At 41.2% G+C, this 140,945-nt stretch overlaps 3 protein-coding genes across 4 annotated transcripts; 1 reads left to right on the top strand and 2 right to left on the bottom strand.

Moving 5' to 3' along the window:
* Positions 1 to 955: 955 nt before the first annotated feature.
* Positions 956 to 1,852, bottom strand: LOC119741325 (allatostatin-A receptor-like). The gene has a single exon (XM_038217075.1). The coding sequence runs from the start codon at positions 1,850 to 1,852 to the stop codon at positions 956 to 958; it is 897 nt and encodes a 298-aa protein (XP_038073003.1).
* Positions 1,853 to 21,246: 19,394 nt separating this feature from the next.
* Positions 21,247 to 33,658, bottom strand: LOC119741962 (mitochondrial 2-oxodicarboxylate carrier-like). Of its 2 annotated transcripts, none has more exons than XM_038217932.1 (9): positions 33,532 to 33,658; positions 32,425 to 32,526; positions 31,178 to 31,226; positions 30,957 to 31,040; positions 29,890 to 30,019; positions 27,136 to 27,243; positions 26,187 to 26,351; positions 23,931 to 24,112; positions 21,247 to 21,601 (listed from the first exon to the last, which is right to left on the bottom strand). In XM_038217932.1, exons 2-9 carry the CDS (start codon positions 32,495 to 32,497, stop codon positions 21,487 to 21,489), a joined length of 906 nt encoding a protein of 301 aa, XP_038073860.1. In that variant the 5' UTR covers positions 32,498 to 32,526; positions 33,532 to 33,658; the 3' UTR covers positions 21,247 to 21,486. The 2 variants fall into 2 exon arrangements, with proteins under 2 accessions (XP_038073860.1, XP_038073861.1); XM_038217933.1 differs by having other exon boundaries at positions 32,425 to 32,522; positions 33,532 to 33,651.
* Positions 33,659 to 38,747: 5,089 nt separating this feature from the next.
* On the top strand, positions 38,748 to 79,848 carry LOC119740894 (mirror-image polydactyly gene 1 protein-like). The gene is made up of 12 exons (XM_038216366.1): positions 38,748 to 38,954; positions 42,191 to 42,363; positions 43,437 to 43,643; positions 44,783 to 45,085; positions 46,683 to 46,852; positions 47,130 to 47,235; positions 49,254 to 49,429; positions 51,490 to 51,660; positions 59,342 to 59,428; positions 75,469 to 75,563; positions 76,344 to 76,574; positions 78,172 to 79,848. Exons 1-12 carry the CDS (start codon positions 38,782 to 38,784, stop codon positions 78,236 to 78,238), a joined length of 1,959 nt encoding a protein of 652 aa, XP_038072294.1. The 5' UTR covers positions 38,748 to 38,781; the 3' UTR covers positions 78,239 to 79,848.
* Positions 79,849 to 140,945: the final 61,097 nt, after the last annotated feature.

Genomic DNA, 140,945 nt, shown 5'->3' with positions numbered 1-140,945 from the left:
GGGCCTGATATAGGGAAACTTACACACATTATATTTCTATTCTGAATCTACTCAGCGCGTAAAGTGCAATAGTAATTGCAAATGGGACGATTATATAGAGTGAGTAAAAAAAAAAGTGAAACCCAAATATCGGGACAATTGTTTTCGTGAAGTTCTGCATGAAGCACTGTCTAAATCTAGGATATAAAGCCCAATTCGTAAGCTTTCTTTTAGTACAAGAATCATTCAAATCATTCATGTACTGTTAAAGTTACGGAATTTTAAACACAACCACTGTTTTTAAGTTCTGTCCACGGATCACAAAAAAAGTGTGCGTTCTTTCAGCAAAACGAACACAATTCACATACACACACACAGTCATATATAAGTATGTGATTTTTTTTTCGTTTTGCTCAAAGAACACTAACCTTCTTGTGAACCGTGGACAGAACTTTAAAACGGCGGTTTTGTTTAAATTCCGTAACTTTAAAAGTACATAAGTGATTTAGATAATTCTTGTACTATGGAAAGCTTATGAATTGGGATTTTACATCCTAGATTTTGAAAGTGCTACATGCAGAACTTCATTAAAACAATGGTCCCGACATTTGGGTTTCGCTTTTTTTGACACACCCTGTATTTTATAATCTAGTGTCCCAAAGTATTTAACTGAAACTGACGTCATGTGCGCACATCGTTGTGATTTTTTAATAGAATAAAAACCTACAGTTTCTCAAATGTTCCCTTTACGCGTGGTCCGTATGTAATGCAATGAAACATAATCTCGATTGTCTGTGACGTTTGCTTGTTTTGCTTGTCAATATTGGATTGTCTGTTCTCCGACTGTCTGCGAATTGCAACACGTCAGATTCAGTCAAGGGTCAGTGGCTGAGAGCGAAATGCTTTGCTCATCTTGCACGCGATTCCCTCGGCATCGCTTCATCACAAGCTCGCCGAGTTGGACTCGGAAACGCTTTTACTTGAAGCAGTAGATGATGGGATTGATGAACATGTTGCAGGCCAGGACACCGGTCAGAGCCACGTACACGCCATCACCAAAGCTGTCATCGAAGAAGAGAACGTCGATGTAGTAGATTTCGGCCGGCGTCCAGCAGACAACGAACATGATACCAGCAAGCAGCACTGTCACCAACACGTTCTTCTTCGCTTTGCTTAGTGAGTTCAGTTGACCACCAGCTGGATTGCCGACTTTTCGGGTCAGGGCGATCAGTATACGAGTGTAAGTGTAGATCAGGATCGCTAGGGGTACCAAGTACTCCGTCCCCACCACCACCACCACCCAGAGCAAGACCCGAAGGCCTAACCCCATTCGGATTGCCTGGCACTCTCCCTGACGTGGTTCAAAGACGAAGAGCATGTGGGAGCCGTACAGGAATCCGACGGCCCAGGAGGTGGCCAGGGCTAACTTCAGCTTAGACTTGGACCAGGTGTTACGATGCTTCACTGGGTAGCAAGTCGCCATGAATCGCTCCAACGAGATGATGACGAGGTTGTAGGTAGAGGTCACGTTGAGAGACCAATGCAGGACTCCCGAGTACACGACGCGGCAAGCCAGCTGGTCGTACGCGTTACCTTCCAGAGAGACCATAAAGGGAAACTCCGGGACCACAGTGAAGAGAAAGAACATCAGCCCGTTTAGTGCATCTATGACGGACTGGTGCAGGAGCAGACGATTCGTGAAGGAGCTAAACGCTCGACGTCTGAGCAGCATAACGGTGATGACCATGGCATTGCCGAGCACAGCCAGACAGGCGATGATGGTGTTAATAACATCTTGAATCAATCTGCTTGGAAAGTTATCACCTCCGAGATTCGGGACTGATGTGGTCTCAGACGCGTTAAACAAAGCCATATCGCACATGAATGTCGTGTTGATCAGTTTAACTTACCCCATCGTACGCTCATTATATACCTAACGAAAGACAAACAGCAACCATGCATTGCCAGAACTATCCTTTGTTTGCTTTGTTTCCATCTTTAAATGATGAATATGTTAATGAAGAGCTTCTTATGTTAAAGAAAGTTGAAATAAATTAAAATAAATGTCCACCCATCCATATTGTCTTTGCGTGGTTGTTTTATTATTAGCGGAGAAACTTGATTTAATATCGGCTATTTGTCTTCGCTGTCTTTCCCACATGAACGAATAATCAAATAATTCTTCCCACATGAACGAATAATCAAATCAAGTTATTAATTGCTTTGTCTGTCATTTCTATAACCAACTGTTCATAGACACCCAAAAAAACCGACTGTACCAACAACCGTTAGGTTACCAATTGCGATACTTATTATTACACAGATGTGTGAAAACAGAATTGAATGGTATAGCTCTAGGCTACGAAAAGTCAACTCACACTGGTGCAGTTGGATGCAATGATTTACACAAACATCTCTCTCTACCGTTAGTTTTTCTTCAGTCCAATGCAAAGAAACATCACAATGGAATTGATTTCGAGTGGATGAATGACGTAAATACGACGGCAGAGGGGAGGTAGGGAAGGTTTTTTTCCCCAATGGTGAAAAGCATAAGGGGGAGGAGGGGGAAGTACTTTTGACACTTTTGACACTTTTAACTACGAGAATTGGCGTTTAACGCGTCATATATAGAGTGAACCACGCGCCATATATAGAGTGAGCACCAATGTACATTTACGAGGTGCACCGAGCTGAATCGATCCATGGTTTTCCCATTCCCCTTATAACCTAATCTATGGAATAGTGCGTTCGCGCAGATTCGGCGATTAATTCTGCAAAACAAAACTGCGGACAGCTTCTATCGTGTCTTCCATAACCCGTTGTTGGCAGCCAAATTGACAAATGAACAGCGAAGTCCACACTCCTGACCGAAATGACGTCACCGTTTCTAAAGTCGACTCCGATTGGCTGGCGCGCGGGATTGCATTATATTTGCATGCCCTGCAGGACGTAATTCAGACGTTCGTTCGTGTGGCTCTGCACACCAGACTGGCCATACCTCAACCTTGATAACAAATTTGATCATTCATCTTGGTTAACGAATCGTGTACTACCAACTAAAGTTGTTCGGCCGTTTTTTACCCATTTGTTTCCAAGGCCTATTTCCATTTTGTGCTCATGAATAGGCCACACAATGGGTTTGGTCATAGTTTCAAACAATCTACGAAGTTGGGTTCGAGTCCCATCCGAGTACTTTTTTCCAAGTTTCATTCGGGAGGTAACACACTGAGTATAGAGTGTTTATACGTCGGTGAAGGGCAAAACCTTTTTGATTTACATCACCGGTCCCGACGCAAAATTCCATCTTATGAATAGTTAATGCGGTACCCGTTGCTATGTACATGTACATCAGATTCGAACCAGCCAAACGATCCCAACCTCGTCCCCAGGGTGTCGAGCAGTACACGCCCAGCACTACCTGCTCTCTCACCCTGGTATTGGATCATTTGCATGTGCAAGATTTTTGAACACGTTTGCAAATGAGGAATAGTCTGGTGCCTGCATGTGCGTTACATTAGCGTTTGTTTTTGTGTGCGGTGTCTGGGGTAAAAACAGCTTCAATTATGAAAACACGAATTTTTTTTGTTCAAATGTTACAATCATGCAGGCCCGTCAATATGGAGAATTACATTTCATATTAATATGAGCAAACTGGAAAGAAAAGCAGTATTATTGAGAAGGTGTGGACGTTATAATTACAATGATCGTGAAAGCACGTAATGCACATTGGAAATAACAACACCAACTACACGATATAAATCCATTATTAGCAAATTGCGGTATCGAATTAGGATACAGGAAGAAAGTTTCCTATCCAGGGCTTACTATTGGAAACGAGGTTGGAAATAAAGTAAGCACTGGGGACGAGGTTGAAACGATCCCATTAGCTCGGTGGTCGAGTGGTAAGACAGATGCACTAACAAGCGGAAGGTCGCGGGTTCGAGTCCCACCCGAGTATTTTTTTTCCAACTTTCACTCGGGAGGTAACACACTGAGTATACAGTGTTTATACGTCGGTGAAGGGCAAAACGTAATTTGATTTAAATGTACGAAGTTGTTTTTTTCCTTCTCCACACTCTGAGTGAGGGACACAGGGTTACATGCACACCTGGGAGAGGGGTGCTCCAACCCCAGCCCCTGATGTGTTCAGGACAAAAGGCGTATGGTCAGACTAGCAAATCGGACGCTACTAAAACTGAACCCATTTCCAAGGAGTAAAGCTATGGACCGGGCTGTTTATAAATATATTCAATTATAAAGAGAGTTACTTTGGAGGGAAAACACTCAGATGTAAATTGGATTGAATGATGAAGTTCCTTTTAGTCTTCACTCAATTGGAAATAAGACAGCAATAACCGAACAATACTGCCGGATGCGGGAATAATTAAAGGGCATGGTTTAACATTATCTGTGAAGGTAACGCCGCCCAAATACATGAACATGGGGCCCTAGAAAGGGAGACCATTGGCGTGAACTACATGTTGACATTATATGTGTCGAGTACAAACCCTGCTTCCATTGAATTATCAATGGAAACATGATACATAATCACATCTGACGTCAATAACTGTTACTTTTCCCCCAGGATAAATGTAAAATTAGTTTTGGAAAACTTACTTTTTCAAATCGTTGTTTAAAATTACGCCATGGAAAAAAGCGTAAAAATATTACGGCTGCCGATTGTTACTATTTCAACTTATTCTATGTAAACAAGATTTTTCCCCAAGACCAGCCCATGATGGTGTATCACGATATTAACACGAACGCAAATTAATTCCGTGGCGTCAGGTATTCGCGGTGTCACAAAGGGCGAATTGAGCACCTTTCAACTAACCTAACAAAAGAGAAATTTCACCCCTCATCTAACTGCGCAATAGCCGTAGCCTTGTTGCCATTTTGTGATTGGACGATTAACGACGTTCGGTTGTTCGCAGTTTAATAACTCCAACGTACGCGCGTACGACGTGCGTTTCATGTATTGTTTTTATATTGGCAAAATAAATATGAATGAATGAATGAATGAATGAAGTAAAGAAAGGGGTTGATTTAGTTTAAAATTAAAACAATACTTAAAAAGAAACCAGGGATCAAATTTTATACGCAAACGTGTATATGTATAAATTAATAAATTTAGATGCATAAAATAAGGGGTTTTTGTTCTAAAGAAAGTATGTATGTGTATAGGCCTATATAAAATTAATAAATTTAGATGTATAAAAAAAATCTAAAAGAAAGAAGTTATTCTTCCATTCCCAACTGCTTTATGCACAATTGTCCAACGAATCATTGCGATGTGTTTGGATAAGATCATGCCATTTCCATTTTACATCGAACTGTCAAGATCTTCACACGTATGGGTTTTGTGAAATGATAAAGTTGTTCCTGCGCGTACGTCACAAAAAAATCATGCAAGATCTGGTCTTGTATAAGCATGTACACGCCCGTACGTAATGTACATGATTACGTACATCCATTGAACACAAAGTCGTTATTGTCCAATCACAAAATGACAACAAGGCTATGGCTATTGCGCAGTCTCATCTACCTCGTCCCCATTACATCGGGCGGTACGCTACCACAATCGACCTTATGCGTATAAGTGGCCACCTTAGAAGGCATCTTTTTTATTATCATTCAGTAACAATGAATGCACAAAAGTTCACTTCTGTTGATCCCAGCCAAACAAAGGTATACGGGTGGCCTCTAAAATGGCTGATAAGCATAGGGTCTATAGCTACTCTTTGGCCCCATTGGATCAATTTGTTCATTATAATAATTAGGTGCGGAATAGTCAGATACCTTTACAATGCTGCGAGTCAATGTTTGTTTTTGAATGTGTTCTCTATGTATATGCACGGAGTAAGACTAAAGAAGGTCCTCGGAACACAGATTCATCGGATCGGAAAACAAATGATTTTTTCAAAATGCCACTGCAGCGACGTAGAACGGTCATTTTTATTGGGGTGGGGGTAACAATTTCTTGAAAAGGGCACTTGCACATCCGTGGTGAAATGTAGACACGGTTTGGACAAGGCACCCGGAACGGCCGATGGCACAAAAAAAGGGCACCACTTCTTTTTATAAAGGGCACTTGTTAAGAAAAAAAGGGCACTTCTTAAAAAAGGCACTCTTTACAAATTATTGGGTGGGGGGGGGGGGTTAAGCACTGGTGAAAAAAATGGCATTTGAATGGAAAAGGGCAGTCTTTACAAAATATTGGGAGGAAAATACCCCCTTAACCCCCCCCCCCCTTGCTGGCTACGCCTATGCACCGTGACGTAATCACAACATCCAACATACACCATTGCACATAATATAATAATGTGATGAGCAAAATAGAAATTGGAAATTCCCTTTTTAATAAGATTGGACATAAATAATTCACAATGAACGTTCAAACACCTAATACATGATGTACATTAGTGTGATCCAAATCCACTTCCTGTAATTGAAGATCGAATGAGAATACATAGCAACATATCATCCCGACGTCTACGCATGGAATCGAGGTTAAACAGTGACCCAGGACGTTTCAGGACGCGTGAAGAATGAACTGGTTTCCATAACCTTTGTGCATTATATCAAATCAGTAGGTCTTTTCCAGCTTATTCCCTCAAAGTTGAGAAGTTTTTGTAGCAAGTCAAGAGGCAGTAGGTCAGCTTTCATCAAACCTTTTATGAGTTCAAGGCATAAGTTATAATATCAAGGGCGGATCCAGAACACAATTTTGGGAGGGGCCAAAAAAAATTTGGTCCCCCAAAAAAGTGGGTCAAAAAATACGGCGTGGGGTTCGGGGCCCGCTTAAGGGCCCCGAAAAAAATTTGGATTCTAGATGCTCTGTGGTGCGATCTGAGGCAATTTCTGACCACTTTAACCAATGTTTTTTTGAGGAAAAGATAGTTGTGTACTCATTGCCTGCCTTTATTGCGATGTCACATAAAAAAAAAAAAAATTGGTTTCGTTTTGGGGGGGGGGGGGCCATGGCCCCCTTTGGCCCCCCCCCCGGATCCGCCCTTGTATAATATAATGACAAAATACAAATATTGAAGCTTCGCGTTACATCAATTGTTATTAAGCAACTCTATGGCTCAGGCCAGGCAGGAGGTTAGAAGTGTTCCACTTACGCATGCTGGAGGCTGCTGGATTCGTTTCCATTTTCCATCGGATGAGTTTTGGCACATTCATGGATGCTATGTATTCCTTGCACGTACTCCCTCAACGGTGAAAAGGACAGAAACAAGGACAGTTAAGGTTCATAGTACATATATCCAGACGAGAATGAGAGACTTTTGAAAACGCTTGCTGGCAGCAAACATCTATTGCTTGGGTCATTTTGAACATGCGCGCATGAGCTTAACATGATACCATAGACATCTAATAAAAGAAGTCTGTGCATGATACAAACAATTTAATAGTAGGCCTAAAATGCTGCCACCAGGCATCTCAATAAATGTAATGCATACTCCGCTCCCAAACGCGCGCGAACAGTACTAGGTCGCAAATCAGGGCGCTCACACATCATGTCCTTCAAACACCGTATGAGGTAATAGCTCACAACTGAATAGGCCTCAGTGACATCAGTTTCTATTGCTCCTACATTCAAAGGTCGTGCATAGTCGACTCCAACTGACAATTTCCGACTGCCCTATCGTTTCCGTCGACCTGAGCCTTTTCAAAGCACCGCACGCGAATTAATTATATTAGAAGGAGAAATAACCGCGTTGCTTCTTCATTTGACATTACCCCCGCAGTCTTGTTCGTTGAACTTGATGTGTTCTCTGGATATAATTCTGCACAACAATCCACGGTTCTACAGCTAACTTATGCATTTTGTTCACATTGAGCAATAATTATCGGGGTCATGTTTGTGATAAAGTCGTAAGCTATATATGGCGTGCATCCTTGACATTTAATCCGAAAATAGAGATATCTCTATTAATAATACAGATATCGCCATTAATCGAGGAAATAGAGATATCTCTATTATTAATAGAGATATCTCTATTGCTAATAGAGATATTTTTACTAATAGTAGAGATATCTCTACTACAGGGATTAAATGGTATATATTTACGTCCGAATTAGAGATATCTCTATCCCTAATAGAGATATCTCTAATTTGGATTATATGTCAAGAATGCACGCCATACCTATGCATGCTCTATACCTTCCATCACATAGGAAGCGACGCAGAGGTCAGCAATGTGTGGACTACCTTATAATATCCCACCAATTCAAGGCATTACACCTGAAAACATCTCCAACATGGCCCACAACAGAGATGAGTGGAAAAGCTTGGTCGCCTGCATTGCAGCCGAATGATGATGATAAAGAGGCTGCTTAGTGTGAAAGGGAAGTGTGTATCTGTTCACAAAAGTACACAAAACAGGCGACTAATTTCAGACACCTTTATTCAGAACTAATTTACCCTAATGGGGCGTCTTTTTCATCTTAAAGTTTTCTTAATTTGTTTTTTCTTTGCAACTGTGTTAATCTTGGCAATTCAGCTCAAGTTTAGGCCTACATGAGCGACCGTATTCGAAGGATTGCAGTCAGCCTCAATATCTGGCCGAATGCATGGGATTGGCTTTTAATGGCACCGGCAAGATGACGACTGTTCAGCGCAAATTTAAAATGGACAAGGCGCAAGACGCGGATAGCATGTGTAACAATTGTTTATGCGCGTGTGAAACAAGTGTCGGTCGCTCTCGATACATTTATTCGAGTGAAGCGAGGCGGTAGAAATGCGGCTAAGTGTTGTAAAGTAGCCAGGCACTTAACCCGCTACGGCAGAAGCCAACAGACCGAGCACTTTACCCGGAATACCGCACGAATTCAGATCAAGTTTAGTGGGGGAAACGCGCACTAGTCACCCGCACGCCACATTCGAGTTCCCCGCTCCCAACCCAAATAAGCAAGCTCTCGATATTGATTCGGTCCATGCAAACTCGATGGGATCGTCAACAGCTGACCTATATATTTCGCCAGTGAATAACGGCCGGCTGTTTATTAAAAGCTTCAAATTGGGGATCTGAAATGACATTTGAATTCACCGATCGAAATGACCATGTGCGTGCTAATTATAGTTGTAAAATAGGGCCCACTGTGTGCCCTCAAACTTTCGTTTGAATTGTACGCTAGAACAGAGCACAGAAAAAAATGGAAACAGTACCGTACTTCAGATTAAATGTGTACATCGAGATTGCCAATGACCGTCTTTAAGCTTGTAAAATAATAAGAATATTATACATGTATATAATAATTACCCAAACAACAGTGCTCCCTTCATGGCGAGAATTGGAAAAGAAAAGATCCTCAGTGTCCGATGTCTCTGCACTGCCATCAACGGCTTGCGCAGATGCAAATTTGCAATTCATGTACAAGCAACAAGCAGGAGCTTTAATTTTTATCCTTATAAATGTATTCTAATTTGCTGTTAATGTTTTTTTTGTCCTTCGTTTGAAGCAGCAAAATTGCTCAAAATTTTAAAAAGGGTGCATAGCAACTATTAAATTTGTCGAAAATTGAGCCCAGTGCATGCTGTACATTTTGCGAAAACAGAAAACAGTTTTGGGGTCTCGTAACTGGATTCCTTTGCTAATGCACGTAACATAAAAATGTGCCCGCGAACATGTTTTTTTAAACCACCTTCAATAATTATTTTCTTCCGAATGATATCATTCAGGCGGAGCAATTTCACAGGGTTATTTGGTACCAGTCCTATCGTCACTTTGACTTCAGTAACGTGTTTCTCGTTAAATCGGTAGGTACGTTTCCGGGTAATTGCAAATGTACCAACGTGCCTTGAAATGACTCACATGGGACAGTTTTCTTGATTTCGAGACCAAGATTATTTGGCGACTGGGAGCAGTCACTATGTTAAATGTATTAGGCCTATGACTGCCGTATTTTTTCGAGAAATGCTGATACCCTCGGTGAATAGTTAGAAGCCGTATGATAGAAAGCCTTTTTTGATACCCGCGGAATCAGTTATAGATTCAATCGTCTAGATACGAACAACCTCATAAAATTGTGTCCAAATATGACGAGGGGTGTCCTAACTGCATGCTTAGCAAGAATGTTCCGAGGGAGGTGCCAGGAAAATGTTGATATTTGGCAAGATTGCACGTCATTTGGCAATATTTTCTTTATCTCCTTTCTTAGGTCATGGGGGTTTGAACCACCGACCAGCGCACCCTCGCAACAATATAGCAATCTCAAGCTTTTTTTGCCTTGAGAGGAGCTCTATTATATCAGGTCGGCTATAACTGAATCGTCGGCACAAATTTCGATTTTCTTTTGTACAAAGAGGGGGGAAATTAACATATATAACAGCATTAACAATGTGCCACAGAGAAACTTTTGTAACCGCTTCCTGATGCGTTGCTGGCCTAGTTTTAAGCACGTTGTTTCTAATAACTTATACCAACTTACACTGCTATTTCAATTGTGCTATGAATTCGACGGGAAAATGTACGTAAAGAAAAGCTACAGCTTAAAAAAGTATTTAAATATGAAATGACCAAAATGCATTTCGTCCCGAAATTTTTTTGGGGGGAGGGAGATTCCGGTATTTGACTTGGAAATTTATAGGCCAAATTGTTATCATTACATGTGTTCCTTTGATACACGTTTCACCGAAATCTCGTATTGCCGTGGCTGATCCAGCCGCAGTGAGGCTGAATGCCGCATGAAACCCCATCATTTGCCTGACACAAACATTCCATTTGTGCCACATTTTGCTTTATTCAGACCTAAATTACAACAGAAACGGTTGTTCTCATTTTATGGATATCAGTGCGGAAAACAGCCCGCGGGGGACGGGCGAAGAGGGGGCCTAGTGCCCGGTCCACCCTGCCTGCATCGGAAGGCTGGGTTGAGTCATATCAATGCCTGACTGATCGTCTAACGTCTGTCAAATTGAGGACGCAGCTTGTCCGACATCGTTGATTTGAAATGCTCGATTTTTTTTATTCAATAGGGAAACAACCATGAGTGACTGTTGCTAGACGTGCCGTTCTCACCCGGGCGGTTTTGTGATCTTTAAGTAGATAGTTAGCACTTATTCTTATATGCATCCTTCCCTTTGCCGTTCTATGTGCATGCATATACCAGTGCATAATCGTATAAGTTGCTGGCTTTGTCATATAAATATTCAACAGCAGGGGTTGGGGTAAGAACCGAGCGGTCGACGACCCCCACATTCCAACTGGAGTCAGACTTTAATTTCGGTAGCTCAGGGAATCAGAAAGTTGTGGTAAGGTTATAAATTTCGATTCCGCATTCTCGGTGCTTAAGCATAATGGCCATTCCCTTCATTGACCACATACAAATCAAATTGATGTTCACTTCCAGGGTATGTCTCTGACTTCGCAAACATTTCCCCCCTCACTTCCTCCCCTCGAAACACACACAGGCCTTGAATTGCTTCATCTTATCATTGGTAACATTTTGAAAGACGTGATGACGTAAATGTCAACAAGTCAAGCGTGCGAAAAGACTCTTCATTCGTCATGTTAACTCGCATGGTAAACTCACAATGATTGCACTTGTTCTGAATGTGGGTGCAACTACAATTTGATGCATGTTATCACATAAACATGTTGAATCAATTACTGTGCGTTCCGTTTGCACAACATTTAGTTTCCAGATTTTTGATGAGCTTGATTACAACCAAGCCAGCCTGCTTTCCGAACTGACTTCCAATTTCATAATCCGGATCTCATGCACTTGTTCGGGACCACCGCGTGCCATGCCAAGCAGCAGTGGGGCCCGTTGACGCATCCCTCGGCCGGGGTCTCATTGACAGAGACGCTAGTCAGACGTGACTTTCCGGTGGGAGAAAAAAAGTGGCGGGCGACATTAAAATGATGAAGACGTCGCCATCTAGCAGTCCGCACGAAGACTATTCCAACACGGATGAAAGATGGACAAAGTGATGATGGGCTGGAGGTTGAAAAAAAGAATATTTTGTAAATGTTTTTAACCTAATCGCTGATGAAAGAGCTAGTGAATGAAAAATCTTCTTTTTGACCTAATTCAAAACGTTCTTTCGTTCAAGACTTTCCAAAATGGCTTGTGATATGAAATTACTGAGATTGGAGATATGTTGTTCACCCAATAAACTTGATGATTTTGCAAAAATGTAACCTCTCCCAATTAGTGCTGGAAGGGAATTCAATACCTCATCCCTTTTATCAGCTCACTTGATACAGACATGAAAATGAATAAAACAGCTGCAAACTGCTTATCGATGGAATGACCTGAAAAAATAGATCAACAAAATAAGAGGCCCTAACCTTTAGATTCTTAGAAGGACCTTTCCTTATAGCAGGACCCTTGAAAAAAGGTCCTGTATAGGATCGAAATGTTATGCCCTTTAATTTTGTGGATTTGAAAGCAGACAGTAAAATTCGACATGCAGTTGAATCTCAACATGACTAAAAACAAGAGAAGTTCCATTTTACCCAACGGATCTAACGGATAATGCTGCACTTTGTCTAAAGTTGCTCTAACAAATTCAGTTTCGGGCATGTTGTATTTTAATTTAAAGTTACGTTCCCTGTGCTCTTAAACAAATTCGAATTTTTTTTCTATTAATAACATGATGTTCAACGTGTATTTTTTTTTTATTCCAACCAAAGAAAGTTCATTTCGCCCCTTTTTGTTGACGTGTTCAAACCCTCTGAGAAAAGGGCTTTTTGTTTTTGGCACAAACAGATCCGCTTTGCGAGCAGACTGGCAACCGGTCCGTACGTTATCGATACTGATTGTAGGGCAGGAACCAGCCTACCCCGCGAGAACGGAATTATTGTCTGGTAGCCAATAAATCCAAATTGTAAAGAAGTAATTCCATAACTATAATCATGAGCCAATTTTTGTTGGTCGATGTCTCATTCAAAAGTGAATAACTTTTGTAATGCTGTATATAAAAAAATAGCAATTTAGAACAGGATTCGGGGTGAAAATTGAACGCAACTTTAATGAGAATAAGCCCTATTTTGGACTCTGAAACTCTCTGAATAAGGCCTTAAGTTTTGGTTGTTTTTGTACTTCTGAAGCACAAACAGATTAGCTTGAATTATTGCTGGACCGCAAATAATTCGAAATTTGTACATTAAAGGCGACGTCCTAATATTCCGTAACTTAACACGTAATGGGCAGATAAAATTATTTCGTTCGATGTCTCGTTCAACAGAAAATACGTTTTTCTTTTTGCTAGGAAAAATTGGAAATAGAAACTATTTTCGGGATAAAACTCGAAAATAAAAGCAGGAGGAGAAGACATTTTTAGTATAATTATGCCAGTTTATATGAAAGAATGTTGAAGGGCAAATGAACAAATCTCCCCCCGCTAATTGTGTGGGATTTGGCGAGTGCTTCTTTCACCAACTTTCCCTCTTACTCTGGCCTTGTTTGGTATTTGCACGTGGCATGGAACACATCCAACCAACAGACCCACACTATCGCGTCTTCTGACACCTTGCTTCCATTAGAAGGAACTCCATGGACCCCCAGATTGGCAGATTGACGGTAGACTGACAGAATTAAAGTCGTTTGACCGTGAATGGCTGGAGACTGATTTGATTTACGAGAGAGGCACGTTGAAAATTAATCCCTCTTGTTAATTCGCCAAGCCGTCTGGTTTTCTAGGGGGATCTGTGGGTGTTGACTTGCTTCCGTGCACCTCATCATCACAGTCACGATTTGGTGGTTCTCCGTTTACAGCGCGTGGTTGATGACGAGGATTGAGATGTTTTGGATGAGATTTCCAGAGTCGGAAGAATGAAGCAAAATACGGAATGATGTGCCAAGTTTTATTTGCAACACTACGGACCAAAAAAGGATGCTGCCCATAAGCACACTATTTAGGCCATCAGCCTCGGTCCAAAATTTTGGCCGCCGGTACCAAATGAGGGGAATAATCGTCATAGCGATTTTTGGCAAGGTATACACCTCCAGAATTATAAAATATGTGATAGCATTGCAGCGGTGGCAGCTATTTAGATGTTATCACCCTTTTTTTCAAAATGGCTATCAAAATGCTCGTTACCACTCAAGGGGCGGTATACCTTGCGCATGCGCACTATAATCATTTATGCCCTGATTTGATACTGACCAAACACCCAGGCTGATGACCTAATTTTGGATACTGGCCTTTTAGCCCAGACATAACGTGCACACGTTAGTCTGAAAACAAACGTTTCTTATAGCGCAATATACACCAAACAATTCCCTATGCGCTTCTGAAAGTATTAAACAAGTGTGTCTTATGTTGTGATTTGAAATATTCCAAAGATGGGCTGACCTTTATTTGGTGAGGTAATTTATTCCATTCTTCCGGTGCACCTTAATGAAATGTCCGTTGGCAATAAGCTTGGTATGAACTGTACATGGAGTTAGATGATGTTGTGAGCTGGAGCGAAGATTCCCAGAGGGACGGGTATTCAGTAAGTAATTCCTTGAGATAATCCGCGGCCAATCCATCGATGCATAGGTGAAAACTATAAGTTTGAAAACGATTCTGGTTTTCACTGGTAACCAATGTAATTGATGTAAGACTGGGGCAATAGGTTGTTGATTCACTTACGATTTTAGATGTCATTGTGATGATCAGCTAAAGAGTTTTCTATAATTCAACTAGAGTCAATTTAATAGAATATGCAGATAATTGTTTGTGCTGCGGACTGATAGGTTAGGTTCTTAATTCACATTCGCTCGTTCCCATCGCCCAAACAGGGCGATGGGAAGGGCTAAACTCTTTCACAACGTATTGTGAAGGAAGAGGTGTTGCAGAGCATTGTGAGTAGTTTGCTATCTTAATCAATGCACGTGTGTTGTTGTTTCAAACAAATTCCATCCAATGAGAGCTCGACGAAATTACGTCATGCATCCTGGAGAAATCAGCCCTTCCCAGCGCCGCGCCCTGCCTGTTTGGACGATGGGTACGAGCAAAAATTCCCCATTGATAAGTCTCAGCGATAGGTGGCGGCAAACAAAAATGCGTTCGCTCGGATCCCGTGACCCGGGCGCGTAATTTCTTTTCCTGGGACGGTGGGGCCAAGTCATGAATAATGCAGTAGTTTCGATTCAGTGGGCCAGTATGTTTTTTTCATGAAACAAAACAATGATGTCAAGAGCATTGTTGTTATTTAGTCAACCAGTTACATTAAAGCATTAAAGCAAAGGACGGTCGTCGTCGAGCTATCCTTGTGGATATCGAGATGAGCTACGGATACAAAGATACCTTGTTCGAATCCACGTCGCGAATATGCATTGAAAAGTTTAGTAAAAGTGGGACACCCTCTTTAATTTGTTAGGTTTGGAAGCAGCCAGAGGTGAATTTTCGGGGAGGGATTGAATGCATCACTATGCTTCGACAAGGGTAACCATCCTTTTAATCTAAATTGACTATGACCATTTCTAGATCATCAATGATGCCCGAAATGCCACTCGTTCGCCACGCAAGGCTTCACGGTGCGGGAACTGGATAATAGCTGCCACGGGGAGTCGGGTGGTCCGGTTGACGTTGTGGTTCTTTCCTCGCCTTCCACCTCTATGGCCTAGGTTCGATTCCTGTCCTGGTCCACGTACGTGTGGATTGGGCTTCAGTCACTACCCGATTCCGTGGGTTTTCCCCAGAATATTCTTCTGAGGTTTTCCTCCTACCTAGTTTCTTCCCATTGTCTTCTCTCTATAGGTTTCGTCGGGCTTGCGTTCTACATTGCCAGGGGTATTTCGTTGAATCCTTGGTTTCATTACCATAAATATATAATAATCAACCAAAATACGACTAAAACACTATTTTGTAGGCTAAAACACATTTTCCATAACGTTACTGCTCGTCCAGATTATGTAGTGCATTATGCAGTAAGAACAAACATTCGTACAAAATAAATTGAATGGAACGAATTGTGTATTGTTAAAAATATCCGATCTTTTGATTTAATCTTTTTAAAGATTTGATTGATACACTCTTATTTATATCGGTGGTGGCAATAATTTAAACAATGAATACGCAATGAAACGGATTCAATTACCCCGTTGTTGAACTGCGGGTGGTTACACTGTTTTGACAGGATACATAATGGCCGCTTGCAAAACACGTAACTAACATAGTGTTAGGTGTTGAGGACACAAAATGGCCTCTATTTGCCACTGAACGTATAAAAGCCAAGTGCCACTTCCCTGACCAGGTTTTGAAACCCATCGATTGAAAGGGAAAAACGTCTTTATTAACAGGTTACAAACTGGTTTTCATTATGTGCCGACAGATTTCTTTGGAACAAGGACTTTAATGTTTGGAAGCCATTTTGTGTCCAGTATTAAATGCAAACCGGCCATATAAGACAACAAGATGTGTGAATCATTCATGTGTCTTCCATTCTGTGTCCAGCTTTGGACACCCAAAAAACACTATCACACGTCTACTACGGCTCTGCCATCACGGCCACTGAAAGCAAAACTAGAGGGCATCTTAACATGTTGAACACAACATGGACAATCGGTGCCATGATAATTATACGGACCTCCACGCTTTAGGCCAAAAAAAGGTCTCCGGTTTCTGGTATGGAGCTTGCCCAAAAAGTGATGCGGCGACGCGGCTTTTTTTTTTTACCTGATTGTTTTGCTTCAAATGTCGGCTGATGACTGCAAATGGTGCCTGACTAAACTTAGTGCAAATATATAGGAGTCCAGAGAGGCCACATAAAGCTTATTCTCGACCATAACCCAATCTAAAAACACGTTAAAATTGTGCAGCAGCAGGATTCCAGTCAAACCAGTGAGTTTGGCGGTTTTGAGACATCATCTTTCATTGAAAAAAAAAAAAACTTGTTCATTTTGCCGACGCGCATGGCGACGCGCGCGCATACCAGAAACCGGAGACTTTTTTTTTTGGCCTTATGCATATCAATCCCTAAATGATAATTCATTCCATCAATAACGACGGATTAAAAACACATCGAAAATTTAGGATATATTAATTTAAAATTTAATTTAAAAAATGTGAATTCAAGGTAAGCTGCAAATAAAATCCTCAGTTGATCATCTGAAATGTGTTCCCATAAACAAATTTACCACCTCCACTAATATTCTCCATCACGCAGTCCTGCAAAAAAAAACACTAAATAATCTTCAATCCCAATATCACAGCGCCTACAAATAATCAACAAGTAAAGTAAAAAAGATAATTCAATTAATCGATAAACACAAGTACAGACAAATGAATTGACTGGTGGAACAGATGGGATTTGATCATTTTCCTGAATTATTTGAGAGAATTAGCATTTTGAATGGAAAAGGGCAAACTGTTCCACTTCTTTGCAGCAATCAAATTTTACAAGTATAAACATTTGAACATGATCTAGAAGCTGTTGTTATTTATCACCTGAAGAGGAATTTTAAATACAGTCAAAAGCTACTCATCTGAACATAAAGAACATGGTACTGCTAGTGAAGCCAAGAAATTGGGACATATGGCCTACGACTTTGCATAGAGGGATATACATCTTCAGCTGCGTGTCTCAAAAAAAAATGTACCAGTCAAACAACATTTTTTTTCTGAGGAAACTAAATGTTTGTTTTTTACGGAGCTTTTAAAGGGACATAGGTGAAAAAAAAAATTTGAAAAAATCATCGTAAGAATGAAAGAAAACTGCGTTCGAACGAAAAAAAATCTGCGTTCGAACGAAAAAAAATCTGCGTTCGAACGAAAAAAATCTGCGTTCGAACGAAAAAAATCTGCGTTCGAACGAAAAAAATCTGCGTTCGAACGAAAAAAATCTGCGTTCGAACGAAAAAAATCTGCGTTCGAACGAAAAAAATCTGCGTTCGAACGAAAAAAAATCTGCGTTCGAACGAAAAAAATCTGCGTTCGAACGAAAAAAATCTGCGTTCGAACGAAAAAGCTGTTTGCTGTTTACTGTAAGCTGTTTGCCCTCCCTGTGCTGCCCCACCACTTATGTGGGTGATTTGGTCATGTTTTTTCAGGTCCAACATGCATGACATATGTGCCCAATGTAGGTCCGTGGCCCAAGTACAGGAATTTCAATAACTGGTCTTAAAGCAGTCTATGAGCTTTCAAACGGTCTTACTAGGGCTTGCTGTTAGTTGGTCATGAAGTTTAACCATTGCAATGAAGATCTAGCTAATTGTCCTTCTTTTTTTAAGAGTTCCTATCCTGTTACAATACTAGCTACAACACAACCCCCCCCCCCCCACCCCATCAGTCCCACCCATTAGGTATGCTGAGGCAACACACTTATGAGACATTTTTAAAAGTAATTTGCCTTTTTGGTTTCTTTTTATAAAGTGAGGCAAGTTTTAAAAAAATAATTAAAAAAGGCTATATAATTATCTTTCAAATTTTTCAGGTAAAAAAAATAACTGGTCGTCATTGTGATTTTCAGAAATTTGTCTATCCACAAATCCTTTACAGTATAAATTTTCATTCCTAATCCTTGTAATAGTTCCAAACTTTAGAAGCGACTGACATGTATATATTGTTTGATCATTTCTGGCTTTCAATAAGCCTATTTTACTAGTCTAACACTTGTACATGTACATGTACTTTCTGCTTCCTCACTTTCAGATACGGGATTCACTAATTAGCTGATTCCTACTCATACTCATAGCAATCGACAAACATGTCGGGCTATTCTGATAGCCATGGCTAGCCCGACATGTTTTTTGGTGGCCCAAAAACAGTTTTCAGGGCAAAGAATGTTTTGACCCACAAAAATCACCCACATAAGTGGTGGGGCAGCACAGGGAGGGCAAACAGCTTACAGCAAACAGCAAACAGCTTTTTCGTTCGAACGCAGATTTTTTTCGTTCGAACGCAGATTTTTTTCGTTCGAACGCAGATTTTTTTTCGTTCGAACGCAGATTTTTTTTCGTTCGAACGCAGATTTTTTTTCGTTCGAACGCAGATTTTTTTCGTTCGAACGCAGATTTTTTTCGTTCGAACGCAGATTTTTTTCGTTCGAACGCAGATTTTTTTCGTTCGAACGCAGATTTTTTTTCGTTCGAACGCAGATTTTTTTTCGTTCGAACGCAGATTTTTTTCGTTCGAACGCAGATTTTTTTCGTTCGAACGCAGATTTTTTTCGTTCGAACGCAGATTTTTTTCGTTCGAACGCAGATTTTTTTCGTTCGAACGCAGATTTTTTTCGTTCGAACGCAGATTTTTTTCTTTCTAACGAATATGTTTTCAATTTTTTTTTTCATCTATGTCCCTTTAAAAGCTCCGTAGTTTTTTTGGGTGTAAAACAAATTACCATGAGATGATAGAGTGTTTTTCCCGTTGACATGATTTTTGTTCTGCGTGATTTGGATCTTTTGTTTAAAAGTTACAGCAAAATTGTAAAGACTGTCAAAATCTGTCTGGGCCACTTTTCAGATTAAGTTGGTATCTAATGAAAGGCATTCTTACACCTTCTTGGTATGTGTCATGTGAATGCCTTTCATTAGATACGGTATACCAGATAATCTGAAAAGTGGACAAACTTGGAATTCAAGTCCTTTCATTGCATTAGCTGAATCTCTGGACTGGGGTGTCCAAATGAGATGGGATAAAGACCATTGTGTAGAGTATTCACTACACATGCAGACTCTGTAGATATGTTTTGCAAAACGGGATTGCTAGTATTTTTAGTAGTTATGGATTGACTGCCACATTTTTATTGACACACGCTGCATGTGGGTGCCTGTTACAAGTTACAACTTAAGCTTTAGGAAGGTATATATTCTGTATCTTTGAAGTACTCATGCGTAGGAAAGGTCCACACATTTTTGTAAAAAGACTCTTTGGTGCCAATAAAAACATCTCCATACATGATTTCAGTATATACACCATATTTATATATTTTATCAATAAACTTCATTTGAGTACATAAAATACGTGTATATAAAAAACGAGATGTTAATTACAAGTACAGCTGACATGACGACTCACAATTATTCGGCCAACTTCAAAATTCACCCCCCAAAAAAATGTTATATTTGATCTGGAGTTTTGGAGTTAAAACCAAACCAATTTATGAAGTTGAACTTTTCAAGCTGGTTTATTTGTGTGTGTTTGATAAGCCTGATCGGTTTGATTTGGCAGATACATTTTAATGATGGCCGGATATGTGTCATGTGATAAAATCAAAATCAAGGAATCATTCAACTTTTTTCTCTTAAAAATCCCAACGAAGCATCCTAATATCTGCAGAAAGATTTGCTGACATGATTACAAATTTGAGGACTGACAGTGACGTTTCAGTATACAGTGCATTGTGACCTGTCATTGCATTCTAGTGTCAAATGTGATTGCAAGCTTCATAAACGTTTGAATCTCTATGTTTAGGATGAAATATTATAGAAATAGTTAACAGAATTAGAATTCAGTAGCTCATAGAATTCAGATCCATCGGTGAATGGGCAAAAATGAAGGAATTTCAGAAGTGTTGTCCAAACAAAGAAATGTCATTGTTTTTTTTTGTTCAAAGTGTTTGAATGAATGATGTTATCACTGAAAACATGTGGATTATTATGAAATGTATCTTCGAGCAAACTTGAATCCTTGATTCTGATTGGTCGGTCCATGGCAACAAACCGTGCTGCACTATCCCATATGCCATGGTCCATACTGCACTCTGCGTATCGCGCTATTCCAAGATGCGTGCGCCGTTCCTGCTGCAGGCGTGGATGACCGCTGAAAAATTGTGTACAGCTTGCTTGTCCCAACTTTACTGTGCGTCAAGTTTGCTTGAAGATAATTTTTTATTCCATGTAGTGAGTCTGTGTCCCACATACCACTTGGTCTTCGGCCTCGCGCCATGTTGGACACAGATGCAGTACAATATTCTGTGTTCCACTCGAGCTTGTGGGATAAGTAATATTGTTATACCTCTGTCTTGAATACTGTATTTTCATTGGCCTAGAACGATCACGTGTTAAGTTTATAAAAAGTTTTGGCACACTCCCGGTGGGATATCGCGTACATGATATCCCACAGGGAGTGTGCTATGACTTTGTACGTACGGTACGTATGGTGTGCATGAAACGCTTGTATCGTTGGTACCCACGCTATTTTCACCATTTTGGTGTTTGATTGAGTTGGTGTTTGATTGTCATGATTGTTGTGTTTACTGCTGTTTGTTTCGGATTTTTACATCAAAACATTTCAAACGCTGTGATGTGGGATATGACGTTTTGAACACCCGAGGGGAGCAATGCCGCGAGGGTGTTCAAAACGTCATATATCCCACATCATAGCGTTCAACAATTGTTAAATATGTTTCACTGGAACTAGAGTATATATTCAGCATTTCTCAAAATCCAGTACTACACACAAATGTTAGCATATTGTCATCTTGACCACATGCCTTAGGATGCATAATTTATCCAGCACACATTAATATCTAACACTGAATCATTTTCTGATAGACCATTGCACTGGACAACAATTAATTACACCCCTACATTGGATACAACTTGGCACGATTGCAGCAGTATGGATCATGTGTGTTGTTGTAGCCAGGCATAGGAGTACTCATAGACCAGTAGCATGATAGCACCCCCTGGGCCTAGCCTCATGATCTTGGGTAGAAGCCCCTTGTACAAGGCCAAATATCTGAAAAACAAAACAAATGCGAAATAAGACACAAATATTGCTCAGGTAAAATGAAACACCAGAATAAATGTTAACCAGTTCATCACGCTGGTATTATTTTGACAGTGACCTGACCCACGGGTTTAGGCTGCGAGCAGGTCGCTGACAGATATTTCCGGCCTCTCTTATTGCGTGTTTATCCGTCATCTGTTCCAAATACCAGCAAAACCTTTGCATGTATATTCGACTTGAACTGGTTAAAGGCACGAAGGAACATTTGTAATTTCCTGGAAACGTGTACCTATGGATTTAACGACAAAATCCTTGCTCAAAGTGAAGCTAGGACTGGCACCAAATACCCTCTAAATGTATTCCACATGAAATGGCATCACTCAGAAGAAAAAAACAATCATTGGCGGTGGTTTAAGAACTTGTGCCAGCAGGCAAAGTTTTTGACGTGAGCAAAGGAATCCAGTTAGAGACCCCAAAAATTATGCATACTTTTTCTGGTTTTTTTTTTTTTAATGTATGGCATCCACTGAGCTTAAATTTCAACAAGTTAGTACTTTAGGCCCAAAAAAAAAAGTCTCCGGTTTCTGGTATGCGCGCGCGTCGCCGTAGCCATGAGCGTCGGCAAAATGAAAACATTTTTTTTTTAATGAAAGATGATGTCTCAAAACCGCCAAACTCACTGGTTTGACTGGAATCCTGCTGCTGCACAGTTTTAACGTGTTTTGGGATGGGGTTATGATCGAGAATAAGCTTTATGTGGCCTCTCTGGACTCCCATATATTTGTACTAAGTTTAGTCGAGCACAATTTGCAATCATCAGCCGACATTTGAAGCAAAAAAAATCAGGTAAAAAAAAAAAAGCCGCGTCACCACACCACTTTTGGGGCAAGCTCCATACCAGAAAACGGAGACTTTTTTGGGGGGCCTTATGCACTCTTCTTAAGATTTTGAGCAATTTTGTTGCTTTAAACGAAAAGAGTGCAGAAAAAGCAAATGTTCCCATGTACCTTTAAGCTTAGCTGTCACATTCAAAGCACAAAATGTATTCACAACTTTGAATGCACCGAAAGTATGATATTTGACTGCACCTGTTGTCCTTTGTTTGGACAAGTGTGGTGCCATTAGGAGTGCTGGATGGGGTATGCCAAAGACACACAGGTCCATGGCTTTTTACAACAGTAGAGGATGCAACAGGCCATGTATAATTTCGCTTTAAATTCAAGCAAAAGCCTTATGGTGAAATTACTGTCCAAATCCTGATATTTTCTCTATTTTTCTCTATTTTTTTTTAACCAAAGTATATGTGCTTATAGTCAAGTTTTGTTAACTGGGTATTTTTGCTTTTTTTGACACAATTTTTACCTTTTTGTTAAATGTAAATACATGTAAATTCTCTGCATTTTAAATAGAATTTTCTAATTATTACTTGTGCCTTTCATTGAGAGTTTGTTTTACATGTATTTTCTGACACTTACATTAAAACTGTATTCCAGGTACGTGAACAATTTTGACATAAGGTACGAAAAAGCTGATAACGGTGAACAAAACTTAATATGCTGGTACAACTTTTGTCCAAAGTTTGTACGTGTCTAATTTTACCCCCTGAAGCCCCTTGTGTGTACAGCACCGAAAATGACAAAATGAACATGACTGCATTACACACAGTAATAGGGTTAATTTTAGCAACTACTGAGGGCGCTATGATGCCTATTCAATGAATCCAGGTGAGGATACATGGCCATTGTACATTGGTTGATTGTGAAAATGCATTGTGGAGAGAGGGGGTGATGTTCCAAAATATCATGTTTTTATGTTTGAGATAAAGTTTCAAGTTTTTAATGCATACCCCATGTTCTTCAAAAAGTAGATATCTTTTTTCCTGACAACTTTTATAAGTTTTAACAAAAAAAACTACTTTGTTCCGATTTTGGGCGTCTGCAACCCTGGGAAAAAAAAGGGCTTCAGAAAACCCACCCTGCGAAAGCCAAACTATTGTCTGGCAGCCAATAATTCATATTTTGTGAAAAAATAATTCAATTACTAAAAATTGGTAATTGTTTTTTTTTAAACATTTTATTCAAAAGTGAATAACTATTATATTGCTAGTAAGATAGCAGTTGCAAATTACAAATCTATTTTTCAAGGTGAAACTTCAAAAAAGCATTTTTCAATAAATAAAAAAATATATAACTTCTTCCAAGAAGTAAGAAGCTTTCCAATACAATTTCCAAGACTGTTTGAAAATCAGGTCCTAACAATAAATAAGTTCTAACTTTTTTGGCCCCCTCCCCTTACTTCCAGTCCACTACCAGTTCACCAACCCCACTAGGTTACTTACCCTTCTTCAACATACACCATTCGTATCGTCTGGAAGCACGTCTTGTACTTGATCTGTCCTGGCACTGGCTGGGGCCCTTGTATACGACTCTTGGCCACATCAAAAGGAATGTTGAGTGCGGAGGCTAACGTTCCGGCAATGAGACCGATCAGGAACTTGCGTGAAAACTCCAACTTGGGTGTCTGCAGAAAGATATTTACGATTGTGTAACTTTTTGGTGTAGCTTATTTAGGGGAGGTGTGTTGAGATTGAGGTCAGAAGGCGAACTTAAGATCAAAAATCTGTCACTTTTTTTGGCAGTTTACAATATTTTATGCTGCAAGTGAATTCTAAGTTGTGGAAAATGTTGACATTTGGCATGTGACCAGGGCTCACGAAATCAGCTGCCCGACATCCCGGGACAACCAAAATATTTTGTCGGACAACCAAAAGTTCCAGGTTGTCAGCCCGATGGGCAGCCACTTTTTTTCACCAATACTCACACATTTTTACACTTTATTTTAGTCCATGGGATTTTCGAAAGTTCCAGAATCCCATACATGTGCACAGCGTCGAACAAAATCATGATAATATCGACATTTTGACTCAGCTGTTGCGCTATCGCCATTTGAAGTTGGTAATCTACGCATAAACCAATAACGGGTACCAGCCAAAACAGAACAGCGGTCAATCTCAATCTGTACGTATATATGGTCCGGCTACATCATGCAGTGACATTTCGCGTACGTATTGTGTGTAGGCAGCAAATGCAATCCTGTGTGTACATGTGTTTCCAATAATATTATGACCGGACCACTGTACACCATGTATCGGCGCGGTGTAGAGCGCGGGTACCGTACACGCAGCCACGGTCAGCCACTGCCGGCAAAGCACGCTTGCAAAATGGTAATAGCGCAGCAGCCGAGTACAAAATATTTTGGTTGTCCCAGGACGTCGGGCAGCCAATTTTGAAAGCACTGAGCCACTTCAGGTAAAAATGTACATTATTAGGATATGGCCTTCAGTTTGGGGCAATATTAAAAGTTCTTTATTGGGCAACTGAAAATGAAATTCGGGCAACCAGATTTCAAGCACCCCTGCCACAAAGGGCAACTTCATTTTTAAAAAAAAAAAAGGCCTGAGTGATTCCTAAAAACTGACTATGCTAACAATCCCAGCCAAAATGGTTGGGACACTTCCTGAGCCTGCCACAGTCACTTACTCCCCCGCTCCCCCGCTCCTCTGGTCAATGTTGTTCTCTCCAGCTGATGGAGCACACACCGCGCAATAAGAGACAACATTAAACGGGGGCCGGGGGGTTGGGGGCCCAGCGAGATTTGGCCAGGATTGTAGATCATTTCGTCCAGTTCAATTATTGTGAGTGGGTAGCAGCCTGTTAGAATGGAATTCCATAGTCTTGCAGATCTAAATAGTATTAGTTAGCAACCTATAATTATAGGTCAACCCAAAAAGATTGTGGCTTCAAGCAGGTGAATCATATGTGATACTTTCCATTGATTAGAAGATGCAGTTGTTCCAAACAACTGCAACGTTTGATCTTTAACCCCTCCTCATCGGCTGAGGCGAAAGCCGTGCTACGGTATGCCGTGGTTATGCCGTTGTATGCCGTCTGTGTGCCGCTACTGCCACTACTGCGCAGCGGCTACTGTGCAGTGATGCCAGTGCAGTGAGGCGTGAAAACCCGACGGCAAGGAGTGGGCCATCTGTAAATTGTGCATTTTTTGTTTTTGTGGCAACAAAAGTGCTCAAAATCTCAAGAAGGGTGCTGAACAACTAACCTGGTGGAGTTTTAGCTCTGTGAATGTTGTACATTCCGAGAAAAAAAAGTATTATAGGATGTCATATTTCCGAGTCATATTTTGAATTGCGCCAGAAATCAGCATCCGGACCATGTTCTCATTCAGATGATTGCAGCTACGCGATGCCACGCAATGAACCGACGATTAGCAATCGCGTGCACATGTGCTTTGTGTCAACGCTTGCACGCATTCACAGATTCGCCCAATTACAAACCTCCATTTCTAAAAAGTAAGCTTTTTAGCAGTGTTTTGTTGGTTACGTTTTGGATAGCTGCAAATTGGTCCACTCTACCTTTCAACTTTTCATGTACTTCATTCAATAATTTTTTTTTCCACTTGTTTGTTTTGTGCAAGCGTGGATAGGTTTTAATTTCACCATCAGTTGGGTAGTAAGGAATTTTAGATGAACACAAATTCAGAAGGATATAATGTTTCAACTTGATAAAGAGGGTCTTACCGAAGCTTCTGGGAAGTACTGTTTGATGTTGTGGTAGAAACTGAAGTAAACCATGTTGAAGATACCGTGCCTGCCTAGAGTTGCTGTCAGTCCTCTGAACATGCCGTCACGTCCAATGCCCTGTTCTCTGATTATTCTCCTGGCTAATGAGAATGCACTGGTTTGCTGCAACAAAATCAGCCAGTCTTGGAAGTTTAAGGTTGTGAACTGAGTTGTTTCTAAGGCTGTCACCTAACTGAGGCCACATTTGCAGGGTTGCCGCACTGACCGGGGGCATCATTTTCTGCAGAGGATTGCCTTCCTTTCTGGGGGGTGGGGGGCACAAGACGGGGGGGGGGGGGGGGGGGGGGGGGGGGGGGGGGGGGGGGGGGGGGGGGGGGGGGGGGGCACAAGTGCCCAGCTTTGGGGGACTTACCCCTACAGCTCATCAAATGATCTTTGTAAACACCGGCCACCGTGGACCCCCCATTGTCCCTAATCCTCATTCCTTTGTTGTACTACTAACTTTTTAGCAACAGCTCTCATTGGTTTTGTACACGAATTTCGGTCAATCGTGGACGTATTGTTTGTGCCCTAACCCGTTTGTCCCAGGTCCACGATTGCCGGTGTTTACATACTCAACGTTACCTTAGTTATGGCACTGCTCTTAGGGCCAATTCCAGATATGACCTTGCAGCTCTCATGTGATAACTGGCCGGTCACCCTGGTGGATTTTGTGGCCTATCCCTACATTCACTTATTGTTCAAATTCAAAAATAGACCAGGAGATTTCCAAAGATTTTGCAGAATTGAAACAAGCACAGCCCAGCCACTATCACTTTACAAAATGGGATTTGATGTTCTTTACAAGGTAAGTGCAAAGAATGTGTCGTTAGTCTTCTGCACAGTGGAGGATGAACAAAGGATGACCCAAAAAAAACAGAAAACACATATTGAGACTAACTTGTACCTGAGAAAATTGGAGCCTCTCTGCTTGTAACCGCACCTTGACTACCTCAAATGGGGTGATGATGAAGCCCTCTGTGAGGCCAGAGCATAGACCTGCTATAGTGAAGGTCTGCAAATGCAAAGTTGAAACACAAACATTTCTTTTTTAAGTTCTTTTAAAACAAAACAAGAACATGCTTACTCAGTCAACCTGTTATCGATTTCATATCTGTATCACAATTCCACTTTTTTTGGAGGATTTAATTCTGAGAGGCAACAATTCCAGTTCCCCAAAGAATGGAATCAAGGCAGTGAAAGACACAAAGTATTATTAAAGCCAGAGTCCATCATTTGCAGCTATCCAAAAAGTAACTGGCGTAATTATTGTTGAAAAATACTTGGTTGAAAGATAGTAAAGGGACTAAACTCCCTGCGAAATTATTCTTTCTGGCAAGCTGTCATTTTGAAGAAATCAACAAAAGAAGGCCTTTCCAACGATGCTTCTTAAGAAGCACCGTAGGAAATTAAGTTCGTTTTGTTATTCGGCGAAGCATGTGCAAGCATTGACACGAGGCACACGCAGTTGCTATAATTCGTCGGATCAGTGCGCGACATCACATAGCTGCAATCGGCTCAGTGAGAACGTGTTTCGGACGTTGAATTCAGGCCCAATTCAAAACATGATTCAGCAACTTTTGATTGGAAATTGAGGTCCTAGAATGTTGTTTTTCTCAAAATATACAGCTAAAGCTGAGCTGAAACTTCATCAGGTTAGTTGTTCAGCACCCTTCTTTAGATCTTGAGCACTTTTGTTGCTTCAACGAGCATAATGCACAAATAACAAATGATGGACTATACCTTTAAACAGACAGACATACCCCTGAATAACCTCGCATTCAGATTATACTGCTGCTTTTTTATCACAGTACATGTAGAGTCGATTCTGAATGGAATTGCAATTTGGCTCCCAAATATGTTGGAATCATCCAAATATTATCAAGAAGTAACTAGAGGTAGGGCATTTGTGATGTGATCAAGCTAAATGAGTCGTTTGTCTGAAACTTTCATTTGGAGATTCAGGCCAAAATAGGGCCACTTCATCACATCACTTCATCACATCTCTTGGTGTTTTGACTTCCATAATTTTTTAACTAAAGATGGTATCAGCATGCCGTTTGCACAGCAGTAATGCTGAGATTGTGCTCTTTTCAAATCTGTAAAAAAAAAAAAAAAATGACCAGTGTCGACAAACGACTCATTTAGCTTGATCACATCACATTTGTTGACTTACAAACGCTGGGTGATTGGGTAAGGCAACTATTGCATTGGACATTGCCTAAAGTTGTGAATATTTGTAGATGCGAACGGAGAAAAAATCACAAAATTCAGCCTTTCCAGTGCAGCCTTTTACATCATGAATTCAGAGTAATATGCACATCTTTGGATCAGGGTTGATATATGTTCAATGTTTTAGGTTTATACCATTAACCATTTAGAAGAAAAGTCGTGAGAATTATTGTTCGAAAAACAAAAAAAGACACATGGATGGAAAGGAAGAATGAAGATTAATTTAGACAATTTTGAAATGGTGATCGGGTGGTGCCCGATCACCCAAAAAGCATCATGGCAAGTATAGGAAGGTTACATGTACAAAAAAAATGAACGCGACATCTAGTCATCAGTGTTAACTGTGTGAACTGTTGTTCCAACATTATAAATGCATACGCTGTGAAACAAGGACGAGGACACACGTCCTTTAAAGGTAGAGTATATCATTTGCAGCTATCCAAAAAGTAACTGACGAAATTATTGTTGAAAAGCATACTTAGTTTAAAGATAATAATGGCACTTAAAACTCCCTGTGAAACTTTTGGAAATTTCCATTAGTAGTTCGTTTTTAAATCGGCGAAGCTGTGAATGGGTGCGCGCAAGTGTTAACACGACGCACACACGTCCACGGTTGCTATGATTTGTCGATTTAGTGCGTGACATCGCCCAGCTGCAATCGGCTGAATGAGAAAGTGTCCCGGATGCTGATTTTGGGCGCAATTCAAAACACGACTCGGCAACTTTTGAATTGAAATCGAGATCCTAGAATATTGTTTTCTCCAAATATTCAGCATTCACAGAGCTAAAAGTTCATCAGGTTAGTTGTTAAGCACCCTTCTAGTCAGAGTTTGAGCACTTTTGTTGCTTCAAATGAAAAAAATGCACAAATGACAATTGACAAATGACATACCCTACCTTTAAGCTGGATTATTTCCAGTGACTAATAATGGTTTTAGTTCAGTGGTTTCTCAATCCATCTGTACTTTGTGCTTGTGTAGTTTACAGATGGATGGTTAACTGATACTCTATGCAGGCAGTCAACCATGAAGGCGAATAGTCAGAGGCTTCTTTCTAGCAAATGCTTGGATGGTTGTAATTGCATTGTGGAATTGGCTAATAGACCATTATCATGTTGCAGCCAATTGATTTCATTCCCATTCAAATCATTGTAACCAAAGCAAGGCTGGAGGGAAAAATAGTCTGGTTCCTTTTTACACAAAAACATTATAATTCAGTACTGTTATTGGATACAGGGAACATGACTAAAATGGTGGAAGCATGATATAGGTCTATTGGGCTCGCAATGCAGGTTGTACAGTGTATGGGTGTGAATCGGAACTCAGGGCACCCAAGTATGCGACCGTTGATGTCAGGAACCAGTTCCAGATTATGGCATCACGAAGAACTGCTAATTATAATGGTTTACCTTCTGAGGTTACTAACCTACCAGTGGCGTGGGGGCTGGAGCCCCAAATAGAAATATCTTCTTGTACTGTTCAAATGTGAAGAACTTGACGGCCCGCTTCGGTGTTTCTGCCAGGATCGGGGGCAGGATGCCCTTGTAAACCGATAAGGCCCTGCGGTCAGAAACACAGACATTCATAAACAACTATAAATTGAAACGGTTTCGAAGTAAAAAGGAGAACAAATGTGATTTGAAGCTTTGCAAGGCCAAATGGTAAACTGAACCCAATGAAATTAATCTCCTCTGAATAGTGTAATGCAATGCACAACCAGTGAGTATCGAATAGTGCTTATTCGAGTGTTGGTTGCTGGGCTATATGCTACCCCAGGCTAGTACATAGCCGTTGTGTACATGCCAGTAGCATGTTGTTGTTGGGCGCCAGGGTATAAAGCGCCTCGCGCAATAGCGTTGCTCTCTTTCTGCTGCGGCCAGTAACCAGAGTGTGGTCCCTGTGAAGTCTGCTCTAGCAGTAATTAATCTCCTACAATTAAACAATCACCTTGACAGCAAGTCACAGGCGAGGGAGCCTCGTACGCTGTGTGAGTACAAACTGGTAAATGATCCCTGTACCGCTTCTAATCCCCGATAATTGAGTGATCTCTGAAATTACATCTGAGAAGCGATTAAGCATAAGATCACGTAGGTGAGGCACCGATGTAGGCGAGAAACTTGATTGGTGAAGAAACCATTAAAACTAAGGGTAGGCGCAAAGTTGTGTCACGTTTCCAATACTTCCCCAATGGGCCCCCCGTCTGTTAGCCCAGTGGGTGGTGTGAAAGCGTGTGAGGGTGTTCTTTTGGTAGTGTGCTGCTGGCCTGGTGCTAGACTTCCTCCACAATGGATCTGCGTTTCCTGCCGAAGAGGTTAACCGTTCACCAATATATGCAGAGACCGACCCGGGCAGTCGTCCAAGGGCCATACCGCCAAATTAGTTCCAGTGGTGAGATGGACAAAGTACACTGTCTGAGCTGGAAGGCAAGGAGGGGGGAGAAGGGGGTGGCAAGGAGGGGAAGGGGCGAGAGGGCCAAACGTTTTATAGTGTAACATACCCTTCTGTGCGGTACATTCTGCGGACCACATCAAACATCGAGGTACCATACACCACTCCTTGAGGCCCACCCTGGATCTGAAATCTGACAAAAGAGGAATAAAAACAACTTGACAAATGACCAAAGCAACAGTGCTTTAGGTTGGAACAACAGGCCAAAGGTACTTTTTGATTCCAAGAATACTTGGAAATGAAACGAGTCACAACTTTACATCTCATTACCGTGTTTTAATGACATCTAGGGGATGCATCAAGCTGACCTCAACCAGACCTGAGATTAAAAATAGTCAGAAAAAAAGAATATGGTCATTACTATTCTGGAATGTATTTCACTTGCGACCAATGCAACATAACAACCAAAGAAGATTTCATATTGGATATGGTTTTATGAACTAGTCCGAAAATTTGGCACTCTCAATACTGTGTATGAGAGTCCCAAAAATTCAGAAAGTGAAAACATGCAATGCAAGATAACAGACCAGCACATGAAACAACCAGTCCAACACCCCATTGCTACTGCATCAATCAACTGTGTCAAAAGAAACATCTGGCACCTCGTCTCCATTTCTACACTTTCTCTCCATAGTCATCAGGTCATGCCACCAGACTATCTTAGCTAAGGGTCAATCTTTTCAAAAAGTTGGACATTTACCACAAAACCAGTCAAGTCTTGGGCTTCAAATTTAAATCACTTGGCTTCACTCTCAGGTGCAAAATGTTGAAGGATCATCTCCTTTAAAAATTGAATTGAGGCCTAACTTGGCTGGTGAAATACTGAGGACCTTGTCTTTTGCCTCATGAAAATCTTAGAGAGTTTAGTCAGCTAAACATGAAAAGAGTGAGTAAATTTGGTCTGACTTTGTTTTGCATTTTTTTTTTCGCACAGGTCCCAGTATGGATTAGTCTATGAGCAGATTCACTGATTAATTAGGCAAGACCCCGCCTCTTGATCTCCTAGATTTTGACCAATCAGCAGGCGCTTTCTATATAGGGTATTCGGTCATTCACCTGTTGCGCGCGTCATAGACCATGGATAAAAAGTACCTGTGTCATGCGCTCTGTATCTGTTACACGATAATGCACCCGGCTATTGTTGTATTACAAAACACTGCATTCGAATTGACCAATCAAACCATTTAGCCCTGATTTGGGAATGAAATGACGTCAAGATTTTGTAAAGTCGACTCCGATTGGCTGGCGCGCGGCTTGCACATATCTGCATGTCTATAGACATATCAGACGTTTTACAGGACTTGGCTCAGTGGATAACGGGTGATACTCAAAGTATGGATATGCACCACACAAAAAATTACAAACAGTAGGCCTATAGCTCCATGCACTATGGAATGCACCCTGACACTTAAGTTTATAGCTACATTTACTCAGTCTCAGAGCACTAGTCATTGCTTTCATGTGATCATAAAGATGTTGCACTGAATCGAATGGATTGGTGAAGTTATCCATTTTACCTGCTGATCCTCCTGCAAGGATCTGGCGCCCTCCCTCCTTCAACCTGTCTCCCACAGTGACTGCTTCGGACATGGTAGTAAAATGACTGCCGACAGTGCTAACTTTGGGAAGAAATAAAAGATAATCAGAAGCTGAACCTTAATCAACATGTTAATGACATCATGGAGGACCATGATGACATGTAGTGTGCTTTTATCGGTAGTAGGGAAACCGGGTATCTGATTTAAAAAAACATTGGTACCCGGGCTGGGGTACATACCGTTAAAGAAACACAACCCCAAAATTCAAATCTTGAAAGTTGTTGTTCAGATTGTTCACGATTAAAGGTCGTATCCGCACAATAATAGTACCACATCGATCGGTGCATCAATACAGCACTTAACCGCAACTTTCACGAGCATCATAAACATGAAAATGTTTGGTTTTCCCATGTAGCCTGGTTTTAATTTTGAAAATTCCCCACATGACATTCAAAACCTTTCTTTTTCATTGTCTGAGAAGTTAATATTATCCTAATTTGTAAAGTTGGTTACGGGTACCTGATCCAAAAATCTGGAACCAGTTCCTGACATCAACGGTCGGGTACTCGGGTACCCGGTTTTGATCATTGATGTACACCCCTATATCATGTATATGACAGTGAACAGTCACTAGTCTAAACAGAAATTTCAATTGTTGATTTTAAAACAATACAAATTATATATGTTCCCTAAATAAACTCTCATTATTATTTTTGATCATAGCTCCATGGTTCGTCCGTGCTTCCAGAGTTTCGCCACCATGCCCACTGAGCCCCACTCAGTCATATGCCACTGCCATCAGTTTGGCCATGACTGCCAAATGACTGCCTCCCTCCCTAGCCCTCCCTCCGATCCCGCCCGTCAACTAGTCCGAGTAACTAGGACTCTACGAATCGCCTTTTTTAACTATCGCCCGACCATGTCCAAATGTTAAAAAAAGGCGATTCGTAGAGTCCTACTCCTAGTTAGTACTAGTAGTTACTCGGACCATAGGCCTACCCGTCAACCAACTAACGTTATGCCCGAACATGCCGAAAGCCAAGCATGCCTAGCTTGGACACGTGCAAATACTTGCGATCTACCTACCAACAAAGGTGATAAAATGCGTGACCGGCTCCTTGTTAAATTATGTTGAATATTGCGCGCAAAATGCAATGTCTACCCCCAGACCACTGGCCTCCACATGTCAGATGTCACACACACCAAGGCCGGCCGGCCGGTGTCATATGAAAATGGGACTCGTATGAAAATCGGACTCTTTTTCCCTTTTATTGGTTAAACCTTCTCACGTGACCGGTCCCTCTCCTAATTATCTATGCATGAGCATGCGCAATACCACCAATGAGTCCGTATTTCATAAAACCTAAATTCATGCTACACCTGCACAAGTGCAACACCCCTTTGCACAAGTGCAACACCCCTTTCCACACCGACGGTAAGTGTTCGTGTTGCGCTCCTGGCCCGAGCTATACCATCAACCCAACTTAAGTTGGGACGGTCCCAGCTATAGTGTTGCAGTTGGGCCGGCCCAACTATAGTTGAGACACTGATAAAGCTCCTCTGTTCTCACGCGCGCGTGGTGGCACGTTTCAGGCACATTTCACGTCTCCTTGTCCGATCACGTTTGTTTGGATACTAGATTTAGTCGGGCTTGCTTGAATACAGTTCTTATCATCGGTCATTTTAGATTTGTTTGTAAATGAGAAGTAGTCCTTCAAGTTTATTTTAAAAAGATGTGTGTCCCATGCCCAAAAGAAAGGATTTTTAGTTTCAGTTTTACCCAATGACCACCACAAAATTATTTCATAAATTTTCGTCTTTGTACAAGTGCTCCGAGTTCCACTAGTCCACGTTTATTTTAGATTTTCGGAAGTGAGAAGTCAATTTAAATTTGGCACGATATTTCTCTTTCACGTCATGCGATTTTTAAATTTCCATAAATTGAGATGCAGGTAACATATACAAAGGCCTTTTCCCGTAAGAAATCAATGTACCAAAAAAAAATTTTTTTTAACTCCGACTTTTACAGGCTAATTTTCCTATTCGAGCTTCGGGTCGGGTCGCCGGGTCGGGTCCGAGTTTGGCCATCATTTCAGTTGGGTCGAGTCGGTTTCGGATTTGCGCTTGCGATTTTCGCCGTCGAGAGTCACGTCGGGTCGGTTGGTTAAGCCATTTTGGAAAAACCGAAATAGGCGAGAGAGAAAAACGAAACAGTTCTGAAATTCACACGGTACAATATTTATTGAAGAGTCACTGTGCTCGGCACGACCAAAATGGTTTGTGGTCTATCACGCCTGGTCTTTAACATCTAGGCCTACCAGCACGTTTTGCCGTACGGTAAGATCAGTGGCGTCACCAGACTTTTCAGTCTGGGGGGGCACAGGGGGGGCACCAGCATTTGATGGGGGGGGCACTTAAGTGGATACGGATCGCCATCCTGGGGGAGGGGTCTAAGGGGAGGGGGTGCCCCCCTCCCCTTTGGAAAATTTTCGCATACGGAGGATGGGCTAGATGCAAAATGGTGCCACATTTGCAGCTCATTTGAAGAAAATACGAATTACTGTGCTTCTTTGTCCTTACTAGTGCAGTGCCCGTCTAAAATGTGCATGTTCGGGAAGCGCAAATTGCTTTGCCGCTGGTATAGGTTGCATACTTGCAGAGTTTTGGAGAACTGCTCGTGCAAACAACGCACGCGATTCAATGGTGTTGTTTTCACAGGTTGAACGCACACTTAGGTCAAAGTTTGTGCCAAGTTTGAAGTTCGACCACCTACAATGGTCGCTCAGTCGACTGCAAAAATAATGTGCCCGTGTACATACGAAAACATGGTATGCAGTGCTATTCACCCGTACTGGACAATGTGTCGGCCTACACCACTGCACGTGCGCGTGTCCGTGCATTGTTTGCGTCATATTGAGCGCGCGCGCTTTAGCCTATACATGACGTAAACAATTGAAAAGAACGGCAGTGCGTGGTGTTATGTTCTAAGCTGCCACGTTTGCCTCCGAAAATACTGCTTTTTTGCAGCTTTTTCGAGAACCGAGAACCGCTGTTCCAAACAACTTCAAACTTGGCACTGCACATTCTGTGGCCCCGAGAAATACACCCGCCGATTCTCAACTTCATACGGTGCCCGGTTCTGGAGATAATCGGCGGACAGACAGACAGACAGAGATTCCTGGAATTATAGTAAGATGAAAAACCAACTCAGATGATGGGAGTTGAATATAACAAAATATATATATATTTTTTTACCAACCCAAATCTCAGATGGGGGGGCACTCGGGGGGGGGGGGGGGCACTAGGTTTTCCAGGGGGGGCACGTGCCCCCCTGGCCCCCCCTTGGCGACGCCACTGGGTAAGATTCAGTAGTTACTGAGAGAGACTTTCAGGCGACGGACACGGATAAGTTCAGGCCATAACAAGCGGACAGTTGCCCAAGCCAGATATTCGGGGGGTTTTCGGGTCGGTTCGGTTTCGGGTCGGTTTCGGGTCGGTTCTCCTTGAGTTTTTTCGGTCGGGTTGGGTCGGTCGGTTTTAGGGAGTTCAGATCGGTTTCGGTTCGGATTCGGTTTATATCTATAATGTTTCGGGTCGGTTTGGCCTCAGTGGTCAACCCGACCCGAATGCACAACACTAGTCCGGAAGCGCGCCACCAGCGGTGACAACTTTACCGTATGTAGCTAGCTGGGCAGGCCCAACTGGAACACTTTAGTTGGGACGGTCCCGACTTAGGTTGGGACACTTGTTATAGCTTGGGCAAACAACTGTGCTCTGTACGAGGAGGACGCAAAGTTGTGAATACATCCGCTTGCAGGAGGTATAGTCTCCTGTGCAGACTTCAGACCATTCGAGGCTTGATACACACAGTTCAGAAGTCGTACTTCATTGACAAATGTGCAAGACTGCGGAGACATGCACTCTTCGCGAATGAAAGACAAATGAAAGTGTCATTCAATTCAATTCCATTCAATTAATGTATTTATTCATCATGATTAAACTGATCATGAAATTCTGCATCCTGTGTGTTAAAAACAATGACGTTCACGAACCCTGGACACTAACCTTAAAGTTCAATACCCGTCGCGCTCTTCAAAACAAATCTCCATTAAACGAATGTTCCATTTGTATTTTATTTTTTTTACAGGAAAAACTACTTTATTCCGAAAAAGAAAACAATTTAATTATATTTCTAGCACAAATGAACCCGACCCGCGAGAGCCGAATTACTTGTCTGACAGCTAATGATTTGATTTTTTTGTGAAGAAGTAATTCAATTGCTCAACTTTGGTACATTGTTTTGTTAGATGTCTCGAAGTGAATAACTTTATTTTGCTATAGGAATTGCCATTAATTCTTTTTCTTCTATTTTTCGAGTCGATTCTCAAAGAAAGTACGGGAAACGCATCTTTTAAAATGAAACACTAGATGAATATAGTTTAAAGACAGTTAACAACCACCAACACATTAACTAAATACAGCGCTAATACTATCACTCAAGAACAGTTATAGAACACATAAAATATAAAAAATTGTAGGGGACTAGTACGTGCAGGGGTTGGAGTGGAAGTACCGAGGGAGTGATCAGAGGTGCAGATCACTTGAACTAGGCGGGCCTAAACCCATCCGCCGAGCTCATGAATAAAAGTTATACCCTCAAAATATTCTATATTATTAGAGAGGTCTGAGAGCCATACATCGGGGGTTGAAGCGATATGACAATGAACCTCTGGCCCGGACTTGGAGATTCCAATTATGAACATTTTGGATGCAATTGGGCTCGAAAGGCGCTATTTTGCCATGTGGAGGGATCGTTTTTTCAAGATGACTACTTTTCCGCTTTGGGAAAAATAGGGGTCGTCTTCTGTGGGTGAGAATTTCTCTCTTTGATCATCATTAATTTCTATGCAGCTTAATACCTGTGAGAGTTCTGAGTATTTTTAAAACTTGATTTTGAAGTTTGGGCATTTAGCACTGGTGTCTATGGGACTTTTAATACTGCAGGGGTGCATCCTTAGGGAATGAAGAGTGGGGATGGAGCAGGGCAAGGAACAAACGAGTGCAGTGGTGGGTGAGAATCAAGGGAGAATACTAGCAATGCATGAAGTGTTTAGTTAGATAAATAGGGGGTAAAACTAAGATGAAGTGATAATTAGGCAGGGAAGGAACGCCAAGAGCCAGGGTTAGCCATGAGGATTATTTGTCAACAAAATGACACGGAGGGGGGAAATTAAAAGGTTAGTTATTCCCTTCCTGGATGTTGAGTTCATGGCTGAATAATCCGAAGACGTTTCATCCACACTTACTTTCTTCCTGCTGCGAACTGAGTACTTGCAATGGCCAGTGATTCTATATGATTCTATAGTGATTAAATATAAACATATTTAATACCCCAAACTTTAAAACTTCTAAATTAATGGCAGTAAAAACAAAATTAATGGAAGAACATACAAACCAATTAAAACAAAATAATTCTCTGAACTCCATACAGTGGATGCGCATATAACTTGATAAAAAAAACTCCTCCCCAAAGAAAACAAAAACAAACTTCTTTCGTTGCACTTATGGTTGGTAGTGATGTACGGTCATGCGTGTAATCAAGAACTATAATAATTGGGACGATTCAAATAAGACATGAACCGTTATGCTAATTGTTTGTATATTTTAATACAAACAGTTTTTTTTTACAAAAAAATATTTTCTGTGGGGGACTGGATAAACATGTTATTTGTTAATACGGTTCGTTCGTTCCCCAGTCCGAGATGTCCAGCAGGGAAAAAAAGTTGAAAAAGTCAAGTTTTGTTTCAGTTTTTTTTTCATACTCCAGTTTTATTTTATACTCCAAAACATCTATACACACTAAGATTAAAAGGGGAAGAAAAAATGCATCAGTGACCTTAGTACCATCAGTCGTAACAACCCAACTTTTGAAACGCAAGAACGTTGCTCGAAAAACGTCTATGTCCAGGGCATTGTTGTTTCGATCTCCTCAAACTGCATACGTTCAAGGACACACTCTCTGTGTTTAGTAAACCGCCTCGGTATCGAATTTTGTATTTGTCGATACCAATAATTTCGATATCGAACAGGTGAGACAAATGAAACAGTAAAACATAACAAAAACAAAACAACACATAAAGCATTCCTGATGGGGTTAATTTCATGGAAAATAACTGTTTCTAAAAAAACACTACTTTGTTAAAATAAACGTATCTAATAATGATTGCTGAGTTTTGAAGGTGCAAAAAGTAGTTGACTCTTATTTCTTCGACTCTCAGTTTCGATATATCCAGTCATGTATCGATTGATCATCCAGTCACCGTTGAAGTATGCAAGATGGCGGAGAGTGCGCGTCGGTTTCTGGGCAGCAGTCCTTCGCGGACACTTGCAAGGAATTATGATCCGTACGGAGGAGGTGATGAGGATATAATGCGGATGGAAGACATGCACCATGCTGTGAGCCAGACAAAAGACAAGATTGGGAGCTTGCGACAGGCGTTATCAGAAAAGTATGCGGTTTAAAGGCCCGTGAAAAGTGAACCAACACTAGCTTGAGTAACTCCAGCTGACATGCTCCATTTTCATTCACATGTAACGCTGGAGGTAGCCCCATTAATGTGGCCTATTTACTGGACTGCCTCCGTAAACATAGGCCACACATCCACATGTACAAAAATCGTGTCGACGGAGCCAAATTTTGATTTTCACATTTAGGCTTAGTTTGTAGGGTTTTTTGCTTTAGAAGCATACTCACCCTCTTTATAGGCTAATCAGAAAGTGCTGCCTTTTTCAGATGTATATTTTTCGTGAAATTTCCAGATTCATTTTTACACGTTTGCGTATCAAAATTTCAACATGAAATTTCACAAAAATTAGACATCTGAAAAAGGCAGCACTTTCTGATTAGCCTGTAAAGAGGGTGAGTATGCTTCTAAAGCAAAAAAAACCTACAAACTAAGCCTAAATGTGAAAATCAAAATTTGGCTCCGTCGACACGATTTTTGTACATGTGGATGTGTGGCCTATGTTTACGGAGGCAGTCCAGTAAATAGGCCACATTTATGGGGCTACGCTGGAGGCATAACCTGTTTGTTAGAATGTGGCAGCAAGAGACCCTAATTTTTTTTTTAGGGCCTAAAAAAATGGCCTCTCAAAAATTGTTCATTTTCACCTCTAATATCCCACCCCAGACATGCCAGAGTTCATTTACATACCTCATACATTCAGCAGTCATTTACGAAGCCTGATGATCGACTTGAAACAGACGGTGCTGACCACACAAAAAAAAGTGAAAAATCTTGACGATTTCGGTGGCTTGTCCGTAAAAAAACGCCAGTTCCAACGGCTGTCGTCCATTTTATTTTGCTAATTATGTAAATGTATGCATCACGTGATGACATTGAAATGAAAAAAATCTGCGTGCGCGATGTATGTGGGTACCACACCGCTTTCAGGCGCCGCAAGTGAGTTCAATTTTCGTCTGGTGCGTTGTCGTGGAGAGCATTCTGGTTGTCTTGCTTAATTTAAGCAAGACAACGAGAATGCTCTCCACGACAACGCACCAGACGAAAATTGAACTCACTTGCGGCGCCTGAAAGCGGTGTGGTACCCACATACATCGCGCGCGCAGATTTTTTTCGATGTCATCACGTGATGCATACATTTACATAATTAGCAAAATAAAATGGACGACAGCCGTTGGAACTGGCATTATTTTAAGGACAAGCCACCGAAATCGTCAAGATTTTTCACATTTTTTTTGTGTGGTCTGTTTCAAGTCGATCATTAGGCTTCGTAAATGACTGCTGAATGTATGAGGTATGTAAATGAACTCTGGGGTGGGATATTATTAGAGGTGAAAATGAACAATTTTTGAGAGGCCAATTTTTTAGGGTCTCTTGCTACCACATTCTAACAAGGCAGTGTATATTTTGCCGGAGACGGCAAACCTTTAGTAAACGTTAGTTTGCCGGATATGCACTGAACATGCGCAGTTACTGTTTTTTTGTACTTAAACTTTTTCCGGTGAAAAGTTTTAGTCTGGCTCCATGCCAAAATTATCGTTGTTACCTCGTATTCACAAGATGGGATTCAGACCATTTTGTAATTTCGGACTTTATTTCCCTTTTAAAAAAATCCTCCAGAGCCACAAATCTGAAAAAGAAAATGTAATACTCTGCAAAAAATGTTTGAGACATGTTAAAATAATAAAAGAAGAATATTCTTATTTATTTGGGGATGAGAAAAAAAAACTTTAAAATGTGGTGCGGTTGGAATCGAACGCGAATCATCCCGCTTACTAGAGCCTTTGCTTAACCATTACACCAAACGTGCTACACAACTTTTAGTGGGAATTTAATACATCTTATAATTCAGCCCTATTTTAAAGAGTACAGCGCCCTCTGTTGATAAGGATTGCCGCCGGCAAACCTTTAGTAATCGTTAGTTTGCCGTCATTACCTCCGGCAAAATATCCACTATCTTCTAACAAACAGGTTATGCCTCCAGCGTTGCATGTGAATGAATATGGAGCATGTCAGCTGGAGTTACTCAAGCTAAACCAACACCAACAGCAAACATGATCAGTTGCCTGCATGCCCTTAGCCGGCGGGCCACAAGGCCAGCTTTGAATTATTTTCGTCTACGTGCAGTTGGTATATAGCGCGCCCTGGCAAGCACATCCAAACGATAATTTATCCAGCAAACTAGCATTTATTAAAAGAAAACTGGCACAGCCAATATGACTTGGCCTATTTGAAAATAATGTGTACTTAAAGGAACCAGCACCTGATTTCACAAAGCGCTGCAACGTGTTGCAACCCGAGTTACGACTTGCGATTTACTGAACGCGTCGTAAGTTCCTTGACAAAAACACGTCGCAAGTTATGACGTGTCTAGGGCCTAGGTCATCGCAAAATAAGAAGCGTCCTTTTCTTAACCAGTTTTATGCCATAAAAATACATATTTAAACTGAGACTATCATTGATGTGTGTAAAGTTGTAAAAAGAAAATGCATTGAATAAATAGGAATTAGCCTGGAATATTGCAGTTGAAATTACAAAGTAGATAGGCTACAGTCCACTGAGAGCTTGTTTTCCTTTAAAATTGCATCACTCATCCGCCATTTTTATTTTACGTTTTAAAAACGACTCTTTGTTGAATAGCAGACAACTATTTTCTATTGGCTGACTGAATACATAAAACAGTTACCGAGTTGTGCTATAAATACACCTATGTCGCGTCGCAATTACAACTTGTTTTTGTGAAATGGATCGCAGGATTGCTGCGATGCATAGTAGGGATACGACGCGTCGCAGCGCTGCGATGCACTGTAAGTTACGATGAGTTTCATGAAATCGGGTGCAGGCTCCAAGACTCCCTGGAGCCAAATATCCAGTGCCTTAAGGCTGGTTCATACTTCCTGCGAATGTAATTTGAATTTTCGTCACGAAGCATTCGCTGCGAAATTCGCAGGAGTTGAAATGTGTTCAACTTTTGCGAATTTGCAGTGTGAATACGTGCTCTGATGTCACAAATTTACATTCACGTTCGCTTTCGCGCCGAGTATGAACCGGCCTTTAAAAGAGAGATAGGTTGGACTCGTGAATATATTGCTGTTGTACATTCAGCATAAAGTTAGACGTCTATGCTTATTACTTCTGAAACTAACTGGCAATCCTGAAAGATAGTTCTTCAGTGTGAACAGAGTTTCGTCCTCATTTGGTAATATTTTGTTTGATTGTAGAAATCAAGTCATCAGAAGGGAGCGTTCTCTGAGGAAGGCCGCAGAGCGTCGTGAGCTGGACAGATCCACAGAGGATACCTTTGTTGACATGTATGCAGGCTCCAGTCCATCTGTCAATGAAGAGCTGAAAGACTGGCTGTCCCCGGCCAAGCAGAGAGACCGCATATTACGGGGTAAGGGCTCAGCTCCTAGGCAAAGTTGAGTCATATAACATGCTACTCACAAGTCAATCCCAAGTGCATACCAAGTTGATCATGCATGTAAGTCAATCACGCTCTGAATCGAACGTCCGGTCACAAGTCAAACCCCAATTCAGGTCAGAAGTAAGAGGGAATAAGAAGCAATGACATCACAGGCCCTTTTGGCCTGTTTGGAAAGTTTGTGATAGGACTTGAGACTAGATGGCTCTTGATTGACTTGGTAACAATGCTGCTCAAGATTTCTCCGTGTAAAATCCTCCCTCTTTAGAAACCTGCCCAAGGGAATCGACAAGTTTGTGTTACATTGTAGGTATTTCACAGTTGGAAATACTTAAAGGCACCAAAAAGCATGAAAAAAATACAAAAATGTGGCTTTCCCTTAAAAATACATGTAGGCAAGATCCAAGGTTGGTCAAACTGTATAAATCAAGTTGGTCCAAAACGTAAGAAACAATATACAGTTGTAATTGTAAGATTCTGAGCCTGCTAGCAAGCTCAGAGTCTTGAAGCAGTTGGGTCTTGCGATATTTGGGTGGCTTGGGTGGCTAGTGCGTAAAGCCCTCTCACCAATGTGGCCTGGGTTCGATTTCTGGCTCGGACCGTATGTGAGTAGACTTGTTTGTTGATTCTCTCCTGTGCCGTGATTTTTGTTTCTGGGCTCTCCGGTTTTCCTCCCATCGCAATAATCAACACTTCGATCTCCCTGTGCTTCGTGGTCAGACATGGGTCGTATGGCAGCTGCCTAAGGCACCTTTACATGCCTTTGGCTCGACCACATTGTAGCCGCGTCCTTCGCAATTCAGCTCTTCTCAACTGCCATTAAGGATGATTAACCCCCCCCCCCCCACACACACACACAATATGATTGGAAGCAACTTGTTGCACTGAGTAGGCTTAACACTTTGACAACTGTTATTTGTTTACTGTGTGTAGCCAAGGTGTTGTGTGTCGGTTGGTGGTTACAGTAAGAGGCTACTCCAAAAGCAAATTTCCATATTTTTAAACCAAAGAAGGTGATCATAAGCCTTTGGGGTTTTTTTTTCAAGGTGGTAAACCGCATCCCAAGGAAAAAGAGCTCCAGAGAAAGACAGAAGCCACTGAGCGGTCTCCCAAGGAAAGTAAAGGAGTTGATCAGACGGACGCACCGAAGGATGACCTGACCCTGACCTCAGAGGATGACATGAGAAGTGAGGAGATGGAGGATGTAAGGGGAAGACAGGAACGAAGATCTAGGAAACCCAGGAGAAGAAGAGGTATGAAGTGTGCTGATTATATAAGATTTACTTTCCTATTCAATATGGAATCCATGGAATAGACAAGTGGTGGGCAGCTGTGTTTAGTCATCCCCACTTCTTTTTATGACCAAGTCAGACTGTATTTAAAGATATAGTCCATCATTTGTAATTTGTGCTTTTTGTTCGTTTGAAGCAACAAAAGTGTTCAAAATCTAATGAAGGATACTGAACAACTAACCTGATGAAGTTTCAGCTCAGCTTCAGCTGTATATTCCAAGAAAAACAGCATTCTAGGATCTCAATTTCAAATCAAAAGTTGCTGAATCATGTTTTGAATTGTTCTGAATTGCAGCTATATGCGATGTCGCGCACTGATCCGACGAATTATAGCAACCGCGCGCTCATGTGCGTCGTGCCAATGCTTGCGCGCACTGCGCCGAATAACAAAACGAACTACTAATTTAAATTTTCCTACGGTGCGTCTTAAGACGCACCGTTGGAAAGGCCTTCTTTCGTTGATTACTGCAAAATGATAGCTTGCCAGAAAGATTAATTTCACAGGGAGTTTAGTCCACTTACTATCTTTCAACCAAGTATGTTTTTCAACAATAATACGCCAGTTACTTTTTCGGATGGCTGCAAATGATGGACTATAGCTTTAATCCTGCCTTGTAATATTCTCCTTCATTGCCTTCGATGAGGAAATTGTAGCCAAACTGTTAACGGTACATGCCTTCACCAGATATGTACTTTAAAGGGATGTGTACTTTACATCTCCAGAATGTCTTTTTTTTTTTTAGATTTAACACATTCTTACCTTTCAAAAAATCCCAAATCTGGTTGCTGGCAAATGGAAAGAACAAGTTATATAGACAAAAATTGTGTTTCGTGATTGAAAGGTTGAAACTGAAACTGGTCTTCAACAGGTTAGAATATGAACATTCTTCTTTGGATTTTCAGTGGTGTTGTTATTGGAAATGAAGAAAATGCATGAAAAGCCTTTAAGTACAAAAATGTTTTGCTTTGGTCTCCCTTGCGGAGGAAGAATTATAGGATGCAGGATGTTTCCTGGCAAAATAAAGTTAGGGTTTTAAAAAGGTACATGTATCTATATTTACCTATCTGGATCATAAGCAACGGTTTTTCATTCTTTACAGCTCACGATGATTACTACCTTGACAGCCGCCCAGCCTGGAACTCCAACTTTACCATGCCCCCTGCTCATGGTGCCTGGTACAACCCCAGCATGGGTTACTCGGTGCCGGCCAACGCCTGGGTCAGTCCTCCCCGCATGGGACCACTAGACCAGGGCCAGTGGCCCAGCTATGCTCAGTTTGCCCACAATGAGCCCAACCTAGCCCGCGGGCCACCGGCGGTCAGAAGACACAGCGATGTTGGGCAGGCCATCCCTGATTTGACCACTAGTCCTGAAGGAAAGAATGCATCAACTGAGATGAAAGGTTGGTAATGAAACACTGACTGCTTTTAAACACTTTTTTTCTGGTGTCACTCGAAATTTGGACTCCTGTGAAATCTGGTCCCTTTTACCCTTTTATTGGTTGAACCAGTCACTCTCCTAATTATCTTCACTTAGGCATGCGCAATACTACAAGTGAGTCCGTATTTCATAGAGTCCTAAATTTTAGCACCGCTGTGTTCTGTGTCACATCTCACAGTATGCTCCATGCGTCGCGCCAACCTCCATATAAGGAGATTTTTGGTACTTCTCGTGCGAGGCACATACCATAAACATAGCTAGAAGGGGTGTTTTACAGAACATGAAGTAAAATTGTTGAATTTTTTTTGGAAATTCCTAATTTTTGACTGAAAGGTATTCATGCATATGGGAATAAATTTGTGCTTGGCCTGTCTTAAACAATTGCATTTAACACTGGCTGGGAGCCTAGACACGGATAATGAACCTTGCCTTCAACGGGCCATTATCCATGTCCAGGCCCCCAGGCGCCGGCCTCCCCCCCCCCCTCCTCCTGCCAATTTCAAACGTACTTGTTTAAAACCCGCCAAGCATATTTATTCCCTGAAGAATTCCCTTGTTAATTTGATATATCCATGCTTTGACTGGAGGTAATTGATATGCCAACTGTAGCAGTTACCTCTTTTGTCTGTTGATGGAATTTGACTAGTCACAGTGTTCACATGAATGTGATCTGGCTGTTTTTTTACAAGTCTGTATACAATTGCATGGAAGGGCAAGTGGAGAAATTTTTGACTGCCTGTGACTGATAAAAAAATAAGAGGCATTTTAACTCTTTCAGTGCCTGCGAAATTTGAAAAGTTTAACCCTAAAGGGCCCAACTTCGAGCGTTTTTTTTTAATTGTTCAAAATTCTGTGAAAAAAAAGTAAATAAGTTTTACTCACTAAATTTGTTGTTGTTGCTCTCTGGTATATCCTTGGTACATTGGAAAGTCAATAGTAGTCACATACGTAGTGATACACCCTGAAACACTATCCTGCACACAGGGGAATTCCGCACTTTTTGCAGAAAATACGAGTTTTAGTGCTGCGCCCTCTTGCAAGAACTCAAATGAAACAAATAAATACAGGTCGTACCTGAATGAAAATGATATTATTAGAAAGAGTGAGAGCGCCCCCTTGTGATAACATGCTTACTCTACCTCGTACATGTACAAGGTTTGGCGATTTTAAGTACGAACATTACCTCGTACATGTACAAGGTTGGCAATTTCGAACCAACAAATATACCTCGAACATGTACGACTTTGGCACTGAAAGAGTTAAGAGGCATTGCACTCATGTTAAACACACTTGATTACTTACTGCTATTCTGCAACCATTTTGTCGTTTTTGCAAATTAGAATAGGGAAATGGTAAGGTACCTTCCAGATTGCTATCACACTAGCTGTAACCACAATAAGCAAGATGATAAAATAATGTTGGGTTCCGGTGTGCGCAGCGAAGCAGTGTGATTGTGTGGGCTGCACCAGTCAGCATGTAAAGTGGTAACCATGCTTGTGCTAGTCGGACACTGAGCGACTTCACAGCTTGTAATTTCAGTGATTCAATGTGTGAAACAGATTCATCCAAGGTGTCTCCTTCTGCCAACGCAGCCCAGCCTGGCCCGCAGGTTACCAGCACACCCATCAGGATAGTAGTGGATAGGGGAACCAGTGCCAAGACAGACTTTGAGGAAGGTGTACCAATGCTGCTGTCGGAGCTTGGCTCAACCAGAGATATCAACAAAGAGGTAAGGCGTCATCTCAATAATCATCCCAGAAAGGTTTAGGGAGCTGTCTCACCAATAGACTAGTTGCATCTCTGTCAGCATTATCTGGAAGATCCGTTATGTAAAGCAGTCCGCAACAGTCAAGTAGTGACTCACAAAGTTTCAAAAACCTCTGCAAAAATGCAGACTTTCTATCGGGCAAAGTGGACAGGGCTATCTGGGAGACGTTTTTTTTTGGTTTTTTAGCTTGTCACAAATTGTCCAAGACTAAATCCAGTGTCTATTGTTTCTGTCACAGTTGCAGGAGAGACTTCTTGAGACAGAACAGGAGATTGAATCCCTCCGGCTTTCTCAGAGTCTTACAGAGGCAACACTGGAGGCTCGGGTAGCAGCCAGAGCTGCGGGTAAGTTGGCCAGTCGATGGTCTCAAATGTCAAAGAAATATCCCTCCCCCTCCCCCCTCCCCCCCCCCCCCCCCCCCTCCTACGACAGAAACAAAAAGAGAACCCTCGGGCAACAACGTCTGCAATTCCCCAACACCATATTGCATGTTCTTGCTGTGCAATTAAAGTGCCCACACGTCAAACTTTTATTGGACATTCCGTTTGTTGTAAATGGTCAAAATATCATGGGGTAGGGCATACGGGACAGAGCACCTCATCTGCCGACTCTGTCTATAGAGTCTGTCTATAGAGTCTGCACAAGTACCGCCTCAACGGTTACAATAAGTAGAGTTTGGGGAGACCACTGGGAGGGAGATTTGATAGTACATGTACACCTGGCACTCACGAGAAGATGCAATGGGTTTGTGCACATTCTGATTGAAATTACTTGTGCATACTTGTGCAGACATGCGATGTGTGCCCGCTAGGGCTCTCAAAAGTTGTGCAAAAGTGCCGTCAATTGTGCGTGACATCGATCCATTAATTGGCCAGTGTGTGTCACATTTGTTTTTTCTTGTGTGCCTTGCACTCTCGAAAAGAATACACAAAGGCAGCCTCATCCTGATAGGAACTTCATGTACCGGTATAGCAACCAAACAAGCAAGCCAGATGTCTGCATCTTCGTGTGTACTGATAACTTGTTTCAGAGTTATGGGTACCACACACCAGTTGTACAAAATGTTTTGTAGGGACCAAAAATGTTGTGGGGACACTTGAAAGTCCCCACAACATGGTTCACATTTTCCGGGTAGAAATCTAAACATATCACTGACCCTGCAAAAGCATATCGCAAATGAATTTTCAGTTTATTTGAGATTGTAATTAAATTTGAAATAGAAGGTTGATATTGACCGTGTAACAATGGCATATCATTCACTTAAATGACTGACAGTGGGAGACCATGTGTGTGCATTTCCAAGATGGTTATGGCAATCTTTCACCTTTCGCTCTTACCCCCCGCCCTGAAAACAGGATGCTGGGATACTCTGATGAGTTCGCGCTCTGATTGGTTGGATTTTGCGTGACCTGTGACCTGCGCATCATCACGGTCATGACTCTGTAAGGTTTGAAACGGCCGTTAAGACTGATTCATTACTCTTTTATTCCAGTTTAGAGATTTTGTTTTTTTCGTTGAAAAGCATAATAATGTAGAAAATTCTGTAAAACTTATCTGCGTTGTAAATTTACAATTCCCGTCACTTGCTCAGGCTCCGTTTCGAATCATGAACGGTCGGATTGCATTATGTGATGCTCAAAATTTTGTCCACATGGTCCGCAATGAAACAGAAATCACATCGGGTATGGAGTGTGCGCATTTCTATGGGAAAGTTTTCGGATAGCATTTGCGCGCATTGACTATCTGCGGTCTTGAACAGCTGCAGCCAGATGCTTTATACATAGGTCATAGGCCACTTCCTTTACAAGACTGTGAAGCTCATCAGAGTATCCCAGCATCCTGTTTGCAGGGCGGGAGTACAAGCGAACTTTTACCTAGCAACCAGGCCCGTCAATAGAGGGCAGTAAACAAGATTAACAGTGTAACTTTTTTTCTTCTTTTTTTGTATAAATATCAATCAATCGATTTTCAGTAACAGATGAAAAATAACTATGTTTACAGTCCGAGTTCTTTTAAGTGCAGTGTCCAGTTGATACAGTTCTTCCTGTTCAAATGTTCTTTGCATGATTGTTCACTAAACATTGAGAGTTAACAAAGTGTTTATTGAAGCTCATTGTCTGTCATGTAACTGTTGAGCTTATAATACATTCATTACAGACTGCAGTATTTCATGGGCCTCCTTGGGTGGAGTGTTCTATTTTCTGCCAGCTTCACCTCAGGAAAATAGGATGCTCAACGTATGAAAATGGGAGAGTAAACTGGTACTATGATTATAAACCAGTCTTTCATTCCGTGCACGAGTCTTTCATTCCATGCATCCAGTGATAAGTTTTCATCGATTTTTTATTTTTAAACGCTACAGCTGTAGTGGAAGAGATCTACGCTGCCCAGAAGAAAAGAGATGAGGCCGTCATGGCCAGACTGCGACTGGCCAATGAAGAACGAGATGAGTCCATAGCTAGACTGCGCAGGATGGAGAACAAGGATGATTTTGACTCGGGAACGGACGTGGATGATGAGTATGGCACACCAGACATGGTAGGTGGAAGGAAAGGCAATTTTTACCAGCGTGTGGTGAACTGTTACAGTTTATGAATATTCACGAACCAATGCAGTCAGTTCATTGGTCACTATTTTGTTATGTTGCAGCAGTACAAATGGATCAGTCATATGTACAAGCTGATATGTAAGTTTTGACAACTGTCTTGCGCAGCCAAATGGACATGTAGGTCCTGGAGATTTAATTGCAAGCAATCCGCTCCGTTCACAAGTACCCCCTCACCAGCAAAGGAAGTACAGTTGGGGTGACCAACCGATGCCATCTTGCCTGACTGCAATTCATTTGCTGCGAAGCGCGGCCACTGCGTGTACATAGTACAAATCCCCTCGTGTACATGCGTCACACACAAGGAACAGTGCACGTCAACCAGTGAAATGTCCCGCCCATGGGACGTCGTTGCTAGGTAAAGGGGTGCCCTCTTTCGTTGGCGCACGGAGCCCGTTACTGAGAGATCTGAAGATGTGCCGACGACAGCACAAACTCCAAAGATTGGACAACTTTTGAGACTAAACCTACTCAACAGGTCTTTAAAATAGCATCACATTGTAAGCCGCGCCTATGGAACTAATGTAGGTGATAAATAATCAGTCTATAATCTGACATTGTGCTTCCTAATCAACTTGTATTTAGGCTTATGGGCTTAGTGGGTTTATTGAGCTTTTTCTTACTAGTGAAAATTTGGAGTTGATTCTGAACAGAATCATGACCCCCTCAAGCCCGGTTCATACACGACGCGAATGCGAATGCGAAGTGAATTTGACGTCAAGAAACGTTCGCTGCGAAATTCGCCTGAGTTGAAATGTGTTCACCTTTTACGAATTTGCAGTGCGAATACTTGCCATGACGTCACCATCGTGTTCGAGTATGAACCGGGCTTTATTGAAACAATTCTAAAAAATAGTTTGGAGTCTCCAAAGGCAATCCCAAAGTATCGAGTACTAGCTCACCAAGTAGCACAAAACTTCTCGACTAGTCTGGCTCTCAATTGCTACATTGGTTCCCAGACTAACAGCGGATGCTGTAGTCAAGTAATCATGACCAGGATTTCAAAGCAATGGGGCTGGGTTCAAAAGGGCATATTCGTCTTTGGCAACGGCCTTTATTGTAATAGATCCATAGCAATGTCAAAAGCTGTAGCCACTTAGTCCGCCAATTTGGATATTTTCTATCAGTGTTGTCGATGTGGATTCATCACAAGTCCTCCAGTCTCAAGTCAAGTCACAAGCTGTTTAAGTGAACTGTTACAAAATGCATTTATTTGTTGCTGGCCATCCCTGCTACTTGTGAAAGGACTTGTGATTTACTTTGGACCAGACTTGAGATGGATTTGTGATGGACTACAAAGCTATACTCAGCCAAGAGGCTACGTCCCAATAAGCCAGTTCGGTATTTCAATGACCCGAGGTCATTCGGGATAACATCGCTGACGTGATGTTACGCGATGTTACGCGTGCACCCATTCTGCTGGTAATTTACACGCAAGTGTCGTGCGCAGGCGGCGTTCATGCACTTTCGAAACGTTCAATTATCCCGAATGACCTATGACCCATGCGCAGTTGAAATACCCAACTGGCTTATTGGGTGTTTTGTGGCTTCAGCTTGGAGCAATTTCGATAGAGGACCATTAGCCGACTAATGGTTGATTTGTGACGTAACTTACATCTAAGCAACGTGCGAATGCAAGTAGTCAAGCAATGGTAAAAAGTCATGGCTCCCCTCTGTACTTTAGGATGTGCGCGGCTATTGGTAACCAGTGAAGCAACCGTGCCCCTAGCTTTGGTTCCAAATAGTAGAGTAGAGTAGTCCAACCATCCTTCGTTAGAGCAAAATTAGTCGAACTATGGTTGACTGTGGTTCGCGCCTGAACTTACTCTTTAATAGGTTTAGCCATTTGCATGCCTTAGTGAATAGCCTTCACTGTAGAATGCTCTTTTTGGACATGATCTTATACCCTCTTATATCCTCTACAAGTCAGGAAGCTAGACTTCACTGCATTAAACCACTGCTCGGTTAATAAGTTTGGTTCCTTGATCAACAGAGCATGGGTGACCTGCTGGCAAGGCTGAGCGTGTCAGACACGGGACCGGAGATCGCCATGTATGGCAAGTCCATCCTGGGTCAAATCAACAAGGTCAAGTCCAGCAAGGGTCGCATCGTGGCAGAAGAGATGCGGACGATTATTCAGGAGAAGGATGCAGCACTGGCCAAGGTAAGGCAGGGCATTTTATGCATAGATGGTGCCAGAGTTGTCATCAAGTTGTCACAAGTCACTCGCAAGTCACTCACAAGTCACTCACAAGTCTCTCGCAAGTCACTCACAAGTCACTCACAAGTCACTCACAAGTCACCCGCAGGTCACCCGCAGGTCACCCGCAGGTCACTCGCAGGTCACTCGCAAGTCACTCGCAAGTCACTCGCAAGTCACTCGCAAGTCACTCACAGGTCACCCACAGGTCACCCGCAGGTCACCCGCAGGTCACTCGCAGGTCACTCGCAAGTCACTCGCAAGTCACTCGCAAGTCACTCGCAAGTCACTCACAGGTCACCCACAGGTCACCCGCAGGTCACCCGCAGGTCACTCGCAGGTCACTCGCAAGTCACTCGCAAGTCACTCGCAAGTCACTCGCAAGTCACTCGCAAGTCACTCACAGGTCACCCACAGGTCACCCGCAGGTCACCCGCAGGTCACTCGCAGGTCACTCGCAAGTCACTCGCAAGTCACTCGCAAGTCACTCGCAAGTCACTCACAAGTCACCCGCAGGTCACCCGCAGGTCACCCGCAGGTCACTCGCAAGTCACTCGCAAGTCACTCACAGGTCACTCGCAAGTCACTCGCAAGTCACTCGCAAGTCTCTCGCAAGTCACTCACAAGTCACTCACAAGTCACTCACAAGTCATTCACAAGTCACTCACAAGTTACTCACAAGTCACTCACACAAGTTACTTACTCAAGTCAGTAACATTCTCAAGCCAAGTCACAAGCTATTCAAATGAACTGTGGCAAATAGGCATTTCTGTTCTGTGCATCCACTGTAACTTGTGACTGGACTTATGATTGGACTGTGATGAACTGGTTTACAACGTTCTCTGTGGTATCTCTGCGCAACTTATCGCAACCTAGCCAGTTCAAAATATAATACCTTTTATAATGCCTTCATGCAAAAATCAATAAACCAGTTCGGTATCTCGATGAAATAGTCCAGGTCAAAGGTCCTTCGGGATAAAATCGCATAGGCCTTGAGCTGCAAATAAAATCGAGTAACACCTGGCTCCTAAATTTTAAACAGTTAGGCTCATCTCCTCCATGGCATCCATATTAGCCAATCGCTGTGTACTGGCACACAACTCAGTTTTTGGTTTGGTTTGTCGGGTTGTTGGTTTTGCTGTAACTTTGGTATGAACAATACCTGCATAAAAAACACCAAGTTCAGGCAAGGACCATTATTTGACTAATGGTTGCTTCTTGATGTAATGAATGCCAGAACACTGATAGCAACATGCAAACGTCTCCTGCCAAACGCTGGTGAAAAAAAATCATCTCAAAACTTCTTGATCCTGGCTCCCTGCCGTGTATTATGATACACGCGACTATTGGTAACCGGTGATGGAACCGTGCCCCTAGCTCTGGTTCCAGATAGGCGACTAATGTAATCCAACTATCCTGGGTTCGAATGCAGTTATTAAGCTATGGTTACCCATAGTCCCCGCTAAAACTGGCTCATTACTATGGCAGTGAACCTAGCCAGTTAAAATGGGGTGTGCAGGTTTACAGTGATTGCATGTCCGTCGTCGTCTGTTGTGCACTCGTTTCTAATTAAACATTGCGCGTCTGATCTGTTGTCTCTAGCCAGCTCTGTCATTGGTCTCCTTGTTCAGGTCTATGCTGCCATGTTCTTTTTTTTCCCCCTGCCGGTCTTTTCACTTTTCTTTGTGTTTCGTCATGAGCAATCTTTGCTGGTGCGTCTTGTGGCAGACGCAGTAGATGACCGAGCCAGCTCAATCTTCTGTTTTTGATGTTTACACTCCACGGCTTTTGGTTGGTTTTGGTGTACAGGTCTTCATTTGATATCTTTCTGGCCAGCGAATTCCTAGTATGTATCTTAGATGACGTCTGTGGAAAGCATCAGTTTGGTTCTCCAATTGCATGTCCACACCACTGATCTCTATATAAAGACTGGATAGCGGATATCCATACACCACTCACACAGTAGACTTTGCATATTGACCAATTCGCCCCCGGTCTCATGAAGACTGCCGCGTATAATACGAACGTTTTACTCGTATTATACAGCGCGCGTTGTATCAACAGTTGATGCGCATTTTGGTCACGTACACATAATGATGTTCTAAAAAGGACACATTTCCGTATAGATTATTATTTCCAAAACGCCAAAAAAGTGAACTGCAGCATTAAAAAAGTAAAACCGCGACGTTAGAAAGATTGTCAACCTTGGTCAGTGGTAGTGGCCAAAATATAAGTCGAGTGAACCGCGAAGTTACAGAAGAAATCATGCTGTCTATAAAGACAGCAACTTGTCCTTTGTAGATCACCAGCCGGTCTCACCAGTCTCACCAATATGGCGTCAAATTCATTCATTGTGCGGCTCTTTATCCGCTATCCAGTCTTTATATAGAGATCAGTGGTCCACACTCATCCGCATGTGGCTCTGACCACTCTGAATGCACAGCGCCCTCTCTTGGTACATTTTAGCCAGTCAGTATTCCACCGCAGCCTCCCTTGGCCCTCTGTTATTCATTAACCCGTTGGCACACCGACATGTGGGGCCTATGTGTACCCAATCAATACGGTGTGTAAATTTTAGCGCCCCAATAATTGTTGAAGCTGTGTGTTCCTACCAGTAATTATAATGTGGGTTTTCATTTGTGAATAATAAATTGCCTGGGCCGTTTTTGTTTTTTCAACGGAATGGAAAAAAGACAACATCTGGTTTGGAAGGGTAACTTTGCCCGCGTCATAAAAGTTAATTTATTTTTCCAATTTTTGAATCAACACAATTTTGGATTAGGATATTTTAAACTAACAACTGTACCAGAAAGAACTAACAATTCAGGGAAATAGGGAATATTGACAGATGAAGATACATGTACATGCAGTTTGTACATGGTGAAACAAACAAGAATATATTGTGTGAAAGCAGATGTTATAATAACAAAGAAAACAACTCTTATCACAAAAGATGGGTTTATTGTTGCAGTGGAGATAATATTAAAAAAATTGCTCTTACTTGAAAGTAATTTTTGAATTTTTTGAATTTTGGATTTTTGGTACTAAGAACACTGATCCAATAACTTGACAAGTTTTATGTAAAATATATATGTCAATCAACCAAGAATTATTTAGGATTCGTGTAACATGTACAGTATGTATTCCTGACAACCTTAATACATGTGTGTAATAATGAATTGTTAAATGTTAGGCCATGAAACTCTTATTTGTCAGAAATTCATGACCAATTAATTTGCGGGGAATTGAGTATGCTGGGGTATACAAATTGTCCCCAATTTAATCTAAATTTTCCCAAAGTAATTCTTGAAAAGAGTAAACATGTTGCATTTATTTGCATTCAAATATTTGGGTAATCTAGAAACGAAATAAACCTTTATCAGCAGACATATGTGGGCGAAAAACATACATCAGAATACTGTTTGGCCAATCAGAACATACATGGATACATACATAGTCATTAGTCCATTCTCATGTAAATTTACATGTACATGTAGTTGTGGGCGGGTCGTCACCGCATTATGGGAATTTGTTTAATGTTTGGCAAATAGGACCGAGTTATGGGGACTTTGTGCTGTCCCCATAGCGTCTTTGGTCCCCATAGTACCATGGGATGACTCGTGTGTAGTCCCCACAACTACTGAACAAGTACTGGGGTATGTGTGATCATCCATTGTGTAAATGCACAATCTATTCTAGAAGTGATGTACATGTAAATGGTTACATTTCTTGAAGTCAACCATTTTCATAAGCACATTGTTACAAAAAAAATCCATGAAGCAGTTAGTGGTGTGCATAAACGGGTAGTACGGGAACCGGGTACCCTATAAGTGTAAAACACGGGTACCCGGGTACTCGTAAAAGAAACCCAGTCTCAAAATTCAAATCCCGGAAGTTTTTGAATGGCTTTATAGCACTGCGGCCGGTGTACACTGCAACTTTCGCGAGTTTTATCCGTCGTACATTTACCCTAACCTTCCCAAATCCTCCAAAATCCTCTTCCCAAAATGGAGGATTTTGCAGGATTGAGTATTTTACGATTGAGTATTTTTTTCAGAGGCACTGTGTCAAGGTCTTAGGTCGGACCTTATGTTGTTATGCTCAGCTGTGCATAAATTTAGGCCTGTATTATACTTGAAATCCTCCGCTCTGCTCTAGGATGTCACTGGCTTTGCCTCAACATATTGACAGTGATTGCTGGAGAATTTTGCAGGATTGAGGCAGTGGTCACCCCTCCAAGGACCACATTCAAGAAATAATGGTGAATTTTGGAGGATTGAGGCTGTGTGCAATTTTTACGTGGAGGCAGTTGGTGGATTTTGCAGGATTGAGGTTACATCCTAGCAAAAATGCTTAGGGAGTTAGGGTTAAAAATGCAAATAAACATGAAATCTGTTTTGGTTTTCCATGTAGCGTGGTTTTCATTTTGAGGAATTCCCCACAAATGGCATTCAAAACCTTTCTTTTTCATTGTCTTAGAATTCACTAAGTAATTTGTAAAGTTGGTTACGGGTACCCAATCCCATAATCTGGAACTGGTTCCTGACATCAGCGGTCGGGTACCCGGTTCCAATGCATACCCCTAAAAGCAGTTGCTGTTCTTTTGTTATCAGTGTTTTTGCAGGATGGGGTTTTACAAACATTTACAGGATGCTCCACACATCCTGATCCGTGTTCTTTAATTCCTCAGTAATTGCGTAGTAATGGTGGCAAATGCTGAGTTTGTCCATTGTCAAGATAGTCAATTTGCCCAGTCTAGGTGGTCGTCTACCTTCAGTAAATTTTCAACAGCACTTACTGCTTATCTCCCAAGTGTTGAACCAATATAAACAGCAAAACATCAAATTGACTTTTGAGTCGTTGGGTCTTTACTTGCTAAATAATACAACATGGAAGATGAACTTTAGTACACATGTACTGTACATGTATGTTCAAGGAATAAATGTGTTTGATATTGAAATACTGTAAATATATGTACATTGTTGAAACAAGCACTGTTAAGCGCACATTATCTTGGGTCAAGTAAATGTCTACATATGTACGCGCACTCTTTCCGATATATACTAATAGCAGCCGTTCATCAAAACAGTACATGTAAATTTGTTTCGGGAGGTTCTAATCTTTTCAAATTCAATTTTTTTCAGAAAAGTATTAAAAATACAAAAATGGAACCTTTTAAGAATTTATAAGAATAGACCATAGACGATAATATTTCTTTGGGGGGGGGTAGGCAATATGGATCTTTTTGGAATTCAAAGGCAAGGAACGATAACTTGGGAAAATGTTGGGAAATTTAAGAACACAAATGCTATTTCCTTAAAACTCTCTTATACTTTAGAATACACTGGGATTGTTTTAGTAGTTTGCATGATTTACATACTGCACAATATACCATAGGTAGGTAGGAAGAGCAGAGCCACTGTTGCATGTACTTTGCAGATCAGGTGTTATGGCCATTTAAAGTTTGAAATACATTGTGCAAAGATGATTATTGTCAAGATTGCTACCAATAATTGGATTCTTTTGTGAAGAAAAAAACTAAATGTCTGGATTTTTTTCATTTGATGTCTCATTCAGACGTGAATATATTTCTAGAAAAATAGCAATTAAAAAAACCAGCTAATTTTTTAGGTGAAACTTGAAAATAGTAAGGTGAACACATCTATAGATTCGTTTCATCAATTGACAAAATGTACAAGAATGAACATGTACACATGACATGAGTCATGTGTTATTCAACACTTGATGCAGCCCTCCTTTTATGGATTTTGTTTCAACATTAACTGGATGGGCCTTGGCTTATCTTGTTTTATTGAATTCCTGTGGCAGAACATGTGCATGAAAATGTGCAATGTACATCAGTAAAATGACGTCAGCTTTTTTTGTATGGGCCGTTAGTTGTCCACCAGATGTCTACAACAAGTTGATAAGTAATCCTGTAATTGTGGGAATTCTGTACAACCTTAGCAAATTTAAAAGAAAAGAAAGGAAGGGAAAAAAAGATTTTGCAATTATACTTTTGCTTTATGGACTGTGCAGTAGTTGCAGTCATGTCCTGAATCCTGATGTATCTCAAAACATGTCAACAGTAACAATTGTGGATTGAAATTCAGGACATTGGATGTGTGAAAGACATTGGGATTGGTTAAAAAGACCACAATTTCACAGGACCTGAATCTGACAAGGGAAAAAAAAGGTTGTGAAATATTTACAGGTTAACCCTTATTAATAAATGGGGGAATTTTAGAAACCATGTTGCATTGTACATAGCTTTTCACCACTTGGAGGAGATATTATTTATTGGAAACTTTTAAAGGTAGAGTACATGTATATCATTTGTAATTTGTGCATTTTCTTCGTTTGAAGAAACAAAAGTGCTCAAAATGTAAAGAAGGATGCTTAACAACTAACCTGGTGAAGTTTTAGCTCAGTGAATGATGTATTCTGAGAACCAATATTCTAGGAACTCTAGGAACAATATTCTATGAACATACCGAATCATGTTTTGAATTGCGCCCGAAATTTAGCATCCGGGACACGTTCTCTTTCAGTCGATTGCAGCTGCACAATGTCATGCACTGAACTGACAGAATATAGCAATTGCCACGCACGTGTGTGTCATGTCAACGCTTGCATCCATTCACAGCTTCGCCGAATTAAAAACGAACTATCGGTTCTAGCTAGCAGACTTTCTCTCTTTTGGTACACTGTTAACTCTTTTGTAGTCTGAATTGGTTTTTCTTTTTTGAACTGTGCAGTGTTAATTTTTCTCTTCCAAAAGTTTATCTGCATTGTTCGCATTTAGGAGTTTTGGTAGAATGTCCAAACCTGTTGAGCAGTCACTGGAGGTTTCTTGAAAATAATTGTTCATGTCTGGTTTTGTTTTTTTATTTAAAATTGTGTGAAATTAATTCAAGCATGTTCACATGCATACATGTACTCATTGAACATGTATCTGATTTTTTTTCTTCTGAAGTTAGTAAGGATACAATGCACATTACAGGAGGATTGTGTTGTGCCAAATGTACATGTTCACCAACAAGATTTCTTTGTTGAAAATATCTACAGATGTCCAAAAGAACATACAAAAACCTTATAACAGCTGAAGTGAAACATGCCACATTGGGATACATTGTAATGTTTAATCCTCAGTTTCATATTTTTTGTTTCTCCCAGCATCAAACATCTGTTTCTGTTGTCCATTATACCGGTACACACCCCTACCACCAGTAAAGCTATCTGGCGCCCTCCCCTGTCCCCCCCACACACCTCGCTAGTCGGTATTTGACTAGTTTCCCAAGGCGCCCACTCCGCCTTTCAACTCCATCTGTGTCCCACACCTGTGTGTCCCATCCACTCTGCCATTCATCGCTGCCATTGTCCTTCACTGCTGCAGATGGCTCTCAGAGCAAATATTTGGACAGTTTTTTTTTTTCTTCTATCAGAAACCCGTACCACACAAAACATTTTTTTTCTCTTTCTATTTAATTTAGGCCGTTAGAACTATGCCCACATGATAGAGTAATAACCAGCATAAAAAAATATAATGATAATATTGAGCCTTTGTTAATATTCACTTACTTGTGTTTTTATCAAGTTTGTATAATTTGTTTTTCTTATTTTTTAAATATTTTTTTTATGACAGTGTAAGAAACTTGAGAGGGAGGCAATTGAGCTGAGACGGACCGCTGGAGGGCTGACCGCTCTGAATAATAACGAACAGAGCCTAAGGGTAATTATAAGTATCCTTGTCTTCTTCTTGCCAGTGGCGCACTTAAGGGGGAGGGGGCTCAGGGGGCTTGAGCCCCCCCCCCCCAAGAGGTCGTCAATTTGGGTGGTTTTTTTTTTGGTAATTTGGGTTTTTTTTCGTCCCACGATTTGACCTTGGTGATATGTAGGAATATGTTGCCTATTTTCGAGCAGTATAATAGGGGTGTAAGTGTAAGGGTGTAAAATAGTCCGCCCCTGGTAAAAACCCCAATTTTTTTCTGCCGCCAGAAATGTTGGGCAACATTTTCTGAAAAATCCTGGGTGCACCACTGCTTCTTGCTGTCTCATTCTGTTTTTGTCTTGTGGCAGCCATTTCCTGCTTATATACACGTACTTCATCGATGGTCGGCCGACCATCGTTAGAAAAAAACTGACTTTTTTTGAGATACTGCCCCCTTTTACTAAATTTAGTTAGTCCACATTTTGTTAGCAATTGGTTATACATCCGTGAAAGGGTGCAAGAAAGCTAGTCCCATTCCCTGACTTGACAGTTTTCCGATGTGGGGAAGGGAACCAGACTACAAGAACAGCAGTTTTGGGGTTTTTTTCCAGCATCTATGAACACAAAACTTTCAACAGGTCAGTGTAACAATTTGCTATAAAATACTATCCCCAAATCCGTCCTTTTCTGAAAATTACAGCAAAAGCAAATGTTGTACAGTGTACATGTATGTTAGTCGATGAAGACTACCAAGGTGCACAATGTAAATGCATGGTTGTCCAATGTCTTTGCATTGCACTCTTTCTGGATGAATTTTTGCTTTATTTTCTTGGGCTTCACAATTTAAAAAAACCCAGGGTATCCATAAAAACAATTTCCAAAGCTTACTTTGTTAATTCCTGTTAAGAAAGCAATTTTCTCTATCTGGCACTGTGTACCTTTGAAGGAAAGAGAGATTGCCAAGCAAAATTGTCAAACAGAAACAATCTTTCCCGGATCACTGCTGTACATTAAATTTAAATATTTAAATATGAAATTTGATTTTCCATTTCAAAGTAACAAGCACAAATTTCATGGCTTGTAGGTGCATGATTCTGGTTGTGCAAGAGAAATGGTGATTCTTTCTCAATTCTAGAAACCTAAAACCAGAACTTGGGAAAAAAATGAACAAACTTGTAGAAAGAGAAACAAAATTAAAAAGTAATCGCGGATGTGATAAGTCCCCTCCTCAAGACACTGTTACCACCAGCGCACAACAACAACTTGAAGAAGCAAACATCAAACCACAATGCTGTCCCAGACACACTGGAGGACCACAAAGAAAAGGATCAAATCAAGTCCTTAAAGAGTGTTCACCTATGAAAGGAGACAGGAAGTCCACTGAATGGTGCTCAATTTCCTGAGGTTTTGTGAGGGATACAACACCTGAACAATAGGGTGGGGTTTAACAGAAGTAGGAAAGGTGCTTGAATGCATCACAGTGAGAAACGGGGAAATCGCGGGGAAGTGAGAAACAAGATTCGCTAATAATGCTGTGATTTTTCCAAACAATTAAACCCATAATTCTGGAGTATGTGGTGGATAACAACACCACAAATAAAACATCATTTACCCTAACTCCCCAGCATAATTTACTAGAAAACATACCCATTCAGGCAAATTCCAACACCCACATGGGAAATCGCACACACACACTGTTGGACTTAGTTTCTGAAGGTATGCCAAACCCAATGTAAAAAAACCCATCTGTTTAGGGGTACTGTACCCATCCCAACAGATTTAAACAAAACCTGCTGTTGAACTTTGATGGGTTGAGTTCGGTTAGTGTTAATCAGTACATTTTATAGGCAAGCTAGCTACATGTATATTTTAAACTAAATTACTTTATTTGTCCAGTGATGACAAACATATAAAAATAAAAAATAAAAAAAAGTAATATTAAGCTTTGAGGGGCTTTATCCCTCTTAACCAAAAAATGACAGATTCGTCAAGTTTGTTTTGTTCAAATTAATAAATTTAGGAATCTTAATACAAATGGCAAGTCAAGATTTTGTTCAAACATTTAGCACAGTAATGTTTTCTTGTAGGTTTAAAAAGGTCACAGCCTTGTATGTCTTGCAGTGCAGATTTTATCATTCTAGGTTGAAGGTGGACTCTTGGCAGAGAGAAAGGTGATTGAGGCAAACCAGGAATTTTAAAACACCATTGAATTCTGTTACAAAATACTGACCTACATGTATAAGAAATAAAACTACACTATCAAACCAATGTAAGGGACACAAAAAATCACTGTTTCTTGGAAATAAAGAGGCATTTAACATATTTAAAGGAGTGAAAATACAATCAAGTTTTTAGTAATTTTTTTTTATTCTTAATCTGTAGAAAAAAATATGAAGAAAAATAATTTAGACCCCAAAAATTTGGTGGGTGGAATAACAAACGTAGCACATATCCTTGTGAATAACAGGAATAAAACACAAAACAGTACCATCAAAAGTACACTTGATGGACGGACCCGATTATCAAAGTGCAGACATCAGAAAGTGGGAAGGTGTGAGTTTGTCAAGAGTCAAAGAGATAAATTGAAGATAAATGGTCTTGTTTTGTGACAAGATGGAGATGATTTGGATGGGAAAATGTGAATTTGTCCAACCTTGATGCTTCAACCGAGATAGCGGAATGTCAGGGAAGGAGCAGATAGCAAAATGTGCACATGATGGACAACATTAATGAGCCATTTATTATAATATTATCTTTTTTATTTCAAAACTGTCTGTTTTATGTTGGTGAAAAATGGATTGCGGTGTCAAGTCAGTGCTGTCTGAGTAGCTTGAAGTACATGTGTATACATGTACAAAAAGTATATGTCTGCTCTGCTGATCAGTTTGATTGATAATGGATTTCCCCTGCTGATAAATTGTGATAGAAAACCTTTTTGAAGTTTCATACCCCATACTCTTAAAACAAATTGAAATTTTCACCTCATGAATTTTCAATTTGCTTGTTTTGTTTTAATAAAAGAAAAACACACCCTATTTTATGTTGATTTGGGGCATTTGAAACCTGCCGTCAAAGGGCTTTCATTTTGCGCACAAATAAATCTGCCCTGCAAGAGCCGACATTTTTGTTTGGCAGCCGATAATTATTTTGTGAATAAATATTTCAATAGCTAAATGTCGGTGGATTTTTTTTGTTCAATGTCTCATTAAAAAATGAATAACTTTTATACTGCTAGGAAAATGGCAATTAAAAAAACTCTATTTTTTGAGGTGAAAGTACAGAGTAGCACGGGGAACGAATCTTTAATTAACGAAAACAAATTTAAAGATATAATGGAAATAAAGCTGTTTTAGTATATTCTGGTATCTTTCATTATATGCCATGCACAAGTTTGATGTGCACACATTTTTACTAGAGAAATGGGGGAGGGGTGTTCTAAACTCAACTTAATCTGCCACTTGTCATTAGCTGATTTTTGGCAGCGTTTCAGTGGAAAGCTCGTGATTTTACTCTCAAAAATAGAAAAATCAATAAATTATGTAGCATACCGGTACCTTTACTTTTCTTGTTGTATTGATGGGAAGCACTTTCTTTGATTACCACATTTATATTTCATGAAAGGTTAGCTCTCAAAGCAATTCTGTTAATATTTGATTGTTGGCCAAATTGTATTTTCCCCCCCCCCCCCCCATCCCCCTGAATCGACGGGGAAAAAGAGTCAAAACTGTTTGTTATAAAACTTTGTTGTTTGATAAACGTTTACATTTGAAAAGAAGATTGAAGCAAGTACCGTATTTGCATTAACCTTGTCCTTGTACATACATGACCTTGTTATTTAACATCTCATTATTCAACAAGTACAGTGGATCAGAGCTTTGTACAGGTCATCTCAACACTTCTCATCCTTACCCTGTTTTAAAATAAAATTGAAAAAAAAAAAACACGGCTGTATCTTTGACCTTTGCACATGCACACTTCACAGTTCAGTTTCCCTATCGCAAAACAGCCGCATTAATTATGTGTTTACTGTCAGTCTACTTCAGGTGTCAAAATTCATGGCAGAGTCAGACAAACAAACAAGGGGAAAAAAACTCCAAAATGATGGTTTTAGAGTTTGTAGGCATGATGAGCCTTGGTCTTTTCTGCAAGCGCTGAGCCGAACCCATCTTTATTTGCGATCCGCTTCCTCTCATACTCATGCTTCAACTCCACAGAATGTTGTTTGCATACGTGCCGAAGTTTAGTGCTCAACTGTTTGTCAGGTCACCAAAAGCTGGCAGGGAAACCTTTTTATTTTTTTTTGAATCAGTATTTGTCTATTTTTTTGAATTCTCATTTCTCATACAGGGTTTTTATTTGTTCATTTGCCACTTTGACCTTAGCTGAGCTTCATGCTGTGGAATTTGGCCTTGGTCATTGAGGGAACACGCACGATACGGGCTGCAGGTCAGGTTTTGGGGAGGAAGATATAAGCACAATCACGTATCGCCACTAAATTTATTTTGTCGGTAAACAGGTCTAGGAGTTCTTTCTTCCCTGGCCTTTTTTTTCTCTCTCTCTTTTATAAAAAAAAATGGTCGAGTATTGGCTTCAGGTGGCTCGGTAAATTTGCTCATCCACCTGACTTCATTTTTGGGATGACGGATGGTTTACTTTTTTCTTTTCTTCTTTCTCTGGCTCCATTCCAGAGTCTTGTTTACCTGGCATTGCTTCCATGGTTGTGACTTGACCTTCAGTTGACAATATAACCTCCTAGAGTTTGTTTTCTGCCCCGCCTGTAATCATAAACGCAATGGTATAGATGTGTGTTTGGTTTGTTGGAATGACAAAACTGTGGATCGCAGATTGGTTGTGGAGATAGCAGCAATCCCGAGGAGTTTAGAGATTTTTTGGGCAGATAGTTTGTATGTGGTCTTTCGTTGGTTTGTATTCTGTGGAGGAGGCACTAGACAGTCCTTGTGCCATCCAGTGCCAACCAACACATTGTTATCCTTGTTGCTTAAAGAATTCAGCTTTCGCATATCTTCACTAGGATTCAATCCCTCTACTTTACTACCCAGCCAGCTTTTTGCCTCGACACACTCAGAGACAATGGATGGGTGACCCTCGAAGATTTTCACGAGCAAATTTGACAAAGTTAACAGGCCCCACCCATATTTTGGTTAACTGCATAACTCTTTGACATATCCTCAGTCAAGTCAGGAAGATGTGGCTTTTGTGGTGATTCTTAAGCACTTGTATTCCCCCCCTCCCCTTTTTTTTTTTTTTTTTTTTTTTTTTTCATTTTGTAGTCCCCTCATCTCTCTTTAGTGTCTGGTCGCCCCTCATGCATCCAACAAGGGTGTGCGTTATCATTCCAAGCAGTGTTTGCTGTAACCCGGGTGACGGGGTAGATTTCCTGACACCTGTGTTTACCTACGTGATTTGATATGAAACAAGCATTAGCATATGCGCACAACACCGCCCTCCCTTCCCTTCACCTTAATCTAGCTCTTAATGGCTGACGTGAATGGAAAGCTCCAACCCCCCCCCCCCCCACCTCCCCCCCCCCAAAAAAAAGAACAGAAATGCCTAAACAATCCTGATGGGATTACGTTTTCATGTTAATACTCTCGTCGTGGGATATGTTTAGCGTGGTGTGGATTAACCCCCATGTTTGTTGGTGTAGGCCCATTCACATGCCCCCCACCCCTCATGTCTTACCTCGTAGCTCGTCATTGTGCAACTCTGGTGGTCTTCTTTTATTAATAATCCAAAAGCCTCCAACACCAAATCTTGTTTTTTTACCTTCAACCCCCCCCCCCCTTGCTTCCCTCACCCCGCGTCTTTGTTTGTGCTCACTTCCTCCCAAGGAGGCAACTGAATGGATGTGAGCAGCTGTCTCCTAGGCAGTTAACGCTGGTAATATTTGCTGTGGAGGCAGGGGATGACAGGGGGGCCTGTTTCTCCATGTAATTTCCTGTACAAGCCGCGCCCCGGCACAGCTGTGTTAAGACAGGACTCACGGCCGCGCGCAGCAAATTTGGACCAAACCAGAATCGGCTCGGTTCGGCCAGCCAAGACATCAAAATTTACACACGTTAATGTTTGTTTTCTTGGAAACATGTTAGAAGTATAATTTTCCTTTTTAAAGCTCTACGGACACATCTTAGTTTTCCTGTTTTCCTTAGAAGTATTAATTCTCGTGCTACAGTTTCTAACAGTGACATTTATTTGGCTTGCTGGATTGTTTTTACATTAAAATTATTAAAAGGAAAGCATTTCAGTTGATACCATGAGGATGGCAATTTGCAGTCGGTTTTCACTTTGATAAAATACTAGGCCACTTTGCATTTCAAACCACACTTGAAAAATTCATATTGATGTAAATTTAGTGAGATTGAACTCCACAAAATACAGTAAATAAACTCCTGTTACAGCTTTTTATTTTGTCTTCTATTTCTGTGGAAAATTAAGATCAAAATAACGTTTATAATTGCCAGTCATCAGTTACAAATATGTGTGGCCCATTCTTTTTTATTAATTTCTGTTGAAATAGAACCTCAAACAGTTTTTGTAATTATTTGTCCATTACTTTTGGTAGAGTATTAATTATTGATTCATTGGAACAGTACTTCCAGGTTTTCCTTATCTGCAGTCATTTCTTTTATTACTCCTCTATATGTCTTTTTTTTTGGTCATTTCAAGTGGGAACCCTGAGCTTTTTTTTTGGACCATGCCTGTGAACCAGTCACAATGGCCAAGTTCCCCAGAGGCTATTGTCTCACCAAATGTTACTGGCTGGCTGCCGTATTGTTCCCAATAATAATTGACAAATCACCGGTGAAAAGAGCGCAAACACGTCCTCTATTGTCCCATCGCACTCCCTTGTTCCAGTCTCGGTTTGAGTATACCCCCTTTGGCTCTGTCAAGTTTTTTTTCTTCTGTATCGTTTTATGTCCCCCCCCCCCCTTCTTTTCTCCAACTTACCCTCTCTCTTTTGGTCAGACCTGCTTAGGTTTCACCACATACTCAACTAGTTTTTCTGGGGGATATTTTCTCATGGCTTGCAGCAGTTTTGTTTTTGTCCTGAGCTACTTGTATGTGGAAGTCTGGTCTTTTGTGGTTATTTTGAGTTTTTTTTCTTTTTATTTCATGCACTGTGGTTAAAAATCCGCCTCACGATAGGTCACGTTGACGCGACAGAATCAGACAGGTCCAGCAGCAAACTTGGGAATTTTCAACTTCTTTGTTACGAAATGCAAAGAGTCACTTTTGGAGAACTGAATACTCCTCTAAAGGCATATTTACCCCGCAGCCAGCATCAGGGATTGAGATTCCAATCCCGACTGCAACTTTATGCCGTCTATTGTCAGGGGGATTTTTAAAAAATTGAGTAGAAAAACTAAAGTTAGCAAAGAAGAATGTCAAGAAAAGAAAAAAGAAAGAAAAAAAAAATCAGGTCACTTTCTTTTAAAATGTCATTACTCTCCTTGTTGATTTTCGCACTGAATAAATTTGGCCAGCCCAGCGGGGACAATGCAAACATGGTTTGCCAGACAAACAAGCCCGCGCCAAGGAAGTGTCCCTGGATATATGCAAAAGTCATTTCGTCTTTATTCCCCTAGCTTGGATCATGGTCAGTTCCTAAACAGGTTAACGCCGGCTAACGTAACCCCTCTTTTGCTTGCGATGTTGATTGCTTGGACCGTAGTGTGGCATCACACCGGCCGGGTCTCTTTGCTCTTCCATCTTGCAAAACCCATGTGTTATTCATGGTTTCAGCTCTACAGTGGTACAAGTACTAATCCCCCCCCCCCTCAAAAAAATATATATTCACATTTGCTGTGTAATAACTTCCTGGTAATCTTCCACCAAGTTGATGCCTTGGGGTTTAGAAAAAGCAACACTGAATTTGTATTTCAGCAAATGTACACACCAGTTTCCTTTTTTATCAGTATTTGTCCCAGAAGTACTTAGTTTTACATCTTTCTGAAGAGCAAGGAGACCCAAGGGCTCTAGCGTCACTTATTACAGTTTGCAGAATCTTATAAGTGTGTATTTTAATAGTATTTTTCTTAATGGTATATACGACACTGTATGCATAATTAGAGGCCGTCTATTTTCCCCCAGCCTGAATTATGGATGTCATTCGTTGCAATCTTTGGACCCCGCAACTTTGCTGAGTTTTATCTGCCTATGTTATCTTCTTCTTTTCCCCTCTTGAAATTATGTAATCTTCTCTCATAAAATACAGGTAAACATCACCCAGTATCATATAATGACATGCATGTACTTCCTTTTTTAATGGTAACATACAACATTTGCTATTGCTGTTATTTTCAGAAATGGGTGGATTTTGGGGTTAGTATTTTCACAAATAATGTTACACTGACGTGTTTAACGTTTTGTGATCATAGATGCTGGAAAAACCAAGAAAGAAAAAATGCTGCTCTTGTAGTCTGGTTCCCAAACGTAACGGAGCAATTTATAGACATCGGGGAATTGTTAGGTCAGGGAACCAGACTAGCTGGCTTACACTCGTTCACAGATGTGTAACCAATTGCAAACGAAATGTACGGTAGACTAACTAAAATTGGTAAAGTGGGGGCAGTATTTAAAAAAGTATTTAAAAAAGAGTTTTTTCCAACGATGGTTGGCCGACTATCTTTGGGAATTGATACAAAAAAATCAGGACACCAGCTGCCATGATTTCACAGGATGTTTGAGACTATTAATCACTCACATGAGGTATTTCATAATAATTTGGTACATGTACTTTTGTTTTTTGATGTTTGCAAATGTTGTATATTACCTTTAAAGATTATCTTGTCTGTACTAAAGATCCTAACATTTTGCCTTATTCTTCAATGGATTTAACTTGTTTTGTGGCATTTAAAGTTACAGATTTTTTTTTTTTACCTAATTCTGAAAATGTTTTAAATTATTTTAATATAATGAAGACTGAATATTCAGTGAATATATGTGTAAATAATCTTAACGGTCCCGTATTCCCCAATTTCATATGATTTTGTTCACACATCCCAGGGGGTTGGGGTTAATGATGCTTACATTTTCCTTCTTTTTAGCAGGCGAGAGGTGGGAACACCAGTGGATTTTCCACATTAGTAATCACTTTCAAATGGCTTTCTCAAAAGCAGTTCATTGTACGCTTGTTTTGACATCTATGTACATTTGAACCATGGCAAACATACCAGCAAATATGCATTCCTGGTTAGAACAAACATGAAGTGTATAGCTTCAGGTTTTATATGTATACATTGAGTCAGCTTGACTATATCATGATGTCCCCCAGCACCAGGTCCTAGTAGTACCAGCGCAATTATAGGAAAAGTTATAGATTAATTCAAAGTGCCCTTAAATGCAAGGAAAGTATTGGTTTTTGGAGTCATCAAATGTAGCCATTGGAGAAATAAAAAGTCTAAAGATGGTCATAGGAATAGGGAATCTTGCATTACTTAATGTTAAAGGGTCCATGCGGTCCATTTTGTGCAACTTTCTACTCCTCTCAAATGAATGAAAACTATTTGACATCCCTTTTTGGTTAATTTTATTGAAAATGCACTTCTTTATACATTTAAAATATTCCATACTTTTCCAGACAACTGAGAGCGCTGTTGCTGTGATGTCATTTCAGGAAGGCACTGTTCAGTTTAGGGGTTTTCTGTTCAAATTGTGAACCCGAAATTTGCTCATTGAAAACATTTGTGAGAAATTTTTGCTCATTGACTTACTGCCATGTACATACACAACAATGAAAGAAAGGAAAGAAAGTTTATGACAGCAAAATTCCAACATTCTAGCATTTTTTTTGCCGAAATAGATGCAACATTGAGGTTTCTGCCCGACAAGACATCACACTTTTGCCCATGAATATGGAAATTTGTATTAGCATAAAGAACAAAAAGGCACCAAAATACCCTTCAAAATGGCAATAACGAAACTTGAAAATGAGGTTAAATGGGACACTTAGGAAAACAGCCTATAAATACGGAGATGAATTCCTGAAGTGTAAATATGACAGCAATACCTTGCCACTAAATCACTGAGAGGTTTAATCACAGAAAGTTAACAAAAACGGGAGATAACTCCAACTGCAGTACGTGTTCAACAATATTAACACATCAAACAAAGTCTTGTCAAGTGATCCTCCCTCGCTCAATGTCTGAACCCTGCTCAGCTCACACAAAATGTAATATGTACACACATTTCTGGATGTGTTTACCCTGACAAAACATGAAATATCTGCATTGCTACTTGCAAGGCATAATGCAAATTGTTACAACAAATTGACTTAAATTTTCAGCAAACACTTGTTCTGTGGAGTTGTTGAAAGCGGTGTGCAAAGATCCAAAGGGTAGTTGGTTAATAGGCCCACTCTGCCAGGCGATTAGCTTTGGGCGATTGATTGATTGATAAGCTGTGCTCTGTATTCACATGATAAAAACTGATACATTTCAATACTGATTATGGCCTTGCTTTGTCATGCACTGCATGGTTATCTAACCGGTACACATGGATTTGTTCCAAGTTATAAAACTCCTGACTTAGGCCATCCCCCAACATCATGCAAACACAAAAGCAATGAACAAACAAAACACACATACATGTACATGAATAAGAAATGAAAATACAAACACTTGAGAACATCCAAGCTTTTACAAAATAGTAACTGAAATTGTATTGGAATGTTGTTGAAAACCTGCCAACAGATTTGTGTGTCCCAAGAATACAGGGTAATGTCCCATTACAAGAAATGCTTCCTGTACGTCCTCCTATATAGAGCACACTATACCTCTAGTTTCCATTGCTTTTTCTCTTTTCTAATGTTCACTTCAAACCCCAGTAGAACTCAGTATAAATGAATTGCACCAGATGAACTTGAGCACACACCACAGAACCTGAACTGTTGACTAAAAATACACTTTTACAATTGTGGTACAATTGTCCAGGGTTAATACTAAGTATTCAAAATGGAAGTGAATTCCTAATTGGACTTCATCAATTGCAGGCATGATGAATGAATCTTCAGTTATTTTCGTATTGATATAGTAACAGTTACATGTATTTGAGATCCGACAGCCATTGTGTTACCACATTTGGGGGAAATTTACATGTATTCAGTCTGTAAAGTCTTCTGAGTTACGTGCACGTGGAGCTAGAATTTCCACAGATAGGAAAACATGCATGAACTTGAGCAGATTCCGATGTTACAGGCTGTTGTTGAGGATTATTGATTTTCCCAGTTTAGAACAACAGGCATTTACCGTATTTTTATGATATCTGCTGAGGACTGTTGCATTGAGGAGGCCATGTTGGATTCTGTTTGATCTGATGGAAAATCCTGAGAACATGTCTGAAACTTGAGGTTGACTTGTGAAACTGAATCTCATTAAATGAAAACAGTTCGGAGGAAATAACCGTTTTGTGTTGATACAAATGTTGATGTCCAAATTTACACATTTTTCCCGGTGAGATACAAGGAAGATGTGTTTGCTGCACTTACTCAAGGTCCAAAGTATATATCCAAAACGTTATAGTTTGATTGATGTACATAGCCTGGCTCGGATGTTGCATGTAAACCAGGCAAATATAGAGTGGTTTACACAGTTTTGGTTTCATTTCATGTTTAGTTAATTCATCATTTATTTGAATGCCTCAATTAAACCCAATTGCTATTTATGTATTAATTTAGTCAGTTTTTGGTCTGACAGGTTGATATCTGAGTAAAGAAAAGGAGATCAAAGTCTAGAGAACCTAAACCATGGTAGGAATTCCGCTTTCGTCAGACATAAATATTTGGTCTGCCCACTTCTGCTTATCATCTGCAAATTGACTTCACGCCCCAAACCAACTCTAGTCCCTCCGAACTGCAAAGTCAGTAAACATTCGCTGTGCATCCCCCTAAATAGTAATGAGAAGAGTAATTACACATATATATAACCCACTACTGTTTAATCTTGCTGAGTATTGTGTGCACGGATAGGTAATAATCAGGCTTTGGTTTAGCTGATGCACATATTGACAATTTGGCACAAGCAAATTCTGCGCTGTTGACTATTTGCGGCGAATTACCGATGTCAACAATTTCGGCACACATTTACTTACATAGTCATGAGACGCTTATTTATACGTGTGTGTATATGCACTTTGGCCAGAACAGTAGCTTTTCCAAATTAGTTCAGCGATTGCAAAACATTTATAAGTGAAGTTGACTTTTCAGTAATAGGGGCGCTAGCTTTATCATAATGTTGTAGCTCCATGGTTGTACTTATATAGCGCAATTGTATCAAATATCTCAAAACCTTTAATAATTAATACCCCTGTTCATCAGGCAGTGTGAGACCAGTTTTTGGAGCAGCTCGAGATCATGGGCACATTTTGGTCTTATACCTTCACAGGTACCCATTTATACTCCTGGGTGGTGAGAGGCAATTGTAGTTAAGCATCTTGCCCAAGAACACAAGCACCATGTGCCCCGTCAGCATTGGAATCAACAGTGCTAGAAAGCAAGCCAGTTGTTACAATTGGCACACATCTCATAAAACTCAGAACAGCATACACGTACATCATTGGCCTGCACACTTCATTTTAAATTTTTGGATTTTCTGTTTCATTTTATGCTGATACTGCTGTACATTACATCAGGAGAAGGAAAGAAAGATTCTGCAAGTTGTGTATTTTAGTGTAGTCGAAATAATGTTCTTAGTTGAATGATGACTTAATTCCTAATGAATAGAAAGGTTCCCCCAAGGTCAGCCCAATTAGCCAAGTATGGCATGGCAAAGTGGTAGATGTTAAACCTGTACGCCTCAATTATTGCCAACAGATAAAAGGGAAAAGAAAATCCTTGGTAAATCTCTGTGAGCTTTTACAACAGCCTTCCTTTTGCGGTTTCAGTCACAGGTGATTTGTTCCATTACCGTGGTTTGTATTGTGAATTACTTCCAAGCGATTACCCAACAAAGTAGATCTTCGCTGGATAATGACGGGGCGGCGTGGTGCCTTGTCATAACAAGGGCTCCACAGACCGTACACCAACCTCCGGCTCTCTCCACCAAGTGTTGCACTTGCCAGAAGCCAGGATGGGTTTCAGGCAGTGCTGCTGCATTTGTCCTCCCTTCACGTTTTTGTGGATGTTCATCCACTCGGAATAAAGCCACTTAACTGGATGTGAGGCAATCCGTAAGTGCACAAGTGGGTGACAAAAATCATCAGGGAAAATTAAAAGAAAAAAAAAAAATCAGCGAACTGAGTCTGAATACCCATGTGGTGTTGTGCTGCGTGCAGTGAATGGCACGGTTGACTGAGGGCCAGATTTTGGCCCCGGAATAAATGGACTGTCGTGTTCGGAGTCTAGCGCGGTGACGTCCACGTCCATTGACGATTCATGGACTGAGAGAGAGACAGAGAAGCTACTGAATTGGTTGACATGCTCACAAAGTCTTGTCCCATAGTGAATGGTAAATCAGATGGAAATGAATTGGATTTAGGATGCGTCTGGTGAAGTGTAAAAGGATTTGGCTTGGGTGGGGTGTGGTCGGTCTTGTTTTCGCCCTTGTCTTTCTTGTATTTTTTTAACAATCTCTTGGTCAGATGGTCAGACAACACTGACTTAAGTGGACTGAGCATTATTCACCGCCCTTTGAAGCGACAATAGCAGGGGGTCCCATTACATGACCATCACAGACTTGCTACGTAATTTAGCTTGGTCTGAATTTCGCTGTGGAGAGCACACTAATTACCTGGTTACTCAGGTGTGTACAAATGGAAGAATGGTTCATTTGTCACAGCGGATTTTACAAACATTTGCGTTGTTTAAATGCTACCATCTGTTGGTTCCTTCTGTTGAAGGATTTCACAGGGACTTAATGTTATTGGGTGGAGGGGTAAATCTGCTGCTCCATACAAAAACCATCTTTACTGTTATAAACATGAACAAATGTGGAGAAACAACAACAAAAATCAATTTTCATAATCATTTCACCTCATATCTAAAGAAGAATTTTACTGCATATGTGAGCATTATTTCCAGACATGTTTGCAGTGCACTTATAACTAGAGTTAAAATTCATAGGGGGTACAAACTTTTTTCAAGGGGGACACCTGAAGGGAAGGCAAGTAACATTATATTCAAGATTTCAGACATGTCTGTTCATTATTTTGAAGGATTTCATAGGGACCCAATTTTATTGAGTGTAGGGGTATATCTTCTGCTCCATCGGGGGAGGGGGGGGGGGGGGTACGTGCCCCCGTAGTTATGCCTACTTGTTTGTTATTACTGTGAACTTTATCATCCAGGTAAAAAGCCTGTTCCATGTTTTTATGACTATACATGTTGTGGTCTTAACTCTAATCTGCCATGAGTTGGGGGCATTTTGTTAGGAATCTTTCTCATTCCACACAAATCCAGCACTGAGATGTGAAGTTGTACCCATATTTGTATACAGTCCTGCATACTGCAAAACCTGGTTGCAGTGCATCGCGTTTTGGGGTGTTTTTTTTTAAACCTTGCTACCCATGATAGAATGACATGCAATTGCAGTCAAAGAATGGACTTGTGTTAGGTGTCAGTAGACTTGTTTTAGTTGTCAGTAGAAAAGACAATAAAGTTCAGGACTTAATGACACGTTTCCAGAGACAGCACCCTTACAAACGTTAGTGTAGTTGGTTGTATTTCATTGCTTTTTTTAATATTGAAAAGAGCTGTCATCTTCACAGCTTGATTGGCAGCCTTCAGCCTCCGATATTTCAGGGTCCTGAGTCACAGTTTTGTTTCATAGGGGAGGAGGATTTTTTGTAAGGACTTGTGTCTTTTGATTGCCCGCATAAACCTGCCGCCTATCAGACTGGCAGATTTGTTGACAGCCTCTCTCAGGGTATTAAAGAGAAGCAGAGATTGCGTCCGTTACGTAATCCCAGTTTGCTCAGTTCTCTGCCGACCCCCAGCCTTCTCTTCTCTGTTTGCACAACCCAGGCCCAGTACTCCTGACAACAGATCGCCTACCCGCAATCCCGCCATTTTAATACCCACTTGCCCTTTGCTATGGTTTTTTGCGGCTGATAAGGAGTGGTACATGTCTCTTGCTGTTATGGTATCAGCGTGGTGTGCTGTACAGTATGGGGTTTGGAAGGAGAGGGAGGGGTGGAGTGGTCTTTTTATTGCAGCAGTGGGGTGATTTATCTGATGCTTTGGTATTGTCACTGACCCTCATAAACCAGATAACACACATTTAATATCACACACCCCTATGGGAAAGAAACCCGAAGAACTGCTCTTGTTTTTATGCTATAATTACATGTGGTTTTGCATGCTCTTTACTTTCCAGCATGCCAACATTTTCCAGTTGATATAATTCTAAGAATTGAGTTTGTAACTTATTTGTAACGATAAATGTTCAACTTTTCCTGGGTGTTTCAGAAACAACAGCGGCTTTTTGTAAATTTTATGATGTATTATTTTCAGTAAAATCACACTGGCTACCTTGTAATAGGCAATATGAGTCAACAGTGCTACATGTACTTTAAGTAATGATTAAAATCCACAATGTGGTTTATATGACATTCTGCGCTTTTATAGGATTGAAGTCACATTTGAAATCAAATGTAGGCCCTTTTGTAGGGGTTGCTGTGTGTCATCGATATGCTGAATCATTCGACTGTCAATTACAACTGTCAAAGTCTTTGTGGTTTATTTTGGGGGAAAAGTAATTAGGCAGGATTGATATTTCATAAAATGGGGATTATTTAAAGCAAAAATACTGAAACAAACATGAGGGTAACAGTCAGCCTCCCTACACCCCATTTCTTACAATGTGACAATATGAAAGGATACTCATTTCAACTTGAAATGTCTTGAAATATGAAACGACGACAGAAAATCACTTTTACATTAGACAAGTTGTCATACTATACTTTTAAGGATGGCATGGTGAGATATATTTAAAGAATGTACTTTCTTGTGCCCAATTTTACGTAAATTAACACTATCCAGTCACACAGAAGTGTACAGAACAGGTTTTTTAAATAGTAATTTCTCTCTCTCTCGTTTTTGTCCCCAGTCCCAGCTGGACGCTACCAGACAAGAGAGGGACTTGGCGCTGGCCAAAGTGCGCAAGCTCCAAGAAGAGTTGGATGAACTTAAAATATTCTACAGGTACAAAAATAGTGGCAGATCAGTATACCCATTGTATATGCCCTCTCCTCCCCACATCCCCCCCCCCCTCCCTTTCCTCCATAAGAAATGGTAGACTTCCAGTGAATAATGTCCTATGTGAATGCATGCACTCATAAAGTCTGGCTGGGTTTGTTGTATTATGTACAGAACAGATTTAACTAGAGGCTAGATTAGATTATACTCTGATTTTCAGATAAACATGTGATCTTGTACTCATCAGATTTGTAAAGTTCTGTTTCCATGATTAAACTTGTCCCAAGTTCTAGTTCCTGAGTGGTAACAGATTCAAGCATACTTCATTTAGTCAAGTCACAAGTAACAGGATAAAAACTGAACAATGACAGGGCAATGCCCATGTGACTTCATAAGAGTTCATTGAAATACCGGTAGTTGGTCAATAGACCAATTAATTAAGTTTTGCGCAGGGATGTTTTGACCAATCACAGCTTGGATTGCAAAATCAAATGTGAGACAAAAGTCAGAACTGAATGCACTTCAGGTAACACATGCATTTGGACCATGCTGTTGTCAACTTCGATCAGTCTATAAATTTGAGACAAGATATAACATGTGGATACTTGGTAAAAATATAAACATGATAGAAACCTGCAGTGAAACCTATTTGTTAATAATTAATGTATTTTTTCTTCACTCTTTCTTTGCCGAATTATCCTTCCAAATCTCCCCTCCCTTACCCCCTCCCCTACCCCCTCCCCTACCCCTTCCCCTACCCCCTCCCCGCACCCACCCACCAACCAGTCTCCACAAGTCCCTGTCCCAGGAAGCAGAGCTACGGGACCACTTCAACACCACCATCGGTGGGATGACGGAGCAAGTCATGGCTAGCGATGAGATCCTGGCCCAGACTAAGCTCAGTAACACTCAGCTGTCCGGCCAGGTCAAGCAGCTACAGAATGAGCGTAGCGCCATGGCAGCCCAGCTGCACCAGGCACTGCAGGCACAGCGAGACGCACAGGCCAAACTTAAAGAGTGAGTCTTAGAATGTCTTGGGTTTTTTTTCCAACTCTCTGTGTGGACTCCATGCACGAACAGGGGTCATCTGTGTCGCAGAGACAGTAAGCAGTAGGCACAGCAAAAGGCAAGCTTACCTGGGGTGGGGGGATTTGCCTTAATAAGTTACAAACAAAATAATCTCCTTCTACGTACAACCGTATGTACATCAACGCTGTGAAATAGTGCTAAAGTTTAGCACAATTTTCTGCTAGCTGTAAAACAGCGCCATGAGAATTGGCCCAGAAGATTATGTGGGGAGCACATGTACACCACATGTGTGGATACGTACACTGCCAAAGTCGTAAAGTCATTCAGAGGTCAACTCGGTGCAACCATAGATACCGTTTTACAAGCACTGCAGCAGCCCATGTGAACACATACATTCACTGTGGCAGTTGGGAACCCAAGTATCGTCACTGGCTGAAATCTCCTCTTGGAACTAAAAATAAGTACAACTTGGGTTTTAACTGGTGTGATGACATTCTGCTGCAAAGCACCTTACCATTTTCTAATACTAGTTTGTGTGTTATATTAAAGTTGGATGTCAAATTGCTGTCTGTCATTGTGTGTGTTAAAGTACATGTACGTGTAATGTGTCAGTATGGTATGCACGTGATCCATTGTCAAGGAAGTGAGCCTGACCTGGGGAGGAGGTGACACCACACTATGGCAGCGCGTTTCGGTTCATGGGTGGAAGCATGGAATATGCATGACTAGTTTCATCTGAATACGCTCAAATATATGGTACATTTGCATGAGTGTCGGGCACACCGCTGCAGTGGCATTCAAGAAATTGGGATTCTTAGCAGGGGTGTGAAATCTCAGATTTACAGCTGAAATCAGCTTTTTTTGTTTTGGATTTCAGCTTTTTTGTTTTGGATTTCAGCTTTTTTCCCTCACTTGCTGTGTACAAAAGTTTTGGAGATTTCCAAAGTTCAGTTTTTTTTGTACACCTTTTTCAGCTGTTTTCAGCTATTTTCATCAGTGTTCACTCTTAGATAAGTCACTGTCTTAGATCAGTCACTGATCAGAATAACTGTCATTGGGTTGTTGTTTTACACAACTGCAGACCCAATTCTTCAGTCATTTCTGGGGGGCCAAGTGAGTGTTACATAAGAAGTCTAACACTGCTTCCCATTTCATAAAAGGGGAGACCCACTCAAGTACATATCAAAATGCTTGTAGACAAGCAGGGCCCATCTTCATTCCTTTTTCATTAGGAGTTAGACTATACACGTTAATACTGATAAAAAAGGGCTTCCTTTGACTGTAAAAAAAAGAACCAGAATCAATACTCCGAATTGTATTTTATTAAGGCATTACCATCGTATGTGTGGCAAAAACCCTAACTCAGAGCTGTTGGAACATTTTTTTCAGACATGGGCAAGAGTATTTTTGATGAAGTTTGTTCATTCTGGAACACAGGTGTATGAATATGATTACTTCAATGCTAGCCTAGATACAGTGTAAAGGCATTGTTTTGGAGTTAAAACGTGGACGGAACAAAAAGGCATTTGTAGATTTTAGCATTCATCTAACTGAGACAACATCTGTATTTTTGTTTTCCCTACAGGAAGGAAAGACTGATTGCAGTACTGCGCAAGAAAGTTGCTGAGGGAACCGTTAAAACCGTGAACTAGCACCGAATTCCTGAAGTGGATGTACCAAGCATCTGCAATTGATCGATCGATTGGCGATTCCCCACCCCCCCCCCAATCCTATGTTGACAGAACTAAAGCAAACAACCTGTCCTAGAGAAATGGCCATATGAATATATACAAAATTCATCTTGCTGTTTCAGTCGTATCTATCTGTTTTTGTCTTTTTTTCTCTCTTTTTTTTTTTTTTTTTTTTAACCCAACATTGGACGGGGCCAGTGCAGCTGTTTGCGTTTCAACGCCACAGCAGAGACAGCCTTCCCAGCCGGCCGTTTCCATTTGAACAAATATGAATTTCTTGCCGGGGACAAGGAGGCCCGTGTTTGCCTGTAGTCATAGAAGGAAAGTATCTGTCCACCGACAGGCAAAATGAGAACAAACAACGCTGAAAGTTTTAGGCTCTCCAGAAGAATGAAAAAAAAAACTGATAAGGTTCCTATCTGGACTGATACATTGCCAATTTTGATCAGGGGGCTGTAGTTGCTGGATTTCTTACCCTGGGTCAACAAGACTCGGGCTATTCGCGGCTTCTTTCCATCACAGAGGCTAAAGAGGCTTCCTTTTTTCTCCCTTTTTTTGGGGGGGGGGGGGGGGGTGTGTTTGTCCAGAGGAGTAGATCAGTCATGGAAAGTGTTAGCTATGATACGTTTGAACAAATCCCGCGGTGTTTGAGCAGAGACAATTGCATCACTTGATGAATTGTCAATCAGTCTGGCTGGACAACCCCTCCATATCACTCACTATGGATGATCCGAATGGTGCGTCATTATGAGGATTTGATTATTAAATTAAAAACCCTATTATTTTTGGTTGTGAAATTGATACAGCAAGCTACTTTCAATTTCCTTGTTGTTTGGTTTTGGATTTTCTTTTATTCTTTCCAAACTTTTAAGTTTAACCAATACGTTTGCCCAGATGTGAAAATTGGAATTCACCGGTTTGAACTTCTTCAGTTGAATGAATGTTGCTGAATGTAAGAAAGAAAATTCAACACAGTATGGGCAGATGATACTCTGTAAATACTCTTCAAAAAGTCGAGACAATTCTCCAATTGATTTCTTTCAGAGTGAACTACTTTGTATGAATTTTTGGTTGAATTTTATACCAGTCCAAATCAGGGGCGGATCCAAGAATTTTTGGAGGGGGGGGGGGTTCAGCAGCAAAAAAATCTGAAATGAAGATAGGTTTTTTTCTTCGGACACTTGGTCTCCGTAAAATCAAAAACTGTTCTACAACACATTTACTGTCAGTAAATTCGCAAACCAGTGTGGTTCGTCATTTTTACTCAGTATTGACATTATCAATGACAGATTGGACATGAATATGCTAATATTTTTCTTTGTACATTAATTTCAAACTTTAAGGTGAAAAAAAGCATGTGCCTCTATATTTGTACATATTTGGTTGGAGACTCAAATGCAAGATTTAAAGTCTGCTTTGTGTAGTACATGTATATATTGTTGCGGTTCTCTAAATTTGAAAAAAAATATCATTTGGCAATTATTCAGAATGGTTTGTTTTTTTTCGTTTGTGAACATCATGTTCAACATCATTATTTATTCAATAAAATACCAATATTTGACTATTTTAAATTGTCCCCCTGTTGTGTTTAGCAATTTATGGAAAATCGCATACCAATTCATTGAAGAAGTGGGCGGGGACGGGAAGGTGGGGGGGTGTCTTTGTTGACCCAGTTTCCACCTAATCTCCAGTAATGTACAACTCTTATTGTTTCTTCATGGTTCTTCCCGCCCTTGACGACGACATTCACCCTTGACGACAAAATTTACCGTGCCTTCAAAACAACACGGACAATATTGACCGACTTTATATACATAACATGATTGAAAACTTGCGAAATATTAGCGCTAGAAATCAAAGCAAGAAAACACACCGCGAGACGTTTTTGTGGCAGTCTGGGGTCCCTTAAAGAATGTCCCACCGTCTATACCATCAGCGTGCCTGCAAATTAAGTTTGCCCGTGCGACACCGGTGTGGGGGGAGAAGAAAAAGGGAGAAAAAAATTGCGAGGCACCCCGCATTGTCTAATTTTCGGCGGTACTCCGTTTTGTTTGCCGTGTTGTAATTTTCCAAAAAGCATATTTGATCGAAATATCTCTGCGATCGTGGGGCCCTCTGAATTAGGACGTAACACGGCCCTGTGTAAATTTGGCATTTCAGTTTGCCACGGCAAGAAAAATCCATAGAGCGGGCAGCGGGGAGGTCGTAGGGGGGTCGAGACGAGCGATAGGCCCGCGTGATGGATGCGTGTGCATGCTTTACGGCTATGTGCGACTGTGTGTAGAGGCATTCCGTGAGTTCACTTGTGTGGGCTTGTATGCTCTGTTACTAGTGTTTTTCAAAGATCTGGGCACGGGTGGTTCTTTTTTGTATTGAAAAAGGTCTGGAAAGAATGTTGCATCCTGACGCCATTTTTTTCATGATATATTATCTCCTGCAATGAAGGTCAGTCATTGCAAAAATGTTGAAAAGAAATGAATCTGGGACTGAGAGACATTTCCAATTTTGTTAAAAAATACTTTGAAAATGTATTCGACTCTCCATAGACTTTGTACACAGCCAAATGAGTTACGTCTGTATGGATAACCACTTTCTTTCCAAAGGTCTTGAAATTGATTATTCGCCATGGCCAATCTTGGTGTTTTTCGCGAAAGATTTCGTAATTCCAAAATGTAGATTCATCTCGCTGCCAGAATGGGAATTTCCCCGTAATGCCTTGCAGCGTTTTACATTTTAAACCTTCATTCTACATTTTATAGGCCGGCCTTATGCAATCTGCGCCGCCGTTTATTGCTGGAGTCTCTCATGAAAATAACACTAGAGTAGCTCAGTTTGTAACGTGCTGGTACGGAGTCCTGAGGTCCGGGGTTCGAATCCCGCGACAATCTTTGTACAACAGGCGAACGGACATTGTCATGTGGTTTAACGTCGTCAAACTGTGTAATATGTGTTTTGTATCCTTTCAGATCCTGGACAAGAAGACTGATTTTGGCATATGGAAAAAAACAGATAAAAAAGAAAATGTGTATCATTAAAGTAAAATAGAGATGCAACCTAATTTGTTCATAGTATTCTAATTTACAGTACGGCCTTTCGGTGGAATCCTGTGTAATATACCCAGTAATTATGAAATGCGTGTGGGGTGGTTGACTTAAAACCCCAACTTGCAAGGTTTCAACCCATGAATTTGTTGTCAAAACAAGGAAATAAGCAGTCGAAACCTTGAAAGGGAATTATGATCCAGGGAAGAAGGAAAAACAATTTTGGTCGTGATAAAGTGTTGTTCGAAATGATTGTCACAACTAAGCTGTTTACCGTCTATTCTTGTGGTATAAGCATAAGCATAAAAGCAGCCCTAAAGACAGCTGTTGGTATAAACCAACAGTTGCTGGTTCGTGAATCTCCCCACTAATTGCTAATTCTCTTTTCAGCAGTTTTCTGAAGAAGCCTCTTAATAGTCTAAAATGAAGCGTAAAATAAACACACTTGGCTTCCCCCGATTTATGTATAATGAATTTCATTGGCGTGGCGCGCGATGCTAATGGCGCGCTCTTCGAACCACGAAAAAAAAACCAGCGAAATTTCCATCACTTTCAATTAGCGCGAACGATTCACAGAGATTAGCCGTGGAAATTCAATTAATCCAGGCCGTCGCAAGCTGTCTACGATTACGGAGTGGTATCAGGCAAGTTACGGAGAAGATACCAAACAAAATCGGCGTTAAAAGCATCTTTTAGCGATGTCGCCCCGCGAAAAATGGAGGTATAGGCTAAAATGACGGGATCTGTTTTTGGAGGTACGAAGAGTAAGTGGGGCTGAGAAAGGCAAGAGCTTCGCCCAGGCGAGGGCTAATCAAACGTCCCGTTGGGACCCGTCTGATGGGCCGATCTCCCCCGTACTAAGAGCCTCCCACGGGGCACACGGCTCCGATTTCCCCCCGGTGCGCGCAGTCACTCGTACAGACTGTTGATATCGCGGTAATCGAACTATTCCGCCCATACTTTACCTCTCTTTGTTTTGGGAGTCCTGGCTTTTGTATCAAGTGTAAAACACCTATTGGCGGTGGTCGGCTCAAGTGTACCAGACTTAAAGAGGCAATCTGGCCCTTCAATGTCTCTGAAATTGACAGGGGCCGGGAGCCGCCACCGTCCAGAGATTTGCCCTCGAGTGTGTTGGTTCATATTTGTAGATTAATTTAATCGGTTCTTTCTCGGCCAAACTATACTGTTAATTTAATACATTCCAATGACGTACAGGGTTGAAAAAAATAGACTCAAGCCAAGTCATGATACAGTCTCTTTAAATGAAATTATTTGCTCGGATTAACACCAGTGGGGTTTTCTATGCCTCGCTAAGAAATCGGGGATTTGCTAATGCACCGTGGCCTATATCCAGTTCCAGGGGAGAGAGCTCTAGTCATAAAGGGAGGAGGCATTCAGCTTTAGTTAGTACGTGTTGTGCGTGTGATCTTTCCTAAACGGTCCCTTCACTCGGAATCGAACCGATTTAGTGACGGTTCCATCATGTAGCCGATGTGGCCAATTTGAAGAGAGAAAAAAATTGGGGGGGGGGAGGAAGTTTGTTTTTAAGTTAAATCTAGTCTTAATCCAAGACTAGAATTTGGATTTATTTCTCTCATACAGCCGATCCGTGACAAGCGAGGTCCGAAGATGAATTTAATCCAGTCTTGGCAATATTGGCAGCGCTACCCAGGAGTTTTCGAGCATACCTCACGCGCGCTGCATTCGTGTTAATGCATGCGCGTGAGGTATGCTCGGAATTTCCCGGGTAGCGCTGCCAATATTGCCAATACTGAATTTGGTTAGAGACCTCCACCGCCGCGGCAACTTTATAACCGCATTCGTCACGAGTGAGACTGGCTGCAAAATTAGGGGGAAATTCAGTCTTGGATCCAGACTAAGTGAAATAATGCATATTTAGGCTTCAAGTGATGGGTTTATGGTAAAGAAAGCGAGGGATAAAAACTACAGGCAAGTTGCACATTAATGATGGCGCTTGGCAATAATGGAACGGAAGTACAATATTGGTGATGATTCACGGGACAGTTTTAGATAACATTACCATCGGCAATAGCTGCACTGCAAAAACAGCAACGTTCGGTTTAACATCGGTGGTATCTATAATTATGGAGCTATCGGTGTCAAACTTTACACCAGTGGTTTTTAGATACCATCTGGGTACAATTGTAACTGCACTTTCTGCAGTGTAACGGGTGTTAAAATAATTGGCGTAGATTAATCATTTACAGATTCTAATTAATAGGACGGACTCCCCAAGACAATTTATTATTAAACCTATCCCTACCAAATTAGCACGTTTCGCGATCGGTTTTACGTTTTCACACCGTTTTGGAACACGCATGTAGGCCTATGTTGTCCATATTTTTTCCCAGCGGTAGTCGGGAGGGTTGGGACTTCTCGATGGTGTTATCCCGTTTAAAGGGCGAGTTCCCGAGACATAGCCCGATAGGGCCGGGTATTGGTACAATTCCGCTCAGTAGCTCACTAAAGTCTTGTGTGGTCGGTCTATGGAATAGACTGTTGTATGATATTAATGGGTCATTCTATAAATTTGGGGTCCAAAGTGTGACATTTTTCCCGTCCCTGTTACCTTGGTACTTTGTAATTTGCCATTCAAGCATCATTAAGAATGACTTCAAATGATTGTTTATTTGTTGGGTAGGTAGTTTGCTATTCATAATCACTCTTGGAGGATGACTGCATTAAGGAGTGCATCAGAATTATACAATCATAGATGTCAGATGTAACAGGGACGGGAAAAAAAGTGGACCCCAAATTTATAGAATGACTCGGCGATTAATATTGTGCAAACCAAAAAAAATACTGCGTCTTGACCTTGAGATTCTGACCAATCAGCGGGCGCCTTGTATTGTATCGAGTCTTCCGTAACCAGTTGATGTACATGTATTGCAAACATATGCCAGCCAAATTGACCAATCAAAAATAACGTCACAGTTTCTTAAGTCGACTCCGATTGGCTGGCGAGCGGGGTCGCATAACATTTGCATGCTATTATGAGACGTTCCTTCGCGTGGTGCTGCATGCACACGTGCATGTCTGATCCTCATGACTTGCCGTGGTTGGGAATGACTATTTTTATATTCAATTGTCATGAAACCAATGTTACTTGTTATGACCTGTTGCACAATAAATGCAAGTACCAGGCCACCAATCCATTTTTTTTAGAACTGAATCTGTGAAAAGGTTGACAACATTAGACACACTCAAAAAAAGTTGGGACGGGTTGGCACTTTTGCCCAATGTCCTACACACACGCTTGGGCAAGTTCCCCGACGGTTGGTCAATAATTTCCCCATTCCCCAAATTATTTCCCCAATTAACCAACAATGTAGATAATTTTGCACTAATGTTGGGCAAATAACATTGCCAGGCAGTGATTTGCCTTGGGTGTTTTTACGCCTTTCATCATTGCGCAAGATTGTCGACATATGAATTGAAATCAGGAAGATACAAAGATGCAACGGTACTTCGCTCTCTTAGAATCCCCCTACCCCTGTGCCACTTTGGTCTCTCCTTGGTCCGTTCGATCTGTTTTAGCGTCTTTTAAAAGCCCCGAAAACAGCATTTTGAAAAAGCATTGACAGTGACCGTATTACTCCCGCACTGGAAAAACACCTTCTTTCCGTCCGCGCTTGCAGGATGGGCCGAGGCTGTCTATGAACGAGACGGCCAATTACACCACTTTGCGCATGAAATCGTACCAAATCGCTGTCCCTGTATAGATTTCCCAAACCGGATTTCCTTTTCATTCCCTCGGAAAAATAATACTCCGAGAAAAATATCATTTTCCACGGGGCTGGTCAGTCGATGAAAACCCGGGCCGGTCGGTGGCTCCGTCTCTCTCGCCACTGGAAAAAAAAGCACTCCGTCGATTTTTATCGCATCCCTACGTCGATACTGGGTTTTGGATTTCCCAACCATGCGCGCGCGAGAGAGAGGGGGGGGGGGTGAGTCGATAGGAGGGCAGAAGGAAGGAGGAGACGGGGGTGTTCAAGGGATGGAGAAAAAGAAAAGAAAGATCACTGATGTTGAGATGATAGCGGGAGTAACAGCAGTACGTACAAGAGGCCAGGGTGCACATATGGTTACCATGCCCGCTCTATCCAGCGAAGCGCAAGCTTATACCGCGTTGTCTGGCTAGACCGTGCGCGTACCGTGAATTGATCGATACGAGAGGCGAGCTTTGAGTGCTTGCCAGCGCAACAAAAGCAGCTACATCATGGTCAGAGTTTTTTCCTTTTTTTCAGCAGCGACCTTTTTTTTCTTTGGCCGTGCGATGCCCCTCTCTCCCTCTTCATCTCTAGGCCTATCTTTCTCTCAGGTCGCACCCCTACGCCCTTCACCACTTAAACACGGTGAGAGTCTCAAACACCGTCGAGTGTGAACTACACGTTTCAGGACAAAAGCCCCAGACGGCTTTAGTTCCAGTAGCTCGTGTAAGAAAGGCTCATTTTTTTGCGTGCTGTCATAGCTACGCATGAATTTGAAGAAAAGAAAAATACGCGTCATCGGAGGATGTTGTTTTCAACGTTGTAGTATGCATGTTTGTTGTGTTTATTGTCTGTAGTTTGCCATGCCACTGACTTTATGTTAATGCAAAGGTTAAAAGGTAAACGTTGATCAATTCGCACTTTTCGTTGCAAACATCTTTCTACGAAACGCGAGCATAAGCCAAATGTGTATTATTTTATTTGAGAATCATTAATCTTGATGATTCGGATATAGTGTTCTCGATTGACGTTATGGTTTTAGATACCGATATTTTGACCGTAAGTAACCGATCTTGCAGTTCTTGATTATGCGAGTTTGGTGTCTTTAGGGTTCTCGAATACCGCATTAATCGATTATGCGGGTTGCCTCGGGGTAGATGGAATGATGATACTGATAGGACATCTTAAGATGAGGGATATCGATCGGAGTCGGTTTCTTAAAGACATTTGGCTACAGGACCATCGCAGATTTGTCCAAGTTTGAAGAAATATGGGTAGAATAACAAGCAGTTTTCAAAATGTTCAAAATAGCTGACATTGCTTGTTATTCTACCTATATTATTATTATTTTTTTGAGGAATAAGCCAACTACACAGAATCTGTGATATGAGCACGAATTCCGTAGACTCGATTACGCTGCAATTGTTGCGGTTTTGTTTTGTTGCTGGAGTCTTCGATGCCACATTGGTCATGGTTTTAGTTTGTGATTATAGCGTTTTGTGATTATAGCGTTTGCACGAACTTCATCATGCCATTATCATTATGACGTGGACATAAGTGATTCTGCAGTTGAAATTCTGCTGCTTGTGAATAGGATCGTATTTGCAGTGGTGGTTGTGATAGCGTTCGATGTCGTTGTGATCGTGAATTTTTTATGTTGTGGCCGAGGTTTTGGTTTCGACAGTCGTGGTTGATCGTGGTTGTGGCCGAGGTTTTGGTTGCGACAGTCGTGGTTGATCGTGGTGGTGGCCGAGGTTTTGGTTGCGACAGTCGTGGTTGGTGGCCGTGGTTTTTTGGTGTGTTTGCCGTGCTCGTGATTTCGGTCAAAATCACGTTCGTTTGCCATGGCCATGATTGGTCGTGGTTGGGTCGTGGTCGTGTTTGTAGTGTCGTGGTCGTGGCGAGAGTGACAAGTAGTGGTCGTCGTTGTCGAACTCGTGCTTTGTTCCAAGTTTCTTACTTTTACCGTGACCATGGGAGGTAGTGGTTATACGATCAAGGTTGTGTTTTGAGGTTAAATTTGTTTTGTCCTGGTCATAGCAAGTTTGGCAGGTGAGGAAATCAAGTTTTTATAACATTGTAGATTTTTGTCATACAATTCATAATGGTCTTTGGTCATTCCATGACATGCTGCCAGTAATGTGTCAACCTGTCTGGGATGTTTTTAGGGTTTCTTGGTGGGGTCTGAAATTTGGTGTAACAGTGGGGCATGTTGTGTCACGACTGTGACAAGACTTGGGATAAATAATAAGCATAGGCCTACCTATATTATGACTCTCTGCTTTCAGTTGTTTGCCGCCTCTGTCAGTGATAATGACAACTGTATAAAGCACAGAATTGCAACTACGGGATTGTCTTCCTAAACTTGTAAGTCACAAAGTGGTGTCTTTATTTTGTTTGAGTACGGCAATACATTTCGCGTCCAGCGGAGTTTGTTGGGGCATGGTTAGGGAGTGGGGCAGTGTTGAGGAGATCGAGAGCGATGCTTGTTGCCTTGTGATAAAATCGCTTTCTCCTGTAAACCCCATTTTCATTTTGCTCAATCGCATCTTAGCGGTTAGACACAGAGAACGGTGTGTGCACAAGATAACGTTACAGGGATTGGCGGGGTAAATTTGGAGGCTGTTTGTCTCAGCATATATATCGATATCTCCTACACATACCCAATTTCACGTTCTTCGGTAGAAATTGGGTTTATTCGGCCGTACAAGGCAAGTATGCACACGCTGATAGTGTCTACGCGGATAGATGCGACGGCGTACGACATACATAACACGGCCAAAACCCATCCGCGTGGTGTCTTGTTTACGGGCTCAGCAAAATCTGTGTACAAGTCGTGTGTGTTCACCGGTCGCTAACAGATGTCAGCACACACCTCCAGGCGAAAGCTGGACTTGATGGCAAGGCAAGACTGACTGAAAAGCCCAAGGAACACGACGCACCCAGTCTAGATCGCCCGCCGTCTCTCAGTTCCCCCCTTTTCAGACCCGCATGTTTTGCTTGGCCGCTGGGGCCGACCATTAAATGCCGTTTGGTCCCCATTCAGTGCGCATTACTCCGTTCAGGATGCGTCCCGATTGTTTGCACCGTGGCAGGGCCTGGCTCCCCACTTTTTGCCCCCGATCACTTTCATCCCTTGCGTCGCTCGCCTTGGTTCCTCTCCCCTTCCCCACTTTCTTCACCTCAGCCTTTCGCCCTGTCTCGCTTTTAAGCAATCAAAGATTTTACTTGAGAAAGAAATGGAATGTATTTCCACCTATCCCATGCATCACCCCCCCCCCCCCCCCCCCACACACACACACACACACACACTTCTGTTTCCTTGCAAGGGGATTTCTGTGGATGCATCGACAGCAGCGAGTCTGTTACACGTGTCTTTTTTTACAGACTGGGGGCTTGGATGCGGGGTAGATCCACTCTTTGTCCGGCGCACGTATGCTCTGACGCCTGCCCGACCCGTGGTCTCGGGCGGAGGTGCGGAGTCAAATTGCGCCCTAACAACCTAAACCTTTTATTCACCCAATTTCTATGGGAAAACGGCCGCGCAAATCGCTCATTTCCGTCTGTGTTTCACTCTATTGACATCTGTCAATCATCGTCAGTTTTTTCTCCCTTTTTTGTCCGTTTGTGTGTTTGTATGTGTATGTGGCAAGGTTGTCAATGGGCTAATCAAGCAGTACTGACCGTGACCCAACACAGCGGCCCTGGCCAGATAATGTATCCTTCATTTTCACGCTGGGTAATGATTACCCTAAAACCGGGACCCTGCATTTTTGCTGTAATTATTCACACGTCCAATAATGCGAATAGCAATCCTTAACCGAAGGTTGTGTTGAAATACCATCACGGTTGCACACTTTGTTCTTCACCGATATCTGCATAATTCTATTGGATACCATAAAGAGTTCATTTTGACACCGCGCGTTTAATTTCAGCGAAGACGGTGATATCTATATCAGTACCGTTCATGAGCATTTGTCAAAAATGTTGATGGTGCATTTGGTATCCATAGGGCCCAGTTACCCTAACAGCTCGACACATAAGAGCTATCGACAACTATAAAGATAACGGTATGTGGGCAACACAGTTTGCACGAAAGACTCATTTACAATATGTTTTTGAATGACATTTCTCGTGATTGTATACAGGTGATGTGAAAGGCGGAATTATTAATCTTGAAGTTAGTTTTGAAAGGGTACATACCTATGTTCCCCAATCCCTGTGATCCCCACCCTAACCCTAACCCTAAACCTAACCCTAACCCTAACCCTAACGTATAACAACTGGGAAACATCAGGACTGGGAACATCGGGTAGTCCCCGTTTTGAAACTGTTGGAATCACTCTAGAAAGCATAGGCGGTTGTTTTGGACATTGAGCCAGCGCGGTGACCATAAACAATTCCCAGTAAGAAGGGACACTGTGAGAGTATTATATAGGCCTACGATCCGTTCAAAACTCATAAGCAGTACATCCAGGACTTTCAGGGGTGCATGATACGGGGTATATTAATACCCCTTTTTTCAACTCAAATCTACATTTGCGAATCCCAAATACATGGCTGTGCATACTGGTGACGTATTCCTAATTTTCAAAATCACTTTTTAAAGAGATTTCTCTCCTTTTTCTCTCCATACAGTTACGTACAAGACGACAATACAAGTCGTCAGGGAAGGGGCTAAAGTCCTTTGGCGCCACCATACATAGGGGGCGCTGCTGATTGGCGAATAAGGGATCTTAGGCGCAATTCTGAGTGAAAGTTTGCAGCTTGATTCGTACAGTCAGAAAGTGCAAAACACCACACATGGAGACCGATTGTGAGAGACATTTTTAGTGAATACGAGGGTAACGTGCTGACCCGCAAAGCGCAGCCGGGAATCACAATAGTAAGATTTATTTATTTTCCAAAATTGACAAATGTATAGACAGAATTTAGTCAACACAAATTTAGTGTGACTAATGCGTTTTGTTAGGTGATTACCCAATGTTAGAAGTCCTTTGTTAACCCGTCAGCTGGACTTAGGGTAATACGCGTGTTTTTACTTGGCAAGTTGGCATCAGGCCCCTTCCAGCAAACACTTTTGTGTGCTGTCCGTGAGGCCGTAAGGGACAGAAGTATCAAAATGTTGAAGTTAACAACGACGAAAAACACACACACACGGTCCTATTCTACCAATGTGTAAACCCTGGCTTTCAGGGTCTATCGAACATGAAACCTGCGTCGGCCATTGTAAGGGGGATCTTTTCAATAAAAGATCCATGTTTGTGTAGCGACTAATGAGGCGAAAAAATTGATGACTGGCTAAGCTTTTACCAAAATAAGCTTACATTGCCTGCCCTATGGCGCGTCCGAGAAAGTCAGTGGCTGGCGCGGGCCGCACAATGCTCTTGTCTAGGGGCAGGCTGGCTTCGCAAGCTCACGGTGCGTGGTGGCTATATTAGCAGTAGGCATTGTGAGTCCCTGGCTTGCATCCTAGGTATAGGGGCTGGATGGTTGGCAGTCATGGCCTTTCCCTATTGTCAGACCGCGCAGGCACTATGGGCACTGGCAGTAGTGCGGATTCGGGCCTAAAGGCATACCACTAACTTTGGTGCGATTTGACTTTACTAATGCTGGCTCAAGTATTTTTGTTTTAATGAATAATCGTAAACCAAACAGCTTAAGGGCAAATCTGCCGTCTAGCTGGCCGAACTCGTACGTCATTCATCTGAGCAAGCAAGCAACCAACCAAGCAACTAACCAAGTAACAAAATACCGGTCCGCCCGACTAACCAACCAACACTACTCACGTTCCCCTATGTGTGTATAAGTTGTATGTAAAAACAAAAAAAACAAGGACATTTCAAGCCCCTCCCCCGACCGATTGCCACTTTAAGCAGCTCTCCAACCAAAGACAAATCTATACCTAAACAACATCCAAAATATTCTCAATCAGCCACGAATCTTTCCCTCGCAAGCACACCCTTTCAAAGACAAACCGCGGTAATTGTCGATAGACGAACGCGCGCACATAATGCACCAGTTTTGTTCAGCGGGGATTGTTGTTTGGAGCATAAGAAAGCGACCGCTAACCCAATATCCACAGCGGGTGCAAAGCTTTGATTTCCAGAGCTAGGTCTTGACTTGAAACGGCAGGTGAGATGCGAACACGGTTGTCGCATTGCGCCAAAACAGGTTTGGCCATAGTCTTTGTCTTTTATATTAATAAATATCACCTAGTTGCTCCCTGAACCGGGGTGTGTTTGGAGGGGTCAAGTTCAAATCACTCGAGTCACGGAATCGGGACCTTATCTGGACGTCATTTTAATCGAAGGTCACGCACCACTAACATTCCGATTAAAATAAACTAAAAAGAATTGAAAGGATATTGAAAAATAGAAGTGAAATACATTATTTATATGCCAAGAAAATCCTTTGGTGATTGGTTCACAACTGTCGGTGTAACAACAATCGGTGTCAAATTGTGAATTATGCCGCACGAAATGTCATGAAAGCCTTTTCATAATTATAGTTAACCTTCAGGTCGTGGAGGCTGTTTTATAGCGTATTCATGAGGGAAGTTGATGTGTGACCTTTGACCCAGTGACATCAGCATATCAATAATATTTTATCGGGTATAGTACTTACTGCAGCTGTATCTTATCCGATGTAAGACAATCTTGCTCGCGTATTTCAACAACCAAAATTATTATTTTTTTACGAAATAAAGATTTCCATAACGTATTTTTTTTTCTTTTCTAGATCAGGAAGGGTGGCCTTAGGATAACGAGTATGGACGAGCCGCGTTTCACAACAAGAAGGGACCAAAGATAGCACACATCCCCCTTCAAGCCTGATGATATTGTTGACGTACAATTTTTCCCAACGATGCAGTGAGTTCAGAAGAGAAGGGAGAGGGCGTCCATGAGTTTGGATGATTGTCGTGTTTTAAGGTCTCGGGCATATATCGTGGATACACGATCTTTGGCAAACAACATGTTCCATGAAGGCTTCGGCAGGAGAGATATCGACCGTTTTCGGTGGCCCAAACCAGGATCGCGAATGAACAAAAAATATGACCGTTGTCTGTCAGACAGAGAGGGCAAAAGAGAAAAAGAAACTGGTTTGGTTTGAGAAAAATCGCACATGCAGCTTCCATACAACCTTCCACCGTCAACCCCCGACTCTAAAGTCGGGAACTCTTTCGATTTCGCTTTTAGATGGCGCCATACAAATTGATGGTACAGACCCAGCGCCCGTTTTGGTGTAACGTAACACCATGCTAAATCGTCTATTGCGATGGTTGCTTCAGTTTCTTTTTGTCTCGGAGTTTTGAAAGGAATTTAAACAACATTGGAATTCAACATTGAATTTGGTAACAGTGTGTACTTGTGGTAGGCATGGTAGTGAATGCCTACGAGGGGGGGGGGGGGCAGCTAGGTGCCCTCACCCAACGTAAAGTCGATCCACCTACCACCAACCGCCAGATTTTATACCTTTTTTCCAAGTTCAAAAAGCCTGTAACAATTCCCATGCAAACTTTTTCGAAAAATTGATTGTTTAAGTCTTCTAGTTTTTCTACGATTGTCTCGACTATTTCTGCAATGTTTTTTCGCCCTGTCTCTTAACAAAATGGTTTTGGCGTCTACACATACACAGCAATATTGTTATCACTATCATTATTTTGAGCAAAGTCAAGAGAAAATTCAATTATCTATTGGACCTTCAAACGTCAAGTCTGCATCTCGATCTTTGTGTCGCTTTAAATTCTAACAACATCCGGGTCATACTGACCCTGAATCCGAGTTTTATTAGGCTCAACCCTTTTCAGGGTAACAAATGACACTTTTTTGGGGTCCAAAAGGACACTAAAAATGTCATTTTGATCCGGAAAATGGCACAGGAAAGTGTCATTTTGACCCGGAAAATTATCATTTTTGACCCGGAACAGAGTTGAGCCAATGAATCCGGATTCCGGGTCGGTGTGACCCGGATGTTTCTAGAATGTATAATCCTTTCTTTCTCTATTGCGAGGTTGCATCATAATGTCCCTGATGATGCATCTTTTTCCCCGCTTTATCCATCATTTTGTTTTCCCAATTATCAAAATATCGACAGTCTTGTTATAAACAGGATGTTTTTCAACCTCGTTTCCATAGTGTCGAGTAGTAAGCTCCCACCACTATATATAGCCTACTTGCTCTCTGACCCTGATGTTGGATCATTTGCATGTTCAAACATCTTGCACATGACTGTGCAAATTAAAAATAGTCTGGTGCCTGGCTGTGCTTTAAATCAGTGTTTATTTTTATATGCGGTCTCTAGGGTAAAATTAGAATCAATTCGTCGCGGCGTGAGATCTGAATACACGATTTTCTTCATTTCTTCAAAGTTACAATGTTACAACCAACGTAGCAGTAACACACTAGTCTGGTTACCGGACCAAAAGATTCTGACTATTTCTGATGAATCTAAGGTCAGGCAGCCGCCACGGCACGTGACCAAAACGGGAGGAATGCCTCCCGTTTATGCATTTCGTCGACACTCTCGGATAGCGCCTGGGTATTTCAGAGTATGTGTTTTATTCACCTGTATGAATTTTTAAATTTAAAAGGGAGTTGATAGTTAACACTCATTGCTTGCATTAAAAAAAACCTTGAAATTCAACGACGACTTTGCGCATTAAGTATGCAGTTGGATCTTACAAGGGGCGAGCTTTGCCGCGTTGTCATGTACTATTTTGAATCTGACGACGGTTACCTAGGTGTATTTCAAAACTCGGCGTCGTCTCCATTTTGGCTTTGCATAGACGTCTACTACTACTATTCCCTAACTTGAAGATTCTACTCAACATTAGTCACTGTTTTCCTTCAGAAATATCAAACTGTATAATATATCAAGCAAGTGATTTTTTTTATTTGATCGGAAAATTAAAAGTTTTTAACGATAAAGCCAAAGCGGAAACGAAGCCGATTTTTGGAAAAGGGCTATCGTGATTATTTTTAGCCCGATGGCGGCTGCCTGACCTACAACTTATAGAGGTCGGGGCGGAAGTGTCAGGTCAGGGAACCAGACTAGTATTTTGTTATAGGCAAACTGGAAAGGGTTGAATGTTTTTGAGGCAGAGTGGACGTACCGGTAGTAGTTCACATTAAGCGTTACAATACGTCACACACGATGGAAATAACAACACCAAGTACACGATATAAATCCATTACTTGCTATTGCTGTATCACATCAGGATACAGGAAGCAAGTTTCCCACCCAGGGGTTACTATTGGAAACGAGGTTGAAAATAAAGTAAACCCTGGGGACGAAATTTTTGGGGGGTTTTAGATTGAATATTTTGAAGGCAATAAACTTTGATAGGGAAACTTACTACTCCCATGACGTCATAATTTGTTCTATACTCGTTAAAGTTTGAATAAACACCATACCACAAAACACTGCTACATTGTCCGATCCGTTTTCGAAATAAAAATGTTGAACATCTTTCGAAACAAAACTGGTGGAGTATAGGCCATAGTAATCTAAACCAGGGGGTGTGAGCTCTGAGTTTGTGATGTGAGGCGATATGAATTTGGATCCTATCCATCAGCACTGATTATTGATGTGTTGTGATAGTATTGATTACTCTGACACACGTATTTTGTTTTTATCCGAAAGTTGTCATCTTAATCGAAGACACTTTTTTTTATTCAAATTCGAAAAACGATTGACACCATATTGAATCAATTGTCCAATTATTGACTGAAAATTAAAGATTGTGTAGGCCCTGAGTATCGACTCCTCTGTTTGATCGATTCTGCTCATTATTACTCTATACCGGTACAACTTTGGATTAATAATGCATAAGGGAAGAATCGATTACATACGACTGACAAACCACAATCGGTAATGTTGCATCGATGACAATTGACGGGACTTTGGAAAACTCACGACCAAATAAATCTGCAAAACACTCATTTTTCCGTGTTCCTTCTCCCTCTTTTTTATTTTAAATCTGAAAAACTGAACTCTGAATGACTTTATAAACTTGAGGACATTCCACCCATGATGGACGTACAAAATGTATGTGGACATGTTATCTGTCTTAAAACTTTTTCCTGATAATAGTTATTGTCAATAGATTGTAGTGCGTACACAAAATTGCCTTTATTCACTCACTTTTACAAACTTGTTATTTTTTCCTTTTTTTAACAACAGCTTCGAATGAGAACTTACATTTGAAACAAACATTAACTGAAGAACATGTAAGGGTATAATGACATCTAAATATCAATTGACATTTTTCACAAAACATATACATGTGTTGATAGACTCGCATCTTATTCATTTGCATTTCGAATTGTGTGACTTTGTTTTGGGATTTTTTTATTACATCTCAGTAACAGTGATCCAAAACCAATAATTCACGTTGGTAGAAGACGGAGCTGGTTTGTCAAAGAAGCTTTCAACTACTTAAGTTTGTGATAATGTCACTTGCTTTTATTTCATTATATGGCGTAAGGAGGGATTGGGTGAGATATTAAATGGGTCCCACTCGTGAAAGCGGCCGGTTCAGCGACGGGTCAACCCCGCTAATGCGATGAGCCACCTACGCCTCTAGACCTACAACTTAGTCTAATGGAGGACCGAACAACAAAAAACTACTACCCATCAGGTCGAATCGGAAAGAAGCTTTCACGGTCGCAGTCCATGAACAAATAGCACGGGGTTACAGGGCTTGATGAGTGGCAGGCGGAGTGGATGAGGGGGCCGGAGGCAAACGGGGTGAGAGATGGAGTGAGGACAGGGTCTGGGGAGTGGTGATACCTGATGAGTGGAGTGCTGGACGGATGCCGGGGACTTGATGCGAATGGGGTTAGAAACGTTGGGGGTGCTGGGTGGGTGAAAGATGGAGTGGAGAAAGGGTCGGGAGTGGTTGTTGGGAGTGGAGACACCTGATTAGTTGAATGCTGCATGGGGCAAATGGGGTGAGAAACAGGGTGAGAAATGCTGTCTGGTGATACACGATGAATGGCAAGCCTAGCGGATGTGGCAGACAGGAGGCACAACTAGTGAGAGATGGTGTGGAAGATGGATTGAAAGATGGTTGGTTGGGGAGTTGTCTAGCGAGTGGCAGGACCGTCGGTGTGGTGGAATGGAAAGATGGGTGCAATGGGTTGATAGGAGATGGAGGGTTATGGGATATATATACGGCCGGCAAGGTGCATTTGCGGAGAATTGGGGGCAGAAGGGATAACATAGAGGGTGATAGATAGGGGAGGGAGTATTGCAGAGGCACGTAGCCACGATAGCTACAGTCGAAAGGAAATAGGAGACGATGAAATTTAAGGGAACAGATTAAGATGGTTAAAGATAACACCACGTGCCAAGACAAAGCCTGAAAATCTCGGGGAGTGCTGTCTGCGATTGTCTCAGCAAAGAGGGTAGGGCATAACCTCATTCCATGCAGTTATCCATGGAATGAAAAAGTAGACAGTATTGTGAAAGCAGTATAAATAATACGGTCAGCAATAAAATGTTGGGTTTGCACCAATTTGCAAAACTTCAACCTGCTTCCCACTATGGAGCCCAACAAAGGTATTCACCATCCCCTGATTTCCTCCCTCACTCTACCCTGTTTGGCACGCCGAAAGAGCCTGGGTCCTAAGATGTCGTGTGTTTGCAATGTCTTTTACAGAAACCCGGCACCCCACTTAAGAAAAAAATAATTAAAGAAAACAACAAATGAAAAAATAATGAAAACAAAATTCAAGCAGTCGGGCTCTATGTTATTTGAAAATCTTTTGAAAATGAATACCAGTTTTGACGCGAAGTACGGCGTATAGCAACCAGTGGAATCCCAGAAGATGAGAGGATGTTACCTCTTTTCGTATTTAGTTTACCTTTAGTGGTATGTCATGGCTACCACTACAACCAATACGAATAGTGAGCTGCTTGGTGCAGGTATAATGTAAGTCAACTACATCTTGCCAAATATGGTTTTATTATTTTATTCAACTCATGATAAACTCATTGCAATAAACCAAACTAGAGACAATACGCAGTTGGCATCATTAAGCCATAATATGGGTGCAACTGCAATTGTTTTCTTCAGATTTTTATTTGATATCGACCGACCCGCCGACCCTACTTCAGGCAAAAAAATATGAGAACCATAGGATAAACAGGGACGATAAGTTGACGTATCTGTTACGGAAAGTTTTCACTCAAGCTTCACGTAGCAAAATCAAGACTTAAACGTTTGATCTTTGAAAGTAGCATTATTGGAGAAAACGTGTAAACTATAAAGACTCCCGTGTCAGATTTGGCTCGGAATCCAGGTTCTATTTGGCCTGACACTTTTCCGGATTCAAAATGACTGACTTTTCCGGGTCAAAATGACAACCTTCCCGCGTCAAAATGACACTTTTCCTGGTCAAAATGACACTTTCCGGGTCAAAATGACACTTTTCCAGGTCAAAATGACACTTCTCTGCAGTCTGACTCATTTTCCGGGTCATTTTGACCCGGAAAGTGTCATTTGACCCGTAAGAGTGGCATTTTGTCCCCAAAAAGTGTCATTTTGACCCGGAAGAGTGTAATTTTGACCCGAAAAAAGGTGTCATCTTGACCCGGAAAAGTGTCAGGCTAAATAGAGTCTGGATTTGGGGTCAAATCTAACCCGGACTTTTTAGAGTGTATATCTTATGAGAATATTCAGCACCTTGGACTGGCTCTACGGATGGCGATCGCCAGATGTGGTTTTACACCACGCACCAACCATTGCATGAACTTAAACCGAGGGCGATGAAGATGGCAAGGGTGTTGATCATCCTGACATTATCAATTCCTACATTTTCTTAACTTCAGTTTCATTTGCAATGAAAACCCGCATGGACCATGAAGCCATCCATTGACTCATAGGATGTTTTGCAACATTATAGGGAAATTGAAGTGCAAGTCAAATCGGCGTGGGTAAAAACCTAGTTTTCAAGAAGTTTCACGGTCCAAGCCCAAGGGTATATGCGCAACTCTCCATCGCTTGATGACTTATCTAAACACGGCAACAATTTGCCGTTTTGTCAAGGAAAAATGCTTCAAAAATCCTGACTCATTCCACTGGACTGCATTGTCGAAAGCAAACAGCTCGCCTAATTCCGACTCATCGTGCCAGCCCAGCTAATTCAATCACCATTGTTTTCAAGGATCCCCCTTGATTTGATTAAGGGGTCCGTGTAATAGGGAGGCTGTTAGCGCGAGGTGCTCTGCAGACCCGACCGTCTACAGCGATCACAGAGCCCGAAGGTTCCCCGACTAATGCACGGTGATAGCTTCCAGTAGAGTCGCATCTGCATTATCATCCTCTCGTGAAAGAAAGCGAGAGGAAAATGCCCTTAATCGCGCAGATTAAAAGCACCGCGAATAATAGCCTTTCCATGTCACATTTCCCCCCTGCTACGTCGCATCTGTGACTCCCCACGGAATTTGATATCCGTGACAGGCGCAGCGTGTCCTGGAGGCTTCGTCGGGCCGTGCCTTTGCTACCATCGGCCCGTCTCGCCGGCCGGGAGCGGCATGGTTTGAACTCAGACGGCTCCCGCTCTTTGAGTTTACCCGTTTACGTTATTCAACTCTTCTCTAAATTTGTTCGCGACCCGAGAACATATATACCCGAAGCCCAGACAGAGTTGTCATAGGGCATATATACATTTGGCGAGCGCACTATGTGCCTGTAGAGTTCTAAACAAATGTAGGATGCGATGGCAGTGCATATTTATAGATGTAAATTTGTGATGCGTATATAGCATCAATTGGAAGTCAGCATTTAATGTACACAAATGTAATCAGTAAATGCACATAGCTGGCTGTGTGCTCGATAAACACTTGTTTGGTGTTTTATCTGCTGTATAGGTACATAACATGGGTGCACTTGAGAAAACAAGTTGTTACACAAACTTTGGCAGTCAAACAAAAACGCGCGACATAATACACAAACACACACCGATACGGGTGCTTCACATAATTATTTACCAAACCGTCCAAAAGAAAATATGAACTGTCGGCGATAGTACAAGCAATTAAAGCAAAGTATCGGTGATCTTGGAGTGGGTAGTGTTATGCCTGGCTGACCTGAGCTGTCCTATTTCTGTCACGATGGATGCATGCCGATGCGGACTCCCGCCGCTGCCGATCGCCGTGTCACAGGCGCATTTCGCCGGCAGCTGACAGCCGCCATTCTTCGGTGTACCTACCCCGTGAGCAATGTTACTGGTACCCGCTGGTACTGCACAATGACTTCCCCTGCGGCGCTCATACTTTTGAGAGACACTCCGTATCTGCAATCAACCCTGTAAAAATAACAAAATATGGCGGGAAATGAGAACACTTTTAAAGCCACAATTTACCAACTGACCGGTCGCCAGATGTTTTTCTATTATCAACCCGCGCACAGTCAAACATTTTTGTCACGGTCCAATTTCCAAATAAAATTAAAATCACAGTCACTAAACATGTTCTTTTTTTCTCTGCAAGTGCAGGCCGGCCTATCATCAACACACCAGCCGTGTGAATTGGTGGTAAATTGGCCCGATTGCGGTCCTTCCACTCCGGTTAACATATAGTCTGCTACCAATACGAGAAAAAGGGGACATGCCCGTCGACATCGGGGCCAGCATGCGCAAAATTGTTTGAATGTTGTCCGACTACAAACGGGGCCGCCGCGCGCTCATAACATGGAGCTAATTGGGCCGGTAGTTTCTTTCCGCCGTATTGGTCCATTCATATCCCCCATCATGTGGGCCGTATCGCCCGGCACAATGTGCGGGCCGCGCCCGGTCGTACGGAATCCACTCTTGTGACTTCATATACCCACCCAGTCTGTTCGTCCTGAAACATTCAATAAACCACGCTGCGGTGGCTTTTGATTTCTTGCCGCATGGATATGATTGTGGTGATTCACCTGCCTGCCAATTTGTTTTTGTCTTCAAGACAACACGGTGTCAAAAAGTGCCGATTCAAAAAAAACAACAACAAAGACATGTCGCGGCACAAATCAAATTGACAACTAAACGTTCCTATTCTGTTGTTGCACGAATTCTAGCTATAACAATGGGCCTTATTCATGAGTTGGCCAATTTTTTTGAGTTCCCTGAATGTATTTCATTAATTGTTAACTGTCTAATGGAGTGGCGCCAGACTATTTATGCAGGCACAATGCAGCATTATTTTACTGTTTTACTACATGGCTTTAAACATTAGGAAATGTTTCATTACAAATTTTAAATTATTCATTGAAGCAGACTGGAATTTATTATAAATGAACTTGCTTTCATTTCTCTTTGCAAGTTCCATAAATTAAGATTTTAACTAACTTTCAATTCAATATGGCCGACTCGTGAATAAGGCCCATAGGGCCTATAATGTTCACCCTTATTGAAGTTGCATACCCCGTGCTCTTCATTAAAAAGGACTTTTCAATTTGTATGTTTTGTTTTAATGAAAAAACTACATTACTCCGATTTGGGGCGTCTTCAACCCTCTGACGAAGGGCTTTCATTTTGCGCACATTAAAAGACTCACACTACACGAAAGGCAAATTATTATCTGGCAGCTAATAATTTGAATTTTGTGAAGAAATAATTCAATAACTAAACATCGGTGGATTTTTTCGCTCAAAGTCGCATTCTAAAGTGAATAAGTTTTATATTTCTAAGAAAATAGCAACTGAAAAAAAACTATTTTTCTAGGGGAAACTCGAAAATACAAAAAAGGACTCCCGAGTGCAGAAATTTTCTCCAACAAATACATTATGTTGTTTGCAAATTTTATACATAAACAAATGAAAATTGTAAGTTAATATGAAACATCCATTCGAAAATACTGTTGGAATTCGCAATTTCTAAAAGTTCCCCATGTAAAAAAAAAAGAAGGGAACTTTGTGTTACAAATACCAGTGGTATTCACAGTGATAAATCATTTTCTTAAAAAGGACTGCATACCAGGACATGCCAAAGAGTTCGCCCATATGATCCCTGAACCCTCTTGTACAGGGGGAGGTGAGGTTTGGGCCTTATCTGGCGGAACAAACAACCCGAAAAACAAGCCCCTTATCAGGCCGACCTACCCTCCTCCGCGCACGCTAACAATGGGGGTACAATGTTCGAGTGCAGATTGGACTGGGTAAATATAGACATTTTTGAACAATACTGAGTTGGGGCGATACGGTTGCTTAGGTGCACGGATCTTGTGGCTTGTAATTCATTTTGCATCGAAGGGTCCAAGGCTAAATTCGAAATAAAAAATAACATAGACTTCATTTCGTCGTGCGTTCACTAACACCTATTATGAGAACTGTACCGTGTTTTGATTTTAATTTTTGTATATAGTGTTAACTATATAGTGTTGTATATAGTGTTATATTATTGATATAGTGTTAAAAATTGAATTCTAGGTGTATTCAAGATAGGATAGAACGGTGAGCAAAGATTAGAAAAACTTTCGGTTGAAAAAATTCGTCAACATTCCTTGATTGTTTTTTCAAAAGTCGTTGCTTTATTATGTTCTTGAATGCCGATAATTACAGAAAGAGCTTATTTTGTGTAGCACAGGACCAAAACTTCAACTTTGTCTGAGTCAATTTGCCTTCAAAACCGTAATTCTTTTTACCCTAATCTGAATTACACTTTAAAGTTTGTCGGTCTTTCAGTCATATTTTTAATTCAGTCATATTTTGGTTTAAAGTACTCCTTTTGTTATCCACACATCTGTTGCTATCTTGTTTCACTTCATTTTTGTCTCGTTTCGTTTGCTTTAGTTTCATTCTGTTTCAATTCACCAAGCGCACGCATCGTGGAATCGAAACTACAGGCGGAAATACCATTGGGGAAAAAAAACGAGTGACGCAGTCTCGTTTTCCATCTGAAGCATGCGCCCTCTTGTGTTGACTGCAGTAACTGCACGCGAGGTGGCTGATTGTGGAAGTGTTTCGATTGTTTTTCACCGACTTCGGAACGTTGTCATGCGCCAGGCCATCCTGGCATAAAAATTACAGGTGTAAAATATCGTGTAAAGATATGGTTCCATTTTTTTCTCCGACGAAGTATTAATGTTATCGATTTTTTGATAAAAACAATAATCAACTTGTGGCTGAAAAACTTGAACAAAAATATTAAAGGACTACAAACGGAAGTAGGCCTACCGGTACTGAACATAATGCAGGTAGTTTGTCCAAGCCTACTTGAGTTATTTTGAGAACTATATAAAACCATATCGATATTTTTAACCCAAACCAAAATGTCGTAATATATTTATGTCAAAAACAACCCTGCAATGTGTTATCTGGTACCTATATTGAAACACTTGAAATTATTTATCACATACAGAACTGCCTAAATGATCACATCCTAGCTGGTGCTGTGCAGGCAGAATATGAACCAAGAACGAAAAACTGGTTCACTGAAATTCTGTTACCAAAGAGAGTTTCAAAGTATTTCAAAGCTAACCGAACATCTCGTATTGTTTATTTCCAAGAAACTATTGTCATAGTCGTAAGATTTGTGTATGGAGTACCTTTTCTTTTTGGTAAGTTGTCATTTGCTGTTCGTTTCCAATAATAACCCCACTCAAAATTCAACTTGAGAAGAATGTTCAAAACCTAACCTGTTGAAGTTTCAGCTTAGTGGATATAACCACTTTTCAAGGGAAAAACCTGAAAAACACGATTTTGTCTATATAAATATTTACTTACAAAATTCAGTCAATTGAATGATGGTTGGAAATCATCTAGGCTACACTATTTTCTTGACTTCTTCCAAATGACAGCAAGGAAATGGCTCTTTAATCCAAGTAACTAAAGCTTTTTGATAATTATTTTGTAGGCTACTTTTGGGGCACATGTAAATGACCCTATATAAGTGACATAGTTCCAATAATGGCGGTTTTTTGAATCACGGGATGACTATTCAGGGCCCATCAGATACCGTAAGGCCCCAGACCTTGCCCTGTGATACACCTCACAGCAATGATAACGTGGATTGCAACCATTCCGATTTACCTAAAAATGTGACCGATAACGGTCGCCCAGGTAGATCGACCTTTACCGAGGATTATATTAGTCACCGGGACTCAGGTATAACGTCCCTCCAAGAATCGGCGGGCAGAGGTATCGTTGGCGCCTGGTGCCTCGTTGGAGGCAAACAATGCGGGCAGGCAACCGTCGCCGCACCGCCGGTAGTATGAGCGCCGAAGTTTCCCGCTCGCGACTTTCCGCGTCTTTTTGTTGTCAATGCCGTTTCCCGCAGTGTTGACCCAGTCTTTTTTAAGCGAGATCTACAATACATCTTAATACTCCTCCAATCCCCTAAACAATTTATTGACACCAAAGTCGTAAGAGGGAGGAGAAGTGGGGTTGGAAGTATAAAAGGCGTGTTGGCAAAGCCTTTCTTTGTCGAGCTTTAGAAAGCAATCAACCAAAATTAAAACTCCATTTTGATGTCCGGACGATATGTTGTTCAACTTGTGGGTTTCATTGTTGGCCCCGGGCTGGACGGCCAAGAATCTGAACAACAGAGAGACGTGTTTAGGCACACATTGGGGGGATTTTCTGGTCAACCAAGTTTAGACTGATCAATTAGCACGTCAATTCTCATTTAGTGGTCAAACATATTTTTTTTGGGTCAGTGGTTATGGCATATAATAGCATAAGCTCTTTCTGGTGTGATGATATGAAAGATATAATGTAAGTCCTAATTTGAAAATGTTATCTTTTGTGTACATTCTTCTCCTTTTTTGAGAAAAAAAACAAAGAAGAAAAAAATAGACAAGGCCGATTCCAGTTTCTATTTATCTGCCATCGGAAATTAACATTTTGTTTTAAATTACAGCAAGTGATGTCCGTACTAAAATCGTTCCTTAAAATGTTTAAGTTTGTTTTCGTCGACTATAATTATATACCTCCTCGACATTGATTGATGGAATGAATCATTCGTTTCGCCAGTGACGGATTTTCTTTATCTTCTAGAAACCAAAACACATATAACCACATCTTAACCGAATTTGGTATCTTAAAGACGGAATTATATTTGTATTATGAGAAGATAATATTCCAACCATAATTTTCGTTCTGATCATACTTTGATCGGGTCTTTCCCGTATACTTTTACCGTCTTTACTTTAAGTTTCTAATCATCAATCTAAGAGTCTATATGAACAACCGATATCCCGATGTCTCCTGTATGCATTGCATACGCAACCCCCAGCTATATACCTAACTCGATGGTATTTTCCCCCGTGCAAGGCCCACTGCCTTAACACTTCTATCCGTGGGACATCCGAAGTCCAAAGGGTCGCGTTCGTCTGCCCTGCCTAGCATGCCAAGCACCGTCATCGAGGCAGTTTGTTTTTTTGTATCATTTCGTCGGTTTATTGGCTTGTTAATTGCCAGTCCAAATTTGTACTTGTTTTGACTTTTGTCCCCAACCATGTCCGTATGGTTGTCAAGCCTGTATAGTAGGATGCAGCGAGATGCAGGCTGGGTTGCCGTAACTAGACTGCGGCCGGGGCGTGGGTGGTACCACGGGATCCGGGTGCCGTGTATGCATTTTCACCGCACAGTTTGTATATTCCCGTTGACCAACGTTTGTAGATGTTTAAATGCCAGATACCTCGATTTTCAGAAGGCTGCGTGAAACACTTGCCAATAACACTGTTAATTAAAACAACTGTTAATAATACAACTGAGAACTGTTGGAATCATAGTCGCAACGGACCACTTTGGTTGATCGTTTTTATTTGAACATCATCGGTGTAGATTTGCTAGTCAATAATCTTGACTGAAAAATATAATTAATAAGACTAATTTTCAGTTGAAAACGCCAGATCAGATACCGTTGAACCTTATTAGAGAAACCTTGAACAAGGCAGACAAAGCTAGTGGAAATCATGTACATGTACATTCCATTCAAATAGTGCAATGTGGCCTTAAAGGTTTTATAATTATACTCTAAAAAGAAAAACGCAAGCGTACTCAGTAAAATTTGGTCAAAGGCCCACATGGTGTTTTCCTTTTGTGATGATAGAAAGTGTTGTTTTTATCGAGGTACAAAATTGTACCAATGGAAGGAACAAAACTAAACTTGTTGAAATTAGACAAAACATTAACATGTTTTAGAGTGTCATGATTTTACATTGGGATGAAACTTTCTCTTTAGCCAATCAGTAGCGGATCCTCCCCCCCCCCCGAGTAAAATGGGGCCAAAAATAATTTTAAAAAATTGACTCAAAGTTCCTAATATTATTCTCAAATTACCTTAAAATAGGGGAAGGGGCATGCAAAGGCACGCCTTCACTCGAATATCAAACCCCCCCCCCCCCCCGTCTCCATGCGTTTCCTGCACTCTAGATCCACCCCTACCAATCTGAAAGTTTATATTCCTTGGTTGCATTTTGTTTTTGGTTAGCAAAGAAGTAAACTGCATCTGGCCGAAAAATTGATATCAGTATAACTGCTGGGTGTATATAATTGGCGATATTTCTGATATTTACACCTAATAAATAATATCCACATGCCCATAATAGTCTATAGCGTTTATCACATTATATCGCATTATAATATCATCTTTGTTTGAGTAAATATTTTCGCTGGAAATGCTATGGCAATATTTACATTGATTGAAAGTGTGTTCATACGACGGCAAGTTATGAATTATTTACACGGTTGTAGCCAGGCCATATCCACGTTTGGGAATTGAGAAGCTGGGGTGCCCTCTAGATAATTAATGAGAAATACAAGCATGGAATACTGGAAGAAGTAAATAAATTAGTAAATAGAATAGTCAAAAACTCACAACTCATAACTTGCGAAACCTGCTATATTTAACAGTCAGGAGGCAGAACCCCCCGCCCCCAATATGTTTTCCACTGATGTCGTCGCTGCGTGATAGGGTACCAGAAAGTTTCTATTAGGCCAAAAAAAAAAGGTCTCCGGTTTCTGGTATGCGCGCGCGTCGCGGTAGCCATGCGCGTCGGCAAAATGAAAAAGTTTTTTTTTCAATGAAAGATGATGTCTCAAAACCGCCAAACTCACTGGTTTGACTGGAATCCTGCTGCTGCACAATTTTAACGTGTTTTTAGATTGGGTTATGGTCGAGAATAAGGTTTATGTGGCCATGGGCGTCGCCAGGATTTTTTCTAGAGGGGGGCAAAAAAAAATGTTGCCAAAAAATGCTTGTATTTCTCAACACATTCTCGATTTATCAGTTTTAGAGGGGGGCAGGGACATTTTGCCCCCCCCCCCCCAACTCATTAAATTTACACCACTTTGTCTTCGCGCCTCTTTTTCTTTTCTTTTCTTTCTTTTTTTTTTTCTTCCTTTTTTTTTTTTTTTTTTTTTGCTTTTCCAGGGGGGGGGGCAAGTGCCCCCCCTTGCCCCCCCCTCGCGACGCCCATGTATGTGGCCTCTCTGGACTCCCATATATTTGCACTAAGTTTAGTCGGGCACCATTTGCAGTCATCATCATCATCATCAGCCGACATTTGAAGCAAAAAATCAGGTAAAAAAAAAAAAAAGCCGCGTCGCCGCACCACTTTTTGGGCAAGCTCCATACCAGAAACCAGAGACTTTTTTTTTTGGCCTTATTGATGTTAACATGCGTACACGCTCGTTCATGGACAGAACGATGGACTATTAATGACCATAATCATAGATGCTTTGTTTGATCGAGCTCAAACTTCGCAGATGTACTAAGCATTGATGTTTCTATTTGTCTTGAGTATTTGAGGAAAATTCAAATTTGCATTTAGGGGAGTTGAATTCGACACAAAGCCCAAAACTTTGTATTTTCTATACAGGGTGAGTCAAAAAAAGCGAAACCCAAATCTCCGGACTATTGTTTTAGTGAAGTTCTGCATGTAGCACTTTCAAAATCTAGATATAAAAACCCTGATTTATAAGCTTTCTTTTAGTACAAGTCTCATTCAAATCACTCATGTACTTTTCAAGTTACGGAATTTTAAACACAACCACCGTTTTAAAGTTCTGTCCACGGATCACAAAAAAAGGTGTGCTTTCTTTCAGCAAAACGAAAACAATTCACACACATCCCTATGTGATTTGTTTTCGTTTTGTTGAAAGAACACTTACCTCTTTGTGATCCGTGGACAGAACTTTAAAACGGTGTTTGTGTTTAAAATTCCGTAACTAGAAAAGTACATGAGTGATTTGAATAATTCTTGTACTAAACGAAAACTTATGAATTGGGCTTTCATGTCCTAGATTTGAAAGTGTTACATGCAGAACCTCACTAAAACAATGGTCCCGACATTTGGGTTTCCTTTTATTTTCTTTTACTCATCCTGTATAAGGTTTACACAATAAGTATCATAGTGTTCAAAAGGAATGATTTCTCTCCCTGTCAAAAAAATGATCAGTGGTGTTTCGTAAAATTAATAAGGAAATCATCGTTATCGTCATTACATTTGTTTGTAATTCAGCCATTGTTAAATATCGTCAACAAAAGCCAACGAGAATGCTATCCGTCGCTGAAAATATTTTTAAAAAAAATTGCTCAATCTAACATGTGTCGTCAGGATCAGTGCATCATTTTTGCGCCGTAGATGCATGGAGGGTCTGAGTTTTCAATCCATTTTTTTTGTACTTTCTGTTTTAACTAGCATCACTTCAAAAGGTACCATTTTTACCCAAAAGGATCTGCTGAGATACCATGACCATTTAGATACAATAAATTACATCAGATAATCATTTGTACATTTGGTTTCTGGATAATGATCAATATTATTTATTGTCTTCAGGAGGAAAACACGACAAAGTCTTTAATGGCATAAAATGAAAGGAAGAAGTTGTCTGCGATAAACCGTCACATGACATTGTGCGCGCGTGAGGAGCGCATTACATTCGACCGTGCCTACCCTTCAATTTGAAAACCATGCCTTCTTTTTGGGAACCCGTTACAGACTCCGGGAAAGGCAGCAATTATTAATGGATTCGGCATTAATGATGATTAGAAGCATTAATCAAAGTCGGACCGAGGCAGCTCGACGGTTGAGAACGGGAACTATAATGAGACACCTGCCAGTATGGCCCTCCATGCTGCACACCCGATCCGAATGGGGCATGCGTATATTTTGAGAAGAAACCGTGCTTGATCCTTTTGGTGACATTTTCTGAGACGGACAGTTTCTTTGCCGGTCTTAATTTTATGATTATTTCAGCCAAGATAGTTACGTCACGCTATGGAATGATCAAGACTACACATCGTCGAAGGGTTTAAATGGATTTGCCAAAACTAGTAAAGTTGGCAGCAAAGTGCACAAAATTGTTTTCAATTGATCCTGCACGGTAATTCACTGCAAATCTTTTAATTCGTCTGGTCTACATAAAGGGCCGGATTTAACCCATTCTTGGGTCACGTGGTAATCATATACGATAGCACTACCCGGTTCACAAGTGATAGTCAGTACGTCCGTCAGATGTTTTGGGTTCTTTGGCGCGCAAACAGATCTACCCGGCGATCGATCAGGCTCGCGATCCTTACGGTATCGATTCTGTGGGAACCAATCTACCCTGCTCGAACTGAATTATTGTCGAAATTTATGAAGCAATTATTCCATAACTAAAGGTGGGTCGTTCGATGTTTCATTCAAAGTGAATAACATTTGTATTGCCAGAAAAAAAACACAGCAATTAAAAACAAAATCTGTTTTTCCGGGTGACATCAGAAAATAACACAGACAGTACAACCTAAAGAAACGTCAAGATAAAGTTGTTCAATATCGCAAATGCCATTTTTCATGCAGTGACGCTGCGGCAGCTCTGTATAGGCCCAACAGTTGAAAAGTAGGGAGTGTAATGTGGTGAATTAATTACACGAATCTGGTGTGAGCAAGCACACAGCCCCTAGCCGACGTTTGAACTCCAGGGAGTCAATAACACAACAAAGTCATATTTGACCTAACACTACCCTGTCTTCAGAGCCCTAATATTTAAGGAAAACATTTCATACCAACTTCGAGGACTTGATTTCAAAGAAACAATGCCCCAGCCTTCAGGGGAAACTAAGCTAAAACTGTTCGGACCTCAAAAACCGAAGATGTGCATACAAAGAAGGCCTTGCCTTTTGTAGTGGCCAACAAGTCATACTTGAGTTTGAAACCCTGGTATAGTCAACACCAAACGGATGTGGGGAACCTTTAGACCAGAGCGTCACCTCGCCATCATTGGACAGGATTTACATTGTGACACTCAGATCACCTATACAAAAAAGGAAGAAAATTAGGGGGTCATCGGCCCGAGACTTGTATCAACGGTCAGTGACCGCAGATCAGCGGATCTATTGTCGGGGGAAAATCACTGCATCACCGACCATGGCGATAGCTGCGGCCCACTGACTGAACTCCCTTGGCCCGGAAAATGTTTGTACGCACCCGATCAAAATCGTCCAAGCGATGCGGTTTAAATGGCTATAAATTTAAAAATAACAGTAGGAGTGTATTGTTTCCTACATCATATTGTCTTTAGGATGTTTTCTTTAAGTCTAACTCATGCATGTTAATGCCCGATCAAAGTTTCAAGACCTAGGTTATCATATTAGGTCCCCCAAGTTTAAAAAAAAAAAAAAAAAAAAAAAATTTACAAACTAGTACAGACTATTTAAGAAAAAAATACTGCAACAGCATCTGAAGTTAATCAGGATGTAAATAGTTGTAGTTATTGTATCTCCGAGACCCAAATACTGTCAACAGAGCATGTTTTCCTCCATGTATTTTCTCACGCTCATCGGGGAATATCCCAACAATTTATTCCGTGTTTATAAAACAGGGCAAGTTGGGACTTTTGGGAACCCCCAAGATGATGTCACATTCGGGTTAAATTTCTCAGGGACCGTTTTGAGAGACCGAATGAAAGAGGGTCTCTGTCTGGGAAATTGCTAGAGCGAGGATCGCGAACAATGCGCGTTTCAGGTTGACGCAGACACGAGGCAAACCTTTGGCATATAGTGGACATAAGGCTTGTTTTTGTTGCATTATCGGCCCAAATTCCCACGACGAGCCTTTGCATGTAACAAAACAAGGAAACAGAGAAAACAGACGGGCTTTGGTGTAAAAAAAGCTTCATTGTGGCTCACGGGGATGTTTCGAAATGTCGACACAAAGCTATTTTGTTTTGCCCGTGGAGACGATGAACGAAAATGCGAGGGTGGGGGTATGCAGAGTTGCTGTAAGAATATTAGTGAAATCTTTCTTAAAGATTGCCTGTCATTGTTCTATCAGTGTTGATTTAAAGAACTCACAGATATTCGAATATTCCAAACTGGACTGTAAGTTGGCATTTTGATTGATCTTTGAGTAGGGAATACGCCTTTGCCAATTTCTTTTTTTGGCTTCTAATTGAGTTCGGATCACAATAACAAGACCTCACACAACTGATCGTGGATCCTTGAAAGCATCCATTATGCCAATATTTCAATTTGACTGCAGAATATCTCGCTGTTTTTAAAGTCACGTGTCCCCTGGGGACTCGCTGGGGGTAAATATCCAGTTTTCTCCCCCGATTTCAATCAACCCCTCTCCGGCACTACCTCGTGTTATTCCTAACCTGCTTTCTGCGCGTTAGAATACTCGACTTCACGAGTCAAATTCCCATCGAGTGGAAAGACAGTAAAAATCAAACATTGACAATAAAAATTGGTCATTCTTTAGCCTCTTTTTCCTATCCTTGAATTTCTCGCTTTTTGTGTGTGCTTTCGGTGTGTGTTTTTTCTTTTGGTCCTTCTAATCGTCGTGAGAACGAAAACTAGGAAGTTGGAGAAGAGCGCACACGCGTCCCGTACAAACCGAAGTTTACACTGCGTGTTTATGCGGAACTTTCGGACAATATTGATGGAGATAATCCAGCGTTTCGACCGACACAAGTCCCGTTGGAGTGCACTCCCTGTGTCTCCTTATAGCAGGACTAATCGGGTATTTGAGGGAGAGAGAAACCGGGACGGAAGGGGAGAATCAGGCTTACCACAAACTCCCTGATAGGACTCCCTTCCCCCTACGGGGCGAACCCCGTGTTGACACGGGGGTAACGGACCCATCCGAGCGTTAACGCTGCCAACTCGAGTGTAATTTGGCAGGACTGCTCGCAATGGGACGGTGAGTTTGCACACGGGCCCTTAGAACCCGGCCAGTGGGTTTGCTGGACACTTGTAAGACCGGATGAAAGGACTGTTTCGTCCCGTGGAATGGTCCTCACCGCGGTCAGAAGTGGGCCCCTGAACAGCTCCAAAACCTTCGATGAAAGAGAAGGGTAAGGACTTGGCGATACGGCCACGTCGGTCGCATTATTACGCAGTGAGTGAGTGAACTGGACAGTATCGCCAGCTGCATTTCAATTGATGGAGAGTAAATTTGTGTATATCCGTTGTCAAGGTTTAGGGTGTGGTCAACAAATCCACAAAATTTGACATCAAGAACAATTGAGACAATTAATATGGGGAACCAGGAGGAAAAACAATATTTATATGCTAGACTTGAATAAGAATAAGTCGAAAAATCAGACTATTTTGGCAATATAGGTCATAATCATCTTGTTTTATATTACAAGAGTATCTGAAGAATAATAAGTTGGGTACACAAGCAAAACAGTTTGCCTCTTAGGAAGATGCATGGAGCAAAGCGTCTTTCCCTCTAACTTCTCTTTATTTTGTATACTTCTGGTCAATTCAGTCACTAGTCAGCAAGAAGTTTGTATAGCAGTTTTATTCATTTTTCAGAATTTTTGAAGGAAACTCTTAAACGCATAGGACAGAGTCCCTAACCATAAGTTTCGTATACAGGGTGAGTAAAAAAAAAAAGGAAACCCAAATGGCGCCCCCTATTTTGTAAAGAAAATTTTAAGGAATTTTTTTTAACTGTGTTTGTGGTCAAAATTCCATAACTCCAAAAGTACATGAGCGATATGAGCGATTCTTTTACTAATATATAGCTTATTAATTGGGCTATTACATCATATATCTTGAACGTGCTACATGCAGAACTTCTCTTAAAAACAGGGGTGCCATTTGGGTTTCTTTTTTTTACGCACCCTGTACAGTACTAACCTGAAAAAAAAACTCTTTTTACTGCTAATCGTTTCGCATAGAAACAAATGCCACCGTTCATGCAGCCAAGGGCCCAAGCTAAACAGGGTTTTCAAAAGGAAAAAAATGGTAGAGGGTAGGTCGGAGAGATGGAGTAAAGCGAAGCATACCGGTAAGTGTCGTGTCCGGCGTGCGGGCAGTTTTTAACGAGTCAACATGTTTGGGTTGATCATTAACTCGAAGTTAACTTGAGGCTGTCACGCAAACTGATCACAGCACATACTGTTTGTCATGTTTTTGAGAGGTTTTTTTTTCAACTGGAACGAGCAGTAGGCGTGATTGACGTGGCCACAAAGGCAAGCCAGAAACCAGAAACCTGGGGGAAAAACTCGGTACGGTATTTTTTTCGTGTCGTGGTCAGGTATGTAACCCCACGACCCTTACATACCATAATATCGGTTCGTAAAAGGGGGAAATTCAGTGTCTAGCTCGGCGGTTTCACTGGGCTAAAACTGGCGTGGTCCTAATCAATTTGGGATGTTTTGGGGTGGGGATGTTCACACTGATCTGCATATGAATTTCAGTAGATTAGGATGAAGCAGTTCTCACCAGCTATCAATGCAAACTCCTCAATCATCCGAGGGATGAAAAGAGGTAGTCATGGAGGTTTGCAACGACCCTCGTCTATATGCTCTTTGATGCACTCTATACGTACACACACGTAATGCTTCAGGTAATTGTGTGTCAAGCGTATTCTAAACCAGCAAAATTGTCTATAAATGTATCTCAAATTTAAGATGCATTCGCTCACGAAAGAAGAGTAGTTACCAGGGCGACCAGTGTATGTCTCTTAGTTGACAACCTAATGACAAGGGGTTGACGATGGTGTCTTCAAGCCTAACGGGAAATTACTCCGTTGTGTATACCAACCACTAAAACCTTCTTCTTTATATATTTTTTCATTGCGTGCATGGGTTTTTAATATGCACAACACGTCTCGTCCATAGACCTCAGAGCAGGCTTTTGAATTCACGTTTTGAAATAATTATTGTTTTTAAGGATTCTGTTGAAAAAAAAATATTTTTTTATTAACAGTCGTTTGTGTCTGAGTCTAGACTGCTTTTATTGTCCCCGTGTTAAAGAAAGTTCTTCGTAATGGTCCGAGGCACGTTTGACTGACTCTGCAACCAAGAAATAAGGGGGCAACATTGTTTATGGTTCAGGACCTTCTGGCTACATGGATGGTCGGGGAAGGACGGAAATTGGATGGGTCGGGAATGCTGAGCCAAAGATTCTTCAATGGAAGTCGGTATAAGGGAATTTATTACCGACATCGAAATCCTGAATGCTTCATCGACGACACATAACTTGTTTTGCTCATGGTACTTTGACAAGGTGCGGAAAACTGCCAATAATATTTAGTCGGTCGTTTGTCGGTTGAGTGAACCAAAACGAAATCAGAGAAATGAAAGGCATCGTAAAATACAAATTTATCAACACTTCCACGCATCCCTTACCGCGCAAACAGTGTTTATCATACAACAAATTTGGACACGTACAAAATGTAAACGTCTGATTTGTTTTGCAGGTAACAAGGACTCAAGGTTGCTGTACTTAAACCACACAGTCGTCACCGACTATTCGCCAAAGCTTTGCCATCTTTATTTGTTACACGAGTCTCTGCCTCATACTTTCAGATCCAAACTTTGGATCAATTCGATTCCATTGTCTTACACACTGCATGAAGACTGTGATGAAAAACGTACGAACTTAAGCGGGGGTTTCAATCTTCATAATCGAGTCGACATGGGACAGAATCGGCACACACTGCCTGAAATATTAAAACTAGGTTTTAAAGGAGTAACAATAACTGACTTGGCTTGGTTGCAATGAACTTAGCTTTGGGTCCAATGAAATGAGTGTTGAAAGCTTCTGAGTGGCACAGCAACTCAAACTGTTTTTTAATACCGTGTGAACACGAATCATGCTCACGAAACAAGCATCCACGAGATACCCCCAATACTGCCTCTCCAACTAATACTTCATCAGTCTGTGTACTCACAGTCACGAAGTGGAAATTAATATTAACCCCTCTTTTTTTCCCTACCAGACATTATTTTTTAAGCCACTGACGGGAGAAAAGCATAACCATTGGCATCCCAAAGTCCAAGAGAGACAAGTATACAGAACGGGTGATGGGTTAAACATTCTCCAAAGGATGATCTCATCCATAAAACCGATGGATGAGACAAGACGTTTTTGGTGGGACAAGGAGCAACACGAGTCTCAGGGTCACAGTAACTGTTACACACGGGTGAATGACCGCGGTTTACATACACAGATGTGAAATTAATATAATAATTCTCATCTTCCCAGAAACTCTCTTTAGTTATCTTTTGTTATGTGTTATTTTCAACCATCGACACGAGTACTGCGGATGCGTTGTCTTTGGGCACATTGATTCATTGACGCCGGGGGTGTTTGCGTTCGCCGACCGTAAAACGACATTCCTGGAAAGCGTCGTGATGACCGACTTCAATAGTTATACACAAGGATTTCCCCTCACAAATTCCTTCCTAATAACTTTTCATTATTCATTAATTATATACCTTACGTTTATCACAGCATACTTTAAATTATGAAGATAAAGTGATATGGTGTTTGTATGATGTGGTATTTCGATGATTTAGAGGATTTCCGTCTGATCAGGCAATCTAAGTTCAACCCCTTATATTTTTCATGGTATTTAGGGGGTGGCCGGTTCAAGCCTTCTCTAGTCAATTTCCTTTGTTCACTTGACAAAAATGTGTGAGTATTTTTCATAGAAATGTCTCAGTCGTGAACCAGAACAGGAAAAAAACTGCCATCCACATTCCAATCTTATCTTCCATACTTCAACGATGATTGAGGGAGTCTATTGTCCGTTAGGGTCTATTGTCTGTCATTAGTGATTATCTTCAGGATTTTGACCGCGCATTATCAGCTTTTCATAGAATTGGGGCATCGTTGAGTCAACAGTAATAGTATTTCTCTTTAAATAAGACGACGTTGTTTAGTTCAAATTTTCAATAAAAAAAACAAGGAAAACAACATAGCATTTTATAATAAATTTTCAAAGATGATCGAATGGTAATGAACGATTAACCATGGAAGTAATTCCGCATGTAATATGACTCGAAGGGCTTTCGTGACAGTGAACAAATCTATATAAAAGAAAAAGAGTTGAGGTGACGTAAAACAAAGCAAGGAAAGGAATTAAATGATTTCATTTTATTTTAATCAGTTCGGCATTACAATTAACTTTCCTACACACGCTGTAATTACTTTCTTCCAAGTGCGTACGTATACAGCGCGTATCATTATAAGGATTTGTGATGTGTCAACAACTTTGTCATATTATTCGTTCTATCCTGCCCCTATTGTTAGCAATAACACATCGCCTCGGGACCTCGATATGTTATTAGTTTTTTTCCCTCTCCCCCACCCCCTTCAGCATGTTCAGTGTAATAACACTACACACGCTTGTTGACCGTGTTTATTACTTGAAATGGATAGGCCATACAGTTCTGATTGAAAGACGATATAGTATATCCAACCACCGGTGCGAAATCGCCATTGAAAATGCTATAGCTTATATACGGGCTTGCGTGCTATTCATGACGCAGCCTATATGCATGCTTATCTTGCATCAGAATAATGATGAATGATGGATACGGAGACGAAGAGTAATGATTACTTTGGAGTGCGGTTTGCGGGTAGTCATTTCAGTTTCAGATGGAAATCTGTTAGCGTGTCTAATTAGAGAGAAAAACGGCATTTTGTAATGCAACAAATGCCATGGAATAGCCCAGAACACAAGTGGGTGTTTCACTTTGATGCCAACACTTTTTCCGTTTGAAATTTATCTCCAAACTCTGCTTTGACTGCCTTATTAAAAAGCTTAGGAGTTTGCAACATTTCAAAAACAAGCACCAGTGTCATCAAAAGCTGGATTTTGGCTTATTTTATAATAGATCATCTTCTTTGGCTTGACTATAATCTTATTTCTGAAGTTTCAAAGAACATCGCCGTTTCTAGATGCACTTTCGAACGTGAACTCTTTCTTGTTTTGTCTAAAGAGTGGCATTTCGAATATTTTGACGACGTGACAAGTCTCAAACAGCTTTAAAAACCCATAGAAAATAAATTATTCAGGGAAATTTCGTTAGTGTCCGCGGCGCAGTAAATTGCCACCGAAATTCTGCCAACGCCTATACACCGTGATCTCGCATAAACAGACCCTGCTGTTACACGTCTTGCCGTATCCCGTTAAGAAGGCTAGCCCAGGCACATTTCGCTGCCGGAGAGCCCAGCCAAGTTTCGAGTAGGCAATTTAGCAGGCCTGCATAGCCGAACCCATTAGAAGTCGACGGGATAGGAATGCTCCCCCTACTATTTCACTCTGTCTTTTTTTTCTTTCCTCACCATGTTTCATCGAAGTCTAGCTTCGCTGGAGTTTATTTAGGCACTCATCAGTTTGCCATGACACGGGTAGTCTATCTCTCCCTGCCCCGTTCGACCCTCACGGGAACCTCACTCCCTTGCTGCCCTTTATTTCTTTCCTTTCGATTCTTTCCACATTCTCTCTATCTCTCTTCTTGTCCCCTCGTTTCTATCGCTGGTCGTTTAGCATGAGGCAGGAATTACCCTTTCCTGTTTCCGACGAAAACGAGTCGTTTTACCGCGACGAGCAGCTATAAATCAAAGTCTTCCGTCAGGATGACACAGAGAACTAACCCCCCCCCCCCTCCATGATGGCAAGGACATTAGGATAGCTCGAGATTGAAGAGAGATTCACCATGTGACCTCAGACAACATATTACTCTTGTAACAACAATGCAAGAAGATGTTTTTTTTTTTCATTTAAAAAATGAGAAAACAAAACGCCTATATTTGACACTTGTACGTGTAATCAAATTGTCGTCTGTTATGTCGTCCATCTAAAATCATATTATCCTTGCAAATTATAATTCAATTAGCAGCGTAATTTGTGTTTTCTGACTGAGGAAATAATGCACTGTAGCTTCTGGTCCGAATATCAGACTTACAGTCATATGCCATAGCATTATATGTATTTATGTCTCGTATTAGAGGCTTAGATTTTGAGGGGAAAAACTCGAGCGCTTCCAGATCATCAACCTATAATCAAGATTGCTTTTATCACATGAGCTCTCATAATTTATTATCATCACATGCATTCTTCAAAATTAATTGAATACAAATGAGGTTCCCCGACAAAGCCTGCGTTCTGGCTCATTCTCCAAACACCTATTACCACGATGCCAAATCAGAAAGCTTTGGGTATCAGAGGTCCACCAACAGAAGAAACTTACAGGAGGAAAATAAGAAGAAGACCTTCAGGTTGTCTATACTTGAATAAAATATGAAAACTATTCAGCCAATGAGGTGACTGAGGATGGGATGCGCATTATAAAGCGCACAGTATACAAACTTGAAACTAACTTCTAAAAAATGCCTAACAAATCTTCCTAAAAAAAATGCATATAGAGATACATGTATATCTATATCTCAGTCGCGTTTCTGTCACTGGGTTCGGAGAATGAATGGACGCATTTGTCATCAATCTATCTCGATGCTTCATTGGGTTCCAGCATCGTGCGGAGACGCGACGATCATGACGAGGAAGGGAAGAGGGGGCGAGGAGGGCAATCTATCGGCGCGGGGCATGCTTGGGTTGGTCCGGAAACTCCGCCGGTTCATTGTGGCCAGCATCACTCACTACAAATGGTGTGTAATTGATTGAGGGAATATAGACGGGGCCACTCCAGCGTGTGCTGACGGGGCGTATCGGCCGTGGTGAGATGTGTCAGTGATATATACGGGGCAAGACAGAGAGGGGGGATTTACAATAGCTGGGGTAGGGTTGGGGCAGGAATCGGAGGGGGCTTGAATTATAAGAAGATAAAATATAGTTCCATGCTGTAGGACAGTATTAACTATGGAGGGTAAGAGCGCCCCCCGACTCAAGTTGACCTATGCCCCTCCTTTCGCAAACCCCCTCCCCGAAGTTGGTAAAGAACAATGACATTGTTTGGAAATGCAACAAAACTCACTGAGTGCCCCATCCAGAAAATGAGGACTCCCAATTAACTGCCCCTAAAAATTGGACCGTAGTTACGCCCCTTACTTATGGCCGAAACTTGTGTTCAGTTTGAATACGCCCGAACCTTTGTCGACAAAACTGCGAATAAGTGGAGCCGCATGAGAAATATAAATCACATACAGCAATAACTTAGGCCTACAAGGCACGGCCAAACACCCATACGAAACTCATGCATCGGGTCTTCAATCCAACATTAGGTTAGCTGAAAAACATTCGTAGGCCTTTGGGGTTTGAATAAGGCAAGAATCAATTAATGTATAACTGTGCACTGTAAAAGAAAGTAATTCATTGTTTCCCCAAGAAATAACTTGTGATTTGGAAGGAGGTTGCTTCCCTGCTAGAATTGACATGCAGTACTCGACGATTTTCATGGGTTCATATGACGTCAAATGCTGCCCAAATTTCATTATTAAAAAGTTAAGGACGTTACGTATTATGCAAAATAAAAATGTTGAAATGTACACAAGAATATTTTTTTATTAGTCCGTACTCTAATTTTCTTGTTTAGTTGTCATCGTTAGAGAAGAATAATAGGCTTATCTTTACAACCATTTCGAGCAATCTCAGGTTGTCTTCTTAAGCAAAATGCAATTTATTCGAACATTATTGATCATTTCTACGGTCTGTCTCCCCGCAAGACAGTGTTGCGGATCAGTCTTTCTCCTCTTTGTATTCCTATACTCCCAGACTCAACAACTTTCAGACAGTGAGGTAAAGTTTTAAAAATAGGTCCAATGTATGGAGTCTTCCTGATCGGGATCGCGTTACTGACTTTCTCTTCGTTAGATACGGGATGCATTAGCCGAGGTGATGCTGCTGGCGCCGCCACGCCCGAGTCTCCTAGACTACTAACCTGTCCACAGAAAGACGAAGACAGTCCGGAGACATGTGAAGAAAAAAATGGAAAGTGAAGTCCAGAAGGTCCGGTGTCAAATTGAAACCAATCTTTTTTCCATTAATGGAAGAGCCAGGACAGAGGGCCTAGAAAATTAATTGAAGGCATCCAACGCAAGGCAATGAAGGCACCACATCATCCAGGGTTTTTTCTTTATTTTTTTTCTCTGTGCTTAATCAAACATAAGGGGGAAATGCATTTTCGCATATAGTTTTGCGAGATCTCAGAAAATTCCCAGCACGTCTCGTTTCACTCTGAGTAATTAGTTGTATTTGGCCGCATCCCAAATGAGTCAATATGTACTCAGGCCAGCACTGTAGATCCAGAACCTGGTTTAATATGCGATATACGGCCCGGCATATATATATATATGACTGTGCCATAGATGTAGGTCAATTTAATATTCTAATCTTTTAAGGGGAATATTTGGCCGCTTTTACCTTCGATCGCAAGTGTTTTTCTTTTCCGTAAAAAAAAGTTTTTTCAAAATAAAACGTCCTTAATAAACTCGAGGGATTGTGATGCAAAAAAAGTCAATAGGTCAAAAAGTTTACCGTAGCACTATTATAGGCCTTAAAGGCTGAATTTTCAAACTAAGTTTTCTCTCAAAGTTGTAAGAACACAAAACCTTCTTTTGTGTTTTAGTGATCCGACGAGGCTTCACATTATGCAGAGGGAACTGCGTAGCTAGACCTGTACACAGCCCCTCCACAAAATAATGTACCCCTAACAAAGTCACCGCGCCCTTGGACAAAAAAGATGGTTATTATGGTTTGTAACTGTACGATATCATGGAGCACTCGAGATAAAAAAAAGTCATCGTTTTGATATTCCCCCTCGTTGTTTTATACTCTGTTACCGTGGCGAATGCCGACAGGTAGCACTAATTATCAACCTCATAAATTGTGTTTATGGCACAAACAGGACACCGTGTTACGTTCGTTACATTTGAATTTCAGAAAATAAATAACTATGAAAACTGTATTTTGGGTTAAGAGATCTCTATACTTTTAAGTTGCTTCCTACACATGTCATAGATTAAAATAAACACAGAAATTTTACTGTTTTTTTGTACTCAATTTTTTGAGATGCCTGTCACACTGTCGTGACCCAGTATCTGAAACATACACATATCGTGAGTGATTTCGTCAGCTCATCCCGTGCCCTATACTGATAATGAGCCCGCGCGGCCTGTGAATCTCTAGCGGGCCGCCGCTCGCGTTCTACCGGGGGCACTGAGCCGCAGGGACCCGCTCTGTGTACTCACCGCCATGCGGTGTTTTCACGCCAGTCCGGTTTACGTGCCGTGCCAGAGGCAGCCGACAGTTTGTTTAAAATCAAAGGAAAACAAGCTTCAATGCATCGGAAAAAGTGGAGAGGAAAAAGCTGAAACTCCCGTGACATCTGAGGCAATTAAAAAATCTTAACAGATAAAAACCCAAGCTATATATTCAAGGAAAAATCGGGGAAAATACACGGAGGGCGATATATTATCACAAGCGCGATCAATAGACCATAACACACTTTCGCGTTGTTTGAATGATTGGATCGGCGATTGCTGACACTCAGAGAAGGAAAACATCATTTTGAATGAAATTTCCCCTGACAAAATGGTGACATATTGGTGATTGAAGTAAGTTGGGTCGTTGTTTTAACTGAGGATGCAACTGGGGAAATGAGCGGCTCGGAATGATTGCATGATAATGAGAAGGGAGCTGACACTTCTCACCACGTTCCTCTGGAGAGGATTAGTCAATCGTGTCAATGTTATTCCTTTCAGCAGGATCTCATTCATCACATGAAGTTGTTCCCAAATAATATCCTCACAAAAAAGCGCCCGTTCGCTAACGGTTCAGAAGATAGGTGCCCATATCCACGCCATATAATGACCCCTGAATGATAACTCTGATCATTCTCATCTTGAGAGAGATAACCTAAAATAGAAAGCATAAAAGGTACAAATATTTCCCAAAGAGAGCGAGTTCTGTCTTGCTTATTGACGTGCTTCCTGTACTCCCTTTATACATTGTGCATACAAAACATGCCAAAATATGAGATACTTCAAAAATAATATCAACATTCATCAACAATATTAACTCGTCTTAAAACCACGAGCATTGCTTTGTTAGAAGTTTCCTTTTCAACTTCCCATTCTACAAGATCATTATACTAATAGAAACTATAAAAAAAACCTGATATATAATTCAAATTGCAAGATTTGCAATATTATTTTGTTCCACGAAGTAGATAAAAGTTTGCAGTTATCCAATACACACAGTAATATGAACATATACTGACAGACCCTGCTATTATGTTCTCGTTGTCTGTGGCAATTTTGATATGTCTTTATTGTGACATTTTACAGTATTAATATTTCATAGTTACCAAAACAAGATGAGCCTTGCTAATACCCATCACAACCGTCTACCTGCCCGCTGGGGCGGGGCATGTGACAGCTCCCCCCAGAAGGGGAACCCTGCTCGTCAAACTTTTAACCGAGCCCTGTTGTAGTTACTCGAAACCCTATCTGGTCCCGGACACAAAAACATATCGTGGCTAACGTAATCAAATGGCTTCGGTTGCGTGCTTCGTCGGAGTGAAAGGCTTTAGGACAGCAACAACATGCAGCTCTTAACAACCGCTAAAAGTCCGCAGTTACAGGCGCTCAGCGAACATTACCGACGGTCTTAAATTTCAGGGGCCGGGAGAAATTTGGTGTGGGGATTCGCGAAAGAGATAGACGGAGTGAGCAGAATAACAACAGAAAAATGATTTGAGCGTTATGAAAAGAGCTACATCTGGTTCGCTATTTCCTTGAGAATGGAGTGGTTCGATCACAAGTGCGATAGGTCGAGAAAAGGCGAGGAGAGAGCGCCTTAACTAACGGCACGCTGATATAATGACTGTCGCTCCACGCGGACCAAAGCGAACAGGGATAGTCGACCGTGGAACAAGAGGATTTCGCGGCCGACAAACAACAAAGAACACGGCAAACAACAAAGAACACGGTGCGCATGCGGTGGGGCAAATATTTCCGAGTCGAGACATATGAACGATCCGGGTTGGGTTCGCGAAAAAACAAAATATCAGATGCCCTTTCCCGCTCGATGTTCTGACGAGATATCGCAAACAAAATACAGCAAGACTTTCTATATGCTTTGCGCGATCTTGTTTATTCTGTCACGTACACATACTGATTAAGCCTATATTGTTTACTTATTTGCCCAAAAACATAAGATAAGTGACGTGAAATTTAAGTCAAGAAAAGCTGGTGTTGTTCATACTGTTTTCAGGTTTGTCAAAATGTTCTCTAAAACAACGGTAGACTTGGGGTGCTTAAAACTGCGAAATGTCGCAAAACATGAACAGGAATAGTATCAAGTTGTGGAAATGTTAATGCTGATTCAACACGGTTTGTGGATTATTGTGAATTCGATCATAAGCTAAATTGGATTACCCACAAAAATCCTTAGATTCATTTGGACATGTAGCCTAGATGAAAAACTGAAAGTAATTATGCGATAAATAATATGTTTGCTTTTTCTTTATGAGAGTTGCTTTAGCTTCAAGGAATAAGCAGTATCAAATGAAAAATAAAACATCATATTGGGTCAAAAGCAGAGACTCAAAATTATATTATAAGTACATTTGTGTAATAACGAACTTCCCCAATAGCTTATCAACAATCTAACCATCAACATATCTGATTAAAAGTACCATTCAAGTGAGCATTTGATTATAGCCAATTTCGTCAGTGTTAATCAATCTTCTTTCAATCGATCACACAGCCTGTAAAGATAAAAATGGGCCAGTAAAAATAGTTGCAAAAACAATTGAAAGTAAGAAAGTAATCGCTCACATTCGATTAACCAAAAGAATGTCATTCAGTCGATTATTAGAATTTTAAAGGGCCCGTGAAATGTTTAATGCAGTTCTTGTAAATGCGCCTTTGTGTACCATTTAAACATATTTTTTTTTTAATTTTCAATTTTCAAGGGCATTTTGGTGCCTTTTTGGTTTTTGGCTATAATGCGAATTTGCATATTCATGAGCGAAAGTGTGATGTAATTTCAGGCAGCAACCTCAATGTTACAGCTATTTCAGCACCAAAATTTGGATAATTTGCTGTCGTAAATTTTCGTTTCTTTGGTGATTCGGGGTTTTTTTTCAGTACATGACAGTAGGCCAATAAGCACAGTTTTCTCACGAATGTTTTCAATGAGCAAATTTTGGGTTCACCATTTCAACACCTAACACCTTAACTGAACAGTGTTTTCCTGAAATGACATCACAGCAACAGTGCCCTCAGTTGTCCGGAAAAACATGGAACATCTTAAATGTGTAAAAGAAGTGCATTTTTCAATAAGATTTAATCAAAAAGATTTGTCATAGTTTTCATACATTTAAGAGGAGTAGAAAGTTGCACAAAATAATGTTCCCATGTAAAATTCATGTCATGGGCTCTTTAACAACAAAATGTAACAGCAAAAACAAATTGGTATCTGCATTTTATCCATTCTTTCGTTGCACCCCCTGTCCCCGTCCCCGTCCCCGTCCCCGCCCCCTACCCGACACTAAAAAAAAAAAAAAAAATTCCACACTGGTTGAAAGCATGTCAATCGCAGATACCCCAGAGAAAAAAGGTAATCAGTGAGGTAAAAGAAAACTACGAAACAGACAAAAAGGGGACGAGACTCAAAAAAATAAAAGTGGATTTTGGTCCGAAATTGGATTTCCAGCATATCCAATTACACCAGTATAAGTCGGCCAGAAATTGCGTAACATTATCTGCCCGGAGGGCGAATTGCCCCAGCCAGCGCTAGCTCCTGTTACTCCCCTGGGAAATGTAAACGCTGTTAAACTTTGGCGAGGGAGAAGTTGGTCCTTCCAACCAATCAGGGACGGGGAGAATATGGTCCAATTTCCGCGCAAAATTGTATTTATTTAGTTTTGCATTTTTGTCCTCTCTCTCTCTCTGCGTATTTCTTTCCTGTGAGGTTAACCAGTGACGCGTAACTTAAACCGCCAGGCATTAAGAAACTTGAACGGCTCGTCAGAACTTCTGTGATCTTTTTGGTTTTTGCCAAGGTGTGATAAATATTAACATAAAATAGAATTTAAAAAAAATCAATTTTGTTATTTGCCTCTAAATAGTATTGCATGAAGAAAGTTGTTTGGTTCCAACTGAATAATGTCCTCTACCTTTTGATTTTTTTTTTAGAAAACACCTAAATCGATTGAAAAGTGACCTTTCGAATATCACATGTACGGAAATATAATGTTGCATGGCGCCAACTGTTTACTTCCCCTGTCTCTGGCCCTGAAGCGTTGTACGGGATCAGACATAGCTCAGGACAAATAACACATTGTGAAGTCTCTAGTGTAGAAATACACGGTATATAGGTACACATCTATGACAATGCCGGCCAAGCGCAGACTATACCAAACACATGTACGACAATAACGAATTCTAAGACATGCATTCGATTCTGGGACTATTGTGAACTGGATTGAGTTCCTTTTGGTAAATACAATATTTGGGCATTGTTGTTCTCAACGGAAATCATGCCGGGACGATAGTTCCAGATAAAAAATAAAAGGCTCAGTTATGTTGGCAAAAACATTATGTTTGTCCTTGAAATGCGTGCAACATTACTGAAACGACCAGTTTACATTCATTTTGACTGTCGAGTTCTATTTTGGAGTATTCAATAAAACAGAGAGAACATTGTAATCAGACAATAGGCCTACTTTAATAATTTCACTAAAAATGAACATGTTAGTGACACTAGCCTACCCATTGCAGGCTTATCCCTCGGAAAGAATGCTTAACCGTGAACAGTTTTCCCCAAATTGTAAGCCTACTGATGCATGTCATACGATGGCCCATTTTGAGACGAATACCCAATTTATGAGTTTACATCCTTTGGTAAGGAACACAGAGCTCACAACAACTTTCATTAAAAACTGTAATAACTTAAACCAGTTCACAATTAAGTCAAACAGGAAAGAATAACAATGCAGGTAAACATGTAACGCAGCTATACAGGTTGAGTAAAAAAACCACGAAACCCAAATGTCGGGATCATTGTTTTTGAAGTTCTGCATGTAGCACTTTTAAATTCTAGGATATGAAAGCCAAATTCATAAGCTTTCTTTTAGTACAAGAATCATCAAAATCACTCATGTACTTTTTAAGTTACGGAATTTTAAACACAACCACCGTTTTAAAGTTCTGTCCACGGATCACAAAAACGGTGTGCGTTCTTTCAGCAACACGAAAACAATTCACACACATCCCTATGTGATTTGTTTTTGTTTTGCTGAAAGAACACTGAACTTTTTGTGATCCGTGGACAGAACCTTAAAACGGTGGTTGTGTTTAAAATTCTGTAACTTAAAAAGTACATAAGTGATTTGAATGATTTTTGTACTAAGAGAAAACGTATGAATTAGGCTTTCATATCCTAGATTTTGAAAGCGCTACATGCAGAACTTCACTTAAACAATGGTCCCAACATTTGGGTTTCATTTTTTTTTACTCACCCTGTAGTAGACAACAAACTATGCAGCTAGTTTGGGATCATTAGACAAAGCAAAATCTAAGTCCATCTACACATTAAGACTGAATAAACATATCGCATTTCTCAAGTCTTCCTGAAATTACAACGCAAAAGCAATGAGATTACATGTACAAATGAAAACTTTGAAAACGTGTTGTGGCGAATTTAACCTAAATCATTAGAAGAAAAAACAGTGTTATGAAAGGGAGCTAGCTTTCACAAATATTTTGAAATGTCGGCTAATCCCACTAAAATTATTTAGTAAATACCTGATATTTTGAAACGTCAGGTTGACAAAAACCTTACAACATATTGGCCTGCTATTTCACATGAACTAAATTTAAAAAAATCTTCCCGCCACAAAAAATATAGACCCGGGAAAGAGTCCAAAATTGGATGACATCGATTTGGCGCGCAAATGGATGTCGACCTAGACCCTGGTAGTTCAAGGCTAAATACAGCCACAGGGCATATCTCATCCATCTTCCCTAACAACCCTCCAATATTGACATTTGCATATTTGACGCGCGGTGACAGGGACAGACAAGAAAAAAATCGACGAGCGAAGTTAGTGGTTGCCTTGACCACGGGCGTGTAAATACAGAGAAGGGGGGGGGGTTGTCAGGCGCCAGATCGGGCTCGTCCGTCATGATGAACGGAGGAGTGCCAAAAACTGGGTCGTGGCTTTTATTTTCCCCTCTTTTTTTCTGTCTTTCTCCCCCCTAATTTTTTTATTTGAATTTCAATATGTCTGAAACTCGTGACTGGCTGAAATTCGACACCAGCAGGGCTCCGCGTTCTAGCCAGGCACTTAATCCCCGAGCCGGCCTACGGCCCGGCCAGGGCCCCAACAATGACTAGCCCGATATTAAACGCATTCCCTTGAATGTAGCGCGAGATTTTTTAGAGTACCTCGACGAACGTGACTTATTTCCACACGGAGGGCCCGGGACCAAGGCGCATCAGGCGTATAACTGCGAATGATCGACAAACTGTTGGGACCCATTGGTCCCGATCGGCTAGCTGAGGCTCAACCTCCCAACACCACACTACCGTTCCGCGCTCGATGCAACGGCATCATCAGCCTCACAAGTTCCCGCCGCAGCCTCGGCCCAGATCCACAGCCACGGAATATGAAACACCCTCTTTCCCCCTCTACCTTCTCTTCCCCGAACATTTCTTTATTAAAAGTAAATATGAGAGCGGCAAGCGAGCTGCCAATTCCCCCGTGCGGACTCGGGCACGTCTCGCCCATTGATTGATCAGCGTAAAAAGCTAAATCGCCATCTGATCAACGGGATTCAGGCGGTCTTAACGAGACAATCCTGGCCCTGAAAACGGACCCACTCACTATCTCAATGAAGAGACAAGGACATAGGTTAAGTCTGTCAGGCCCCGCCACTCAAAATCCGCTCCCTTTATAAAAGTAATAATGAACTAATTTTCACAGCCATGATAATACGAATCCGCACACCACATTATGGCAAACGGCTCATTAACGAAATTTATGTCAAGCAATGTAAAATTAGTTCAGTAATGTAGTGGAAATCAAACAAGAGGCAGTATATCAGAGGTGAGAAAAAAATAAGCAAACTTTGAAGATTGTGAAACAACATCCCTTCAAAACACAGCACTGCGTACAGCTGAAGCCCTTGCTGGAACCCCCTCCCTCTTACACGGGCACTCAGATTCCACTGCTCCAACTCTAATCAACTTTGCGAAATTGTCGTCAGGAATGAGAGCGCAATAAGTACGGCTTCGTATTAGAAACATGGCAGACAACTTCATTAAAACACTCTCACTTTTTCCACCGGCCACAGTTCCCGTGAGTGGGCATGCTGCTGTTGGAATCTCGCCCTAATTCAATTCTACGGAAATTGCGCTCTCTCTCTCTCTCTCTCTCTCTCTCTCTCTCTCTCTTTCATTCCCCCCCCCCCCCCCCTCCCGATAGAAAGCTGGACTGATGATTTAACTCAAAAGGACGGGGGTTAATTTCGATAAACAAGAAGACAGAAAATCGACCCGGAGTGGGTCGGTTCAAGCGGTTAATAACGAACGTCAATATTTTCTGGGCCTATACAATGCGGGACGAATACCAACTGAGTAGGTTTTCCGAGTACGGGACCCAGGCCTGCCACACGGGCCGTTTATTGCTGGCACAAACTCCCAGGTCCCTGGACCAAACCGTGTACGTCTTGACTTATTAAACGCGGACTGTCGACCGGATATTCCGAAGTCTATGGAAATGATGTTTACCCCAAACAAACAAATAATACCACAGGCACCGAGTCCCATGTAGGGCTTCAGAATGCTCCATGCAGGACTGAAATGAAATAATCAAGCGACCTTTCGACCCATATTGCCAAGCCGATTTTTTTTTACATGATCATAATTATCTCGCAATCGGAACTTTCCCTGTTGCAATCGAGAGGTATAGCAGATAAGACGCACTGCTTGTCGCTCCCCCCTTGACGACTTGTCAACACAGAAACAACAGGCCAACCATTCCCGTTCCTGTTTTCCCTCTTCCCTGCTCGTGTCGGAATTCTCACGGGGTGAAGTCTTTTCCGTGCTCCGTCGATATTTGCAAGTTAGAGTTGTTCTGTTTTCTGTGCAATCAGTGTTTATCTTGCATATCAAAACTCTGTGCTCTCTCGATATCACAGGAACATGAATTTTGATGGACTTGACGTCCGACATAATGAATGCAAATAAGACAATATTCTTTCATGCGTACTGTTTATTCTGCCGGCGGGGAAAAAATCGCTAGTCTCTTGAAATGAAAACAGATAATTTTGTTGAGCGCAGAGAAAGAGATATAGCAATATTTGTAAATGTTTGTCATAGATAAGATAGCAAAGGTAACAGATCTGCACACACACACAAAACTATTAAGAGTTTGTTCTCAATCAAATGATTGACATATAATAGCTATGATTTTTTTAATTGAAAACAAATTTTTAAAAATTGCGTGTCCCTCTTTCAGGTTATTCAGGTATTGGTGGTTTTTTTTACTTTTTTACAAGTAATCACTATTTTAGGCCAAGTATAAAAAATAAATCAGTTGCTTGTGCTTCCTTTTTTTCCAGGCCGCCTCTTTTTGGGTTGTTTTCTTTCTTAATTCATACATTTGCATTGTTTGCACATGTTTGTCAATATATTGTCTTTTTTGTTTGTTTCCAACAAAGTTGTTGCTACATGTATGTAGAAAGGGTTATGGCTTCTTTGGGCACAATTTTGTATCAGCAAATTAGTCAAGCAAATCGAAGAATCCATCCGCCATTTTGGAAAATCCGCCATCTTGGGAAAAGAAGAAAAACAAAAACGCCCTCCTCCTTCATTTATCCAAAAAGGCCGGACGAGAAACTATTTATTTTATTTACTCGCCCGTATACGCAAATAATTGGCCACTACATAGAATTAGAATGTCGAGTAAATAAAAAATGTGTTATTTTGGTTTAAAATATTATACTGTTCTGGCATTTTATGCACGTTCGCCTGATCTTTTATAGCCTCAAATTGCGTTTACTGCGAATTTTCCGTGTATTGTAAATTTCAGTCCTTATTTCTTGACAATTTGGTTTAAAGGTAACATACAACATTTGCTTTGGCTGTAATTTTTAGAAATGGATGGATTTGGGGTAAGTATTTTACAGCAAATATTGTTACACTGACCTGTTTAAAGTTTTGTGCCCATATATGCTGGAAAACCCAAGAAAAAAACCCGCTGTTTTTGTAGTCTGGTTCCCTGACCCTACTTCAGACGAAACGGAGCAATTTATAGACGTCATGGAATTGTCAGGTGAGGGAACCACACTAGCTGGCATGCACCCGTTCACATGTGTGAATGTGGATTTACTAAATTTGGTAAATTGTGGGCAGTATTTGAAGAAAAAAAGGTCAGGTTTTTTTCCAATGATGGTCGGCCGACCATCGGAGGAAATTGATACAAAAATTCCACTTTTCTTGAAAATGACAGCACGCCAGGTGCCATGATTTCACAGAATGCTTGAGACTATTATTCACTTACAGTCAAGTAAGATTTTTCATAATATTTTGGTAGTTTCGTTTTTTGATGTTTGCAAATGTACATTTCCTTTAAGGTTTGATTTAACCTTGTATAAGAATCAGAAAAAAAATCTCACTAGCCTGCCTTAGATCACCAGTGAATATAACAAGGGCGCCATTTTGGATGTGAAGCTATATATCAAACTAGCAATTTATAATCGAAATTGCTTGGATTACATGGATAATTGATTGCATCATTTTCGAACCGCTTATTTTTCTGCTTGAATTGTCTAATTAACTCAAACATGAACCCAAGATATGCTTCCAAAGTCTGGGTATTTATATTGTCGGGAACAAATGATCACTTGTGTAGTTTTGTGAGTACTCAATTAATGCCTTGAAAGTCTCATCAGACTTACGACATAGAATTACGTCGGATGTCTTTAAAGAACATATCTCCTACTGCAACATTAAAATCACGATCTTAAGTTGTAATATAGCGAAACATAAAATGATTCTTATCAACGATTATAAATTTACCCATTAAATTTGGTATAATTGTGAAATGATACAATGAGTACGGTTGTTAGTGGAAACTCGTTAGGATGTAACCAAATAAAAGCAGTCTCTGGCGATCCGTGCATGTTTTCCTTGGACTATGTACGTGTATGCTCGCAGTTTGAACTTTGACACGCGGTTATAGATGATGTTATTCAAGCTTGTTTGATTTCAGTTCGACATTAAAAACCTTCGCCCTTTCAAGCCTTCCTCGAGGCTCTTCAACAAAATCTTGTTTTCAAACCGTCTTTTTTCCCCCCGACCAGATTGTTCTGTCATCTACGTGGCCCATGTTATAGGGCTCTCAGGCTGGATCCAGAACGGAACCAATCGTTAAAGCGAAGAGGACCAAGGCAGCGGATGTACACGAGGGGGCCCTAGGCCGGGGATCTACCCCCGGTCTACACTGCTAGTCAACCACGGCGAGAAGGGCCCAGGCAAGTCCGAGTACGAGACGCACGCGTGGCATCGCCCGTGCGCCCCCGTAGGCCCCGGACCACTCCAGACGTGCATTAGTGTTGTATCGCCGGCAATAGAGGTTTCCTGAATGGGCCACTGATAAAGCAACACACGAACCCTCAAGATGCCGTCCCAAATGGGGGGAAAGACAAGCCAACGTCAAGCCATTGCCGAAGGCTCCCCTCTTCTCTTCAGCTTCACTTCTTTCCCCTTCTCCTGTTTCTCTTTCTCCTGGTATGAGCCGGAGACGGGAATCCAACAATCATTAGAATTCTGCAGGAATAGCTAAGCTCCCCTTAAGGGTCATTATACGTGGCTGCAAAACATCGAGGATAGGCTATATCATGGTCGTGGCATGAAATCAGGCTGTCTGTGGAATAGTAAATGACGACCGTGTATCGCAGATCGGAATCGTGCGTGCATGCATTATATACATGGGCGATAAAACAAAAACATGAGAACACCATAGAGACATGAAAAATCAAATCCTACATCGTGACACAAAATGATAGCAATTTATTGCATTGGCTAAAATATCATAACACGTGAGGAGGCGCCGGATACTGTCGGTTTTTGCAACCATCGGTTTTATCATGGAGCTATGTATGGAGTGATATTGAATTCTAGATTGCCAAATGTGTGTTCTACCAGAACTTTTCGCAGCCTCTTACCTTCATCCACACTCTGAATCACGTTCAGCGATTGGTGGTATTGAGTTTACGAACAGTTCATATAATCTTCATTTTCATCTGTGTCCAAAAACAGAGTTGGACTTGGAACAAAAAAAAACTGATGTATAAATCAAAAATTTAATATGCGTAGAAACTGCAAGTAGTTCGAACAAAATAGTGGTCGCCTTTCTGTGGAACTTATAAGGCCTAAAATGCTTCGAGAAATTAGCTCAGGTTTCTGGCACCTGCGAACGGCGGATGTAAAGTAGTCGGATTTTTGTTGTTGGCAATTTTTTTTTCACTCTTTCTTGTGTATATGACCAGTCATTTTGAATGTAAAAAATCAAGACTTTAACTATATCATCAGGGCTCTGCAATTGAAAAACTATCGTGGACTTTAAACAAACAATAGGCTAATCCCTGTCAAAAAACGTTGGACAAAAGGTATCCTTGATTGCCCCATGATTTACAATCGCCCCCTTTTCAGGTATTTCAAGGTTTTCGAGAATAATTTACATGTAATTTAAAGGAGAAATGCCGGTCCAAGAAAAAGACCGTTTCTGCAAGACCTGCGACTTTGGCGCGATATCACAGACCGAAAGACAGCGGGCGTACTGCGGCAGCCTCCAGCACGCATCACGGACCCTGAGCAACACGATGGGAGATCTTGGCTGAAGAGCCTTACAAAACGGTCGCACACGCCGTGTTACCGGGCAACCATCAAGACAGAACGCTCCCCAGTTACATCGCCAGACAAAGACTAAAGGAGCAAAACTTCTGCATCCATAAGAAAATCTTAACGGCATCATGCATAGGCCTACCCTGAAAGATCCAACGAATGTGGTCAATTGCACATTGCCAACTCAGAACTGCATTTCAATGTGTTTTGGTATTGGTTTCCGAACACGAAATAGACATTTAATTTCTGCATTTAATTCTCTGCAATACCTAGCTTAAGTCGTTTCCTCCAATCATCTATTTAGTACCCTTTCGCGTTCCTGTTGATAAAAAGTATTATCAGTGAAAAACGCAGATGGTTTTGGTGTAGGTTTCCTAAAAGAAAGATAGACATATAATTTCCGCATTCAATCCTTGAAATAACTAACGTGATTCCTTTTTTTCTCTAAGCACCTTTTGGTACCTTATCGTAAATGAAAAGTATTCATCCTATCACTGAAAAACACAGCTAATTTTGCAGAAACAACGAAACAAACGATCTGCATGATCTGAATAGAGTTGTTCTTTAAAACAGGACTATAGATGAAAAAGAAAATAGACAACACCTTTAAAACTATTGGCACAAACAATGAAACTACGTACTCGCACAGACTGAAGTTAGGTATCCTTTTCCAACTATAAGGTAGTTCCAAAGCAAGAGTTCAATTTTTGCTTTTGGTAGACAATTCCTCTATGATTGAGTGAAAATTCTATACTCTTTGTGCTAACCGTAGAAAAACGTACAAAGAAACCTCAAGAGACCATTAAGGGATACACTCCAAGACTGTGGTTTTAATGCACAAGCATTGTTTTCAGCAACAACCACTTCACAGAAACACCTCTAAAATGACATTATTTGAGACCAGAAGTCCCAATGAAAGACTGGGGTTTTTTTAATGATCTGGTTTAACCTATCGTTTGTAAACGATGAATAGGAAAGGTCAATTGGTACAGGTTCGTCGCATGAAACATTACTGCACCTTTTCAATTCAGTTAGCTCGTGCAAAGGTGACTTGATCGGACAATACTTTGCATTCTTATACCAATGGACAAAACGCCTTTGTGGAATTATACATTGTATAGAGGGCGCTCTCTTGTTGACAATCCACACCTGAACTTTAACCTTGAGGTTTGAATTCCGATGTTTTCTTTTTAAGGAAATTCGATGGTGAACTTCGCATGGATGTCTGTTTCATTTGTGCAATTTCGATTGGTATAATGATGACATAATCATGAAATCAAATTATTTCATAGAAAAGTAATTAATGTCACATACACGCCATGAAGATCACAGGCTCCTGCACATCGACGACGGATTGGGTTGGATTCTCAAGTATGTGACTCTATTGACACGTTTGAGATAATTTCAAAATATAAATGACTGTAATCAAGAAGTTAATTGCTAAGATGAGAGGCGATGTGTTCAATCCTCCCCGACCTTTATCCCGATAGGCCCCACCGCTAGTGACCTATGAACCCTCTCTATTTCGTCTGCCGTATAATTTGTGTTTGTTTGTTTGTTTGTTTGGTTTTATGTATTTTCTTAAAGCAGTAAATTTTGCTTATTATAAACAGCTATCGAGCTGCGAGGCTTTCCCGTTGCTTGCCCAACGATTCCCAGAATGGAAAAAACAACGAAAATCGCATTATAGTTTGAAAACTCAGTAGATGAGATGCATATTGACAACTCCATTATTCAAATAATACCAAATTGTGACGTTATTTTTGATGATTTTCAAAATAACAACACCCACGGATACCTGTTTGGGAGATAATTCATTGATTTGGATTGGCAGATGAGTATCCATGGTATGTTTTTTTGTTCATTTTGTCTGTGATGATTCCGAATTTCAAATTTTAGAGCTTCATTGTCACCAGATTGATATCTGTATAGTTATTTTTTGAAATACTTACAGTGCATTTTTTTAACAATGGGACACCATAAAATATGTTAATAGGTTAATTAACATACATCATACATGTTAAATAGTCACAACTGATATTCTGACGCATTTGTTGTTCCTTCATGGACTATACGGCACATGACTGATTGATAATTGTGTCAACAATCCGATATTTCGAGGGCAACGCCGCTTGGCCTGTCATTTTTCTATCAATTTACCAATTTTTTAATTTAACAGTTCGCGGAGAATGTCACAGGTGTGACGATACCTGAGAGATTGTGACAGGTTAGTCTTTGACACGATCACGAAGAGGGACTTGAGCGAACGGAAACACGACTCACGGCAAAATTCTGTAACGCAAAGCCCGACGGCCGGCATTGTGACCAGGACTATGGGAGACATCATGGCCTCAGGCCTCGGTATACCTCACCACCTCAACTCCGCTCTTTTATCGCGTCTCCCCTCTCGGCCCGCTACCAATGAAATTTCGCAAAGAGTGCCCCTCAATGTTGCGCAAATTCCTACATATGCTACTCAGATATATTCCTTAAAGCCATGAATGCTAATCTGGATGTTATCGTAGCCCGTTTGGTCGGGAGAGTCGGCCAGGTTTTGTGTCTGCCCTGCCGACAATTTTCAGCCCTAAGGCATGGGTTGCGCACTTGTCCGTATTCAATGCTAAACACCGCGCGCCATTGTGTTGGGCGGGTTTTCCGTTCACCGAGGCCATATCGAATGTGGGCATTACCACGTTATTGGGTGGATGTGTAACGTATTATAATGTACTCACCGGTCCTCTGTTTTCGGGGGGCAGAGTTGAACGGAGAAAAATCGGGAGATAATCTTGCCGAGGGAGGACTAGAAATGGAGCCGCATGCCGGTCCGGTTCGTGGAGAAATGGCGGCGATTTTCGAGCAGGCCGAGTACAGACAAATGGACGGGGAACTGTGTACCAAGTAGCTAAGCATACAGACTATGGCAAGGGGAGTGTTTGCTTAGGACTGGGCACGCCGTTCACATTTTGGCTAGCCTGCAGCTTGCTTACTCTCAGCATTTTGCTTTTGTGGGATTCACGATTTGTCGTATTCATCTCTGTTTTTGACTGCCCAGCTCATGAGGCTGAGCACGCCGTTCTATTGTCTGACAATCTCCCCTAAACCCAGTTTTCCGACAAGAACAGTACAACTCTCCCAACCCCCAAAAAACTAGAAAAAAAAGTGTCTCCCAAACAGAAAACATATTTCCTTCTCCCCTTCATAAAGAGCTAGCCCAACTGTGCACTCAGTGAATGGCATGGGGACACAGTACCATAGCGCATTATGGGGATGCTATGCATCCAGTGTTCCTAGGCAAAATGGGTCTCCTTTTCTTATTATTCGTTTACTTTTCCCCGGCAGTTGTTTGGACGCGACGCGCGAGTCAGGCGGCCGGGCCTGCCGGCCCAACTCCCCAACGAATTCTCGCCGACGCCCGCTGAAAGTCCCAGCCGTGCCGTGAGTGACAAGGCTATATAGCGTTACCCCGTTCGGTGATGCAGCCGGTGAATTGTGTTCAGTTTATAGCATTGTGCCTATGTCTTCAAAATTATAATGGTTATGTTTCTGTGCCACTCGCACGCCCCATTCGTATTCTAAATAATAATAATATGTGTGATCACAGAAGATAAATGTGCCTCACATATTGACCTTTTCTGTGCCTTAAAGATTGACCTACATTGCTCGCCAAAAACCTAACGTTGACGACAAAGCCAACTGTTTTGCACGCATTTTATACACTATTTATCCGCAACAAACAAACTTATATTTACATGAAAAGCTGACGTTATGACGTCAACATTGTAAATCAGTCAATTCCATGACACCCCGGCAAAATCGTTTCACAAAATGTTCACGCAGAAATAGTGCAAAATAACGCGTTGCGACTAATAACACACTGATAAGGTTGATATATGTGTTAGATGTTTGCCACAGAATCTGATGTTATCGTCTGTTATCACGTATCACGCAATAAATCATGCAAAGGTTCAACATCATGTATTTCATTTACATAATTAACTAAATTCTGTCATTTTATTATTACAAATAGTCAAAACTATGTGCCAACTGACGAACTACTTTTCATAATACAAGAATTACATAAAAGAAATTTAAAAATGACGAATCAAATTGTGTAAAACAGTACCCCAAATCATTATTTTTCCCTAAAACATAAAAAAATAGTAATGTTTATTACCCTATTTTACCGAAATATTAAAAATCCACTTTTTTAAAATATATTTTGAGATTCTTGGTAACAATGGTATAAAAAGTAAAATAGAGCCAAACTAAGCATTATAATCTTTTAATTATTCATTAACTTCCTTCAAAAAGTAACAGTTATGTAGTAGGAAAATTGAAAGCACGGATAGCGTATTCAACATTTGCGTTGTACACTTTAGTAGGGGTGTAGGCTAACATCAAATATAGTGATTATATAATCTTGTCAACTCCGATAAACTACATTTCTGATATCTTAACAAAAAAATATGGAATAGACGAAAGTGTTTCAAATTCGAACGTTGGTCCAAGTAAAATTTTTGTGTTGTTTTGTTTACTTTGTCTTTTTTGTTTTGTTTTAGGTTATCACTGTTGTTTGTAACATGGGAAAGTATAGCTATGCTTTTTCAGCTCATGATCTTAAAAACTACGCTAACTGATGAAACAGTTCAAATTAACGCATTCGTTTGTATGAATATTAAGCCTTCTAAATTACAAGGCATGTTATGTACCCCCGGTGTGAATTATTGTAAACGGGAACTAATAAAGCCATAGGGGTAAAGCGGCCTCTTGTGGTTGCTAGAAAACTCGTTGAAAGTGAATACAAGCAGAAAACCATTGTAACAAGCATGAGGTTGACCAATACCAATGTTTAGCGGGGGGAGGCTTGAAGTCCCAATATAGGCTAGTGCACGAAACAACATCATACAACAACAAAAAATACAATATGTCTGCTGTAAACAAATGAAAACATGTCTTCTCCCCATATTCGCTCTTTTCACACTTCCGCCTTGGGCATGCACAGCCTCGATCTGGCAACTTTACACAATAAATATAGCCGGTTCAGTGATTCCCGTGTCGGGGTTCACATCACTGAACCGGCTATTTTTATTGTGTAAAGTTGCCAGATCGAGGCTCAGCATGCCTAATGGCGGAGCGTGAAAAGAGCGAATTGGACGCAACACTGTGGTATTGCGTACAATACCACGGAGGAAGTTCTGAACTTAAGTAACGGTTACTGTTTTTTCCGCAAATGTTCCAAAAGGGGCGGAGTCTCCTCCCCTCGTATTTCATATACATGTACCCACGCCACGCCCCTCCCCCACCCCCTTACGACAGCAGCACAGCATTAGGTATAATGTATAAGGGACATGTCTGTCTTCTCCACAGCCTGAAAATCTATTCATTTTTTGTAATGTAAAAAAAAATTAACTTCATGTGGATTAATAGTCAGGTGACCTAAGGCGTGCCGGTTCTTAACATTAAGAGTCCCGACAACAAACAAGACCCAAGCATAATATGAATGGGAAAATAAAGTAAAGGGATCACAGACTTTCGTTGTCTGCCTAAAATAACACAAAGGGGATTTGTAAATTTGTTCAACATCGGCTTTTATGCTGAATTCTTTTAACTTTTTTCTTCTTCTTTTTTCTTTCAAACTTCGAGAGGTACGTTTTTTGTGCATGGCAGGGATTATTGTCAACAGTGAGCGGGGGAGAATAGCGAATCGGCCCGTCAGACCGAGCTGGTGAACCCTGGTCCGCTCCTCTTCTCTTCAGCGTAATATTGAAACTGTACATGCCGTGTGGACACTGGTAACATCATCGCCCGGGGCATGATTAATAAAATTACAGCCGAGGTTTGTGTAGGCAAGGCGGGAAACCTGCGTTGAAAAAAATGGAATTGTTATCGGTGAATTGCGTTCTGCTTGCGAAAGCCCCCAGCAGCCTGGACGGTTCGTCTTACAAATTTATACAAGCTTCTCGTTTTCTTGTTGCTTTTATATTCTCCCTCTCTTTTCCTCTCCGAGGGAGCTAGAACCGTAGATTTGCCTGGAGGCGGGTATATGTTACAAAGTATCGTTTACGGTGTCTAGCCCATAGGCATTGTCATGTTATATACATGTATGGAGGGAAGCATAATAATACGTTAAACGCGATGTAGGCCTACTGAAGACGCACTGGCGATGCCAGGATACCATTCGAAATGGTTGGAGATGAAGTGCTGTTGACGAGATGTTGTTGTTGACGATCTTATTGTGACGGTTGTGTTAAAGACACGTATAACTACCCAGAAACGCACCTACCGATTGAATGAGAATAACCTTATCACAGTGAAGATAGGGATGGTACCAAACAGCCTGTGAAATGAATCCGTCAGAAATGGTTAGGGTTTAACTTTAATGGTTAGGGTTTAATTATTGGAAGAAAACTATCATTATATGACGGTATTAATAAAAATGTGCACGCGATCACATTTTGTACGTGCATTAGCAATGGAACTCGGTCACGATAGGCCCAAAAAATAGGCAGATGTTTTCTCTGTTTTCTCAAAAGTTATAGTAGCCATTAAGATAAAACTTCAAAAAGGGTAGCTGTTTTGTGCCCAACTTATACGATTGTGAGTAATGTTGTTTCCCTCAATAAAAAAAAATGCATCACGAGCGAATCTTCCTATTACCTCTAATGTTCCTGTGTCATTATGTTTTAGAATTTGTTTTGGTGTCTTTTCCTTGTCGTTGTTGTTGCATAGTCTCGGACAAATATGGATTGTTTTGCGTATACTGTCGTTCAAACTGCACATCAGCTATTCTTTTGCAGTTTCTGCTCCATCACGTATTCCTTGTCTTAATCAATCATTTTCATTCCGCATGCATGCAATTAAACACTGTAAAATTATGAGGCGTGATACCTTTCTCAGTCTTGTTTTACGGTTACTTTGTAATTGCTTCTTCGAAATTTGCAAGGTTTCTCATATTAATTGATTGAAGATGAATTAGAAGGCAAGTGTTTGAATCCACTGCGCCGAAATCCAACAACAAAGGTATATAAGGGGGAGCAAGAAGTCCTAATGGACCATCAATTGATATTACCGCCGAGCCACCTCTGAACCATTACTCACAGCGCCATTTTCCCCCCTTTTCCCCCCGCTGTCTGCATGTGGCGAGAGAACGCGCGGCATGCATTGGTGGCAGGGGCCCGGTATATACATACGATCCAGTCGGATTTGTCATTTGGTAAATTGCACGCTCATTCGTCGGGGAATTCATCAGATGATGCGGGCTGAAAGCAAGTCAGTTTCCTCTCCACACCAAATGGCAGGCTTTTTGGCTTAATCATTGACAGGTACGGGATGGGATTTTTCCCTGCTCTTTATTTTTTTTTTCCTTCTCCCATCCTCGCATTTCAGTCGAAACCGGGAGGTTCAGTGCGAGTGAGTCCCCGCCTGACGGTGCCGGGGTATGGTTTGATTATTACCGCACGCGATTGGAGCGGGACGGATTCATGTCTTTGTGTTCCCGTCAGGACCCGCGGATCGGCCACCTGATAGATTGACTAGGTCTTAATTAAACTGATTGTCCGGTGTGCTACACATACAATATTCTCCCATGATAAACTGTTGGCTAGATATCCGAAACTCCTGGCAGCAGATGAATAAGTTCTTATAACTCGGGTTGCAAAGTAATGAATAGCCCCCCCCCCTCCGCACTCCCATCTTTTGAAGGAATCCACACTCATTTCGGCCGAATGCCTGAAATTTCTTAATGAAACGAATTAGTAACACCCAGGAAAAAGCTACGATTCTAAAGCACATCTATGTGATATGTGTACCGCGAGTGTAGCAGAAACATGCGCGCTCTATCATTTCACTTAGCTCTTTGCTTTGGAAGGGCGCCACCATTCGTGCATGAAGTGCGCAGTCGGTAAGAGTATCGGATGAGTGCGACATTCAGCGTTTTTGAAGAGTCAGTCGTTAAAACAGCTCCATCATGGGAGAAAGAAATGAACTCATGCTTGAATGAAACATGGGTAATTGTTGAGTTGACCTGCCTGTCAATGAGCCTCTGCCAGTTAGTTCATCCAGGCGGTGGGTGGGTACGGGTGTGGGTAGGTTTGGGTAGGGGTGTTTTTTTTTGGGGGGGGGGGCAAATACAGGTTTGGCTCAAGTGGGGGTTTAGTTGTCAAGAGAGAAGTTAAGCAGGTTAAGCATTTTCTTTTTTGCTGCATGATTTAACTATTTGTTTGCAGCCCAATGAGGAGGGGAAGACCCCCCCCCCCCCTAGATCCGCCATTGTGGGTAGATTGGCAACACAAATGGAAACATCTCTCATGCAGGTAAAATAATTTGGCGCAGTATCAGAAAAAAAGGAAATTATAATCTTCAATCATCAGAAGATATGGGATCACACATATATTTAGGGATACTTGTTTTGCCGCAATAACAAAGAACATTCCCCCCTTGCCCCCTCCCCGTCGCCCCGTCAACCCCTCTCCTGGGGGAGGTGGTCGGGTCACCTTTAATTTACAGGGTTACCCCCAAAAAAGAAACCCTAAAACATTTGCCCTAAAAAAAGGATCTTTGGAATTTTATGTTTTGGGTATCAGATTAACGCTGACAGCTTTTTCTTTCAAATACTGAACAAAAATCATGAAAATAGCACTTTGGGTTGCTGAGAAAATGCCAAATATGTAAAAGTAGTCATTTTTCATCCTGTACACAAGTACTTCAAACAGTGGAACATTTTACTGTAATCCTACTGTGCAATTATACTCCATTTGTGCAATTTCTTTAATATTTTGAGATATTTATGATGCTGAAAAGGTTTAAAATAGGACCCTGTACACAAGTACTTCAAACAGTGGAACATTTTACTGT

Source organism: Patiria miniata, unplaced genomic scaffold (assembly GCF_015706575.1).
Source record: "Patiria miniata isolate m_02_andy unplaced genomic scaffold, ASM1570657v1 HiC_scaffold_5, whole genome shotgun sequence".
In the NCBI taxonomy this organism is placed as follows: domain Eukaryota; kingdom Metazoa; phylum Echinodermata; class Asteroidea; order Valvatida; family Asterinidae; genus Patiria; species Patiria miniata.
The sequence above is the reverse complement of the archived record's forward strand: the minus strand, read 5'-3'. Positions and strand labels throughout refer to the sequence as shown.

What these genes read in the sequence shown, in the direction of transcription:
- LOC119741962 (XM_038217932.1), bottom strand. Translation starts at nt 32,497, where the DNA reads ATGTCCGAAGCAGTCACTGTGGGAGACAGGTTGAAGGAGGGAGGGCGC. An exon ending in AGAGGCTCCAATTTTCTCAG is followed by an intron (nt 26,352 to 27,135) that starts GTACAAGTTAGT and finishes ATTTTGTTGCAG; the next exon opens with CAAACCAGTGCATTCTCATT. An exon ending in ATGGTGTATGTTGAAGAAGG is followed by an intron (nt 21,602 to 23,930) that starts GTAAGTAACCTA and finishes TTTGTTTTTCAG; the next exon opens with ATATTTGGCCTTGTACAAGG.
- LOC119740894 (XM_038216366.1), top strand. Translation starts at nt 38,782, where the DNA reads ATGGCGGAGAGTGCGCGTCGGTTTCTGGGCAGCAGTCCTTCGCGGACA. An exon ending in AGGATGCAGCACTGGCCAAG is followed by an intron (nt 51,661 to 59,341) that starts GTAAGGCAGGGC and finishes TTTTTATGACAG; the next exon opens with TGTAAGAAACTTGAGAGGGA. An exon ending in ATAACGAACAGAGCCTAAGG is followed by an intron (nt 59,429 to 75,468) that starts GTAATTATAAGT and finishes TTTTGTCCCCAG; the next exon opens with TCCCAGCTGGACGCTACCAG.
- LOC119741325 (XM_038217075.1), bottom strand. Translation starts at nt 1,852, where the DNA reads ATGGCTTTGTTTAACGCGTCTGAGACCACATCAGTCCCGAATCTCGGA.